General features: G+C 37.4%; 4 protein-coding genes across 7 annotated transcripts in view; 2 read left to right on the forward strand and 2 right to left on the reverse strand.

Moving 5' to 3' along the window:
- Positions 1-3,690: 3,690 nt before the first annotated feature.
- On the reverse strand, positions 3,691-12,525 carry RAD1 (RAD1 checkpoint DNA exonuclease). 4 transcript variants are annotated; one of them, XM_001373158.4, is made up of 6 exons: positions 12,418-12,525; positions 10,625-10,897; positions 8,986-9,094; positions 6,764-7,022; positions 5,010-5,108; positions 3,691-4,609 (listed from the first exon to the last, which is right to left on the reverse strand). In XM_001373158.4, the coding sequence occupies exons 2-6, from the start codon at positions 10,817-10,819 to the stop codon at positions 4,426-4,428; spliced, it is 846 nt and encodes a 281-aa protein (XP_001373195.1). In that variant the 5' UTR covers positions 10,820-10,897; positions 12,418-12,525; the 3' UTR covers positions 3,691-4,425. The 4 variants fall into 4 exon arrangements, with proteins under 4 accessions (XP_001373195.1, XP_007487535.1, XP_007487533.1 ...); XM_007487473.3 differs by having other exon boundaries at positions 12,354-12,521; XM_007487471.3 differs by having other exon boundaries at positions 12,163-12,516.
- A 58-nt stretch (positions 12,526-12,583) lies between these two features.
- On the forward strand, positions 12,584-28,974 carry BRIX1 (biogenesis of ribosomes BRX1). Its single transcript, XM_007487470.3, has 10 exons — positions 12,584-12,825; positions 16,465-16,576; positions 19,972-20,015; positions 23,904-23,974; positions 24,285-24,334; positions 24,436-24,509; positions 24,628-24,678; positions 25,050-25,151; positions 26,593-26,721; positions 27,893-28,974. The coding sequence occupies exons 1-10, from the start codon at positions 12,664-12,666 to the stop codon at positions 28,163-28,165; spliced, it is 1,068 nt and encodes a 355-aa protein (XP_007487532.1). The 5' UTR covers positions 12,584-12,663; the 3' UTR covers positions 28,166-28,974.
- Positions 28,975-38,425: 9,451 nt separating this feature from the next.
- DNAJC21 (DnaJ heat shock protein family (Hsp40) member C21) lies at positions 38,426-63,429 on the forward strand. Its single transcript, XM_007487469.3, has 12 exons — positions 38,426-38,788; positions 46,427-46,520; positions 48,242-48,365; positions 48,779-48,901; positions 49,215-49,519; positions 50,455-50,606; positions 53,311-53,398; positions 55,471-55,629; positions 56,107-56,149; positions 58,614-58,789; positions 61,754-61,829; positions 62,938-63,429. The coding sequence occupies exons 1-12, from the start codon at positions 38,692-38,694 to the stop codon at positions 63,100-63,102; spliced, it is 1,602 nt and encodes a 533-aa protein (XP_007487531.1). The 5' UTR covers positions 38,426-38,691; the 3' UTR covers positions 63,103-63,429.
- Positions 63,430-123,016: 59,587 nt separating this feature from the next.
- AGXT2 (alanine--glyoxylate aminotransferase 2) overlaps positions 123,017-134,595 on the reverse strand; it is a 52,836-nt gene continuing 41,257 nt past the window's right edge. The window contains 5 exon segments of the mRNA XM_056824543.1: positions 123,017-123,331; positions 124,431-124,529; positions 127,547-127,696; positions 132,597-132,688; positions 133,668-134,000. Coding sequence (XP_056680521.1) covers positions 123,215-123,331; positions 124,431-124,529; positions 127,547-127,696; positions 132,597-132,688; positions 133,668-134,000 — 791 coding nt within the window. The 3' untranslated portion in view covers positions 123,017-123,214.

Below are 134,595 nucleotides of genomic sequence, written 5' to 3' on the forward strand. Positions count from 1 at the left end.
CTCTCATTTTGGTCATAATGTTCAGATAGTCCAATAATTCTTAAATTTTTTGACTCCTGATTTACCAGGTCAGTTATTTTTGCTATGAGGCTTATGTTTATACAAGAAATCCAATTAGGTAGAGCCTGGGAATGGTTCTTGTTAGGTCTTGATGATCTTAAAAATGGCAAGGGAAGGAAAGAGGAATATGTGGGTTGGGGTGGAGTAAAAGGAGGGATAAGGGAAATTCTCACATAATCACAATATATAAGTAGACATCTATACAAATAGGAGGATGGGGGGGGCAATAGCTGACACTTGAATTCCATTTTCATCTGAGTTGATCAAAAGAATACATACACACATACACGTTTGAGTACAGAAATACATTTCCATTCACTAGAAAAATAGGAGGGAAAGGAGAGGGGAATTAGAGGAAGGACAAAGAGAAGTATTACTCTTTAAGTAAAACAAGCTCTTAGGTTGTACAAAAAATATTTATGGTTTTTTTTTTTTGAGGTGAGAAAGAATGGGAATCTGAGGGGGTACCTACAAACAGGGAATTGTATAAAAAAATGTAGTATATGTGACATAACTTAGCATTTGACCAGTCAGGATTCCAGAGGACCTCGGAACCTCCAGAGGGTCTCAAAATGAGGTGTGAAACAAATACTGTTTGGGACGTGGCCAATGTGGGAAGTTGATTTGATTATCCATAAATGTTTGTAATTTTCTTAAATTGTTTTCAACTGGGGATAGAATAAGGGATGGTTGGAGAATGAGGGAGAGAAATTGGATCTTGACTGATTAAAAAAACACTTAAAAAATGAACAAAAATAGGCAGAAATTGGCTTGATATAAATCTTGTTTTTAATTCTTACCTTATCTTAGAATCAATACTAAGCATTGATTCCAAGGCAGAAGAGTGGCTAGGTATTTGGGGGTAAGTGACTTGCCCAGGGTCACACATCTAGGAAGTGTCTGAGGTCACTTTTGAACCCAGGACATAGTCTCTAGAAGACCTGGCTCTCTATGCACAAAGTCCCTTAGCTGCCCCAACCAACCTTTTTTAAAGGTTAAATCTAAAAAACAAAACAAAAACACACAAATCTTGGGCTCCAAATTCTCACTCTTTATCCCACCAAGAAGATTAACTAACTACACATGTGAAATCATGCAAAATATTTCCATATTAGCCATATTTCAAAAAAGTGAGAAAACTATGCTTCAATTTGTGCCCAGGGCTCACCAGTTCTCTCTGGAGGTAGACAGCAACACTGCATCCTAAATAACCTTGGAACTGCCCTGGGTCAACCTGCACAACAATCTCCTGGTTCTTTCCACCTCACTCTACATCAGCTGGTATAGGTCCCACCAAGGCCCTCTGAATCCACCCTGCCCCCTCCCCATCACTTTCTACGACACAACACTCTACCCCAACTACACAGCTTGTCTAGCCATTTCCTCAATTTCTAACTTCCTGTCCTGCAAAGAGCTGCTACAAATACATGTACACATGGGCCTGTCTCTTTGGGATATAAACCCAGTAATGGCATTGCTAGGCCAAAGAGCATGCACAACTTCATAGTCCCTTGGGCATAGTTCCAACTTGTTCTCCAGAATAGTTAGCCCTGCCTGTTTACTATTCCACAAATAGTTCATTAGTGTACCTATCTTCTTCATCTTTTCCAACATCTAGTGGTATCTTGGAACTGTTTTAATTTGAATATCTAATCAATAGTGATTTTGCACATTCTCTTCTTATTTTTATCAATTTGACTAAGTTCTCTAATCAGTATCTATTTGAGAAATTTAGCCTTTAACAATCTTGCTGTAAACATTTTTAGTATTATATTTCTTCATTGTCCATGATGCCTTTTATTAAAAATCTTCTTTAAATTTGTTCTGTTTACCATATTTTGCTCATCAAAAATATAGCTTAAATATATTAAATCCACTTAAACCCCAAACATATGTTGTACTTTATACAGCTATCACAAAAAGCAATTCTATGGTTTTATTAATTTCCTTTAATATAAACTAGTCAAATAAATGTACTCTCATATCATTTTATTTAAAAATATAAAATAGCTGTGAAAAAATATGTTAATAAATAAAGATCTTTGTGACAGAGGCTGGCACTAAAGAAAATTGACAGGCTGAAGAGTACATGATATTGATCACCTCGATGGGGGAGGGGCCCCAGGAGTTTGGAATCCTGAGAAGACTCTGCTTGGAGGAGAGAGCAGTGAGGCCCTTAGTCGGGAGAGGCGGATAAAGACTTTCTCTTGAGGGTTACCCACTTTTCCTGCTGGTGACTGGAAATCTTTCCCCCCAACATTTCCCAATTGAAGGGACTTCTGAAGAGAAACCTGAGCAGGCTTTTCCTCAGCTCCTGTTGCCCAGGGGTGAGTCAACCTGACTTTCTCTCAGGGGGCTCAGGCTGCCAAGGCCCCAAACTTGAGGAGGGAGGAAAAGGGTTTAGATAGAGACAGGGACCCCTTCTCCCCACTTTCCTTTTCCCATTCTTCCCTGCCCATTCTTCCTTTTGTATTACCTGATTGAGTTGACATTAAAAGTTATCTGTTCCCCAAGCTGAGTGTGAGTGAACAGATCAAGGGGAGACCCTTTGGTCTCAAGTAGTGGAGGGGGGACAAGAGGGACAAGAGTGAATCAGGGAGAGCAGCTTTAGCTAAGGAGGGAAGGCAGAAGGGGGGAAATTTTCAAACCCCCTCTCCTCTCTCTGAGCCAACCCTAAACATCAGCTGTCTCCCCTGTACTCTGCTTTTGGAAGGGGGGTTCTCCTCTCTTTCCCCTTCACAATACTGATTTAACCACCCCTCAAATCCAATTTAACCTCCTTTTTTTAATATATCTTGGGATATTATTAAAGTTGTAATGAGTTTTTCTCACAACTATCTTGAAAGAAAAAGTACAAACACTTTCTATCCCATTTTACAGAGAAGGAAATAAGTTCTGAGAAGAGAAAGAACCTGACTAAGGTCAGGTTATAGTCAGTAGATGAGGCTGTATTCGAACCCAAGTCTTCTAACTCCAAATAGAGTTCTTTCTGCTAAACCATGCTGCCTTTCATAGAAAAGAAATTTTTTTAAAGCCTTACCTTCTGCTTAGTAGCAATTCTCACACAGAAGAACAGCAAAGGCTAGGCAAACTGGGTTAAGTGACTTGTTCAAGTTACACAGCTAAAAAGTGCTTAAGGCCAAATCTGAACCCAGGTCTTTCTGACTAGCATGCTGTCCATTGTGATACCTCACTCTCTCACAAAAAAATTATTGCAGCTGACATGCATTTGGTTTTCTTTCCCTCTGGTCAGGGACATGATTTCTCAGCATCTACGAGGCTCCCAAAGAATATTTTTAAGTTGAAGCAGACAGTATATCATAAAGTTAGGAGCCCCACAGAACAACTGAAACTGATTGTAACAACTGAGGTTGAATATGAATCTGAAGCTACCTCTCCCTGCTTCTTTGTAGAGGTGGGATACTATGGGTATTGAGTGCCACACAGGTCTCATTTCTAGCATACTGGTTTGCTGAATTTTTTTTCTTGTTTAGTATAAGAGGGTGAGGGGTGGTTACAGTAGGAAATGTAGGTGAAACAAGGGAGATCATGTATTTAAATGATTATATGAAATACATTAAAATGTGTTACTGTTAAATTAAATACATCAAACATGTCTAAAAAATGATCTAGCTTGTTTATAGAATTTTATTATTTTAAAGATTTTTTGCTAATTCTCAGTCTCAAGGTCCATAGATAGCCCAGTTCCACCTATGAAGAACTCATATAAATGAGTGCCTCACTGATATTAAAGTTTTAAAATTTACAGAAAGGTAGTTAGGTGTTATTGTGTTCAGAACACTAGGCCTGAAGTCTGGAGGACCTAGGTTCAAATCTGACCATATACATTTTCTACTTGCACATAAATCACTACTAAAAGAGTAAGTATTTTTTAAAAATATACATATACACACATATATTTATTATCTCTTAATGATATTTTGTACTGTTCAAATTCTAATCTTAGATGAATGAACTTGTCATAAACATGCATTTTCTAATTTTAATAGTAAACCAAACATTTCAGAAACATTTCAAATAGTAAACCAAACATTTCAGAAAGTAATTTTCCACTTCAGATTATAGAATTTCTCAAAGATTCCTGTTTTGAAAAGGTAATGTACATAATTCACTCTTCAGTCTTTATCACTGCTTATACTTAAACCAGAGATAACATTCAGAAGAGTACCAGAATACTGATAGCTATTTGAAAACTATCTTTATGGGAAAAGAATGTATTTATAAAATATACTGTTTTGTCCCTTATTACTAGTTTCTCAATGCAAAATTCTCATCCCATCTAACTGGAAAGCCCTGAAATACATTAAGAGAACAAAAGAGAACAAGATAGCCAGACATTATCAGTCAGGGCTCTGAATCACTAACATCTTCATCAGGGCAACAGTAATATTCCACAAAACATATCTGTCCATCTTCATTCTTAATCATATATTGTAAAGATAGGAACCCCCGGTTATCAGTACGAATAGACACTTTACAAGATAAGGCTAAAGCCTTTGTAGATGGTTTCAGCAATGAAATCTTGTATCTGCAGAAAAATAAGTAAAATACTATTTATTTTTTTGAACATATGAAACAAAATTGCTTTTAAATTCCAAATAAAGAACTAAACAAAAGCTAACAAAACTATTAATATAGTTAAGAAATGAGCTACTTAAATGGATAACTATTTTCTCTTGACTTTCTTTACCTTCACTTCACCCATATATTGTAAGAAATACCAAAAAAAAATTTTCGTAGAATAGCATTGTTAATTCTTTATCCTAAAAATGTGCTTTAAAAAAGTCATCTACATTTTTTATTACAAATCAAAATAAATTTCTACTAAATTACTTCCCTCCCAAACTCTCTCCCTCATTACCACCTGAGTTTCTTTTTTTTAACCATCACTGCCTTAGAACATAGCAGCTTGCATATAAAAAACTGACCTGTTAGTTTGGGTCTGATTACAATGAAATGCTTCCATCAGATCAGAATCTTTGGGATAGTCAAGGTGTGAACTTCCTGAATTTCCAAACGTAGATAACCTAAAACATAAGATTACCAAATGCAATGGGCCTTTACAAAAGGAATTAAAATTAAAGTCTGGAGATTTCTTTACTGTTGTACCCTTGACACAGGATGATAACTTCTTTGTCCTTGCACTAAAGGGACACTCCATTTTTTCACCAGCAGTCAATGTACATTGTTCCCTAAGGCTATTATTGTGCCATATGTGTACCTCAACCAACCTAAGCCTAAGGTACTTTATTTTAAGCTTGAAGTATGCAGCTTAGTTGACCACATACAACAATAAACAAGTACTCATGAGTTTTTCTTATATTTTATATATTATATATATTAAGGATTTAATGGAATATGAAATAAGTATAAAAGTGCTATGCATTCAAACAGTATATAATCTAAAAGACACTAGCACACATTAGACAATTGAAGAACACACCATAAGAGGATAATTGAATGCTTAGTTGTTTCACAGAAAGAGAGTACTGTAGAAATTCAAAGAAGTTGATGTAGGTTGTAGAAATTAGGAAAGATTTTGTTGAGGAAGTGGGTTTAAGGAAAAGGTACGGTTTGGAGAAAGGGGAAGTATTTTGGGGAAGGGAATTTGAAGACTGGGCCCATCAAGGGCTTGCTACTCCACTAAAAGAAGAGATTGCCCCCAACTCTCATGCATGAATAGGGTAATCTAAAGAATTTTGTTGGAAGGTCTTAGAATTTCAGTTTCTGACATTAGTTCATTGAGAGATCTGCTCAATTAAGTTCAAATTAATTTGAAGTATTACTATATTCTTCTTTAGACTGGAACATCCTTACATAAGGCTGTGAGAAGCTTTATTTCCCCTAAAGCATATCTCAAAACTTGTTTTAAATAGGTGAGTTTCTAATGCTTAAAGACTTTAAAGCACACTGTAATATTTGGTTCTTCTATAAACCAATACTTTGAGAGTATTCTAAATATGGAACTGCTATTCAATAAAGCAAGAGTACCTACTATCATTTTTTACTTTAGATCCATTTGTATATATTTTTTAATATAAGAAACTATATTGTTTGATAAATATTACCTCATGATAACCAAACCCTTGTTCTCTATGCCCTAGGCATTTATGAAGTTGGTACTAAATCACTATATATATTTTTACCCTTTCACATCATTTCCCTCAACAAAATTGTAAGCTTACTGACTCAAGATAACAGATATGTTATGAATTCAGTCTTTGAAGTATATGGTAGAGTACTATGCACATATTAAGAGGTCAATAAATAGTTGTTGAGTATCACATATACAGTATCATACACAAAAAATTTGCACATTGCACTAAAATGAAACAAAAGAAGAATATATACTATAAAAACACTTCTCTAGCACAAGGATGCCCAAATTTTAAATAATCATCATAAATCTTGCTATTCTGAGGCTGTATGAATTGAACTACAGAATTAATTACATTTAGCTTCAAGTAAATTACTAATTGTTTTGTATCTGCTAGCATGATACCTGACAGCAATAATTAATAAAAAAGAAACAGTGGAATGGTGGTTAGGTCCTTTGGACCTACTTGTTCATATGTGCTAGCTAATTAGTTGGAGAAGTAGTATGGTAAAAATTCCTAATGCAAAACAAAGGGGAAAAAGTCACATAAAGAGCTTATGAGAAACAAAATCTGATTTGGGGTACCTGAAATAAGGTTTTTCAGGTGACATTGTAATCTGTAGGACCTCACTGGTCATGTCCAATTCAGCAAATGCTTCACGTAAGCCTTCTGACTGAAGAATAATCTTATTAATAACATTTGTGCTGCAGAAATCAAAATCCAGTGTATCTTCAGGCTCTTGGGTATTAATTTTGCACACTGTTACTACTCCACCTTCTTCCAGGAAGAGTGTCAAAGGATGCCCATAACCTTGGTAACACATTCTAAGTGCAGTTGAAGTTCCTGAAGTGAAATAAATCAATATAAGCACTCTCAGAGCTTACCACTGTGATTCTAGGTTCAACTTCTTTTCAGATCAGAAATAAAATTCATTAAGTAGTAGCCTTATTTATGTAACTAGCCTGTACATAACAATGTACACATTGTTGTATATATTTTTTTCTTTTTTTCAGAGACACTGTGGTGTGAATAAAGCACTGGCCTTGGAGTAAGGAAGACCAAAATTCACATCTCACCTTTGCCATATATTCGACATGTGATCCTGGGCAGGTCACAACCTTTCAGTGCCTCTAAGGATGTAAGTTGCAGAGAAGGTATCAATCTGCATTGGTAGGGAAAGTTCCTCACTGGGAATTCTCTAAACTGATGAAATTAGTTTATATTACTAACATTACATTTTAGCCCACAAAAACAAAACAAGAAAAAAAACAGCCCAGAAATAACAAGACGACAAGAAAAATTGTATTAAAAATCTCCAATTTTTTTCCTCCAAAAGTACTAAATTATTCCTTGACTTCAAATACAGGTATCCCTTCCATACTGTAGGAGGTTTTTTGTTGGGGGGGGGGGGGTGGAGGTAGGGTGGGGTGGTGCCTGGGCAGTCTGGAAAAATCTATGTAAAATTTTCTGGCTTCTGAGTTTATTCTCCAAACTAACTTTTTATTTTAATTTATTTTAACTTCAAAAAATAAATTGTGTATACTTATGGTATTAAAAGAGAAAATATGTGGATATTATGCAATGCTATACATATATTTTATGCTTTTGAGTTTTTAAATCTTTTCTATTATCTGCTAGCCTTTACACGTCACCTGTAACTTCTCCAAAATTTTTCATTTAATTTCATTCTAACTTTGTGATGTGGAAGAGATACCTGTATAAACAATTCCAGAATAAAGTAGTTTACAGTGCCTTAAATGTATAGGGGCCGATACTGTAGTATGCAGAACCAAGTTGAAAACTTGGTTCCATTTTGACTGCCTGGTATAATATATATATATATATATATATATTTATGCTCTGATACGCATGAACACCCAGAACTCTCTTTAAAGAGAGCCTCAAACCTTATATAGAGGAGAAACTACTTTTCATCTTCCAGAATCTTAACAATCAATTCTATCCAAAAGATGCTGGCTCAAAGTACTAGAGGTGCTACAATCAATCATTATAGGGGTAGTGATGCTGAGAGTCTAGGCCACTGATGACATGCTTCATAATGGCTAACTACAAAATGAGCCCTTTCAGCCTGAAAATTCCCAGGAACTAATGAAAGTGTACATAATGATAGGCCTTAACATCAACTAATCAACCATGACCAACTTGTTGGAAAGTCTTTATGATAAATGTATATTCATAATACAACAAATTTTCTTTTAATTCTAATTTCTCATGCCTAAACCATTCCTATACGGTTGTTGCAATAATAACCTTAACCTGTCATGGAGCTAAAAAATTCACCTGCCAAGAGTGAATAATTCTGAAAGGTTTTTGTGATTTCACATCAAAACTGGATTAACTACATACAACATTTTATATTTTTACCATTTCTTAAAAATTCTAAAACTTAAGTGGAGGTTAACACTTTATAAAGTACAGAGTACAGGAAAATGTTGTTGTTTTTTTAAACAAAATGAAATGTTTAAAAAACAACAATGAAGCTAGAATTAAGCTAAACAGTTAAAAATCTTGGTCATCTTTTGGTTATTTTCATTTCAATTCTTGGGCGGTCTAATATAATATTTTAAAAGATTGTAATTACCTCTGCAATTATGAAATAGGCCATAAAAACACCTGATATTTTTTAAGAACTTTCTTAAATTACAGAACCCACCATTCTGACCTCTGAGTAATGAATGAGATATGAACTCTCCAAAAAAGAAAATTGTAACTCTAAATATCAATCCTAAGTCAATGAATTCTTGATGCCTTCATAATTTTATATCTTGACCATACATTGATATACCTGGCAAAGGAGTTGAACCAAAAATAGTCAAGCAGTCTAGAAGGACTGTCAAATTTATTCGAAATGTCACAGACTCTTCCTGAACAGTGAACTCTTGAAATATTCCAGCCTGTGAAAAAAAAGGTGAAAATCATTATTTGCACTAATGAATTAAACTATTTTACATATCATTCCAAAGATTTCTCTTTATACATATTTAAAAGAGCATGGTTTTGCCACTTACTATCTATGAAACCTTAAGCAAGTCACCTAATCTCTCTAGGCATCAGGTTCTATCTACATCTGTAAAATTAAAGAGTTGGACCAGTTGTTCTCTGAACTTACAAATGACTCTTATTTTCCTTAGTTTACATTTCCTAGATTTTTGAATTCTACTACCCCCAAACCAGTAGTATAAATTTTAATTTCTGGGTTTCCAGGCAAAAAAAGAACTCCTCTCTTCTAACTCACAGAAACAAAAATGGCCCAACCAGGCCCCTGGAGATATTTACTCTCTCTTTCTGCAGAGCCCCTAAACACAAAGGAGGTTGCTTAGGCCACTTAAGATGCTCATCTATAAATTATAGTTCTTTTTTATTGTCAATACACCACAAATCCTATCAAAGCAAGATTTCTATAAAACAAAGATACTTAAGCTTGACCTAGTAATTAGGTATTTCAAAAAGTGTTATAATCTACAACACAGAATGGACAAAGAACCTGGACAAACCTTTCAGTTCATTTTCAATTCTGACCTGTGACTATTTATAGGATTCCTATAATACTGGAGCTGGAGGGAATCTAAGAGATCACCTAGTCCAATACCCTCATTTTGCAGATTGAAGAGCTGGAAGGGACTTGGAAATTTATCAATTTTAAGATGAATAAACTAAAGTCAGGAGAGATAATGACTTGCCTGAGGCGACAAAACTAGTGAGAGGATTTACTTTTAATACATCGAATTATTTCTATTTCTGGGTTTTGAATTGGAGGTTTTAGATCAGTTTCTCAGACCTTCCTACTTACTCTTTTTTCCTAGGAATTTCAAGGAATGTCCTATCCAAAGAATTTCTTCTATTGTAGGATAAATAGGAAAGTGAGATTATGAGTTCTGTCTTCCTATAAAACAGACTAAGCCAGGTATGTCTGCTACCAGAAGAACCAAGTCCTTGAATCTACCATTAAGAAACATTGGATAAAGTCACTCCTAATTGGGCAGAACTCTTTTCCTTCTAGATATTGGGATCATGGAACCCAGACATGTGATAGTCTATATCACTCATCATTCCAGGAATTAGGGAGGGATGAAAAGTTTGGTGGATTAATTGCTCTAGGCTATTCACCAATCATTAATGACTTGGGATATTTAGGGGGAGGGCTGAATAATGACTGTATTTGTGGATCTTCAGCAACAGGATTTCTGGGTAGGTATCTATTGTTACAGAATCAATTTACCAAATTAACTTGCATTGTCTAGTCACTTAATAAAAAAATGTATACTTAGAACATAGCCGCTCCACATTTTTTATTGTTACACTAGTAAGGAGCAGAGCTAAGATTCAAACTTTTGATTCTCGTTTTAGTGCTTTCTCTAGACCATTTTAACAGTTTACCATTCCAACACATGGAGAAATTGAAAATAGCATGCTTGCCTACATACCTGAATGAAGGCATTTGCTTGCAGACATTTTGCATTTTCCACTGTAACCTTGATTCCATTTGTTGTTGCAAAACAAGTTGCATGATCTTTGAAATGAATAGCTTTCAATATGTTTGAGAGATTCCTTACATTGTCAAGGCTAGCAACTAAAATATATTGATCATTCTCATCTTCAGCCTGTGTGGAAAAGGGCATTTTCTGTTTCACATAAGATTCCTCCCAATGGGTGTTCCTAATTTAAACTGGGATTAACCAATTGTCTGTCTTGACAACCTATAATGAAGATAAATGTTAATTTGAGTTGTGACTTCAGAAAAAAAAGTACCTTAGTTTTAATCTCTCAAAATGATTTTTAAAATGACAACCAATTTTGTGTTTTCTTAGTATTTTTCCTATTCACATCTGCTTAGCTCTCTACCTCACCCCCTCCCCAACTGTAGGAAAGAAAATTTGTATAACAGAAATATCACCAGACTAGAAACCACTTAAATGTGAATTTGGCCACTAAAGAAGTTGGGAATCACTTTTTTGAAGTTATTTCCCATTAAGTGCCCTATCTAACCTATTTCTATAGGGCTAGTCAAGGAATAAAATAATGTATTACTCAGATTGTAAAACATTTTCACATGATTCACAAACATAGCCTAGAATTTTTTTTTGTGGGGGGAGGGTGTCAGAACTATAAATTCATTAGTTTAACTCACTCTAGATAGCAGACAATCAATCTATAATTTATTATTGAAGAAAGCTGCTTAGTGCATGGAAAAGTTAAGTGCCTTGCTCATGGTTACTTAGCCATTGTGTTTCTAAAGCAGGACTTGAACCCAGGTCTTCCTGATTTCTAAACTTGTTCCTCTTTCCACTATTCCGTAGTGCCAGAAAATATTATAAGGATTATGCAAGGCTTAAAAGGGTTGGGAGGCTTTGCTTTGTCCCAAATCACACCTCAGCTAAGTCAGGATTCTAGGCTAGTTCTCTGGACTTCCAGTAAAAGGATCATGAGATATGGAGTGGAAATGATTCCTAAAGATAATGAACACCTTACTTTACAGACCAAGTAGAGGCAGTCAGGTTGTACATTGTGGGTGGAACACTGGACCTGGAAGCAGGAAGACCTTCCTAGCTAGGTGATCCTGGGCAAGTCACTTAATCTTTGTTTCAGTGTCCTCATTTTTAGAGATAACAACACCTACTTGCCAGAGTTAGGGTGAGGATCAAATGTAATGTTTGTAAAGCATTTTGATATGTGATGCTAGTTACTTCTACTGTTATTTTGTAACAGGCCAAAGAGGTTTGTTTACATTACAAAGCTCGAACACCTAGACCTTGAACTCTCATCTTCCCATGTTGTTTCAACTCTGTAACAGCTAGTATTTATAAGGAACTTAGAAATTTTCAAACAATTTGGGCTCTTAAAAAGGTAAATAAAGCGTCAGACATTACTTTGGCTACATCCGCTCCTGTCTCTCTACCCTATCCCCAAACCAAGACAGAAGAGATAACAGTAATGAGGAAATGTTCCCACCCCAGGTTCTTACAACTCCTTAGCTTGCTTCCAGGATCCGCTCAGCTTGTATTTACTCATCTAAGTGTAGTTCTACTCCCGGCTCCTTGGGGGCAAGAGCTGGTTTGTCTTTGTAGCACTAGCCCCAAGCTTAGCGCCTAACTAGCCCGAAAATTAAATTCCCCGTCCCCCGCAGCTTCCCAGGGAGTCTCGAATCCCGTGTACCCGGGAGGTCCCAGGCCAGGCTCAAGAGCGACCGTCTTTTTCCCGCCCCAAGCCTGGGAAAAACCTTCACTCCAGATCCCAAGAGGAGACTGGAAACGTCAGAGTTTTGGCTTGGTTCGACAGCACAGGCCCAGTTTTCACGACTACACAGTGCGACAGACGTAAAGTAAAGCTGGGGTTGGGCGGAGCTAGAGAGGAAGTTTTGTATCATAGAGACAGGAAAAAGGAGAGAGGGGCAAGGAAGTGAGGAGCGGAAGCGGAACTTTCAACGAGCAACGTGCCACAGTTGGCGGAGGGGAATCTGAGCAATATGGTGGCCATCAAGAGGAAGCGGCATGGAGGAGGAGGTCCCGAGGCGAAGAAACCGAAAGGAAAGGGGAAAGAGACCAGAGCACCGGCCAAACCTCTCCCTGTGGCCCCAGGGAAGGCAGAGGGGGAAGAGGAGTACCGCATCCCGGGCCCCGTCACCAAGGTAAGAGCTGCAGCCCAGCGTCCCATGCCGAAGCGTATGCCCCTGCTTGACCCCGACGCCTGGCCTTTCCCTCACGAAGGTGCGGCGGCCACGCGACTCTCAGGGCAGTTCCACCCTCGGCTCCCTCTTGTCTCCGCGGCCAGGTCAGGGATGCGGCCGCAGCGCACGTGATTGTCGCGAGAAAGCGGAGGGGGAGGATTTTCCCGGTCCAGACTAACCTGGCCTGTCAAGGCAACCAGCACTTGAATGCCTGCTGTGTGCCAGGCTTTGTGCTAATCGCTGGGACGAAAAAACATGAATAAGAAAAAGACATTAAAAAGTATCCCTTGCCCTCAAGGAGCTCATAGTTTAGTGGGGGAGATAAATACAAAGAAGTATATGCAGATTAGCTGTTTGTTGTCCTATTGTTTAGTCGCGTCCGACTCTTAGTGACCCCATTTGGGGTTTCCTTAAACATACTGGAAGTGGTTAATTTTACTGATGAGGAAACTGACTTTCCCTGGGTCACAAATCTATGGAGTATCTGAGATTAAATTAGTAACCGTTTCTCTGTGATGAAGGTAATGAGAGTAGTGAAGGGAGGACCCAGTTAGACTTTTTGCAGAAGATGGAACTTTGGGTGTGACTTGAAGGGAACAAGAAGATGTATTCAGAACCAACTCCACACAAATGGGTTTGTCCATCTTTACTCAGGAAATTTAACATTCTTTTGCTCTAATACCAGTTCTTTTCTTCAGTGTGATTAATAGCATGTTAGTTCTAGCTTTAGTCTTCTTAGCGATGTGGGGAGGTAGTTGCTATTATTAGCTCCATTTTGCAGTTGTAGAAACTGGGACAAAGAAAGATGAAGTGATTTATCCAGGGTTACACTACTAAGTATCTTCTGCAGGATTCTAACTCAAGTTTTCCTGACTCCAGATCCAGTGCATTGTTCTCTGTCCTACCTGGCTAACTATTCCCAGAACCAATTGGGAATCCCTGGGGGTCCTCGGTTGTGATGGGTTGTAGGCAAAGAAAAAAAAAATGTAAGGGAAGATTGTTGTGGGTTTTTTTGCTGGATCATACTTTATTTGAGCCATCTTTAAGATGTTGTTTTGAGAAATCCCGGAATGAGGCAAGAATTCTAATGTGATTTTTCAGTAAGCATTTATTAGGTGCCTTCAGTGTGCTAAATGTTACAAGTAAAGAAGCTAAGAAGAGGAATTCATTTGTGGAAAGAGAGATGAAGTATCATTGGTTCAAGGTGTAACATTTAGAAATATTAGAAGAAATTTGAGAGGCTAGAGACTGAGTAATCAGTCCACAAACATATAAGCTCCTACTATATTTGATGAACTATTATAAGCACTGGATACAAAGACAAAATTAAAATACTATTTGTCTTCAAGAAACTTATGACCTATTAGAGGAGACAATGTGTGTATACAAAATAAATAGATATTGAGGAAGACCTAGCATCTGTGAGATTTAAAAAAATATTGTAGCTGGGGGACTTCATTTCCTAGCATTCTTTACTTTTCCCAGGGTCCCTTTGTCTTGCATCCCTGTGTTGTGCCCTTGTGTGGGTGGGTTTGTTTATAAATTTGCTGAAACCCATGATGCAGGGGGCTTTGGGGCTTTTGCTCCAGTGCAGCAGATATTGGTCTATGGCTTTTGACTCTGCTCACTCAGCTGAAGGAACCCCTTTCTCACTTTATTATTAAATCCTATAAATTTAAATTCTTGGAGTATTTGTTCATTTTTAGTCTTGCACAGCTAATGGGATAAGGAAAGACAGGGTAGAAAGTGACACGAGCTGAGTTTTATAGACAACTAGCTATACCAAGAGGGTATTGGACTAAGGTCTTTTCTAGCTCTAAATCAATGATCTCAAGAGGACATAGGGAGCACATTCCTAGAGGTGTGGAGAAAAGTTATTTAAAGATACTGTGTTAAGTGGAGTGTAAGCCTCCATCAAGCTTGCATGACTGGTGCTGTATATTACTGTACAGCAGTTTATGAGTAGAAGTGGAAGGAAATGGCAGATCGTGGAAATAATCCAGGATTACCATTTGGCAAGCCAGGAGTGGGAAAGGGACTGAATAAAACTAACAACTAGAGTTGAGGGGACAAGGGAAGGAAGAAAAGTGAAACCAAAACAGAAAGGCAGAGTCAACATGAAAAAGTATTGAGGATTTCGATTAGAGGGCACAGTGAGAATAATGAGTAGGTTTAAGACAGTGATAGTGACCTTCCTGCCAAAAAGAGCACGTAGAGCCTTCTCTGTGGGCATGCCTGCAGTCATCCACCTGAGTTCCTTACTAGAAAGCCAGAGGGACTCCTGGTGGAGCAGCTTCCCTCCCCCTCTTGTAATATTTATTAGGAAAGGAAATGGAGGATTAGAAAAAAATGGGGATAATGGGAGGTTTGTATGGGGTAACTCCTCATTACCCCATACAAACCTCCCATTATCCCCCATTTTTCAAATTCCCCATTCCCTTTTACAATAAATATTACACTCTCCATGCACCTGAGGACATTCCTCACTTCCCCCACCCCTCTGCCCAGCAGCCCAATGGAAGCACTTCTCTCCTCTGTCTGGGGTAAGGTGCTAGTGGGGGTGGGAGCCTCACATGCTGCATAAAGGTGTGGTACAGACAGCAGGCTGTTGAGTCTAGTGAAGGTAATTCCCATGGTGGTGTTGGAGAGGAGCTAGGTTTGAGGGGACCATAGCTCACAGCATGGCACATAACTAGAGGGGAACAAAGTGCTCTGGCCACTCTCCTCCCCCTCTCCATACATGCTTCTCATCACCCACCCCTCTGCCCAGCAGCCCAATGGGGTAGCATTTCCTCATCACTGGTTTAGGAAATGTAGGAGAAAGACTCAATTAGAGAAAGTCAATCTGGTAAAGATATTTTGGAGTTTTTGATTCTGAATGATGGTAATTGAAACTATGTGCATGAAAGAACATCATTCAAGTCGTGTCCTCAACTGCCTATTGTACCTCTCTTCTCCAGGTACCTATCAGATATAAAATTGAACTCATCTTTCTTTGCACATCTTCTAACTAACTTTGTTTCTTTTATAGGTGCCATTATCTTTCTGGTCTTTTAGATCCAGGTCCACATCCTTGATATCACTTCTTTTCTCTTTCTGCTAATGCAGATCATGTATTATTAAGTCTTGCCAATTCTGGCTACATTATTGTAGTCAACCTTTTCTGTTCTGGGGTGGAGTAGGGGTGATAATTGAGCATCAATTCTAAATAAAGTATCACTTCATATTTATATTAAAATCTTACATATACAGTATAAGAATAGATAGTCCAATTAAACCTCTTCATATTTTATATAGTATTGAGGGTCTTAAGGTCAGAGGACTTGGCTTTGAATCCCAGTTCAGACCCTTGGTGGCTATGTATGTCTTAACATGTGAATATAACTGAGTTATATTTTTATTTGAATAGCCAACTATAAAATTAATTCTTTGAACATTTTCCATTTAAATGCACAGTAAGAAGTAGAATTATAGTATAAATGTGTAAGTTGCTACTATTTATCAAGCTAGTTAAATTTGAGGTTTAGACTTTTGAGGTATATACTTTTTAACACCTTTCTACAAGTTTGTATATTTTGAAATTATTCTTTTTTTTTGTAGGGTAAATGGAAGAATAAGGAGCGAGTTCTTATCTTCTCATCAAGGGGAATAAATTTTAGAACAAGACACTTAATGCAAGATTTAAGAACATTGATGCCTCATTCTAAAGCAGGTTGGTTTTCCTATAAGACATCTCTTTATTGCATACTTCTAAAATTTTATGTTGGAAATAGTTATAAGCAGTTCTATTTGTATAATTGTTTCTGGTAACAGTGTTTTGTGCACGGTAAGCAGTAGTTATTTTAAGTTTTATTAGCCACCTAATTAGGGAATAAAGTACTTCAAAAATATATTTTAAGTTCTAGAATTATGTCCATAATTATTCATTTCTATGGATACAAATCATTCTAAAGTGGATTTATATGCTTTCCTATATTCAAAATTACTGAACACAATTAAAATTTTTCTTGATGGTTCAGGATCATCATCATAATAATTAGTATTTATGCGTAAATATATAAGTACTAGCACCTACTATATGCCTGACACTGTGCTAAACAATTTGTAATTTTTATCTATTTGATCCTTACAACTCTGGTGTGTGTGTGGGGGTGCTTTTATTATCTCCATTTGACAAATGAGGAAGCTGCAGTAGATAGGATTAAATGAGAGGATTTGAACTCAGGTCTTCTTGGCTCCAGGCCCAGTACTCTGTCCACTATACCACTCAGCTACCACCATATTGGAATTATAAGATGAACATGAAATATTGTATTGCATTGTAATGCTATAATGCACTTGACCTATAGAACCATTTCTTTCCCCACATAATCCCAGCTTTCCTTCTTTAGTTCTTGGCCCTGGATGTTTTCCATGGCTACTAGATTTTGGTTCTGCTGGGGTACCCAAAATCCAGCTGTAGGTCTGGGTGAGGACTCTGCGCTCCCAAACCAGGTCTCTGGGTAGCTAAGTCAGAGGGACCCAGAAGCTAAAGCTGGCAAAGCCTAGGAATATTGCCCTTTTTTACTCGGGAGTTGTAGTGGGGTCTGAGATCATGTAGTTTGGTGAAAAGAGAGTAGTTTTATATTCAGGAAACCCTTAAGTTTTCTCATCTGCAAACTGAATATTCATACTAGACACTTCACAGGAGGTAGGTGACCTGATAATGGGCGGAAGGATACTGGTTTTGGAGCCAATGACCTTAGGTTTAAATCCTTCCTGAACTTGGTCACTTTGTCTCTTTGAGCTGACCCAGTTCCTTAAATTATAAATTAAAGGGGTTGGACTTAGTTGGTCTTTAAGGTATCTTCTATCTAAATCAATATCCCATTGACTTTTTCAACTTTAAAATATTATCATAGATATAGAGCCAGACCTTATTTGTGGTGGGTAAAGAAAGCATTTAGGGCTAAAAATGGAAGGGGAACAAGACAAAAGCAAGAAAATGCAAAAATTTTTAATTCATCATGATAAATAGTCTCCATCAGAGACTATTCATCGTGATAAATAGTCTCTATCAGAGACATCACCCTTGTAGCCTGCTATCACAATCCTGGATGTGCTTAAAGAGGTTATAAAAATGGTACTAAAAGACCAAACAATAAAAATAGCCAGATCTAGCCAAGGTCATAAAGAGATCAGTGTTGAAGGAAATGTTCTTATGAAGTTGTTAAGAGACCAACCAGTTTACAAGGTCTTCAAAGGAAGTTAAGAAACCAGGGGCACAGAAAACATATTTTGGACTGTATTCATGCCAAAGAAAGACTGGGAGAAGATATCAGTAACAGATGATTTATATGCCTTTGTTATTCAGTTGTTTCAGTCTAGTCCAACTCTTCAGGACCCTATTTGGGGTTTTCTTGGCAGAGATACTAGAGTGGTATACCATTTCCTTCACCTCATTTTACAGATAAGAAAACTGAGGCAAACAGGATTAAGTGACTTGCCCAGGGTCACAGCTAGTAAGTGTGAGGAGGCTGGATTTAAATTTGGTCCTCTTAAATCTTGGCCCAGGTCAGTCCACTGCACCATCTAACTGCTCCATATGTCTACTTTCTCATCAATATAAAATCTCGATATAGGTCATAAAGGGGCAAATTGATGGCATAGTGGATAGAGCATTAGACTTGGAAGTCCAGAAGATCTCAGATTTTGCCTCAGGCATTTAAGAACTGTCTGACCCTGGGCAAGACATTTAACCTTTCTTTGCCTTAATTTCCTTATCTATAAAAATGAGGATAATAACATGTATCTCCCAGGGTGGTTATAAAGGTCAGATGAAATAACTTATAAAGTGCTTTGAAAATGTTAGCTTTGTTATTGTTGATATTATATATGTGAATTGAAAGTGTCCTTAATGAAGATAATAGTAAGGAAAAAAGCAGACTTTCAAATGTGATTTTTAAATGATGAACTGCATCTTTACCTTTTCACAATGAAATACACTGTGCTTACTATTAGTTGGTTACAAAAAAAGCATTGGATTCCATAGAACAATATGCAGGCTTTTATGCTCTTCTGTTAACAAAATGTTTCCTATTCATACATCAGGATCATTCTGGGTACAACAATGTATCATCCTAGGCAGTGACCCTCTTGCTCTTTAATGTCAGATAGACAATTAAACAGATAGAAATGTGATCACTTAAAGGAAGGAGAGGCCACACAAAGTCCAGTTTGAAGGAACATTCCCTATAGATGATGAGGACCTCCAGGTGCTCCTGTCAACAGTTGGCATTGTGCTGATTGCATCAAATTCTAGAATATTGCAGAGCCACCTGGAAAAGAGCTGTACTCTTGTCAAAGGAGTTTGGCCTGACTATCCACACAGGAAAGTTCAAGTTAGATGAAGACTGCCTTTTTTTGAGATTATGGCATGTATGTATTTAGATATAAAACCTATAGAGTTTTGTCATCAGTATATAAATCTGGAAAGAGTACAAATGAACATCAAGTTGGATCCAGAGTTTAAAAGAGAAGAAGAGACCAAACTGGCTAGCTTTTGAGAAAATGCAGTGTGCTTTTAATGACCATGAAAACAGGTCTATTTTTTTAAAACCAGCATTCCACCACTGTTACATGGCAATATAACATGGAATACAACATTCTCTGAAGGATTAAAATGAATATACAAAGAGGCATTAGAGAGATACAGGATGGGTATAGCTCAAAAGAGTAAGGGTAAAAGATAATAGTAAGAGAAGATGAGTTGGGAATGTGAAGGAGTAACAGGTGGACAGCCAGAGTACTCCATTGGAAAGGAGTTGAGACGATTATTAAGGAAAGACCTTCAGTACCTGGGTTAGCACCCCTCTGACATGGACAAGAGTCACACAGGGTGAGCTGGTATAGTTAGTTGTAATTTACATTATTAAAGGATACATGAAATTGCTGTTGTAGTTGAATATATGGACAAGATATTTATAAAAAGATCAGTGTAAAAATTAAATGTTTCATTAAAATAGATCCTTGTAAACATAATCTTTAAGATTATTTTATAGAATGATTTTTGTTTGGAACTTTCAAGATCCTCTCTTGTAAGTTACTTTTCTTTTTTCTTTTTAACAGATAACAAAATGGACCGGAAGGACAAATTGTTTGTAATTAATGAGGTAATTTAGAAAAGAACTACATATAGACTATTGAAAATCCTTTAGAAATTTGATTTTAAAATATTACGACGACATTTGATTTGAGACCAAATCACTTGAAAAAAATAAATCCAGTATTAATAAGTGCTCAGTTTGGTTAGAATATGCCTGTAGTAGGCAGAAATAGCATGATATAGTGATTTTAGAACTGACTTTGAAGTTGGAAAAATAAGAATTCAAGTACCACCTCTGACACATACTGGCTGTGAGACCCAAGTCATTTAATCTCTCTGTTCTGGAATGTCAGATTCTCAGAAACTCCCTGTAACTAAGTTAAAATGCAATTGAGAAATATTTAACAAAATGAATAAAAAATATAATATAGATGTTAATTTGTGTAGCCTTCAGAGATCTGTTTCTATTTGGCTTTGACCCCACTGGTCTGGACTGCTTTATGAGACCATAAGGGTGCCCAACATGTATTGATAGAAGATGTTTCCTCCCCTGATAATTTATATTTGACAAAGTACTTGAGCTTTCAAGGCCTGTCTTGCCTATCCAGCTATTCCCTTTACTTCCAAAAATAAGCCTCTACTTTTTCAAACATTTCTCACTGTCTTGTAAACATAACTTATGATTTTGCCTTATACACTGCTTTTGTTCACATTGACCTCTTATTTGCAACATTTCTCCCATCTTCAAAATTGCCTTCTTCAAGTTTCAGAGCAAAATCCCACATATTTAAAGTCATCCTGGACTATTACTCTCATTTTCCCTTCAAAATTCCTACAACATTTAGTCTCTGACACTTAATTTAGTACTTGTATATCATTTCGTATAATTTTTCTTATCACTTTTAAACTCATTTTCCAGCTAGACTATTAAATACTATTCCCTCCCTCAGTAGTGCTATTTATACTGTGAATAGATATTTGAATATTTACTGGATAGTTTTTAGAAATGAAACAAACAGGCATTTTTCAAGTGCTTACTTACTATATGTCAGCGTTATGCTAAGCACTTTTTAATTATTTCATTCTTACAATACCCCTGGTAGATAGGTGCTTTTATCATTCTCATATTATAATTGAGAAAACTGAGGCGGGAGTTATGTCTTGCCCAGGGCCATGTAGCAAGTAAATATGTGAGGATTGAATAAAACTCAGATCTTCCTGATTCCAGGCATAGTGTTCTATGCGTCATACTGCCTACCAGCTTATATTACATTACTTGAAACCAAGCAATTATTAGAAGTTTTAAACTTGAACTGACAAGTAAAATACTTTGATTTATTTCCCAATGATCTTTTAAGATTTATTTATCTTTAAGTTGTTAGTATCTGTAGGCCTTGGGAAGGATTAATTTATTTGTAGCATGTGTTTTGAGGCCACATTATGTAACTGAAAGTATAATCAAAGAAATCCATGGTCTGATTATTTTAAAGACAAGATATTTGAAGATTGTGCTTTAAGTAAGAGTTTGTGAATGAATAACTATGTACCATATTCAGAATCTAATTTACATTGCTTCATTGAGTCTCTAACGAATTTTACTAACCTACTTTGCTAGAAATATAGTATAATTTAGCTCAATGTTTAATGCAATTCAGCAAGCATTTATCACATGCACAGCAATGGGGATACAAAGGCAAAATGAAAAATAGATTTTACTCAAGGAACTTAAATTTAAAAAATAGAGCAATTAAACAATAAAATACACTTCGAGTGGAGTAGGGAGAGAACATTAACAGCTTACTCTCAGCATCAGAAAAGATTTCTCCCAGAAGGTGGTCTCCTCAAAAAAGAGAGGAAAGTATGCAATCCAGGTGTACACTGGAAATAAGGGAAACTGAATGACATTTTTAAGACTTGAAGTCAAGAAATACAACTTGAGTGGGAACAGAGAGCTTCATATCTGGAGTCCCTCCTGCCTTATTAATCACTAAAAGTAATGAAAAAGATGACTTATCTTCATGACATTTGTCTCCACTTTGTATAAGGGATTAATGGTGCTATTTAGGTTCCCTGCATAGCAGGAAACACCTCCATTGTAATTCCTTTGCTACTTAACTGATTCTGGGCTCTTCTATACTGACAAAACTTTGATCAAAGAAGTATGTGGATACACTTCATTATAGCCCTAAGGAATTTTTTCTGGCTTCCTTGTCTTTGTTTTATGATTTGTAAACAGAATTAAAAATTGCTGGGCGTTCAGTTTTAAGTTCATCATTTCAGAAAGTTAAAGAACCAAAGCATAAGAAGGCTATCTCCTTGGGAGACGAAGGAATTATTAGCCTTCAAGAGAAGAAAGGAAGGAGGAGATAGACAGACCATCTGGTTAATTTTCAAGATTAATCCTGAGAAAAGAAACAGGTTTGACCCATGTTCTAGCTTTCCCTTCCCTCTAGTTTCCCCCTTCCCTCTCAATCATTTTTAAGGTTCCCTTGTTCTTATAATTAAATTTTTTTTTATCTTTTGTCATCTCTTAACCAGAATGATTGCATGAAGTTGTAAAACGTTGGGTAGATACAACTTTGATTTAGATATTCATTCTATCACACTGATATTAGCATCTTTCTGATATATATTATTCTAGTCTTCTTGCTGTTCTTCTCACGAGATATTTTCTTCTGGCTTTGAACTTTATATTAGGCTACCCATTCTTCCACCCCCCAGGGTCCCCCACCCCCCCAATAATGAGCTCTTAGAAATTCCTTGCTTCCTTCCCAACTCAGCTACTTCCCAGGCCCTTCCTGATATATGCATGCCAACTCACCATCCCTTTTGGATTTATTTATAGGTTTGTTGTTGTTCAGTCCTTTGAATCCAAGTGACCCATTTGGGATTTTCTTGGCAAAGATATTGGAGTGATTTGCTCTTTCCTTTTCCAGGTCATTTTGCAGTTGAGGAAACTGAGGCAAATAGTGTTAAGTGATGTAAAGATTAAAATTGATATCCAATACTTCAAGTATTATATTTAATAACATTTATTAAATATTTAACTTGAAGCAAAAGAAAGTAAAGCTAGCAAAAACCAAGAGAGCTTCCCCTTGCCTCCACATGGATCATGAGAGAGCATGTAGGCGACCAGGACCAAACCAAAACTAAAAAAACTCAATCTACATAATGACTTACTTAAAGGAAAGGGAAAAGGGAATTGTGGGAAATGTAATCTGAGGCACACATTCTAATATAACTTGAACTAGAGGTATATACAAATATTACAGCTTTTTAAAGGGAAATTACAATAATTTGGGGATAAGAGGAAAACAAAAGAGAAAAGGAACAAAATCAATAATAGGTACATTTACAAAAAACCAATTAGGGGGCAGTCCCCTTTGGCATAACAATGTAAATTCAAAACAAATGCTTTCAGATACCCGCCCCCGCCACCCCCCCCCCCACCCCCCCCCCAAAAAAGTTCAAATTTGCCATATCTCAAAAGTTCATTCTGGATCTTTTGGTGCAGCATGTGGTCTCTGCAGCCATCTTCATGGCACCTTCTCCAAAAAGTTCACTTTCTGGATTCTGGGAGGTAGTCTCTAGCTCTAAATTAGGCTTAAGTTCAAGGCAAAGTTCACAACAATAACATAGTCCCCCGTCCCCGTCCCCCCCCCCCCCCCCCAGAAAATAATAATACAATGACTTGCCCACGATCACATAGCTAGTTAAGTGTCTGAACTGCCATTATTTGTAGGTATTAGGGTGTAGGTAGTATTTCCCTCCATTAGAATAAGTTGATTTTTGTCTTTGTATCCCTACCATCTGGAACATACTATATGCTTGTTGATTGATATCAAATTACTTTCATTTTTAGCCTTTACTAAACATTTATGAAAGGAATTACTCTAAATTTGCTAGACTATTTGGGTCAGTTTTTAGAACTTTATTTTCCATTTATTTCATTTAGGTCTGTGAAATAAAAAACTGCAATAAATGCATCTATTTTGAAGCTAAGAAAAAACAGGATCTCTATATGTGGTAAGAGAATATATTATTTAAACATTGAAATTGTTCAACTTAAAATACTCTTGGTGTACCTATCAGAAATGTTTGCTTTGTATATTGAAGTCTAGATTTAAGCCATTTATTGGTCGAAACTATTTTCATCTGCCATTTTTTGTCTTTATAAATTTCTTTGAAGTTTTTCCATAAAAAATGAAACATTTAAAAAAAATAACTATTAAAGATAATATTAACCGATTAAAAATGCATTTCAGTTCTCTTAGCATTAAATATTTAGTGAACACCTAATTTTTTTCCTAATTTGTTTATTTCTTTATGTTTTCAGGCTTTCAAATTCACCTCAAGGACCTTCAGCCAAGTTCTTAGTTCAGAATAGTAAGTTGATACAATAATGGATCCTTTTCTGATATGTTGCTTAAAATATTTTTGGATTAACTGTGACAAACATAAATCTTTATTTTCAAAATCTGTTGCAGTTCATACTTTGGCAGAATTAAAGATGACTGGAAACTGTTTAAGAGGTTCACGTCCTCTTCTGTCTTTTGATCCTGTAAGTTCTATATTTTTTGTAATAGCATGTTGTTTTTTATTCTAGGAGGCTTATTTTAGTGTGACTATTGTTAAATTATTATCTGTTGGCCAATCATAATGTTAACTTGCTTTTGTAGACTTTTGATGAATCGCCACATTATTCTTTGATAAAAGAACTCTTTATTCAGGTAAATCTTTAGATATTCACATATATGTATATTTGTATGCTATAAGTTGAATCCTTAAAAAACAAGTGATTTTCATGTTTTGGGATTTTATATTACATCTATGTAGAAACCTTTCTCCATCCATCTCTGCCATACTCTTGCAAATCCAAAGAGTTTTATTATGATGAAGATTAAAGTAATAAACAATTCTGGAAAGCCAACCACAAATGACAGTATATATAATATTTCACACCTATGTCCTTCCATTTTTGCAATTAAAGAGAATGAATTTATTTTTAATGCACATTAGATATAGCTTTTGACATATCAAATATGAACAATGTAAATTTGAATTAGATGCATATATATATATGTTTATGTTTCTTCAATAGATTTTTTGTACTCCTCAATACCATCCCAAGAGCCAACCATTTGTTGACCATGTGTTTACCTTCACCATTATGGACAATAGGATCTGGTTTCGTAACTATCAGGTAAGCTAAATAAAAGCATGTTTTTTCTGAGTTGCTCAAAGTATTTCATAAACATGGTCTTGATCTTACCAGGAATTGTTAGCATGGTTTCCTAGGAGCACTAGATTTAGAGTTGGAAGTCTCAGATCCCATATCCCAGTTTATCCACTTCATAGGATGGTAGATTTATTTGAAATAACTGTAGAGGTCATCTAGTTGAAAACCTCAAGCCACTCCCATCCCCCAACCTGTTTTACAAATAAGGAGGCCTACATCTAGTGTTGAAGTGAGTTGTAAGATTCAAGCTCCCAGGTTCATTGTTAGCATTTTTGTACTGTTGGGCAAGTCACTTAACCCCTTTGAACCTCATTTTCCCCATTTGTAAAATAAATATAGTACTTAAACTACCCATCTTGAAAGTTTTTTGTAAGGATTAATTAAAAGTGTATATATGATGAATTTTATAATTGTAATATAAATGTAAGCTGTTGTACAAATTATCAGTTATTATGGTATATGTGACTTCTCGTTTAGGAGTGTGCATCTAGTCTTTCAAACTCAACATATAGTTTGTGAACTTTTTGTAAGACATGGAGTTTAGAAAGAAACATTTGCTAGTTTATATAAAAGGATACTATATTTTAAAGTTGTTGAGAACCAAAGGAAGTGATAATGACAGTTAATTTTATAAACTTTGGGGGATCCTTAGAATAAACCTGGGCAGTTAATGGTTTTAATGTATGGTTTTTCTAAGTCAATATGTTCCTATAAGAATCATGTGACCCCACTTCTATTTTATTTTGTCACCACTGGTCTTCAGCTTTGAAAGGATAAGTGATTTGTCCAGAATCACACAATATTTGCAAGAATCAAAACTTGAATTCAGATCCTTTTGGCTCCAAGCAGAGCACTCTTTATGTACTAAATCATATATCTGCTAAGAAATATACTCTGTCTGGGTTTTCATGCAATTGGTTATATATACCTCTGTTTATGAATCTGTATATAAATCTTTGTGGGGTTAAGTAGGGACCTTGAGGAGGTTCAGTAACTTGTTCAGTCATCCAAGCCAGTAATAGGTCTTAAACCCACATCTTCCTAGCTCCAAGGTCAGTTCTTACCTCCTACATCATACTACCTCTCATTTGTTAGATTCCATAAATAAATATAATAAATTGAAATTTTAAAGAATTTTAAGTTTATTTATTGTTTGTTATATTAAAATTTCCAGGTAACTCTCTCTTCCCTTCCCTCCCTGCTCTAAAGAAGGTATCATCCGACAAAAAGATATGTGTGTATGTTACATTATTCTTTGCTTGTTTCTACTTATCTGTGTTTTTTTAGGAGGTGGTCACATAAGAGATCATACTATTTCTTGAATACAATTGTGATGTGACCTTAACCACGGCTTATTTATAAAGGGGACATCAGAAACAAATTGAGAAATATCTCTTTGTTGTAGATCATAGAGGAAGATGCAGCTCTTGTAGAAATTGGACCTCGTTTTGTCTTGAATCTGATAAAGATTTTCCAAGGCAGCTTTGGAGGACCAACTTTATATGAAAATCCACATTATCAGTCACCAAACATGGTAAGCTGGGTTTGGGGTTTATTTTGAACAATTCTTGTCTTACTGAAGCTATATTTCAGTGATTTCCTTGAGATAACTAGCATTTTATTTGTGATCCTGTGGTCTGTTCTGGGAAGTAAAAAACTATTTTTACAGTAATAGTTGTGAAATTAATTTAACTTGAGTTAAGTTTATTTAAGTTTGGTCATTTTGTACAATACAGTATCTCTTCCACATAGTGGGGATAATACGATGAAGTACCCCCATGATCGAGGAAAAACTGCATAAAAATTTTTGGCCCTCCCTTCATACCAGAGAAGTCTGAATTTTTTTGTTTAGGAGGTATTATGTGCATTTATGAGATACTAAATGTTTAAAGATATTCTATGTATTTCTAACCACTTTGTGTTCATCTGTAGGCTTTCATGTTCTTTGTGCAAACTTTTAATATTTTAATTTTATAAAAGAAATTTTGTATATTTTTGGTATCAAAAGATATATTTTCATTTTATATAATAATATCAGAGGGCAGCTGGGTAGCTCAGTGGATTGAGAGCTAGGCCTAGAGATGGGAGGCCCTAAGTTCAAATCTGGCCTCAGACACTTCCCAGTTGTGTGACCCTGGACAATTCACTTGACCCTCAATTTCCTAGTCCTTACCACTCTTCTGCCTTGGAACCAATACACAGTATTGACTCCAAGACAGAAGGTAAAGCTTTTTTAAAAATAATAATACTATGCCTAGTTTCTACCATACTGTTTTCCCGTTTTCCCAGCAGTTTTTAAGTCTACTCTATTCCATTGATCCACCAATCTTATTAGCCAGTACCATATTATTTTGATTTATTACTGCTTTGTAGTACAGTTTGAGATATGGTACTGCTGAGCCACTATCCTTCACGTGTTTTTGTGTTGTTTTTTTCCATTAATTCCCTTGATATTTTTTATTTTTGGTTCTTCTAGATAAATTTTGTTACTATTTTTCCTAGTTCTATAAGATAATTTTTGGCAGTTTGGCACTAAATAAGTGAGTTAATTTAGGGAGCACCATCCTTATTAGCTTGGCCTATGCATAAGCAATTAATGTTTTTCCATTTGTTTAGATCTGACTTTGTGAAAATGTGGCATATAAGTTTCTTACTTGAATTCCAAAACATTCTCTTTAGTCTTGTAATTTTTATTTTGTTTCCAGCATCGACGTATAGTGCGAATGACCACAGCTGCAAAATACAGGGAGAGACAACAAGTCAAAGATGTACAGAGACTCAAGAAGAAAGAAGATAAAACTATTATTCCAGAAGATCCTACTGATGATGTTTTTAAGACACCAGCTGAAGAAAAGCCAGTGGAAATACTCTTTGTGAAACCAGAGCCCAAAGTCAGTTTGAAAACAAAAAAGAAAAAAATACACAAAAGACAAAGAAAAATGAAGCAGAAGGCTTTGAAGACTAAGAAAGCAGAGTGAATCTGTGGAAACAAATAATGTTCCATTATTTTGTATTTATTTTGCACTCAGTATGTAAATACTCTTGTGTTATCTGGGGACTTTGGTGCTATTCATGTTTAGAGTAAAAGAAAGAGATGCAAATCTAGTGCTCAAAGTGTTTGATAGAAGATCTTTTTGGTCATCTTATTATTTTTTCAATAAAATAAAATGCCATAGGAGTCTAAGGATACATTTTTTTAGGATATTTTTTGATAATTCATAATTAATTTACGGACAATGAAAGATATTTAAAACATGCTTACAAAGGATTTCATTGTGTAACTGTTAATAACTATTACAATACTTTTTTGTAAAGCTGGCTTAAGATTCAAATACATTTTATTGAGCACTAGTGTGTATCATACTGCTAAGGGCTGAATGTATCAATTAGTCAGCAGGCATTTAAGTACTTATTATGTGCCAGGAACGTATTAAAGCACAAGAGGGATAAAAAGCAAAAACAGTTCCTGTTCTCCAGATGCTTACATATTATAATGGGGGGGGTAGATATATAAATCAGAAGATACAAGGCAAATAGAGAAGAGATGGAAAGTAACTTAGAAGGCAGAGTGGTAGGAATAGCCTGATGGGGAAATTGCCCATAAATTGAGTCTACAAGGAAGCCAGGGATTCAAGAGTCAGAGTTCAGGAGGGCAAGAGCATTTCAAGCAACAGTTATGGGAAAATGGAGTGTTATGTGCAGGGAATAGCAAGACCAGAATGCCTAGATCTTTGTGTGGGAGAGGAGGGAAATGTAAGAAGATTAAAATTATTTTTTTTATTTTAAAGTTGTTTTGTCTACTTTGTGAAAACTCTTGCTTCAGAAATTTAATTGAATTTATTCCCAAGTGGTCTTTTCCTTTGAGGTTTTGGTTCTAAACATTAGAGAGTCATTTTATTTTGGGTTTGGGCCTTGAGCATCCTTGTCATCATAAAGGCTTTTTTTTTTTTCACAGAATTCCTTTTTTTGGTTTGCTCAGTCTTCTAGCTTATTTCCTTATGTAAGACTTGATATTAGGCCAGACTGTGTACTTCTGTAGGGAAGATCTGGGCTTTATCCTATTGCTGCTTTTTTGGCATACTGAGTGTTATCTTATTCCATGATCCCAGGGTTAATCTGGGTACGAGCATATTTTTCACTTTTCTCAAAGTGTTGTGATCAATATGTTTGAGCTTTGTGAGTGCTTGATCTTGAAACAGTAGACACTGGACTCAGCCACAGTCAGCCAGCTAGAAAGTTCTGATTCTGTACCACAGAAATGTAGGCTTCTCTTTGTTCTAGGATTTCTGCCCTGGTTATTCTGTAGTCTTCAGATTGGGCTAGAAATTGGAACTGGGAACCTGTTCTCCTTGGGCTCAGTCATACTGCTAAGTGCTAGGGATACAAACATAAGCAAAAGACAGTTCATGTTCATAATCTAAAAAGGGAGATAAGCAGTCGTGTAAAAACAAGTTTACACAGGAAAAATAGGAAACGAGAGGGGGAAGGACCTAGAATTAAGTAGGATTTGGGAAAGGCTTTTTATAGAAAATAACATTTTAATTGGGACTTGAAGAAAGCTAGGAGACATGAGCAGCAGAGCATTCAAGTGATGGAGGGGTGGGGGTGAGGGTGGGGTGTTGGCACAAGAGCCAAGAGACGGAGTTGTGTTTGTGAAAATGCCAGGAGGAACATGTCACTAAGAGAAAAAGATTGGGAATGTCAGGAGAGGGCTAGGTAATGAAGGGCTATATGTGCCAAATGGAGGATTCTGTGTTTGATTCTACAGAACCACTGGAGTTTGAGTAGTGGGGTGATATGGTTAGACCTGTGCTTTTAGGAAAATCACTGATGGCTGAATGGGGAGGATAGATGGGAGTGAGAAGAGACAAGGTAGGTAGACCACCCCCTTAAGGCTATTGCGATAGTCCACACATGAATTGAGGGCTTGTACAAGGGTGGTGGTAGTATAGATGGGAAACTTGACCTTTCCTCTCAGCCTAGGATCTGTGGCCATTCCCTGCCCCAGAATGCCACTCCTGTGCCCTGGATCTGTGACTTGGAATTGGGTAGTGAACAGCAAAATTGCCTGTTAACACCTGTTCATGCACCCTGCAGTGACCACTGTATGGGTCTGGGACTTCCTTTTGCCCTATAGCCTGTGTTGTGCAGTATATTGCATTATCTTTCTTGGCCAGATCCCACCCCAATGTCCATAGACTTCTGTCTCCATATTCTAATAGAATCTCTGGACTAGAAAAAGTGACTCACTTTTTCTTGGATTTCCTCATCAGAATTCAGTGTTATCTTTTTAGTATTATCTAAATCTTTTGGAGGAATATGGGGGTGGCAGAGTGCATTGCTTTCTCTTATTCTGCCTCCTATAAGATTTGAAAGGTAGAAAAGTGGCCAAGTTGTGAAGAGCTTTAAATGCCAAATAAAAGCCTTTATATATTTTGTCTTAGAGGTAGTCAGGGGCCATTGGAGTTTTAAGGTGGGGAGGGGTACCCTGCATGGTCTGACCTACATTTTAGAGAAATTAAATTAGCAGCTTTGTTGGGGATGGTTTAGAGAATTGAGGCGGGACAACCAGCTGAAAAGCTAATCTGGTAGCCTAGTGGTTGACTATTAGTGGAAAAAAAGGGATATATAGGAGAGATTTAGAGAAAAAGAATAAGATTTTAGCACCTGATTGGCTATCTGGGGTGAACAGGTTACATTGGAGGATAACATAAATTGTAACCCCACTAACCATATTGTCCATGGAATTTTCTTGGCAAGGAGAGTGAAGTGGTTTCCTCCAGTTTTTTATGCAGGCAAGTGTTGAGTGACTTATTCAGGGTCACACAGCTAATTAAGTGTCCGAGGTAAAATTTAAACTGTCTTTGATTCTAGGCCCAGGGCTCTATTTTGTGTGTTACCTAGTTGCCTCCCCCAATAATTGGTAAACAGAAGGAAGGATTTGGAGAAAACAAATTCTGCTATGGACATGAGTTTGACATGTCTCAGAACATCCAGTCCATGGTGATAATGGAGTTCTATGCTAGATAAACAGATCTGGACATCAACTGTATAGAGAGTATAGAGCAAAAAGATAAGATGGCCCTGACCAAAGGTTTGGGGGAACCACCCACTGTTAGTGGGAATGATGTGGATTAGCACTCAGGAAAGATAGAAAAAAAGGTTGACTTACAAATGGAAGAACCAAAAGAGTAACAACCCAGAGAGAACAAGGTATCCAGAAATAAAAAGTGATCAAAAGTGATATGTAGCAAAGTTGAGAAAGAAATGCAAAAGAAATATAAGAAAAAAATATACAAGAAATAGAAATAGTATACTTTTTGAATGGGAAATTCCTTCAAAAAGATTTTCACAAGTCGTAATTTAGCAATCTCATACTTTTGGGATCAAATTATACACACATCTGAACAACTATACAATGTTACAGTTACCTCGACTACTCTTTGATGTGAAATAGGGTTTCCAGGAAAGAGTTTTGAAGTTGGTGATATGTTTAAATTATTAAATGTAAAGGAAGTTGATCTAGAGAATTCCATATTCAATTTCCTGAGTATTCCTTCCTCCAATTGAACTTACCTGTTTGCACATTGTTAAAAAAGAAAAAAGACAACTTGGATTACTTTCCAATTACTGACTGATTAGTTATGTGAGACTCAGAAGAATGGACTTTGGTCAGAGGAACCATCCCTTTGTGCCAGCCTTTGAAGGAAAGTCAGGCCATTCTCTTGCCTTTTTTCCCCCCCAATTTTTTCTTGTGTCTTTCTTTTGGGATGTAGAGTATGGTGATTTTTTTTTTTAAATAAACCCTTACCTTCCGTCTTGGAGTCAATACTGTGTATTGGCTCCAAGGCAGAAGAGTGGTAAGGGCTAGGCAGTGGAGGTTAAGTGACTTGCCCAGGGTCACACAGCTGGGAAGTATCTGAGGCTAGATTTCAACCTAGGACCTCCCGTCTCTAGGCCTAGCTTTCAATCCACTGAGCTACTCAGCTGCCCCCGAGTATGGTGATTTTGAGTGGGTATATTCCTCCTTTTCCTAAGTCTAAGGACTTCCGGGTAAATATGGCTGCAATCTAGACGAGACTCGCTTCTCCTCCCCGGCACAGAACAAAATAGACTACCTCAAAAGAGCATAAAAATCACCTTTGGAAGAACGGAGGGACTCTCCAGTACCCCACAGAAACGAAGATATGTGGGGTTTGAACATTTCCACACTATAAGGAGGAGGAAAAGCTCACACAAAAATGTAAACTGAGACGTCCCTCCCCCCCACCCCCTACCAAACCAGAGTAAGCTATCAGAGCGCTCACTGGGACAGCAAGCAAGTGAGGAGCATCTCTGTCTGGGGGGGGGGGGGGTTGGGGGGTGGCACACCAGGGTCCTTGGGATCTAAAGACTGCAAGGAAACAACCTCTCAGGGTGGTTTCATGGGAGAATACTGCGCTGAGCAGAGGGGGCTGAGGAGCTGAACTCAGGGCAGTTGCGCTGAGCACCTGGGCAGTTGGGCTGAACACAGGGGCCCTCGCTCTAAGAAACCTCGGAGGCTGGGAAGAACTAGTCTGAGGCAACCTAAATTCACAGAAAACCCACCCATATCACCCAGACCCCAGACCAAAAAAGAAAGTGGAATAAAACCACCAAAGGGATGGCTCACACGGCCCAAAATCAAGCCTCCAAGAAAAAAGGGGGGGGAAAAGTGACTATTGAAAACTTTTATGGAGGGAGTACCCACGGAAAAGAAGAGAATGAGGATGAAATCCAAACAAAATCAGAACATGCCTCCCAAAATGGAAACTATCCACAAGCTCTGGAAGATCTCAAACTGGAGCTTACCCAAAAGATGGAAACCTTTTGGGAAAAAAAATGGGAGAAAGAGATCAGCAGTCTGATAGACAAGACTTCACAATTGGAGAAAGAGCTGGAAGCATCTAATAGAAGGGCAGACAAAGCTGAAAAGCAAAACAGTCCCTAACGACCAGAATTAAGCAAATGGAAGACAGCGAGACTATGAAACAGCAAGAAGCAATAAAGCAAAGCCAAAAAATTAATGAATTAGAAGAAAACATAAAATATCTCACTGAAAAGGTCACAGACTTGAAAAACAGAGGAAGAAGAGACAACCTCAGAATTATTGGTCTCCCCAGAGATAAACAAAAACCTCGATGCTATACTACAGGAGATTATAGAAGAAAATTGCCCACATGTTCTGGAGCAAAAGGGGAAATAGAAATAGAAAGGGTTCATAGAACACTATCTATACTAAATCCCCAAAAGACAACCCCCAGGAATGTAATCGCCAAATTCAAGAGCTTCCAAGAAAAGGAGAAAATCCTACAAGAAGCCAAGAAGAGGAGCTTCAGATATAGGGGGGCTCCCATAAGGATCACACAGGACTTAGCGGCTAACATACTAAGAGACTACAAAGCATGGAACATGATATTTAGAAAGGCAAGAGAGCTGGGTCTCCAACCAAGAATCAACTGCCCAGCAAAACTGACTATATACTTCCAGGGGAAAGTATGGGCATTCAACAAAATAGAAGATTTCCAAGCATTTGCTAAGAAAAGACCAGAACTTAGTGGAAAATTTGATATCCAATCACAGAAAGCAAGAGAAACATGAAAAGGTAAATATGAAAGAAAGGGAAAAGGAGATAAATCTTATCTTTTTCTTTAAGTCAAACTCTCTTCTATAAGGACTACATTTATATCAAATTATATATATTAATATGTGGGGAAAATGTATTGTGTAACTCTCAAAAATTGTATGCATCATAAGAGTAGTTAGAAGAATCATGCATAGGGAAAGATTGGAGCATCAAGAAGATTTGGTGAAAGGGGGGACAAAGAAAGAAAAAGGGAGGGGGGGAACCGTCGATAATACAACATTTAATTCAAGAAATGGGGGGGGGGACTAAATAAAATAATCTTTCCCATACAAAGATACACATGGGAAGGGGAAGGGAAGAACTCTCATATGAGGAGAGGAAGAGAGCGTGAAGTGGAATTACTTAAACCTTACTCTCAGTGAAATCAAATCTGAGAGGGAAGAACATCTAGATCCAGTGGGATCCTGAATTCTATCTTATCCAACAGGGTAAGAAAGAAAGGAAAATCAAGGAGGGGGAAAGGGAAGGGAGTATAAAAAGGGAGGGAAGGAGAGGGGGGAAGGGAAGGGAGCATAAAAATGGAGGGGCTAGAAAGGGAAGCATATCAGAGGAGGGGACTAGGGGGACTGACCTAAAGTAAATCACTGGTTCAAAAGGATATAGCTAAAGAAGAAAGGTCAGAACTAGGGGAAGATATCAAAATGTCAGCGAATCCACAAGTGACAATCATAACTTTGAACGTGAATGGGATGAACTCACCCATAAAATGTAAACAAATAGCAGATTGGATTAGAACCCCAAACCCAAAAAATAAATAAGAAAGAGGTAAAAGAGGTGAATGAAATCCTAAGTCTAAGAGTAGTTAATGCTAGCTTCAGGGGTGGTGGCAGCTTCTTGCAGAAGCACACAGGAGAGAGATCAGTACTTGCCCATGTAGATAAATCTGCTGAGTATATGTGTATGTATGTGTGTGGTGGGAGGACAGATCTTGATCTCCTAGGTACTGTGGTCACAGAATCTGGGGTTCTAAGATAAAGGTGATTTCTTAGGCAGATAGGCTTGGGGTTTCTTTTGGGAGTTGTAATAGTCCTCATTAGGGATCTTGGGAACCTGGCTTCTAGAGGAAGAATTGCCGATCTGTGGACCTCCGAGAGCAGTGGCATGAAGAGATCCAGGACCTTGCCACTTCTTGAGATTATTTGGATAGTGATGATTCTAGTGGGAAAGAGTTTCCTGTTCACTACCTTCAAAGTGTGTTTACTTTTTGGGAGGAGTCTAAATCTGAGTGGTACCATGAATTTGAGAGGGACTGTATGTGACTGGAGAGAGATTTCTCTGGAATGTCATCGAGGTGTTCAAATGATATCATAATATCAGTTAAACCATAAGCAGTTGAAATCAGACAGTCCATGTGAACCCAGAACTTGGGGACTGACCCAAACGGTCACATTTTAGTTCTGTTTCCTTCCAGAGTTTTCTTTGGGAAATCTCCAAATCTCACAAACATGGAAAATGTAATCTCTAGCTTCCATACAAGCACTCAAGGTACAAATGCATAATGATAGAGAACAGTATTTCACCTCACAGAAAATGCTGGAGGGAAATGATTCCCAGAAGATCCAAAAAGTGTTCACATTGATTCGCATACTGTTCCAGTGGCTGCCTTAATCTAGAAAATCCACACTTGAACTCTACTCTCAGCCTGCCTGGGAAAACATGTATCTGCTTTTGCCCTAAGACATTAACTGCTGTTGGTGTGGGGGAAAGGGAAAAAATCCTGTCTACCTTCTCTCACCCCATCCCCCCTTGAAGTTCCCCTTCTGTTCCCAATAAAAGTTGAAAAAAGAAAAAGGACAAAGGATGTGAGTGGTTTGTTGCCTTTCTTCTATATTCTAGGATAGAGGAGTGGCTTCTCTGACCAAAGTCTGCCCTCTCGAGTCCCAGATGACCAATTCAGTCAATTTTGGAGGCAGCCCCAGTTACAGGACACTAATGGGAAATTTTCTTTATTCTTTTAAAAAGGTGTGGGAGTAGGTAGGTGGCTCAGTGGATTGAGAGCCAGGCCAAGAGACAGGAGATCCTGGGTTCAGATGTGATCTCAGATACTTCCTAGTTGTGTGACTTAAACCCCATTACCTAAGCTTTACCATTCTTCTGCTTTGGAGCCAATACATGATATTGATTCTAGGACATAAGTTAAAGATTTTTAAAAAAGGTTTCAGTGGGCACATAAATACTACATGGGGAGAAATATGCTCATCATATTAACTGAGGAACTTCCCTGTTTAATCTTCACGTTAAATATGAAATGATGTGAGCAGCAAAAGTATATTTGGTTCTTTTTTATTATGAAAATAGGCTTAAATTTCCTTTATATTGCTTCAATATTCTCTGGTCCTTTGTCTTCCTGGTGTACTGAAAATTCTGGACCAGCATCTGTGGATTTTACTAATATATTTCCTCATTACCACTAGGCTAACAATTTGGTGATGAATTTTTTTGGCTATGGCAATGCAGTAAACAAAGAAAAACAAAATGGCCTCAGCTCCATGATGTTCCCTTCTGTTTTTTTTTTTCAAGAGTAGTGCCAGAATGGTTGAGATATAAGCAGAACATGCTAGTTTTAGACTGTCTATAGACCTTAATTTGACTGTTAGTATTCTTAAACATGAGATTCTTGTCCAACTATAGGCATGGTCAGGCATTTTTGAATAGCACTTGCCAGGGCTACTTCTATAATACTGAATTTTCATTGTTTCTAGACACCTTGCATAGAAGCTTGGGCTATAGCAGCCAGAATCTCTGCAATGGATTTTGGACACTATACCTCTCTGTCTGCTGGAACTCTTTTGTGTGGGTACATAACTGCTCCAGAACTCAGTGAAAGAGCATCAATAACGATCTTCCCTCAAAGTATCATCACCCTTGTCCTTGAGGTGAATATTAATTCTGAACAGATAATGGAATGTTTTAGGAACAATTTTTACCTGGAATATATTCCCTTTTTATCTCTACTTCATAGAATCCTTAAATTGCTTTCAGGTTCAGGTCAACTGTCATCTTCTAAAAGAGGGGCTTATTCTAATCCTCCTATTTGCTGCTGTCCTTCCACCACCACTCAGTAATTTCGGTGGCAACATATGCCAGGTAAATTAAACCTAGCACTTTCACCTTCCTAAACACTTTGATAGAGATAGTGTATGACTCTGAACCCAAGAATCTTAGGAATAACAGTGTCCCTCCCCCATCACTAGCCTTGCCTCCTGCCCAGGTTCCCATTGGGAGTAAAAGGGTGAAGGGAATCCACACTTATTAAATTCCTACTATTTGCTAGCTGCTTTAAAAATATCTCATTTGAGATTCATAACAATTCCTAAGTAGGTGCTATTATCCCCACTTTACAGATTAGGAAACATAAGTAGAGGTTAAGTGATTTGCCCAGAGTAACTGCTATAAAGTATCTGAGACAGCATTTGAACTCATGTCTTCCTGTCTATTCCCCCTAACTACCTCACAGCCATTACCAGAAGGAGCAATCACACTGGCTACCAGGCTTACCTGTTCATTGCTACCACCATCACCAATGCCCCCAACTGGCAGATAAGCCTAAGAGCCTGGGGAGCAGCAGCATCTCCCCACTGCCAGATCAGCAGTCCCACTTTCAATCCTGCCTTTGAAGCCATCAGCTCTGGAAGTAGCTCTAGTAAGATGTAGCCTTGCAACTGCTTCTTTGGGTGCCCTAGCCACAGCTACTGAAGATTTGGAAAAGAAAGTTCTCACCACCAAAATCCTTGGCATTATCAAATGATTCAACCTCAAAAATTGATACGATTTTTATCATGGAAATGACATTAAAGAGAACGCACTACCATCTGCTTTGCGGCTGAATCCTCCTCATCCCTGCCTCCTGGCTTCCTTCACATTTCAGCTAAAGTCTCAATGTCTATATGAAGCCTTTCTCAGTCCTTTATCTCTGCCTTCCCTCAGATCACCTCCAATTTATGCATTACCTATCTTGTTTGTATATCTTCGTTTTCATGTTGTGTCCCCCTTTAGATTGTGAGATCTTGAGGGCCGGGCTTGTTGCTACTGTTTAAAATATATATTTTTTAATTTTATCTTTCTTTGTATCCTCAATTCTTAATCTAGTCCCTGTCATACAGTAAGTACTTAATAAATGCTTGAACTTCCAAACCATGACACCTTTCCATATGACATAGATGAAATTTAAATTTTGTCTCCTTCATTAGAATGTGAGCTCCTTAAGGGCAGGGATTGCTTTTTTCTTTTTTGTATACTTGAGGTCAGAGGGCAAACGTGTCAGTTTCTCCTAGGCGGACAGGCTACATTTAGGCCCCACCCTCCGATTCCTGGATTTGCTCCGCTCACTCTCCTCTAAATTCCATCCCACCCGAGTGGATCCTGTCCGCAACTCTGAACCCGCTCCTCCAGGCTTTGCTCCGCCCTCTTCTAGCTAGGTACCGCCTCTTCCCGGCTTCCAGACCGCCCCTTTCCTACCACAGCGACTCCCAATCTTCTGTCTAGTTTTGTCTACCACTCTACGCCAGTTTGGCTCCGCCCTCTTCCGGAGGAGCTCCCACCTGCACAACCCCTCCCCCCGTATAGGCCCCTCCTCTCTGTCTAGGTCCCGCCTCCTTCCTGCCCCCTGTCCCCTCCTCCTGGGCCGCTCTAAGGCCCTGCTCGGGACAGGCCGGACGGCTGAGCTCCTTCCGGGACAGACCCCGCCCCCTCCCCATGCGGTACCTCTGCTGCCGGCTCTGGCTTTTGCTTTGGCTTCGACTTCGGCTTCACTCCCTTTTCGGGTAGCTGCCGCCGCCGCCGCTCTCCCGGAGGCCCGAGGAGGAGGACTCAGCCTCCCGCCGGGCCGCCGGCCCCGGCATGAAGTGTCACTACGAGGCTCTGGGGGTGCGGCGCGACGCCAGCGAGGAGGAGCTGAAGAAGGCCTATCGGAGGCTGGCCTTGAAATGGCACCCGGGTAACTACCTACTGGCCGGAGTCCTGGCCCTGGCCCCGACCGACCAACCGCCTTGTCCGACACCCATGCCCCCATCCCCCATCCATCCATCCATCCATCCCTGGCGAGCGGAACCTGACCACTGTCTAGACTGGTTCTCTCCTCCCACCCAATATGCTATTCCCTCCACCCCCTGCGACAGGTTTCCTCTCCTTCCTGAGAGTTCTCCATTCCCTTGTTATTCCCAGTGTAGCTTGACCCCCTCCACTTCCAGGTGGGAACTGCCCCTTCTTTCCTTTCCCCTAACTCCCCCCACCCCCCAGCTGCCTCGTGCCCCCTTTCTAGCCTCCTCTCCAGACCATCAATATGCTGTCCGCCTCCCCCTCCTCTGAGGCTTTCCGATCCAAGTCTTGGCATGCCTTTAGGGAGAATGCACCCCTGTCCCTCCCCTCCCCAAACGAACAAACTTTAAAGCCTTATACATATCATAAGCCTTAAACATATCATTTATATATTGGGAGTAGTAATTCTTGATGTTATATAGTCAGGGAAGGAAAGAAGGGTGTGGGGGGACGGAAGTGGTTGGGCAGGCTTGGATCATCAGTCTAAACCCATTTATTTGTGCAAGTGCAGACATGCCACTCCACTATCTTGGGTACCCTGCAGTGGATGGCACCGTCTTGCTTGGCTTCTGGCCTTGGGAAGGGAATTCCATATCCGACCCTCTCTGGGTGACTGACCCTGGGCAGAGTGCACTGAATAGGCTCAGTGCCCCAGTATTTTCATCTGTAAAATGATGGTGTTGGCTTCTAAATTTGTGATCCTATGATCTTTACTGAGAACCATGTACTGGAACTTCCTTTTCAGAGTACAATAAGTTTCAAAAATGTGATATTTTGTCTCTTGGGGCCCCTTATTTTCAAGATATAAGATGCTCCAATTTTAGCCACATGGAGGAATATTTCCAGCTCCAGCATCCCATTTCCTCACCTGTAGTGAAACAAAATTTTCACCCGATTTTCTCACATTTTTCAATTGAGATATGGCATCTTTCAAGCTAATAGGGTTTGGGGGTTATATTCAAGGGTAAAATTTTCATTCATCTTTAAAAAACATGACTTAATATGGGGCTTTAGATCCCCTCCCCCTTTGTGTGACCTTTAGGTCATTTAAACTTTCTACTTGTGAAATCATGATAATGGCTGAACAGCAAGCAACTCCTTTGATATATTTAAGATATTTTATTATTGTTGTTGGTTAGTCAGGTGTTTATTGAGTTCCTACTATGTTCCAGGTATGATATGAAGAGTTAGAAAGAAAGATGAATTAGACATGGCTAGATCAGATTTCCATAGTTTGTGTGATTAATATGACTTCGTAATAGTCTTTCAGGATGGCAAATTTATGAATTAGGGATACTTTTTAAATTGATTAATTTCCAACTTTAAAGCATGATTTTGTATTTATCACAGAGAACTTTTTTTTTTGTTATATACTTGAAGTGTACAGATTCACCCTTCCAGTGATTTTTGTTTCATAACTAGTTGTATATATTTATACTTAATAGGATTATTATGTATGAAATTATATTTTAACAAAATGTAATGCAAAACCAGTGTTACAAATGAAGTGTTAGTTTCAAAAAGAAGCATTAGTAAGAGATTGAACTTGTTTTTTTAAGATTTTACATTTGAGAGGTTCTCTAACTTTGTCCTTTGTCCATTCTCTCTCCCCAACAAAAATAACACACAACACCTCATAACCAACCAAATAAACCATATACAAATCAACAAGAAGTTCAATGTTTTTTTCTAAGATTCTATTGCTAGCTTTACCCAACATTCAAATTTGTCATTTAACCTTTAATTTATTCATATTAAGAGTTGGTTATAATTGTTCTTTATTTCACATGAAATGTTGGAAATTTCAGTCTTTAATGATATCTTTATATCCTTTGATATAAAAAATGGAGGTTTTTAAGTTTGCAAAGGATCCTTAACTTTTCCTGTTTGATGTTTTAATGGTTTGGATGAAAACAGATGTATTTATCAAATTTGTGAATGATAAAGCTGTTAATGATAACTAATTTATTGAATGATAGAATCAGAATCCAAAAATGATATCAGTGAATATAAGAGAGGTTGAAACCAACAAGCTGCAATTTAATAGCAATAAATGAAGCCCCGAATTTGGGTTTAAAAAATATCAATTCCGTATGTTCAGAGTGCATAATGGCTTCATATGAACTAGTTGCCTTATTTGAATGCTAAAAACAGAAATAAAGAACATCATGGAAAGCGTGCTGGACTTGGAGTAGTAAGGGTCAAGGTTAGTGCCCAGCTCTTCCTTTTACTGCCATTGTAACCTTGAACAAGTCAATTAATCTCTGTGAGCATTATTTTCCTTATTTGTAAAATTGGGGCTAGAGGGGATGACTATTCACTTCTAGCTCAAAATCCATGTTTTGGTGATCTCCAGTTGCTAACAGTTGCCCCACCATGAAAGCTGCTTTTGTGAGAAGTGTGAATCCTCATTACTGGGTATGTTCAGGTAAAGGTTGGATCAGCATGATTAAAAAATTTGTTTTATTGTAAACTTAATCCTCAATAAACAACATTTCAACATACATAAGAGACTTGTATAAGAAACTCTGAAACATTTTTATATATGTTTGTCTTATCAGTTCACATCAACCTATTGCCCTCACCCTACCTCCCAGAGTAGAAGCCCACCTTTGTAAAAATATGTAAAAAAAAAAAATCAGTATATCAGCCATATATGGCAGTGCATATCTGTCAAGAGGTGGCAGGTATGGTTCATTGACTGTCTTTTGAAGTAATTTTTATTTGCTGCTTTGATTAGAGTTCTTTTGATTAGAGTCTTTAAAAGTTTTTTTTTCCTTCATATTGTTATTGTCATTGGTTGTACTGGTTCTATTTTTATTTTGTTTTCTTAACCCTTACCTTCTGTCTTAGAATCAATACATTCTAAGGCAGAAGTAGTAAGGACTAGGCAATTAGGGCTAAATGATTTGCTTATGGTCACACTGTTCCTGTTTATTTCACTGTGCTTCAGTTTATACAAGTCTTCCAACATCTATCTGAATCAGTCACATTTCATTCGTATGCCACAGTCTGTTGATCCATTTCCCAAATGATGGCCACCTCTGTTTTCAGTTTTTTGCTACCACAAAAAGTGCTTATGTGAATAATCTCATGCATATAGACCCTTTCTCCCAATCTTTGATCTTTGATGGTATTTGTGTCTTATAGTAGTATTGCTGGGTCAGAAGGTATGTATAGCTTAGTGTTTTGGGGGATATAATTCCAAGTTTTTTTCCAGAGTGGTTCAGTTCATATCTACAGTTAATGTGTCTGATGATCATATATTAAGGATGTTATAGATTCAGTTCCTTGACTGACTGTAAGATTGAAGTAGTTGAATTCTAAAGTCCCTTGAGTTGTAATAGGATTTAAAATAGGTTTTATTGGTTTAGATCAGTGATGGCGAACCGATGGCATAGGTGCCAAAGATGGTACACAGAGTACTCTCTATGTGAACTCGGCCACTTTTCCTTCCACCCCAGAGTTTGTTACATTACTAGAAAGACAGAGAGATTCAGGCAAAGCTGTTCCCCTCCCCATCTCCACTGTGCTTGATGACATATTTTTACATCTCCACCCCTTTGCCCAGCATCCCAATGGGAGCGCACAGGTGGGCGGATCTCAGGCAGCAGAGCTGGAGGGGAGCAGAGTACTCAGGCCAGTCCCTTTCCCCTCTCTACTCACTGAGGACACTCCTCACTTCACCCGCCCCTCCACCCAGTAGCTCAGTGGAAGTGTTTCCTCCCTCCCCAGAGTGGGGCAGGACATACTCAGCATGTGGTGTGGCCATAGTCTGGGGGGTGGGAGCGGGCTCAGCACTTGGTCTGGGGGGTGGGGTGGCAGTGGGGCCTGGCACTCCATCTCTAAAAAGTTGGCCATCACTGGTCTAGAGAGTTTATAGATAAGGAAACTCCTTCTACCAATCCAGATCTTCAACTTCTCTGAAATTTATAAAGAATAACCTGGGATATCGAGAGGCTGTAACTTACCATGGTCATGTGTATTTCAGAGGTGGGACTGAAACCAAGTCTTCCTGGTTCTGAGGCTGGCTCTCCATTCAAAATTCCATACTGTCTTCAAGGTTACAGAATTTAAGCTTGACTAAAATGTAAAGTTTTTGAGTTTGGAAATAGGTTTCATAAAGCGTTGCCTCTCTAGTATGTATGCTATAAGTAGATAATTATCATCATGCCATGCATTTATATAGTCTTTTATGATTTAAAAAATGCCTTATGTTCATTGTCTATTTGAATCCACCAAATATAACTTATAGAGAAACAGTGCCAAAGGGGTCAAATGAGTTATGTAAGGTAGACCTGACTTCTAAAGTAAGTAATAAAATAAAGTCACAGCCAATGCAAATGGAAAAAAATCCACCTTTGTGGAAAATGTTCCTAATCAAATTCCCTAGGAATATATACATCCCAATTTGTTATACAGATTGCTGGTTTCCAGAGTGAGAAGGAATTCCACCCTATAGGAAGACCAAAGTAGTTTTGGTGGCTGTTGTGGATGCTTTGAGTCTACTTTGTGGCTGGAAGATTCCCAACCTCTCAGAAGTTTTTTAGACTTAAGGGATGGCCAGAACTACTTTGTACTGTAGCAGGTTATCCCCACTTCAGATTCCTTCAGACATCAACATGGGCCAGAGTTATCTGAGCCTTCGGATACAGGAAATTTGAGGTGACGTCTACAGATATCCCTTGCTTACAATGTTTTCCAAGCTGAGGTTCATCTTTTTCCCCTTTAAAAAAGTTTCTCCTTATATTAGAGATTATAAAATCACACACTGTAAATGGTTTAACCAAACATCCAGTTTTTCATGTAATACGAGTTTGACTTTGAAGAGTTAGTTGTATTTGTTTAATTTTGATGCTTTTTGTCATTACATTGCAGTCATTTCAACCTCCATCTTCCAGATTGCATCTCTCCCTTGTGAAAAAGGAAAACAATTAAGCAAAAACATCTAGTGCAATGATCACATCTGACAGGGTATGCACTATTCGGTCCTAGTAATTCTGTCTTCTGAGAGAGGAGCCTGTTTTGTTAGTTGGTGTCCATTTCTTTTCCCTGATATTGTGGTAGCCATTGTAGCCATTGTTCTTTTGGTTTTGCTTATTTCTCTGTGGTTTAGTTCATAAAAACCTTCTCATGTTTCTTTGAACTCCTATTTGTTATTTCTTAGTCCACAGTAATATTCCTTTACATTCATGTGCCATGGCATTTTTTAGTCATTGCCTCTTTCCAACTTTGGCTCACTGGATGGTGTGCTGAACCTGAAGTCAGAAAAACCTCAGCTTAAGTCTGGCCGCTTCAGACCCTTACTAGTTTTGTGACTCTGGGCACTTAGCACAGTTTTGCTTTAGTTTCCTCAACTATAAAATAAGAATGTTACTAGCACCTGCCTCATAGGGTTGTTGTAAGGCTCATATGTGATATTTGTAAAAACAATAGGAACAGAAGTGCTTAGCTCAGTGCCTGGCACATAGTATCATAAATGCATATTATCTTCTTTCTACCCTTCACTAAATACCCACTTTGGTTCTGGTTGTTTACTATCACAAAATGGTGCTTTGACTATTTGGGTATACGTTGGACCATTGTTTCTGTCTTTGACTTCCTTGGGCTGCATACCCAATCGTAAGGTTGCCAGATCAGAGGATATTAAATTAATTTTCTTTCATAATTCAAAATTGATATTTAAACAGTGAAATTAGGACAAATGAAGCTGGGACTCTGTTTTTTCAGAGATCAGGGATTTGGCAGAAGTCTGCAAGGGTTTAGTACTAAGATGTTTGCAGGCCTCTTTGGATCTAGAAAATGTTTTATTATGGGAGTCACTGTAAATTACTGTACTTGAAGAATCATAATCATAATCTTTCTTTCTTTTAACCCTTAACTTCCATCTTGGAGTCAATACTGTGTATTGGCTCCAAGGCAGAAGAGTGGTAAGGGCTAAGCAATGGGGATTAAGTGACTTGCCCAGGGTCACACAGCTGGGAAGTGTCTGAGGCTAAATTTGAACCCAGGACCTTCCATCTCTGGGCCTGGATCTCAATCCACTAAGCCATCCAGCTGCCTCCCATGATTTGGTTTTGAACAGACTTCTGTTTGCACTTTGAACCTCTGTGACAGGATCTAAGAAGGCAGAGAGGGTTTTACATGGGGGGGGGGGGGACTATCACCAGCATGGTAAGACTTGTAATAGTTTCTTCTGACATTGTAGAACAAAATCTCATGTTTCAATGTAACTAGTACCTTGGAATTAGAATATTTCCCTTTAGGGAAGGCAAACAGGTTTTATTTTTTTCTGTCATAAGGGAAGTACAGTGAAGAGGAGCTGGTTACTTCTGTGCATTAAGGTTTATTTTTGTAAATTCCTTTGTAGAGGAAAATTACAGATAATGTGGGCAATGTACAGTGTGATTTAACATAAAATAAAGCATCCTTTTAAAGTGTACTTGGAATAGTCACATTTTTGGACCTTTGTCAAAATTAAGCTCAAAGTTTAATGTAATATTAAATTGTGGCAGGGAGATGAACCTAGTGAGGAATAGTCAAAATAATTCTGAACTTGGAGTCATGAATTCCAGCTTCAGTTCATGGCTCTGAAACTTAACTGAACCAAGTGGCTTTATTTCTCTGAGCCTCTCTGTTGTCTCAGCCATAAGGTGAGGGTACTAGTACTTGGGCTAGCTGCCACATAGATTGTTGTGAGGAATGTACTTTGTTTAAGGGTGATGTCAAGGGCCCTAAACTTTTATTGTGTCATGGACCCCTTTGTAGTCTGGTTAAGCCTATAAATCCCTACTCAGAATAATGCATTGAAAAGCATAAAATTAAACACATAGGATTACAAAGGAAACCAATTATATTAACATATAGTTGTTAAAACATTAAAAAAAGTTTACAGCCCCCCTTCTCCCTTTCCCCCCTCCCCCCAGCTCCAGTTAACCTTTGGACTTGACAAATGTGAGCTATCTTTGAAGACCTTGCCAAGGAGGGACACATTTTAACAGGCTTTTCTAATCAGCAAAGGATTTGAATATGGACCTAGTGACTAATAGTGAGTTTGTCATCCAGGGAAGGACCTAGTTAAATGTGTAGAGAGAAGTTTACCCCCAATGGTTCATGAAGCCCATCTACTTCAGTGCAGAGAGCTTGTGGCCAGCATGAATGGAGGGAGCACCTACACTGACAAAATCACAGGTGTTTTGAAACAAGTAAAAATGTGTATTAATTGCTCTTCATTTTGCAAATGGTCCAGTATTTTTTTGAATGCTGGATGGACAGGCTGTACTTTATTGAATCTTAATGATCCTCTTGAGTGTTCTTATAAGGACACAGATTCCTAAAGCAAATGTATAATATAATTGTTCTTTAGCTATTCATATAGGTTTTATTGATTTATCTGAAGGAGAAAAAGCTCTTTAGAAACCCAAGCCAGAACTTAGCACTGTGCCTTATACCCAGTAGATGCTTAATTAATGTTTCTTTAATTGATCAGAGCCTCTATTCCTCAAATGTCTAAATTTTGATGATTTTTCTTTCACAGATAAAAATTTGGATAATGCAGCAGAAGCAGCTGAACAATTCAAATTAATCCAGGCAGCGTATGATGTGCTAAGTGATCCTCAGGAAAGAGCATGGTAAATAATAGGATGTTTTCATCTGTGTGTATATAATTATATATGTAGAACATGTATATACATATATATAATCATATCTAGAATATGTGTGTATACATATAGTCATACACATATATATATGTGTATAAATTACACATACATATAGAATTGTCAGGAAAGGATTCTCTTTTTAAACATCTTTATATTATACTTTGGCTAGCATATTAAAACATGCAGCCTTCATTTAGGTTTTCTTCCATTGATTAGTTTTTAATGGCTATCTTGTATTTATTCTTTTTCAACCATTGTGATTTCTCATTTGGTGAGGCTACTCTGCTCTTGTCTTGTGTGTGTGTGTGTGTGTGTGTGTGAGAGAGAGAGAGAGAGAGAGAGAGAGAGAGAGAGAGAGAGAGAGAGAGAGAGAGAGAGAGAGAGAGACAGAAAGAGCCTGGAAGCTTTTGTAAAAGTGAATAATTTAAAAATAAGAATTTTTACTAAATGTTAATAATTTTCTATTTTAAACTATATGAAAAAATTGGACTTTAAGCATCCTTCTTAACATGGGCTTCATCTGTTCATTTACAAACAAAGGAATAACTTGATACATTACGTTTTAGCTAAATTGAAATCTCTGGTGGAGTTCTTGGTCCTTGTTTCCTGCAATGAAGGAAGTTTTATAAAATAGATCATTACATGACATGTCCCAAGGATATGTAAAATATTTCATTTATAAAGAGTTGGCAGTACACAGATCTTTGTCACATAATAGAATTGAGTCAGCAAAGTTGTCAATTAAGAAAATTCTGTTGACTTCACTAAAAAAAATTTGACTTGGGTTCTCCTAGAAAAATTTTAGATAATGTTGGATAGTAGAAAGAATTCCACCTGTTTATTGGAAGATATGAATTTAAATATTGGATTTGCTATTATTTTTCTATGTAACCTTGGACAAGTCAGGGAACTTGACTGGGTATTAACTCTCTCATCTCTAAAGCGAGGGAATTGGATTGGATGACCTCTGATGGAATTCTTGCACCAAAGGCTTCAAAATCCCAGAGTATAGACCCTTCCTGGAAAGACCCCCCAACCCCCATCCCCACCTTCCCTTGACCTAGCCTTTTGATCCCCTTAAGGAGAGGACCCAGAAAACTCCCATGATTGGTGTTTAGTGACCAGGTCCACTCCTGGATGATAGGGTGCCTGAGACACTAGAAAGTGAACTTCTTGAGAGCAAGGACTATGGGTTTTTTGCCTTTCTTTGTATACCTAGTGCTTAGCACAGTTCCTTGCACATAGTGAGCCTTGGAAAAAAAGCTTATTGTTTGAGTCTGAGAAGGAAAGCTACCCCTTCTCCTTCCATAAGAAGTAGTGAAAGGGCCGATCCTCTATCACCCCCTTTGTCTTTTCCAGCACCCTCTCTGTTTTTACCTCTGGGACTGATTGCAGCAAGGGGCAGGAGGTGTTTATTTTTTAACACTTGGTAACTTTATTACATTCCCCTGCTTAACTTGAACTGATAGAATTTAATGAAAGTTAATAGGAAGTTAAGGTTTTTTTCTTGTCATCATTAATAATGGTTTGAGGAAAGATTACAAAATCCTTAGAAATTTCTGTTTTCCCTTAAATTTTTTTTGTTGTGTTTTAGACACATAGCAAACTAATAATATTTTGGCTTTTTTAAAAGAGTGGAGCCTTTTGAAATCCTGTTTACCCTGCTTACAATGATATTGTATTTCTCTTAGGTATGATAATCATAGGGAGGCTTTGCTTAAAGGAGGAGCTAATGGAGATTATCAAGATGACAGCTTAGATCTGCTTCACTATTTTACTGTCACCTGCTACTCTGGGTATGGAGATGATGAAAAGGTAAATCATATGTTTCAGCTTCATGTCTTCATTTCACATTAAGTATTACTATAGAAAGAGTCTATTCAGGAATGTTCCAGGCATACTACTACCAAAGGATAATAAAATGAGTTCAGTTTGTCAAATGGAAAAAAGAGTTGCCTGAATATTTTAAATTTTGAGCCAATGATAAACATTTAATCAAAATCACTACATGTAATGTAGTGCTAATTACACACTAGATCCAGAGTATAGTTAGACTTGAGTCGGATGCACTTTTATGGACTTTGGAAGCTGGAACTGGTTTTGGTTTTTTTATTTTGGAACATTAGTGATGTTTTTCTCAAGAACATAATAATGATCTTGTTCTGTAGCCAGAACAGGAAAACAAATACAGATTTTGTACCCTTAGTTGCAACTGTTTCATGTTTCAGGGTTTCTATGCAGTATACCGCAATGTTTTTGAAATGATTGTGAAGGAAGAGTTAGAATCTAGGGGTGATGAGGACGAAGAAGAATTCCCAACATTTGGAGATTCCCAGAGTGACTATGATACGGTAAAAAGGCCTCTTAAAAACTATTCACTATTTTATAGTCTTGCTTTTATAACTTTTTTTTAGCTAATTTCTGCCTTTCTGTTGCCTCCATTTTCACATCTTTTTGTTGTTTACTCTCAATATGTTGTTTCAGTGTTTCCTCCTTTTTGCCTTGTAACTTTTTTCCTTCTTTTGAAGAGTTGCTTCTTCTGTAGACTTTCATGATGATTTTACTTTCTACTTAAGAATGATAATTTTACAGAGCAAAAACATAGCCTGGAAGCATTTTCTGTCACTTATCTAGGTGATAATTCTTTTTTCTTTCTCCCCATAGGTAGTCCATCCTTTTTATGCTTATTGGCAGAGTTTCTGTACTCAAAAGACTTTTGCTTGGAAAGAAGAGTATGACACCCGACAAGCTTCCAATCGCTGGGAAAAGCGAGCAATGGAAAAAGAGAACAAAAAGACTAGAGACAAAGCCAGAAAAGAGAAGAATGAGTTAGTTCGTCAGCTAGTGGCCTTTATTCGGAAAAGGGATAGAAGGGTTCAGGCTCATCGAAAACTTGTAGAAGAGCAGAATGCAGAAAAGGCCCGCAAAGCAGAAGAGATGAGGAGGAAACAGAAGCTAAAGCAGGCCAAGTATGGCTTCATTACCAGCTTTCACCCCCATTTGTTCTCTTTGGGTAGAATTCCTTAGCATTAACAGCAGATTTTTTTAAATATGATGTCAAAAGAAAAAAAAAACTTTGATTTTTATGTTGGTGTAATTTTACCTCAGTCTTCATATATGACCTCTGATTTATTTTAAGATTCTTTGGTATAAAATGTAGAAATATATTAATATTTGAAAAGTAGGTAACATAGGGAGTAGCTGGCTTTAAATAATGATAACATAGGTTCAGATTTTTCCTCTGGCTTTTACTGGCTGAGTTATCCTGGACAAGACCTCTCAGGGTCTCAGAACCTTTTAAGTTGTAAGGCAGATGCCCAATCACATAGGTGGAAGGAGTTTCCTCACCAAGAAGCTCTATTCCAGTAACATCGCATTAGGGTGAGACTAAAAAGACAATTTCTAATTATAAAGTGGACCTACAGTATAGGATGAAAGTACAACTGATTTCAAATTCTATAGCTTTGTTTTTAGAAAGTTGATACAAAATTAGTGGATTCATAGTTGACATAGTTTTTTTACAGTGGATTTCTCAGACCTGGGAGCTAAGCACAGATAAAGCCATCTGAAAACCTAGTTTCTGTCAATACTGAAGAATTCATTAATTTCATCATTATGGCAACTTATTCTACCTCCTCAGATAATTTCTCCATGCTTCAGTAGAAAGTCTTCAGGAGTCATTTGGGGAAAATAGCTCATGATTTGGTGGCCAGTCTTTGGGTCATATTTCTCTTTGATAACATAATAGCTAGTAATTAAGAAACTCATCTCTAATGGAGCAGACTTTTGAGCTGTCTTATCTCAGAAATAACTCTGGGACAATAGAAGCCAGAAGCATATGGTTTGATGGGTTGCTTTTTTTCCTCTAAGTGTGATGTGACTAAGATATTGCTATGTGATTAAGGTTGGCAGAGCAGTACAAAGAACAGAGCTGGATGACTATGGCTGACATTGAGAAGGAGCTCAGGGAGATGGAAGCACAGTATGAAAAGGAGTTTGGAGATGGATCTGATGAAGAAGAAATGGATGAACAAGAGACAAAGGAGGGACAGGATGGTAAACCTATTTTTTGGTATCCCTGTGTGATAAGCAGTTGTAAAGACAGAACACCTTTATGAGAAGGTTTATATCTGACACGAATCATTATAAATTAGAGATGAAGAATATGTAGAGATGATAAACACTATTGTAACCCAGAATGTAAGGGGGAAAAGAGGTTAAATTTAAAAGGGTTGGACTGGATTATTTAAGAGTGTAGTTGTCAGGAATTTATATTAATTCCAAAGAGATTTATTTACAAAATGTAGAAAGAGAGAGGATAGGGTAAGTTATCTAGCTTAAGCTTGATATTGGATATGGAAATAGAACTTAAATTATACTGGAGGAAATGAACATGAAGATAGGTGACATTTTCATAGCAATTAATGGTTTGCAACACTCTCTACATTTATTATTTCACATTTTCTCATTTGACCTGAGTTTATGTTGATTAAAACAACATGTTTATAAGTAAATACATTTAGGATATAAAAGAAAAATGATAGTGTGATGATGGAAGGATTAGCAATTAGAAAATCTCGAAGGCTCCTTGAAGGAGGTAGTACTTGAGATGAGTATTGTAGGGAGTATAGGGGGTCCAACTGGATGAGATGAGTGAGTGCCCTAGAAAAGATACAAAAACAGAAGAGGGAGTGCCATGTTAGGCAATAGCAAACAGGTCAGTTTATCAAGAACCTAAATTTGGAGAGAAGAAACAACATGTAAACAAAAAAAAATTGGGAGAGAAGAAACAACATGTAGAGAAAAAAAAATTGTAAACACAGTTTGGAAACAGTTTGTGAGGGATGCCAAAATACCACTTAATAAAGTTTATTGCTTAACTTAAAGGCTATGGGGAGCCACTGAGGCTTCTTGAACAGATGAGTGAAATAATTAAACATATACTTTAGGAATACCAGTTTGGCAGCTGTATGAATGAGGGATTAGAGATGCCAGGGGCCTCATGCAAGGAGATGAATTATGAGACTTTTGTAATAGTTTTTCCCAGAGGTTCTCAAGCATTTTGATCTAATAATTCCTTTATATTCTTAAAATTTATTGAGGACCCCAGTGAATTTTTATGTGGATTATAGCTATTGATTTTTACTATGTTAGAAATAAAAAAATGATAGGTGTTATTTATTTATTTATTCACTGAAATAATGATAATAAACCCATAACATGTTAATATTTTAGTGAAAATTAATTAAAATTGTTGAAAAAATTAGGGAGAAGAGTGACATTGTTTTACATTTTTGCCAGTCTCTTTAATGTCTAGTTTGATACAAGACAGCTAGATTTTCATATCTGCTTTGTTCAGTCTATGTTTTTTTGATAGTAAATGAAAAAATCTATCCTACAGACAAATAGTTGGAAAAGAAGGAGTATTTTAATAGTTTGTTTTTGGTAGTGGTATACATAATTTTATCAAAGTCATTTAATGTCTTTCCTCATTTCAGGTATCTTGAGATTTGATCCTTTAGTTCTCTCAAAATTATATTGCTTATGACACAGGCATCAACTGTGTATAATAATTAGTCTTTTGGGCTGCTTTTCCTGTCTTTTAAAAAAAATATATATATATATAAAATATAAAATTGAAAAAGTGGTAAATAGCACTAGGTCAGGGATTAACTCTCTGAAGCATTCCTCTGTGCTCTTGACCCAAGTTGACAGCAGCTCATTAATAACTATTCTTTGGGTCCAGGCATTCTACTACTTCCAAATCTACTTAACTGTTATGTAATGTAGTATAAAGCCTTCTCTCTTGTCCACAGGGATAATGTGAGAAATTATCAAATGTTTTGTTGAAATTTAAGTAAACTATATTATTAATATGTTACACTAGAAATTCCATTATAAAGGAAACTGATGTTAAGTCTGGCTGTATTCACTATTCTTTTTTTTTTTTTAATCCTTACTTTCCAGTGTAGACTCAATACTGTGTATTGGTTCCAAGGCAGAAGTGCAGTAAGGCCTAGGCAATGGGAGTTAAGTGCTTGCCCAGGGTCACACAGCTAGGAAGTGTCTGAGGACAGGTTTGAACCTAGGACTTCCCATCTCTAGGCCTGGCTTGGAACCAATTCTAAGACAGGACTTAAGAGTTAAAAAAAAAAAGTAAATGACAAAGCTCAGACTTATTTAATAGTGTATATTTATTACCTACCTAACAATGATGAAACATTAGATATTATGTCTTTTCAAAAACTGGAAGTCCTTTAAAAGTACATAAATTTAATTAAAAGTCTAAATAAAGCTATAAATAGTGGTGAAAACTTTGATTCTTAAGTGGGGCCATTTAAGTTGTTTTAGATTTTCAAAACTTCGATTTCATCTAAAAAGCTGATTAGAATTCCTTTTGATTTTTTAATTTGTTTTTAGATATCTTTGTTGAAGAACCTGAAAGACAAGAATACTATATATAGTTTGTTTTATAGGATAACATAAAAAAACCATTCACAGTTAATGTAGAGTTGCTTTTAAAGCGGTCCCTTCAAGAACTAATGTTTTTTTTTTTTTCCAGTAATAGAAAATCTAGGTGTATTAAATTTCTTTGGTGCAGGAAGAGAAAACATTTCTCTGGGAGATTAAAGTAACACTTTGTCATCTCAGTCCTATGTTAGAACATTATTAAAGGATTGTAGCTTTGAAGATAGTCTGTATTTTTTTTTTGTACTTAGACCATTTCAGAATTGCTACTCATATATTCTCTCTCTCTTAGGTAAACTAAGTGACGAGGGTGAAGATATTGAGATTTTTGATGATTTGTACTGCCCAGCATGTGACAAATCCTTTAAGACAGAAAAGGCGTAAGTTGTTTTTGTGAAATTCCTTCTTTAAGCAGATAACTTTATTTTCTGTTTTTTTATTACTTTTTAAAAGAATAGGCAGTAATACTAACTTTTAATAGAGAAAAGTATTTTCTACTTTAAGAGTCTTTAAAATTCTCACTTGCAGCAATGACTTTCAAGGGCTCTAGCATAAGAATGTATTTTGGACCAATTGGATATACTGTCAGTAGTGCTTGCCTCTACTGATCCAGGTTCGGGTCTTCTTCTATATAACAATAACTATAGTGATCATAATAGTTGACTTCTATGTAGGACTTTATGTATTATGCAGATTATATCATTTAATCTTCACAATTGAAGCTGAAAATGTAGATTGAACAAGTATTATCTCTGCAGATGGGAAAACAGATTTAGAGGTTAAATGACTTCTCAAGGTCACATAGGTAGAATTGAGACTCAACTTTTGTCACCAGGGCCTTGTTCTTTTTGCTATTCTAGGCTGTGATCTTTGACTTTTCTTTTGAATGGTCCTGTACATTCTGCCCTCATAGCTAATTAGCTAATTAACTCACATATAGCATTAAGGTTTACAGAACACTTTTTTCACAATTGACAGAGAGAGAGAGTGCAAGATATTATCATCCTCTTTTCAAATGGGGGAGGTGAAGGTTTGAGAAATGGAATGATTGCCTATGGTCATAAAACTAATCAGTGTCTGAGGCAAAAATCAAACCCTTATCTTCAGAGTTGAGGTTCAGTGCTCTTCCTTATAGATTGAGTGACCTGGGAAATGCCAGTGAGATAGTTTTTAAAGAGAAACACATCAAACTAAATGATTTTTGTATTTCCTCTGCTGAGCTTGAGCTCTCTACCTCCCCATACCTATTTCTGTTGCTAGGCCACAAGAATTGCACACATCAAATATGGGGAACTTTAAGGAGATCAAAGATAAAGACTGGGGATGGTAGGAAAAGAGAAGACCAAAAAGGACATTTTTGAGGAAAGAACAAAGAGAAAAACATAGCAAATGGGCAAAGAAAAAGGAAGAGGAAAATTAACAATGGGGAAAAAAGGAAGAGAAAGTATATGAGGGATCTATAAAACACTAATATTGTGTATACCTAATAAGAGAAAAAATACTTTGTTAATCATACCTTACTGGATTTGTGATCTCATTGCTTGCCAGAAGCGAAAAGTATCCATATTAATAATAGCTGATCATTTATATAGTACTTTAAGGATTGCTCAGTGCTTTATGCACAGTATCAACTAGGAAGGTGAACTAGGAGAATAGTATAATGGCTACAAACTAGGAAATAAATATTGTATGATAACCAAGGAGAACTCTAACGAAAGTAAACATGATCGGTCAGTTTTTTGAAATAACTTCTTTTACTTGAAGATCTTTTGTAATATAGATATAAAATTATATGTAAAAGCCCAGAAGCCTCAAGGCCATAGTTAGCAGCTCTCTCATGCTTCCCTTTAGAACATAGAGATGAACCCCAGGAAGAGAAGACAGGAAGTGGGGTGGAGAGGAGGGAAGGAACCTGAGGAATTGAAGGAATTGCTGAGAGGAAGTTAAGATGTTGAATTACCACCATATTGGCTATTTGATACTTTTCCATTCTCTTCTTTATCTGTTCTCTAGTTATTTCAAGGGACTTTTTACTTGACCTCTTAAGAATGTTATCTCCTTGACAACAGATTCCTCTTGTATCTGTCATGTATTCTCTGATACAGAGTTGTGTTGTTCACAGAGTAGGCTTTCAATAAATGTTTGTTAATGGAATTAGAGGAAGGATAGAGCAGTGATAACATTATAATATTAAATAAAATATACAACAGAGAAGAGAACTAAGAAGAAAATAGCAAGAAAAGAAAGGTTTGATGAGGTTGGAGAAATTAAGAAATGGCTGGATCCCTAGAGCAATCCTAACTTGGGGCTTTATTTCTCTTTCTAATATTTTCTCTCCCTCTTTAAAAGAATTCTATAGCATTCACTATGTATAAGAATACTTTGCTAGTAGTAGTAATCATAATTCACAAATTACCCTGTGATTAAAAACACCATCTTGATGCTTTTTCAGCATGAAGAACCATGAAAAATCAAAGAAGCATCGGGAGATGGTTGCCTTGTTAAAACAACAGTTGGAAGAGGAGGAGGAAGGTTTTTCAGTACATCAGGCTAATGAAAATGGGGTGGATGCTAATGTAGAGGAAGAAACAGAAGATACACCAAAGCAAAAGTACTTTTAAGTATTAAAAAATTGCTGTAAATGTTGCTAATATTTAGGGATAATTGTTATTTTTCTTGTTAATTTCAAAGTTGTCATTTTATGGTACCAATTTAGAGAATTTATTTTCCTTTTCTCTCATGAAGAAAGGATATATATCCTCCAAATAAATGCAGATTTCTACTTGAATAAACGTTTTTTCCTTTTTTGAGTGACATTTTAAAAAAGTATAGTAAACTATTACTATGACTAAATAAATACCAGAATTGTTGATGTTTAGTTAATTGTATTCCATTTGGAGACTGGCACCTTAATTTGAAACACTAAGTATTTTAAATTCCCATGTTTTTTTAAGGCAAAAATTCATACTATTAAAGTCGAATAATATTGCGACATTTTGCTTCTAGGGCATAAGTATTTTCCTTTAGCTTTGAATGATTAAATCTTTATATTATTTATCATTTAACATGATTTTTGTTTACTTTTTAGACTTTCCAAAAAGCAGAAGAAAAAGAAACAGAAATCTGTGCCGGTATGTTGAAAGAGAAGTCTCAATAATTTAAACATTAAGTATCATTAGAGTCAAACTTAGGATATTTGGTTGATACAAAATAACATATTAATTTGAAGAGATTAAAAAAAAAATCCTTCCCTCCTGGATTTTCATTAATGACCAAAATGAGTCTCAAAGATATTATTGGCTTTTCAAATTTTGAAAAATTCCTTCCTCCTGCATGTATGAACATGTGTGTCTTGCATTGTCTCATAAGCAGAGATCTTTTTTATATCTAATTTTATTTTGCATATTACCTGGAAAGATTCATAACATAGACATTTGATTAGAAGCTTGTGGTGATCCCTGGCCTGGGAAATTTTGGTCAGTTTAAGATTTGTTTTAGCTCTAAATCAATATATGACTTAGATAAACGGTCACATAGTAAACAGATTAGAGGAACAAAGAAGACCTTATCTTTTTTGATCTAAGGATAGGGGAGGACTTTTTTGCCCAGACAAGTGATATAGAGGATCATAGAAGATAAAATAAACAATTTTGAAGATATAAAATTAAAAAGAAAATTTGCAAATGAAGCTAAAAGTTTCTCTGCTAAAAGTCTCATTTTTACTATAAAGAACCAATTCAAATTTCTAAGAACAAAAGCTATACTCCAATCATTAAATGGTCAAAGGATATGAATAAAAAGAAGGAAATCCAAGCTTTCAACAACCATATGAAAAAAATGTTCCAAATCACTAATAATTAACTCTGAAATTCTGCCTCACACCTGCATTATATTGACAAAGAAGACAAGAAGGGGCAATGACAGATGCTGGAGGAAAGAGGCACATTAATATGCTGCTGATGGTGCCAGGAATTGGCCCAGACATTCTGAAAAGCAGTTTGGAACTGTGCCCCCAAACTATGTTTTCTATGACCCAGCAATACCAACTCTAGTCTTTTACCCCAAAGAAACCAAGAAAGAGGAAAAGCTCCCGTATGCACAGAAATATTCACAGCAGCCTTTTTTTGTAGTTACAAAGAACTGGAAACAAAGCAGGTTCCCATCAGTTGGAGAATGGTTGAACAAATCAGGGTATACAAATATCCTGGAATATTATTGTGTTGTAAGGAATGATGAAAAGGACAGTTTTAGGGAAACCTAGGAAGCCTTGTAGAAAAGGATACAAAGTGAGGTGAGTGAATCGAGAGAACAGTTTTTACAAGAACCACAGCAATGTAAAGAAAAACAACTTTGAAATCCTTAAGAACTTTGAGCAATATAATGATCCATCTGTGGATTCAGAGAACTGATGATAAACCATGCTACCCCATAACTGACTATCATGAACCTTTTTTTATGACAAACATGCGATTTTGTTTTGCATTAACTTAACTGTGCATACTGGTTATAAAGATTTTTCTTTCCTTTTCATTTGGCTAAGTGGGAGGTGGGAAATAGTGGGGGCTAGGATAGTGGTAGGGATTAAGGATATGGTTAAAAAAATGAGAACAGAAGGGAGGCCAGAAGGAATTACAGACAAGTAGAAAGGTTTTGAAAGTTGCTTGAATTTATTGAATACTTAAAAAGGGAAGGCAATCTCTGAAATTGACAATTACTATTTTGGATATAATTATCTTCTGTTCCCCAGAGTATATGAAAACGCTTGTTTTATTTGATATTTGTTGAGTTCAGAATAAAAAAGAACCATGGGACCCTATTCTATTATTAAGGTATTATTTATAAATAGGATCCTCTTAGATTTTATCCAGTAATCATTAGAGTAAACCTAAAATAATTTTTGCTACCAGTTTATATTATTTTTTGACATAATTAACCTGCTTGATTCTTGGGTGGGGTGGTTGGATGTATGCCTTTGAGCCTAGATGAATAGGATAAATTAACACTTGTATCTTTTTTAATAATGGTGCTGCAAAGGTTCAACATATTCCAGAAAACAATGGATTTTGATTTGTACCACTGAATAAGTCCTATTTAAAAAGAAAGAGAATGTTTTTAGAAGAACCTAGGTTGTGCTAACTTTTTGGTGTAAGAATCTTGGGTTTAGCTTATTCATTTAAGAGATTGTTAGTTGCTTTCTTTTGTCACATTTATTTTTCAGGAAAAATAAGAGTTTTCACTTGAAATGTTTTTCGTAGTAGAGTCACCATGGGTAGGTAGGTATTGCAGTGGATAGAGCGCTGAGCCTGGAATCAAGAAGACTGAGTTCAAATTTTACCTTAGACACTAGTAATGTCAGCCAGGGCAAGTAATTTAAACTACCTCTCTCCAAAATACCTTTTTCACTGGTTATTTTTTTAATATCAATCTCATTTTAAACTAGCATCTGGCTAAAAATGTTAGGTAAAAATCACAGGGAGAAGCCAAGATTGACAGTCTTGAATGAAGAGGGTTTTAAGTACAGCTAAAAAGCTACTTTTATGTAGTTGAGATCTTTACATTATCCTAATTCCATTAAAATGTTCATTCTTTATATAGATGTATAATGATGACTTCAGTAAAGATGAGACTGTAGATGAAGTGATTGTTGAACCAAAAGAAGCTGCCAATATTAGTGAGAACAACACCAAAGGATTGGAAGACAGTTCCCAGGAAAAGCTTATTGCTTCAGAGGCTGATGAACAGCCTGAAGATCCCAAAAAGGCAGAAAAAAAGTAAGGTTTTTGCATTTTTCTTAAATTTGTTACGTGTTCTGTTCTTCCTCAAATGCTTGAGGTGCTTTTTCACCGTGAAATAAGAATGACTTTCTTAATATCTCAAGAGCTTTGATAGGCAGAGACGTTTGCACAGGTAGAAGATGGAAGCAATAGGAATTGCAGCAGAAAAATATGCAGATTCAAATGCTGTCTCTGTTCCCCACACTGACATAAGTAGTAGTAACTCGAATTTTTCAGTGACTTTTTTTTTTAATTGGTGCCATGTTCATATTAAGCCTACAGTTTGGTAACCATAGTCTGATATTGTCATACCCTCTTCCTTAGTTACCAGTGAAGACTACTGCCACCCAACTGTGCTATCTGTGTGCCAGATGCTTAATAAATGGTTGAACTAATAAGCCTATATCAGGATTGGTTTTGAATGTCTTATTTTTGCATCCTCAAAGTCATAGGTCTCTCAAAAGTTTTGTTCTTAACTTAGATTTACTATCCCATGAGTATAGTAGTTGTCTTAACTTTCTCTTAATTTTTAGAGAAAGATATTTGATCACATATTTTGTATTTAAACCAAAAAGCCTTTATGAAGCACCTTCCTCCATTGTGGGTATATGGGAATCGGTTGCTAGACATTCTACAAATTGAATTGGACAGGTATAATTTCAAACACAAAATGCAAGTCTTCTCAGTTTGATGATCTGGATGGACACATTCACAATAGAATCCATGTTGAACAACTACATTAATATTTTTTATATTTATATATATATATAATATAATAATAATAATATATAAATAATAAATATAATAATAATAAAAATAAATATATAATAAATATAATATATATATTTGTAATCAAAGGTATAAGAGATAGGAAATTAATCTGTATTTTCTTTAGTACAGGGAAGTTCCAGGTGAGCAAACTCCTTCAATTAATGCATTTCAACATTTTCTGTGAAACTTGCAGGCTTAGAAAGAGGTCAAAAAAGGGGGAAAGGATCTATTTAAACAAAAATATTTATTGCAGCTCTTTTTGTGGTAACAAAGAATTGGAAACTGGCCATCGTTTGGGGAATGGTTGAACAAGTTGTGGTATGTGATAGTTATGGAATACTATTGTGCTATAAGAAATGACAAGCAAGATGATTTCAGAAAAATCTGGAAAGACTTAGATAAACTGATGCAAAGTGAAGGGAGTAGAACCAGATGAAAATTGTACACAGTGACAGCAATATTCCTTGATGAACATCTGTGAATGACCTAGTTATTCTCACCTGTCAGTGATCCAAGAGAATCTAAGAGACTCATGAGGAAAAATGCCATCTGCCCTTTGAGAAAAAACTGATGGCATCTGAATGAGATTTAAACAAAATATATTTAATTTTCTTTTTCTTTTTTTAATTTGAAATCTCTTCCATAAAATGACTAATAAGGAAAATATTTTATATGATTACACATGTAAAATTTATATCAGATTGCTTATGGTCCCAGGGATGGGGGAGGGCAAGAAGAGAATGATAGAGGGATGGTCATAAGACGGGAGAGAATTTGAAACTCAAAACTTTTAAAGAAATGAATGTTAAATTGTTTTTACATGTTACAGGGGGAAAAATAAAATATTAATAAAAGAAAAAGAAACTTGCAGGCTTAGAAAGTTGCCTAGGGCACTGCAAGACTGGGGTTTTTCTGGGGGCACACTTCCAGTATGTGTCAGACATGGAATTTGAATGTAGGTTTTTCTGACTTCTAAACTGGTTTTCTCTAAGACCCCATGCTGTCTCTTGTATAAAGTGAGTATATGCACCATGGACCACTAGTGGTGTGGAGTTTAAATTAGAAAAGATCCTTAATTTTCTGAAAGGAAAGAGGCTGTGGATTAGGAAAAAAGGGGAAAAAATGAAGAGAGTATTTGGGGAAAGTAAAGGGTAGGGGGGATTTGGTGCATGTACGTCCTAAATTGTCAGAGAGCTCTCCAGCCTTTTAGCTCCCAGATGACCTCAGAGAGTCCTTCCAGCTCTGAATCTTTTATCTCCTTGTCCAGTTTGCTTTTCAGACATTAAGTGCTTACTCAGGTCATGTGACTGCATAATTGGAATTATAACCTAGATCCCCTGGTTCCAACTTTTGGCTCATTCTTCCTCTTTTCAACATCACCTCAGCTTTAGAAATGAGAGGGGAATCCAATTCATTGTAGAGCAGTTCTTTGGGACTGAAAAAAATATTCTTTATTATCCCCTTTTGCTAGTCAAGTCACAGTGATCAGCCTGCAATTGAAGCTTTGCGCCAGGTGGTTCATTAGTATTTTCCCAAGATGCAGCAGGAGCCCAACTGGAGACAGGGACTCTTGTCCTATATTAGGGACTAAAGCAGTTTCCAGTGTGGGGAGGCTTTCCCATTTTATTTTATTTTTTACTGTGGTATTCTACCTTCAAGGGCAATTGCCTTTTATGGAGATAGAAAGAAAATAAATCTGCCCACAAGAAGCTTACATTCTACTGGGTGATAGGAAACAAGGAAACGACTCAAGAAAGGGAATGCATAATTAAACTAGAAGTGTTTAATGGGTTTGAAGTAGAATAGAAGGAGCCCAGAGAGAATTGGCAGGTCATTTTTGGTTCAAGAGTTAAATGTAGATGAAACAAAAAGAGTGGGGAGTGGCTTTTTCAGGGGTGAGAGTTTCAAAGACAAGCAGTAATTTAAAAAAGTGCTAGAAAATAGTGGTGATTTGCTTTTTAAATAATTTTAGCTTTCTATATTTGTTTATTTAATGTAGTTTGGAGTAAATCTAAAAAGCTTAATTTCATGTTAAAATGACATATATACTATCTACTGACATTTGTGATTGATGAGGGGTTTAAACAAACTCATTAAAAGCCTTTTTTTATTCCTTGATAATTATAAGATAGGAATAAAAATGTACCCAATTTGACTCAAATGCACTAAATATTTCAATTTTCTTTTCAGTATTCCAAAACCCAAAGGAAAGAAAGCCAAGGATTTGAAAAAATCTTTCAAAACGTCTGATGAACAACAAGTAGTGGTAGGTAGAAACCACTTGTAAACATTCTTAGTGCAGAGATTGAAGTGCTGGCAGTGTTTATTTGAAGAATTTCCCCAGTGGGTATACATCTTTTTTTTTTTAACCTTTAACTTCCATCTTAGAATCAATACTGTGTATTGGTTCTAAGGCAGAAGAGTGGTAAGGGATAAGCAATGGGGGTTAAGTGACTTGCCCAGGGTCACACAGCTAGGAAGTGTATGAGGCCATATTTGAACCTAGGACCTCCCATCTCTAGGCCAGGCTCTCAATCCACTGGGCCACCCAACTGCTCTGGGGTATCACACATCTTATCTGAGTAGCTCTGAAGTTGTAGAAGAAAGAAGAGCACCTTCTTCCCTAAGACAACTTTTGTCTTGCCTGGTACATAGTAGGTCCTTTGTAAATGCTAGATAAGTGTAAGGATAGTCTTGGTGCTCTGGGGCCCAGCCTTTAAACATGTGCCAAACTTACTCATTCTGTCTGTCTCTGGTCTACCTGTCTGTCTGTCTCTCTTCCCTCTCCCTCCCTCTCCTTCTCTCCTCTCCTCCCCCACACCCATCTTTTGTCTTAGACTCAGTAGACTCAATACTGAACATCGGTTCCAAGGCAGAAGAGCATTTGTAAGGGCTAGGCAGTGGGGTTAGGGGCCTTGTACAGCGTCTAGGAACGTACACAGCCAGAAAGTGACTGAGGCCAGATTTTCTATCCACTGATCCACCTAGCTAGCTGCTCCAGGTATACTTCTTTTTATCAAGCTGAATACAAAGCACTTGTGGCATGTGTGTAATTATGGAAGTTGGGTTGTACATCATTGACGGCTTGTGGTTTTAAAAACAAAGATGCTGATTAAAACAAATCATCCAAATAGCACTATTCTCGATTTTCTTGGGCCTCTGTGCTTCTTCCCTGTGTGGGTGTAAGCTTTTAAATGTCTGAGGAACTTGGAAATGTGGTGGCATCCTCCATCCTCCAGGAATATCATCTTAGTTTGGGGAGACACTGTGTCAGAAGCTCATCTGCTTTGGTGAAGTTGTCTTAACATAAAATGCATGAAGCGTCATTGGGAGGGAATGTTTACTTTTATTTCCCTTTCTTTCCCTCCTTTTAGAGTGACGTTCCCATACGCTGTACGACTTGCCATGGTGAATTTTCATCTCGGAATAAACTCTTTGAACATCTGAAGGCCACAGGCCACGCGAGAGCCCCATCCACATCCTCTCTGAGCAGTGCAGCCAGTGGCCGAAGCAAGAAAGAAAAACGTAAAAACCGATAGGCCTCCAGCAGACAGTTTAATTCTTTGATTGTCTCTAGAATTCAAAACCAAAACCTGGACTGAAAATGATCTAAGAAATTATTAAAATGTAACATATCTATGGAAGCTGCAGTTTCCTGCAGCATGGACAAGTATTTTTATCTTGTACAAACATTTTTTGTTTAATATATTTTTTTTAAACATTTCACTAGTGACTGATTTACACTTTTGCTGTCTCAATTGAACGAAAATTCTCAAATGAGTGAAATACTCTAAAGCTTGTCTTGATTTCTTTCTGACTCATGTGGGTCAAAAATGTACAGGGGGGAAATAAATTATTTTAACACATGGCCTTTTCCTGTTTTCTAGTTCTCCCCTTAAGCAGCCCAGTCATCTTTATCCTGGTTTGTTTTAAGTTCTGTTTCATGGTTGGAGTGAGGAGAGCTCTGGGCCAATTAGGGAGTTGGCTGGGGAGGAGGGGCTCTTATCCTTATTCTTTCTAATAGCATGATGCCTGTTCTGATTTTTAAATTCTTGAAATATTGGTTAAGAAGATGGGTAAATAGGAAAGAGAAATGACAGTGCCCAAGGTTAATAGAAATACTCTTTGAGATAAAGAACTCTTCCAACTTGGTGTTTTAGTAGCAATATGAAAACTGGGCATACACCTTAATTTTTTCGATCTGAAATTTGAAATAAGGTGGTTGAACAGGAAGTGTATTTATATTGCACTTTATTCCTGGGTACAGTGACAGCCACAAAATAGGATGAAGCAAGTAGCAGATGGTTCAGAATTTATTATATAAAGTGACTTTTTTAGCAAGTATGTTTTCTACATGACATTTTTTTAGACTGTCAGAAGGATAAATTCTGTAGAGATGCTAAGTCTTATACTATTTTTTATTAAGACATGATTTTCTGGATTCATTATTGGAGTAATTTTATTGGATTAGGGCTGTGATGTTTTTATTAACCTCTAAAAGATAGGGTTGAAGATAAAGAATAAAGGCAAAGAGAAGCAAAAGGATGCTAGAGATAAGGCTTAAATATATCTTGAAATGAATGCTTCAGAAATTCAGATTTTCCAGGGAAGGGAAGAGCAGACAGGAGGTATCTCTATTCAAGAAAGTCACCTCTTGTTTTCATTCTTGGACATAATTAGTACAATGGAACTATCCTCAGAGAATTAATTATTAAAACTGCATATGACATTTAAAGTATATTTAGTAGCTTCAGAATGGGCAGTATTTTAATTTTCTACTTAGGGTTGTTTACTCCTTATTTTACTTTGCTTTCTCACTTTTTCTTTGAAATTTTTTATTTTTACCTCAAGGCCACTAAGTGGAAGAGCAAGAAATTAGGAAGACCTGAATTAGAATTTTGCCTCAGACACTTAACTAGCTGTTGATTCTGGACAAATTATTTAAATTCTCTAGGCCTTAGTTTCTTCATCTAAAAAATGGGGAAAATAGTCTTTAGGCTTTTTGTGAGAATCAAATTAGATTCTCTCTCTCTCTCTATATATATAATCACTTTAGTTTCTAAAGACACCTCTGCTCTTTCCTCTACTCAGCAAGCCATTCCTTAAATTTAAAAGGAAGTTGGGGGTGAAGGTGGGAGTGGGTGTGGGTGGGAAGTAGTTCTCCAAAACTAATCAAAACATCAGCTGTACCTGATAGTATAAAAAATGTCATATACCCATCATTCCTCACCCCTGGGAAGAGGAGAAAGAAGTGCAGCTGGGCCTACCTTGGCCATTATGACAATAGTTTTTGTAGTTGGTGTTCTGTCTATGTTTGTTGTCATGTGCAATGTTTTACTGATTCTGTTTACTTCTGAATCAGTTCATGTAAGTCTTCTTGTACTTCTTTGAATTCTTCATATTCGTTGCTTGTCAATGTATAGTAATCCATAAAATTCACATGCCACAGTTTGTTTAGCCAAGCAGTGGGCATTTAGGTGTTTCTAGTATTTTGCTGCAACAAAAAATTCTGCTATGAATATTTGGGTGTATTTGGGAATTTTCTGTCTTCACAACTTGAGGTATGAGCTCAGTGGAATAATATTTCAGCCAAAGATATAGAACTTGCTGCTTTTTCATCTTTCACTGACTTTTCTATGTCTTCTGATCCTAAAGATCCATCCTAATGAACTCTTTGTCCTTGCTTTTTTCTTTTTCCCTCTTGCATTTTTCTTAATACAGTTGAAAACTGATAAATTTGAACCATTTCTCAGTTCCTTTCTATCCAACTATTCCTGATTCAAGAAACTTCCATCTCCCTGCTTTGAAATGATTAAATCAATTAATTGAATGTGGTAGTAGTGGTCTAGAGAGAACTTAATGTTGTTAATGCTAATATCGCCAGTGCTAATCAGCGTGGAACCCAGTTTCCTTTAAGGCAGGGTTCTCAGCCTTTCTAATGCCGTGACCCCGCAATACAGTTCCTCATGTTGCAGTGACCCCAAACCAAAAAATTATTTTGGTGGCTACTTCAAAACTGTAATTTTGCTACAGTTATGATTCGGAATGATATGCATTATGTATTCTCATTGCTACAAATTGAGAGGTTGAGAACTGCTGCTTTAAGGGCAGATGACTACTTATTTTGAGAGCCATACAAAAGTGCTTTGTACTCTGTTTTCATTGGGACTGGGTTATTAGCAACAAAATTCAAGCATAATTTTCAAGGCTCATCATAAATATTTTATACTTAAAGAATATTACTTTAATTTAAAATCTTTGCAGACTGATAAGCTTTGAATTAGAATTGCTTGTAAGTTACGGGCACTTTTAGTGCATTGAATCAAGTATAAAAGTGCTGAACAGAACAGGAACGTACACTTTTCTTATGATTCCATGTTTGGTGAAATCAAATATGAAGTCTTCATCTTATTTACGGAATTAAATTGTTTTCTAATGTCTACTCCAAGAAATGAAAAAGTAAAGGAATATTTAAATTTTCATTAGCAAGCACTTGCCATATAATTTGGGGTCAGTAGTGTTTGATGGTGGGGATATGAGACCCGAGGACTTGGCTTTAGTGGGGAGGAAAATTCCATTACCTGTCCACACTTCATGAAATGAGGCCAAAGCTTCACTTTAATCATTTGAAACACCCACGAATTTTGCTTTCTTTCACAATGAAGAAAGTGTCCTTACTCCTAGCCCACTGTGTTTGCTCATACCTATTTATTATGATTATGAGGAGATAATGTGAGGTTAGAGAAGTGCAAAATCCTTTGATACTGAAAAAAGCACCTCCGCCCTTTTGCTGGATGCCACTGTCATATTGGTAGGAAAGTATATTTTTGTTGAGCTTACTAAAATCCTTGAAGATAAAATATTTTCGTGAGACATTTAGGATCATTAGCTCATAGCCTTAGAGCTGGAAGGGACCTCTTAGAGATCATCTTTTCTAATTCCTCATTTTATAGGAAAATACATAGCCTCAGAGAGATGGGATGACTGGTTGCACATCACTGGCTTGTAAGTGTGATCTGAACCCAATTTCCTTTTTAATTCATTTATGTCTAAATCGACTACTTCCTCTAATATACTTTTAAGCATTTTTTTTCCACTAAGACTGAAAAATTTAGCAGATTTTATATATTTTTTTAACATAAGTAATGTTAAAAAAATTTTTTTAACCCATATTTTCTGCTTTGGAATCAATACCGTGTGTTGGTCCCAAGACAGAAAAGTGATGAGGGCTAGGCAATGGGGGTCAAGTGACTTGCCCAGGGTCAACCAGCTAGGAAGTATCTGAGGTCAGTCTCTAGGCTTGGCTCAGTCCACTGAGCAATCTATGCTTCCCTCACTCCCCAATTGCATGGAAAGACAATTTTTAGCATTTATTTTCTAACATTTTGAGTTTCCCATTCTCTTCTTCCCTTCTCTACCCCTTCCATGAGCTGGTAAGCAGTTTAATGTAGGTTATATCTGCGCTGTCATATAAAATATATTTCCATATTCATCCTATTATAGAAGAAGAAACATTTAAAAAACCCTGAAGACAATCAAGTGGGAAATGATAGGCTCAGGCCTGCCTGCAGACATCTTCAGTTTTCCCTGGGGAGGCAGATGGGTTGCACCCTTCATTCTTCATCAGGAGGCCTTTGAAGTGGTCTTCGGTCACCACTTGCCTGGGAACAGTAACTCCTTCCGCGGCTCATCGGGCAGTGTCGCTGTTACAGTGTGCAACGTTCCACTTCTAGCAGACTTTAGTATGATCCTCCAGCCGCCAGTATGGCATGTGACATACAAAGGAAGCTTTAAAATAAGGGCGACTTGAAAATACACAGAACTCTGAAGCATTCCTAATGCACCAGCTCACCCTGGCCTTTGCAGGTCAACCTTCCAACAGAAAACGAACATCTTCCTAGTTTTTATTTAAATCATTATATAGTCCTGAGCATATGCAGTTTCAGCAGGCCAGATTCAGTATTATTAAGTTTTTCTTAAACCCTTACCTTCTTGTCTTAGAATCAAAACTGTATTGGTACCAAGGCAGAAGAGTGGTAAGAGCTAGCCAATGGGGGTTAAGTGACTGACCCAGGGTCACACAGCTGGGAAGTGTCTCAGGCCAGATATGAACCCAGGACCTCCCATCTCTAGACCTGGTTTTCCATCCACTGAGCCACCCAGCTGCCCCACAGTCAGCATTATTAAATTTAATGACCATTTTTATTTTTAAAGGTTAGCAGTTTCTTGTATGAGACGATAAAATGGCAACAAGGTTAAAATTATTTTTGACCTTTTAAATAGACTTAAAATGTAAGACCTTGTTAAATTTATGATGGTTGGACTGAATATATTTAATTGGTGGTCGCCAGGGATTTAATTTCTAAATCCCAAAATGAATTACTAAAGTAAAATGTAACTTATGGTAGTTTATTTGCAATAGAGGGAAGATAGTAAGGAATGAGATAAAGGAGAGAGAGAGAGAGAGAGAGAGAGAGAGAGAGAGAGAGAGAGAGAGAGAGAGAGAGAGAGAGAGAGAGAGATTGAGAGAGAGAAAGTGCTCTGCTTCCTCAGAGCCAGGTAGAAATTTTAAGACCCTAATCAGGTAAAAGAGTCTCAAGATGATGGACCTTTCTCAGAGGTTTACGCCTCCAGAAAGGCAGGGAAACTAAGTCAGCCTTTACACTCACCTTGGTGACCATCTAAAATAAAAACAGTCTGAGGTCTCCTGCATGAGTTCCTCCAGGGTCGAGTTCCACAGCCAAGTCTGAGTGACCGTCTTCTAGTTTCTCCTCAAGTGTCTGTCTTCCAGTCTCTCCTCCAAGTGACTCTTCTTCACTCCAATCCAAGTCAGAGGATTTCTAGATCTCTTCCGTGCCTCTGTTTCCTCTATTTAAGTATCTTTTTCTCTTTGTCACTTCCCCTAAATTTTACATCTTCCAATCACAGCAGATGCCCTCTCCAGGACTGCGCACTCTTTAGTTCACACCTTTTTTGGTTAGATTATACCTTTTTTGATTAGATCACACCTTTAGTAGTTAGTTTGCACCTTTTTGTAGTTAAAATGGGTAGATCTACTTTAAATACTGAGTTAACACTTTGGGGATTAAAATCTAAAAATAGACTGGGGTTTACAATTCAATCTTCCCAATAAAGGAAGAGCTAAATACTTTCATTATTACAATCAGGGGGGAGTTAAATCCAATCTTCATACCCTAGAAGGGAACTGAGATCAGCTAGACTAAATTAATTGTGTCAAAATGGACACAAGAAGGGGGCAGCTGGGTGTCTCAGTAGAGTGGGCAAATAACTTCATCTCCTTTCCACCAAATACCACTCAGGTGGGTAAGGATTATAAAAAGTGAAAACAATGATGTGGAAGGGGCTGTGAAGAAGGAGGCAGATTGATGTGCTTCTGGTGGACCCACGACATGGTACAACAATTCTGAAAGCAACTTGGAGCTAGACAGAAAAACTGATTCAACTATACTACTGGTAGGTTAATACGGGAAAAGAGATTAAAGAAAGAGAAAGAGGTCCTTTAGGGTGGACAAAAAGAATCGCAGTGTCTCTTTAGGGTGGCAAAAAACAAACAAGCAAAGCTGGAAACTAAGGGGATGCCCATCATCAGAGGAGAGGCTGAGTAAATTGCTGGGGAGGAATGGGACGGGATATTTTTGTGCTGTAAGAAATGAGGAAATAGATGATTTCAGAGCATAAAAAGACAGGAGCCGATGCAAAGGAAGGTGAGCAGAACTAGAAGAACAATTTAGAGGATAACATTAGTGTAGAAAAGTGAAGACCTCCAAATGGACAAAAGAAAAGAGTAGAACAATGTATAAACTAGCAACAACACTGTAAAAACAACCCTGAAAGCTGTAAGGACTATGGTCAATGCAGTGACTGATGGAGGGGATGGATTTAGGGTGCAGAATGAGACCTGTTTTTTGAACATGGCCAATGAAGGAATTAAATTTTCTTGACAATTTGTGACAAAGAATTTGTTCTTATTTTTTCTTCTCCTCCCCACCCCCCAGTAAAGTGAGGGCCAGGAGGGAGAGGAAATAGATTTTCATTCAGTAAAAAAAATGAAGAAAAAGAAATGAAGGGGTGTCAATAGATGAAGTCTAAGACTCCTTCCTCCTCTCAGTCTAATCCTGCGATGCTGTAATTCTCAGATCACAGGTGAGGAAACTTGCCCAGGATCACACAGTTGGTTAATGGTGACTAGAATCTGGCCTCATGATTCTTCCTGGCATTTGTTCTTTCTACCATGCCAGAGATTTTACTACACAAAGACATTACTATCTTTTATCCCCAAGGGGGAAAAAAAGCATCCCTTCTCAAAGAGGATAGTAGTGGGAAAATAGTATTCTCATCAATGATCTAAAGTCTAATTTTCCTTCCATCCACCATAATATCTTCTCAGTGACAGACATACTTAACAAACATTGTTTTCCTGCTTTTAAATATCTCATTTTACTTTGCCGTTTAGTGGAGAAATTTTTATTTTTTGAGATGGTTATTATTTGATATGTATTATTTGAGATGTTGTTTAGTTGTTTTAGTAATTTCTGACTTTTTCATGACTTCATTTGGGGTTTTCTGGGCAAAGACACTGGAGTGATTTGCCAGTTCCTTCTCCAGCTCATTTGACAGATGAAGAAACTGAGGTAAGCAGGGTTAAGTGACTGCTCAGGATTCATCATAGCCACTAAATATTTGATGCCACATATGAATTCAGGAAGATTAGTCTTCACTAGGTGCCACCTAGTTCCCTGTTATTAGGGTTATAGCAATGGAAAAAAGTGATAAACTCATTAATTTGGCCACACCAGGTGATCATGTGATTTTCCTTCTCTAACTTTTACTAATAATTATAAATTATATAACTAATAAATAATTATAAATAAAAATAAATCTAAAATATACAGTCTCCAGAGAATTTGAATCATAACAAAACTAACACTTGGGCAACTTCAAAATGAACTTTTCAAACAGCAATGTAATATAGCTTGAAGGTCAGGGATCTTAATGCTGCTAGAAAGTTTAATAGATTTGCCCACATAATTACTGTACCAACTCCAACTATAGTTAAAATTTGTCAGCTGTCTCAGGATCTGACAAACTCTAGCATTGAAATGCCTTTCTCCCTCACCCCAATGGAAAAGGCTGGAGATTGCTTTTTGAATTAAAAATAATTTGAATGTCACCAAAAGGCTATGGACGATGTTTCTAATAATTTCCAGAAATAAAAAAGGTCAGGATAACTCTGGGACTGAGGTAGTAAGGACCCTAGGTAACCGAGCCCTTCAAGTGCCCCTTTCCTGACTTTAAGATTTAGGAAGAAATGAAGTGTTTTCATCTGAAACTCATCCCCTCTCCCCCTTCTCCCCGCCATTTTGGATGACCCAGTGGCATCACTGCATAATCTATTTGCCTGCCACCTGAGGCCTGTATAAGACTGAGATGCATGGAAAATAAGAGTTGCCTTTCACTCTGCTGTTCTGAACACTTCTGAGTTTAAGAGGAAACACTAAACCTCAGAAGTCCTTTGGGCTTCATGACAGAAGAGCATCTGGGCTTCTGTGAAGTGATTGAAAGAGGCTGTCTCACTTTCCGCCTACTCCCAAGGTACTTTGGGGCACATCAGTCCAAATGCTTTTTAGCTGATTGGCCTTATTTTAGGACACTTTGGCTTATTTAGCTTGAATGAATCAATCTGGGCCTCCATTCCCTCATCTCTAAAATGAAAGTCTCAGACTAAGTGATCTCTAAGGATCCTTCCTCATCTCTGGGCTTGTGACTCTACTAAACCCTAATATAAGAGAGATCATTATTTTCACTCTGAATCAGATGATACTTTTTGGGTCCCAAGAAGTCATATTCTTAAGTTGTTGGCCTGAAAACTACTGATTCAGGTCATTTAAGATTTGTTTTGGAACCAGGCTCCCCATTTCTCAGAAGGAAATGATGTCTTTTTCCACTGTACAATTCCACTAAATAATGTTTTGGGGTTTTAATTTGATTTGACAAACATTTGTGTTTACTCTGGAATGAGGCAAAAAAAAAAAGCTTCAAGAAGACAAACATAAAAACACTAATCTTTGATGTCAGGTAGCATTTTGGGGGAAATGACATGTATTCAACTAAGTAGATTCAGAGAAAATACCAAATAAAATAAGATAATTTCAGAAGGTAGAAGACTAATAACTGGGGGAATTGGAAAAGGTTTTGTTGCATTTGAGTTATGTTTTCATGTGAGCTAGATGCTTTGTAATGGGGAAGTAAGAAGTGGGTGCCCATCAGATGACTTCAAAGACAATGAGGTAGAAAATGGAAAGCCATGTAGAGGAAAGAACCAGGAATCCAATTTGAGAGGGAGAGAAAAAGCTTGAACGAGAGTAATATGAAATGCCTGGAAAGGTAGGTAGGAGCCAGACTGGAGGACTTTAAATGCCACAGTGAAGAGCATGCACTTATCCGACATGGAATCGAAAGCTTGAGAGTCCAAGTTTGAAGTTTGTTTGAAAGTGGTTTTGAATAATTCTCCTTTTTCTTCTGAACAGTTCAAGGCTTATCTTCATGTACCACTGACATTTATCAGCTCTCCTAGTCATTTTTGTTTTTCAACCATTTCAGTCATGTCCAATTCTTTGTGACCCCATTTGGGGTTTCCTTGGTAGAGATGCTGAAGTGTTTTGCCATTTCCTTCTCCAGCTCATTTTCCAGATAAGGAAACTGAGGCAAACAAGATTAAGTGACTTGCCCAGGGTCATATAGTTAGTAATAAGTGTCTGAGGTCATATTGAACTCAGGAAGAGGAGTCTTCCTGACTCTAGGCCTGCCCCACCTAACTGCCCAGAACTTTCCTAAACTTAGCTATAATCAGATATCCTACTCAGCCTTAGTAGGTGAACAGTCTTCATAAGCAGTGGTTTAACAGTCTCTACAGTATCTGATTGGTGGGACAATATTTCACTGTCAGTGAAGGCCAGACAAAGAATAAAGAGCAAAATAAATGTAGGATATCTTTTAAGTAAAGAACAAAGACTTGTTTGATGTTTCTTAAATTGCTCTATTTTATAAATTTTTTTTGTTTCATTGAACAAACATTTATTTCTCTCCCTCTCCCCCCCTCCAATTAAAAAAACAAAATAAAACACAGCAACTTTTAAATAAATACACAGAAAAAAGCAAAACAAGGCAATCAGGTGTCATAAAGTCTGGCTTCAGATACTTACTAGCTCTACACCCCATGGCAAGTCACTGAGCCCTATTTTCCTCAATTTCCTCATCTGTAAAATGAAGGAAATGGCAAGCTACTCCAGTATCTTTGCCAAGAAAACCCTCAACGGTGACATGAAGAGTCCAATAGGACTCAAAAAAATGACTGAATAACCACAATACCAATAAAACTGAAATTAGATCCCCCACATTGTCTATATCTCAAAATATGCCTTTATTTTTCTATCCTGAATTCATCACTTCTCAGTCAGGATGTGGGCAGTATTCCTTCATTATTTGTTCTTTGGAATCATAGTTGGCCATTGTGTTGATTGGACTTCTTTGAAAGTCCTTGAAAGACTTAAGTCTTTCAGAATGACTTTTCTTTACAATGTTATTATTGTATAAGTTGTTCTGGTTCTGCTCATTTCATTTTTCATCAGTTCATACAAGTCTTCCCAGGATTTCTTTGAAACCATCACCATCACCATTTCTTGCTGCACAATAATTTTCCATTATATTCATATGACATAAGTTGGTCAGCCTTTCTCTGATTAATGAACATCTCTTTAGTTTACAATTCTTTGCTTCCATAAACTATTGCAATAAATATTTTGTTATTTGTGAATTAGTGCTATTTTCTCTGTCTTTCCTGGTAATTTTCTTTGGTCCAGAAGCAGCAATCCAACATTAGCTAACATGTGTTTAACACGGACACTCTGTGTTTCTAAGAGTTTGCAGTCATACTGAAAAGTCTTGCTTCAGTGCCGAGTTTTTTAGCTGAGGAAGTCGAAGATCTCCAGAGTGAGAAACAGGATTCCATTATACAGTTTGGGTAGAGTTTTGTCTCACACTTCATTTGGAAAGGAGGTGGAATATTTCAGGAATATTGCATCCTGAGACTGTATTTTAAAAATGCTTTCCCAGGTCAATGCAGCAAGAAGTTCTGAATCAAGAGGGTTCTTACGTAAATGGGCTGCTCAAAAGGAATACCAGCATAGGACCTGGCACAAAGCAAGACCTTAATAAATGCATATTGATTGATTGGCCTAAGGTGACATTATGAAGTATGTTTGTGATGTCCTTCACTTTTCAGAAGCTCTTTTCAGTCCTTTTCTTTCTATTTCCTTCTGATTTAGTTAGCTCACTGCCTCGGTAGGGACCTTCTTTATGCAGCAGACAGGCAAGTAGGAAAAACCTCATCTCCATTAAATTTCCCACTGTTTTGTTCTTCTAGGGTTCAATGCCCTGATAGGTCCTTGGAAGCGGAGGAGCTGAGTTCAAATTTGGTTTTTGCTTCTTACTCCCTATATGATCCTAGGCAAGTCACAACCACTTTGGACCTCAGTTTTCTTATCTGTAAAATTATAGTTGGATTAGATGGTCTACAAAGTCCCTTCTAACTCTTTTAAAAAAATTTTTTTAATTAAAAAAAAAACAACACCTTACCTTCTGTCTTGGAGTCAATACTGTGTATTGGCTCCAAGGCAGAGGAGTGGTAAGGGCTAGGCAATGGGGGTCAAGTGACTTGCCCAAGGTCACACAGCCAGGAAGTGGCTGAGGCCAGATTTGAACCTAGGACCTCCCATCTCTAGGTCTGGCTCTCAATCCACTGAGCAACCCAGCCGTGCCTCCCATTCTAACTCTTTTATCTATGCTCCTAGTAAGTTAATTATGTATTTCAAGCACCAAAGTTACCAACCATCCAGAGAAATCATTTTTTGGGGGACAGTGCTCTTGTAGTGTATCTCTGGTTATACCATATGCTGTTGGGAGCCATCAAAGCCACATTGTTTGACATGGTCATTTGTGGAAACCGAGGGTTGCAAAGTGGCCACCAGGAAGGATGGAAACATACACTCAGACCCCCTCTGTGTGACTTCTCTCACTAACATCCCTTATTATTGGAATTTTCCCACAAGAGAAAATAGACAAGACCAAAATGATTACAGGATTAATACAGATGTTTCACTTTATTACCCCAGAATATCACCGAAAGATCATGCAAAATCAAACCTAAAGATTCCTATGGGTTAAACTTCTAACAAAATTGCACTCAGATTCTCTACCCCCACTACAAGCCAGGGATTACAGGTGGATTAATTACCTCTCAGGCACAGACTGGTATGCTACACTCCATTGATTGATGTGTTTACTGAAGTCTAGTTAATCTGACTTGGAAACCTTAGTGAAACATTAGAAAAAATGAAAGTCTGATATTAAAAAATATCTAAAACTGGGTTGTGTTTCTGTTACCCTTTGACCCTGCACTTAGCAGCAGTGTTTTTGTTGATCATCTCCTAAGAAATCCTGAATGATTATCTATTTGATTAAAAGTAACAAATGATTTTTCTTAGCTTGTCCACAAGTCTGGGCACCTCACAGGTTAATGAAGAATTGACCTCTAACTACCCTGCCTGTGATGAGAAAACATTTATCTTTTGCAAAAGCTTTGTATTTGTTGTCAGAATCTATAGCAACATAATATGTAGGAAAATCATAGAATGTTAATTAAATGATTTGTTAAAAATTAATGTATGACTTATCCAATTATCTGTAAGGAACATGTATGTTGAAAAATGAAGCTGTATGCCAAGGAAATATATAACCACTGGGGGGGGTGTATAAAAATAAAGCCACCCTGAGCCAAGCAGAGCAGTTCCTTGTGACACCTGTGCTACAGGTTGAAACTTTTAGCTGTCTGCCCATCATTCATGCCTACGCCATCACACCCAGCCAAAAAACCCTCGAAGCTGCAGTAAGGGCAGGTCCTATACCCATGGCACATATGTGGTTGTCTGTAGGTGTAGGCTGATTGTAGCTGCCCTTTTTGCTATGAAATATGGAGCCTGAGGAGAGTTATCTTATTTTTCTGAGCGTCAGCTTCCATATAAGAAAAATGAAGCAATTGGACTTTTCCACAAGCTTTTTCCCAGCTTGTATTCATTGAGTTCCCATTAGTTTTATATACAACCAGGGCTTAAGCCCTAAACAATGAAAGTTCATCAAAGAAAAGTGTTAGAAATGTAGCTTTAGTAGCTTAGAGAAAGTGATGGAAGTTTACAATGTCAGCCTTACTGCTATTCTAATGGACTTTTGTCCTTCTCAGTAGGGCACAATGAAAGATTGTGGTCACAGCCATCATATTATATTCTCCTTATTCAGCTTATACATACTTGGGCATCAGAATTAGTTTTGGAATTCAATTTACATATTTATTGAATACTACACTGGGCACTCTGAGGGAAAGAAAATAAGTACAAGACCCTGCTTCAGCCCTCCAGAAACAAACAATCTTAGTGAGGGAGATAAGACAGACACTCATGAAATATTAGAATTTGTTGTTGTTAAGTCATTTTCAATCATATCAGTCATTCAGTCTCTTTGTGACTTCATTTCATTTTTTTTTTTTGGCAAAGATACTAGAGTGGTTTACTATTTCTTTCTTCAGATCATTTTACAGATGAGAAAACTGAGGCAAGAAGGATTAACTGACTTGCCCAGGGTCATATGGCTAGTAACTATTTGAGGTCAGATTTGAACCCAGGAGATGAGTCTGCCTGACTCCTAGCCTAGTGCTCACTGAGTCACATAGCTACCTCCTTGAAATAATTATATAACATATTTTTAAGGTATTTAAAATTTTTTTCAAAGATATTTTACCAGTTTCAGTTAATAATTTTACATATAAGTTTTCTGAAGTTATATGATCCAAAATGGCGCCCTCCCTCCCGTCCCTCCCCATTCTTGGAGATGGTAAGCAATTTGATCTGAGTTATGCATTTTTAATCATGCAGAACATTACCATATTGTTCATATTTGTATGAGAATAATCATATAAAACCAAAACAAAACCCCAAATAAACTAAAGTGAAAAATAGTATGCTTTGAGTTTTATTCAGAGTCCAACAGTTCTTACTCTGAAGGTGGAGAGCATTCTTTTGTCTTCAGTGCTTCAGAATTATCCTGGATCATTGGGTTGCTGAGAGTAGCTAAGTCTTTCACAGTTGATCATTCCACAGTATCTCTGTTATTGTGTACAATGTTCTTCTAGTTCTTCTTATTTCACTCTGCATTAATCCATGTAGGTCTTTCTGGTTCTTTTTGAAATCAACTTAGTCAACATTTCTTACAGCACAATAGTATTCCATCCCCAACATGTACCACAATTTGCTCCACCATTCCCCAATTGATAGACATTCCCTAAATTTCCATTGCTTTGCCACCACAAAAAGAGCAGCTATAAATATTTTTATACAAATAGGTGTTTCTCCCTTTTTTATTTTTTATCTCTTTGGGATATAGACCTAGTAATGGTATAACTGGATCAAAGGTATTATTATGCAAACTTGAGTAAATACATCTCACTTGTACTGCCTTCTGCTTATGGGGAAATAACTAAAGTTTATTATTACTTAGGTTTATTGAAAATGGTGCTTTGATTCTCTCTGATTTATTTTTGAATGAACTTATGTTTTATCCTCATGAGAGGGACTCTGTTCTCCCAATATTGTTTGTCCTGCAGTTAAGTATCAGAAAATTCTCTTGGAACACTAAGATGTTAAGTGACTTTCATAGGGTCACTGACTGAAGGCATATAAGAGATGCTCCAGTCCATCTACTACCTGATATTCCTCTCTACAATATTCCCAGCACTTGATTATCCATCCTTCACTTATAGATCTTCAAGGACGGGGATTCGTTATCTCTTAAGGGAACATATCCTTTTTGGACTGTTTTAACTTTTAGGAAGTCATTCATTAAATTAAAACAATATCTATCTCCTTTTAAATAGCTCTCATTGAGACTAGTTCTGTACTTTGAAATAACATGCCCAAAATAAGTCTGATCTTTAACATTTAAAAGAAAGTTTTAAAAAACTTTAAATGTTAAAAAACACTGTTTTTTAAAAAATTAGAAAATACAAACTCAGAAAGCAGTTGCCAAAGCAAATTTGGAAACTCATCCCATGTTAATGCTCTTGCTACAGGAACTAGCTAAGTTGATTTTTATGTGCAAGCCTTGCTATTATGGTTTTATTTCTGTCTGCCCAAGCTCTAGCTTCAGAAAGTAAAAAAACAAAAACAAAAAACCAACAAAACATCTTAGTACATTATTGACTTTTGAATTTTTAAAAGGGAAAATGCAAAAAAATCCAATTCATATAAATTGATATGAATGAGATGCATTCTCCGATAAGTAAGTGGTCAAAGAACCATAGCCCCAAAACATGAAAGAATAGCCAGTTCTCAAAAGAAGGAACAAAGATGATCAATAGCTACCTGGAAATCTGATTAAACTTTCTACTAATTAAATCCAAATGGAAATAATTCTGAGATAACACTTTATACAAAGATAGATTAAAAGCAATAAAATTCAGTGCCGATGGGGCTACGGAAAAATGGACACCATATTACACAGTTGGTGAACACGTGGATTGGAGTAAACTTTTTATTAAATAGCTCAGACCTGGAATGGCTGCTCCCCAGGAACCCAACCTGGGAGTGTAAGGTATGGGGAGTGTATCTCAGAGAAGGGCTGTTATACATTCCTAAAACTAAAACTCATAAACTCCCACTGATGTAAATGCAAATCTCTAATGCAATTAGTTAAAAGCAAAAGCTCTCCCTATAGTGGTATAGTAAAGGCAAAAGCTACAAAACATTCACCTCATAAACCTGGGACACATTGTCCCATAAACACATACAATGACAATGGGAAGAACGATACCCACATATAGTACAATTAGAGGTATGCTGCTAAATTTTTAATTTAGAAAATGAAAATAAATAAAAGAAAAGGAAAAATAAATTAATCTGAAAAATAATGTATGTAGAACACATTTTAAAGTTTAATCTACATTTTAACATTTTCTTCATCACTTTCTTAAGTCTAGACAACCAACAAAAGAATAAATCAAGTCATTATTAGTAATGTTTGCCAGTTTCTGAGGTATACTTATACTTACACTGAAAATAGGATAATGCGGGTTGGGGGACAGCTTGGTAGCAGGGCTGGGGCAGGAGAACCTGGTTTCAAATCTGCCCTCAGACACCTAGACAAGTCACTAAATCCCCTTAGCACTCTTCTGCCTTGGAACCAATACACAATATTGATTCTAAGATGGAAGGTAAGGGTTTATTATTATTATTATTATTAAAATATGTTATTGCCAGTGAGGTAGGGAGAAAAGTGAAATTCTTCCCACAATCTCCCCTACTTTGGAAGAAGTCCAAGTGAAAGGGTGAGCCCTTCTCAAGAGCTGGGTTCTTCCTTCAGTACTGGTTCTCTTCTGAAAGTGGGTGCAAAGCTAACTTAGTTTGCTTTTTTTTTTTAATGTTTACCTTCCATCTTGGAGTCAATACTGTGTATTGGCTCCAAGGAAGAAGAGTGGTAAGGGCCAGGCAATAGGGGTCAAGTGACTTGCCCAGGGTCACACAGCTAGGAAGTGGCTGAGGCCAGATTTGAACCTAGGACCTCCCGTCTCTAGTCCTGGTTCTCAATCCACTGAGATACCCAGCTGCCCCCTTAGTTTGCTTTTTAAAGGCCATCAGGACTGACTGAAACTTCAGCCAGCCAAAGGCTAGCTGCCCTGCAATTCCTTCAAGCTGATAGAATTTCTTTAATCCTCCAAATGGAACAATGAAAAATAAATGCTTCTTTCCTTTCCCTTTTCCAGATGAGAATAGGTCATACCCAGTTTTGTATCCTTTATAATCTGCCAATAGGTGATTCAGGGTAGGAGCCACTTAGGGTTTTTATTCACAGGCTTGATGAGGCACAAAGATGACTCCTTCAATTCTGAAAGGAGAAAATCCTTAACACCTTTTGTCTCTGCCACTTGTTCTTTTGTTCTTTTCATTTCCTAATCTCAGTAAGAAGATTTGAGGAGACAAGCATGAGATCACTGATTAAACTATACTGTGCTATCATGCCTCAATATCTGGCACAAATTCCACCTCTTCTGTGAATCCTTCCCTGATCACCCCAATGAAAGAAATACCTCCCTTCTGAATTCTTTTGTCATTTTTTGTATGTGCTACTCATAGGACACATCATCATAGTTATCTTTTCTTGGGAAAGCTAGGTGGTGCAATGCATATGAAGACTTATCTACCTGAGTTCAAATCTGACTTCAGATACTTACTAGCCATGTGACCCTGGACAAGTCACTTAAACTCATTAAACTCAGTTTTCTCATCTATAAAATGACTAGGAAGGAAATGACAAACCACTCCAATATCTTTGCCAAGAAAACTCGAAATGGGGGTCACAAAGAGTATAACACAATTGGACAATAACAAAATGTTGAAGGAAGGGACCATATCTTATATTTCTTCCCTCCCCCCCCAGCAGCTAGTAGAGTTCTTTGTATGTACATAAAATCAATATTGTGTGTACAATATTGTATGTATGCAAATTTCAATATTGTGTGTACATAAATATCAATATTGTGTTATAAGAATGATATTAGAAATTAAGTCTTATTGCATTAATTTAGAGATAAGAAGTAGAGAAGCTGGCTTCAGAAAGACTTGGAGTTTGAAACAGATCTGAGAGAGTGTCAGTTTCAAATGCTGACAGTGTGTGTGGGGAGGGGTAACAGTTTTTCTGTGGCAGTTACTCTCTCTGTGGCTGTTGCTCTGAGGGAGTTGGCAGTTACTCTCTGGGAGTTGGAAGTGGCTTCTCTCTCTGAGAGCTGGGAGCACGTGACATGTTCTTTTCTCTTTCTCCTCACTGTCTGAGGTTGAAGGAAAGGAGGGAAAAGCCTGAAGGATCTAAGTGATTTCCTTTTCCAACTTGGGAAACACTAGTGACTGTCTATTGCTGTTTCATAGATTGTTTTATTTCTGAGAAGACCAAAGAAAGACCTGGTCTTTGGTTTGGACTCTGATTCTGTAAGGCTCAGAGTCCTAACTTGGTTCTTGCTGAGGCTCAGCCAGATGGCCTTTGTTATTCTTATAACTTGGAAACAAAGCTAAGAATTATATACTTCTTATAAGGATATTAGTGTTAGTTATTGTAGAATATAGAAAATTTGGGTTAGTCAGAACAGGAAGAATCAGTGTAGCTTGTGGAAACAGGAGAAGCAGTTCCTTGTGGAACCAGTGAGTTTTATTTGGGTTGAGTTAGAATCCCTTAGAGTTAGAAATCCTTTTATATCCTTATAGTCTCAATAAAGAGTTTATTATAGCGTCCTTCCATCTGGCCCTGAAGAGAAGTTCACTTATGAGCTTCACTTCACTTCTATAAACTGAAGATACTTTTTAAGCACAGCAAGCAAAGTATCTAATCAGTTTATATCCATAATTAAATCATTCACCCATTATTTTTACAGTTTACATTATTGTATATACATAAATATCAATATTTTGTATACAATAGTGTGTACATAAATATGAAGAGTGTGTACAATATTATATGTACCCAAATATCAATATTGTGTGTACATGCATATCAATATTGTATATTATGTATTATTATGTATACATAATGTTATGTATACATAAATATCAAAAAATGTTTTTGATTGTGTGTGAATAAGTTGATTTTGGACACAAGCTTTATAAAACCAATACACGGTCAAGGCTTGTCCCTGGGGTAATAGCTTTTTCATGAAGCATCTAGTAATCATAAGATTGTGGGATCAAAGATTCATAGTTGTTAGGGACTTCATGGCACTTTCCTTCCTCCCCAGAGGTCAGACTTTGAAAAACCTCATACTCTTCTTTCTTTCTACTCTCAGTTTTTATCATGCCTGAGAAAATTAAATGGGGAGGATGAATTTGAAGAAAAATTGGAGGAGAAAGAAATGCCTGTGAATTTGTTCTTCCCAGAGGACAGTATCTACTACATTTCTTTTCATCTGGGGGAACAAAAGTAAGAGAAAGGTTGAGAGAGGATAGGTTCCTGGAAACTTAAGGGAGAGAAGAGTTGGGAGGGGAGAACAACATAGCATATCCATGGTAACAAATATATCAAGGAATAAAAGGACAGACAAGAGGTGGATATGCTCAGATGCCAAAATTTAGAGTGTTTCTGCTCTTGTGCTCAGCCCATATTTCATCCTATCATCACACATGTGGTGAGACTTCCCTGTACAACATCCTTACAGATTAAAAACTCAATTTACTAGGCCATGAAAATAAATTATTTTATTAATTAAACTCCTTTATGTCTTAGCTTGTGCTTCCCCAAATAGTTGAATATATTAAACCCATATTCTTTATTACTGAATCATCTTCAGTTGGCACTGATATGAGGCAAGTCAGCATGTTTATGTACAATATTTCTTGGGTAATGTATGCTGTGACTGGTTAATTTGGTTAGTGCAGAGCTAGTAAGAGATTAAATTTGAAGTTTTAATCCCAGGGTGGAGGTAATCAGATTTACTATGTTCTTTCAACATGTACCTATACCTAGAGGTCTGCCAGTCACCTGAGCAGCCAAATTCACAACACGAAGTCATAGGGCAAATGGTATAAGAGAATAAAGTAATACTGAAATACTAGCACTACTCTTTATAATGGAAATATTATATACTTTGAAAATGCTAAATATTATATAAATATTGTTATTGTAGGAAGAACAGTGATTTTATTGCTGGCAGGCATAAGAGTAAGTGGCACAGTAGATAAGAGTATCGACATAAATCCAAGAAGATCTGAGTTCATTCAAATCCTGTCTTAAACATTTAGCAATTTTGTGACCCTGGCTCGTCACTGGACCACTCTGTGTAATTAGAATCTGTAACTCTAAAAACTACAATTCCCAGCACCCCACTCTCCTCATGTCACGTGTGGATGTAGGGAAGACATAAATTTGGTGTAGCCCCTGCTTTTAGCTTTCTTCTCTTCCTGTCCTGGTTTTGGTGGAGCAGGCTTTTTAAATAGTCAAGGAGAACTTAGTCACGTGGTCTTAATTTTGATAAATAATTAAGTTTATTTTTACTTCTATTTCCTTTTTATTCCTTCTACTTCAAGTGATTACTAATAAACCCTATGAAATATAATACTTGGAGTTGCTGGATATTAATTTAATTCCTTATAACTCTCTGCCTCAATTTCCTTTTCTGTAAAATGGGGCTAATAACATTACCTCATAGAATTGTCATGAGGATGAAATGATATAATATTTGTCAAGCATTTTGGAAACCTTACAGAGTTATATAAATCCTACCTGTGATGATACTGATGAAGTCACTAGTTCCAGGTTCTTGCTAAATGGAACTTCCAGAGGGATGTTAATGCATGGCTGCATTAAAAGAGGGAAAAGGAGTTGAAAGGTATTTTTACACTTCAAGCGAAATGAGAAGTTAACAAACATTTAATAAGAGATCAAACTTATAGAGTGGGAGCCTAGATAGAATCAAAGGAAAATTTGAAGTAGGCATTCATCCTTAGCAAGCTGAGGCCATGTGGTAATAGAGCAACCCCTCACAGGAACAGAAAAAAAAGTCACAGATGGAATTGTAATTCCTGAAGATGCCAGTAGGTGCTTTTTAGTTGTTTCAGCCATGTCTGATTCTTCCTGTACTCTTTTGGGGTTTTCTTGGCAAAGATGGTGTTTTAAAAACTGGGGTGTTTTATCATTTCTTTCTCCAGCACATTTAATAGTTGAGGAAACTGAGGCAAATGGGGCTAAGCAACTTGTCTAGTGTCACACAACTTGAAAGTGTCTGAGGCTAGATTTGAATCCAGAAAGATAAGACACTGAAGTTATTCTAGTAACAGTATATGAGCCACCTGATTTCAGCGTTCAGAACCAAGGCCAGGGCTTCACAGGATAGCATTTCAATAAACCTCTCTTGGTGGGTTGCTTTTGATACCGATCTTTCCATGGGAGTGGGTCACTTTCTGGAAGCATCTTGTTGTAAGATGTCTAATATTTGGTTAATTCTATTAGGTTAACAGGGCCTCATTTTATAGTTTGCTGCTCTGGCATATTAAAAAGCATCTCTCTCCCTGAAAGATGCTGAGGGTATAAGACTCCAGAGGTCAAGAAATGCAGGCATGAATTTTTTTTTTAATTTTTTTTTAAAATATATTTTATTTGATCATTTCCAAGCATTATTCGTTAAAGACATAGATCATTTTCTTTTCCTCCCCCCACCCCCCATAGCCGACGCGTAAGTCCACTGGGCATTAGATGTTTTCTTGATTTGAACCCATTGCTTTGTTGTTAGTATTTGCATTAGAGTGTTCATTTAAAGTCTATCCTCTGTCATGTCCCCTCAACCTCTGTATTCAGGCAGTTGCTTTTTCTCGGTGTTTCCACTCCCATAGTTTATCCTTTGCTTATGAATGGTGTTTTTTTTCCTCCTGGATCCCTGAAAGTTGTTCAGGGACATTACACCGCCCCTAATGGAGAAGTCCATTACGTTCGATTATACCACAGTGTATTAGTCTCTGTGTACAATGTTCTCCTGGTTCTGCTCCTCTCGCTCTGCATCACTTCCTGGAGGTTGTTCCAGTCTCCATGGAACTTCTCCACTTTATTATTCCTTTGAGCACAATAGTATTCCATCACCAACATATACCACAGTTTGTTCAGCCATTCCCCAATTGATGGGCATCCCCTCGTTTTCCAGTTTTGGGCCACCACAAAGAGCGCAGCTATGAATATTTTTGTACAAGTCTTTGTGTCCATTATCTCTTTGGGGTACAGACCCAGCAGTGCTATGGCTGGGTCAAAGGGTAGATATTCTTTTGTCGCCCTTTGGGCATAGTTCCAAATTGCCCTCCAGAATGGTTGGATCAGTTCACAACTCCACCAGCAATGAATTAATGTCCCTACTTTGCCACATCCCCTCCAGCATTCATTACTTTCCTTTGCTGTTATGTTAGCCAATCTGCTAGGTGTGAGGTGATACCTCAGAGTTGTTTTGATTTGCATCTCTCTGATTATAAGAGATGTAGAACACTTCTTCATGTGCTTGTTAATAGTTTTGATTTCTTTATCTGAGAACTGCCTATCCATTTCCCTTGCCCATTTATCAATTGGAGAATGGCTTGATTTTTTGTACAATTGATTTAGCTCATTATAAATATGAGTAATTAAACCTTTGTCAGAGGTTTCTATGAAGATTTTTTCCCAATTTGTTGTTTTCCTTCTGATTTTAGTTATATTGGTTTTGTTTGTACAAAAGCTTTTTAGTTTGATGTAGTCAAAATTATTTATTTTACATTTTGTGATTCTTTCTATATCTTGCTTGGTTTTAAAGCCTTTCCCCTCCCAAAGGTCTGACATGTATACTATTCTGTGTTTACCCAATTTACTTATGGTTTCCTTCTTTATGTTTAAGTCACTCACCCATTTTGAATTTATCTTGGTGTAGGGTGTGAGGTGTTGATCTATTCCTAGTCTCTCCCACACTGTCTTCCAATTTTCCCAGCAGTTTTTATCGAATAGTGGATTTTTGTCCCAAAAGCTGGGATCTTTGGGTTTATCGTATACTGTCTTGCTGAGGTCGTTTTCCCCCAGTCTATTCCACTGATCTTCCTTTCTGTTTCTTAGCCAGTACCAAATTGTTTTGATGACTGCTGCTTTGTAATATAGTTTGAGGTCTGGGACTGCAAGGCCCCCATCATATGTGTTTTTTTTCATTATTTCCCTGGATATCCTTGATCTTTTGTTCTTCCAAATGAACTTTGTTATGGTTTTTTCTAAATCAGTGAAGAAGCATTTTGGTAGTTCAATGGGTATGGCACTAAATAGATAAATAAGTTTGGGTAGGATGGTCATTTTTATTATATTGGCTCGTCCTATCCATGAGCAGTTAATGTTTTTCCAATTGTTCAAGTCTAGTTTTAGTTGTGTGGCGAGTGTTTTGTAGTTGTGTTCATATAGTTCCTGTGTTTGTCTTGGGAGATAGATTCCTAGGTATTTTATTTTGTCTAAGGTGATTTTGAATGGGATTTCTCTTTCTAGTTCTTGCTGCTGAGCTGTGTTGGAGATATATAGAAAAGCTGAAGATTTATGTGGGTTTATTTTGTATCCTGCAACTTTGCTAAAGTTGTTGATTATTTCAATTAGCTTTTTGGTTGAATCTCTAGGATTCTTTAAGTAGACCATCATGTCATCCGCAAAGAGTGATAACTTGGTCTCCTCCTTGCCTATTCTGATGCCTTCAATTTCTTTATCTTCTCTAATTGCTACTGCTAGTGTTTCTAGTACAATGTCAAATAGTAGAGGTGATAATGGGCATCCTTGTTTCACTCCTGATCTTATTGGGAATGCATCTAGTTTATCCCCATTGCAGATGATATTAGCTGTTGGTTTTAGATATATACTGTTTATTATTTTTAGGAATGACCCTTCTATTCCTATGCTTTCTAGTGTTTTTAATAGGAATGGGTGTTGTATTTTATCAAAGGCTTTTTCTGCATCTATTGAGATAATCATGTGGTTCTTGCTAGTTTGCTTGTTGATGTGGTCAATTATGTGGATGGTTTTCCTAATGTTGAACCAGCCCTGCATCCCTGGTATGAATCCTACTTGATCATGGTGAATGATCCTTCTGATCACTTGCTGGAGTCTTTTTGCTAGTATCCTATTTAAAATTTTTGCATCTATATTCATTAGGGAGATTGGTCTATAGTTTTCTTTCTCTGTTTTTGACCTGCCTGGTTTTGGAATCAGTACCATGTTTGTGTCGTAAAAGGAGTTTGGTAGAACTCCCTCTTTGCTTATTATGTCAAATAGTTTGTATAGTATTGGGGTTAACTGTTCTCTGAATGTTTGATAGAATTCACAGGTGAATCCATCAGGCCCTGGGGATTTTTTCTTAGGAAGTTCTTTGATGGCTTGATGGATTTCAATTTCTGATATGGGATTATTTAAGAATTCTATTTCCTCTTCTGTCAGTCTAGGCAGTTTGTATTTTTGTATATATTCATCCATTTCTCCTAAATTGGTGTATTTATTGCCATATAATTGGGCAAAGTAATTTCTAATGATTGCCTTAATTTCCTCCTCATTGGAGGTGCTGTCCCCCTTTTCATCTTTAATGCTGTGAATTTGCTTTTCTTCCTTCCTTTTTTTAATTAGATTGACCAGTACTTTGTCTATTTTGTTTGTTTTTTCAAAGTACCAGCTTCTTGTCTTATTTATTAAATCAATAGTTCTATCACTTTCGATTTTATTAATTTCTCCCTTAATTTTTAGGATTTCTAATTTGGTTTTCTGCTGGGGGTTTTTAATTTGATCGCTTTCGAGTTTTTTCAATTGCATTTCCAATTGATTGATCTCTGCTCTCCCTTGTTTGTTAATATGAGCTTTCAGGGATATGAATTTGCCTCTGATTACCGCTTTGGCTGCATCCCAAAAGGTTTGAAAGGATGTTTCGCCATTGTCATTTTCCTTGATGAAATTATTAATTGTTTCTATGATTTCTTCTTTAGCTAAACGGTTTTGGAGTATCATATTGTTTAATTTCCAATTGGTTTTAGATTTGGTTTTCCATGTACCATTACTAATCATTATTTTTATTGCCTTGTGATCTGAGAAGGCTGCATTCATTATTTCTGCTTTTTTGCATTTGTGTGCTATGTTTCTGTGACCTAATGTATGGTCAATTTTTGTGAATGTGCCATGTGGTGCTGAGAAGAAGGTGTATTCCTTTTTATCCCTATTTATTTTTCTCCATATGTCTATTAATTCTAATTTTTCTAAGATTTCATTCACTTCTTTTACCTCTTTCTTATTTATTTTTTGATTTGATTTATCTAAATTTGATAATGGTTGGTTTAAGTCTCCCACTAGTATGGTTTTATTGTCTATTTCTTCCTTCAATTCTCCTAGTTTCTCCATTAGAAATTTGGGTGCTATATTATTTGGTGCATACATGTTGATTAATGATATTTCCTCATTGTCTAGAGTCCCTTTTAACAAAATATAATTACCTTCCCTATCCCTTTTGATCAGGTCTATTTTTGCATTGGCTTTATCAGATATCATGATTGCCACTCCTGCCTTCTTTCTATCAGTTGAGGCCCAGAAGGTCTTACTCCATCCTTTAATTCTGACCTTGTGGGTGTCAACCCGCCTCATGTGTGTTTCTTGAAGACAACATATGGTAGGGTTTTGGATTCTAATCCATTCAGCTATTCGTCTACGTTTTATGGGTGAGTTCATCCCATTCACGTTCAAAGTTATGATTGTCATTTGTGGACTCCCTGGCATTTTGATTGCCTTCCCTAATTCTAACCTTTTCTTCTTCGGCTCTACCTTTTAGTCCAGTGATTTACTTTGAATCAGTCCCCCTTGTCCCCTCCCTTGATGTTTCCCTTTTTAGTCCCTCCCTTTTTGTTCCCTCCCCCTCCCCCCTCTCTTTCCCTCCCTTTTTGTTCTCCCTCTCCCCCTCCCCCCCTTGGTTTTCCCTTCTCCTTACCCTTGTTGGGTAAGATAGAATTCAAGATCCCAATGGATCTGGATGTTTTTCCCTCTCAGAGTTGATTTCCCTGAGATTGAGGTTTAAGTAAACCCCCCCCCCTCTCTTCCTCTCCTTCTTATAGGAGTTTTCTTCCCCTCCCCTTCCCCTGTGAATCTTTGTGTGAGAACCATTATTCTATTTGGTCTTTCTTTACCCCCTATTTATACATTACATTTTCCCCACATATTAGTATACATAGGTTGATATAAATGTAGTCCTTATAGAAGAGAGTTTGAGTAAAAGAAGATAACATTTTTCCCCTTTCCTTAATATTTACCTTTTCAGGTATTCCTTGCTCTTTGATTTTCGGTATCAAACTTTCCACAGAGCTCTGGTCTTTTCTTTGCAAAAAGTTGGAAGTCTTCTATTTTGTTGAATGCCCATACTTTCCCTTGGAAGTATATAGTCAGTTTTGCTGGGTAGCTGATTCTTGGTTGGAGACCCAGCTCTCTTGCCTTTCTGAAGATCATGTTCCATGCCTTACGATCATTCAGCGTAGAACTTGCAAGGTCTTGTGTGACCCTGATTGGCATTCCTTTATATCTAAATTGTCTTTTTCTGGCTTCCTGTAGGATTTTTTCTTTTGTTTGATAGCTTTGGAATTTGGCAATTACATTCCTGGGAGTTGTCTTTTGGGGGTTTAGTGTAGAAGGTGTTCTGTGAGCTCTGTCAGTGGATGTATTGCCCCCTTGTTCTAGAATCTCTGGGCAATTTTCTTTGATTATATCTTGTATCACCATGTCCAGTTTGGTGTTTATTTCTGGCTTTTCTGGGAGTCCAATTATTCTTAAATTTTCTCTTCTCCCCCTGTTTTCCAGATCTATCACCTTGTCGGTGAGATATTTTATGTTCTCTTCTAATTTCTTGGTGTTTTGGCTTTGCTTTATTAGTTCTTGCTTTAAAGCCTGGTTTTCTTTTACAGTTTGGTCAAACTGGTTTTGTAGATGCGTGAATTTCTTTTGCATCATTTCCCACTTTTCCTCCCAGAGGGCTTCCATCTTTTTGGTCCTTTCTGATTCAAATTCTTCATGGGTTTGTGGAGAGTTTCTATTTCCTTTGGAAGATTTTGGAGAATTTTCTTGTATATCTTCTTCTATCTGCTCTGTATTTTGTATTTTGGCTCCATAGAATGTGTCCAGAGTCGCCCCTTTCTTCTTATTTTTCTTGGTATTTTGGGGCTTCTGTGCTTCTGTGGAGTTTGTCATCTCTGAACGTGGAGGATTGGCTTTTCTTGTCTTTGTCTGGTGATCAGAGGCTTTAGTCCTGGGCAGATGGTTCTATGACTTTCCCTGGGTTAAACTGAATATGCCTCACTGGAACTGGAATGGAAGGGTCGGACCACGAGGCCACACTCTCCCCCTGGCTCGATTTCCGGAAGTTGCCTTCAGAATCCCTGGCCGTGAGGCTGTTTCGTCGGCCTGCGGGGGGATGGGCTGCCGCTTCCCCAAGCTCCGAGAGCACAGACTTTCACTGAGACTTGGATAGCAGGATCCAGCCCGTGAGGTTGTCTTGCCCGCCCTGAGGGTTGCTGTTGTTTTGACCAGCTCTCTGCAGCGGAGGCCCCAGGCAGTAACTTTCACCCGGACCGAGCGGCTCTTTGCAGCGGAGGCCCCAGGCAGTAACTTTCACCCGGACTGGGACTTGGGTAGAAGACCCTGAGGGTTGTTGTTCCTCAGACCCTGCTCTCTGAGCCCGGCGCGGCTGCCGCTTCCGGGAGCCTTGGACTCTGCGCTCCTACCCCTGAGGTCCGAGGGATCTCGGGTTCTGGCTTTTAAGGGGAGCCGTACCTTTTGAACCGGGTCCAGGTCCAGGAGAAGGGTTCCCAGGGTCTGTGCTGTTGATCGTTTTGAATTTCGGCGCCTTAGGAGCTTCTAGTTTGAGATCGGTCGGGAAGGGTTTTCCGGAGATCTGAACTTCAGCTTTCTCTAAGCAGCCATCTTAACCGGAAGTCCTCCCAGGCATGAATTTTTAAGGCATGGACTGGCAGAGGACTATGAAAGGAGCTATTGGGACAATTATTGCTGAAGGAAGGAAACAAGTGTCCCATCAGGTATTGGCACCTTGCGACAAAGATCAGGTCATCCTTTCCCAGTTATGACTTTCTCTTGCATTTTCTTTTTCCCTTTCTTCCTTGTCTTTCCCGCCCCTTGGCTTTCCCAAAGGAACTTTTGGAGATCAAGAGAAAAGGTTCACTTGCAGACCAGAAACAATTGCTGTCTCAGAGAATGGACACTCAAGGCTTCTGCTGACTAGAAGCAATCATTGCAGGATCAGACTTCACATAGTCTTTAAAATCACTTCCAGGGGGGCAGCTGGGTAGCTCAGTGGATTGAGAGCCAGGCCTAGAGATGGGAGGTCCTAGGTTCAAATCTGACCTCAGACACTTCCCAGCTGTGTGACCCTGGGCAAGTCACTTGACCCCCATTGCCTAGCCCTTACCACTCTTCTGCCTTGGAGCCAATACACGGTATTGACTCCAAGATGGAAGGTAAGGGTTTTTTTAAAAAAAAATCACTTCCAAGCATCTCTTTTCACTGAAATCACTTTGCCCCAGTGGGCAGTAGAGCTGTTAGTTAGTGAGAGTAATTTTCTGATCATGAATAAATCTTCAGATTTGAACTTTGGCTTCTTAGGCTCTAGTTTAATTAACTTAAAAATGGAATTAACCTCAAGTTTAATTTTTTATATTTTAATTTTTTATTTTTTTCCTCAAACCACACCATCCTGACATTTTACAGCACAGTGATATTTAAGAAAAATCCGAGTTGATTAAAAAATAACAGCACATTTAGGTATATCTAATATATCTAGTAGTTTAGGATTCTGGAACAGCCTAATTAATTTTCTTTGTGGAGGAATTGAATTTTAAAACCTCAGATCAGTTCTCTTCCAAATGTACAATAATTAGACTTAAAATATCTTTTTTCTCTCTTAACCTTAATCATTCTTCTTTCACATACTTTTTTATGTACCATGAGTATTTCATCAAGAGACATTGTGCAAAGCCAATTCATTGTAATGAGTACCTTGGCTAAATGAATGCTATTGAGAACCAATCAACAAGAATTTATTGGGTTCCTCCAAAGTGAAGCATGAGATTAGGAACAGCATGCTATGATGGAAAGAGCATTGAGACTGGAGTCAGAGGACCTGGGTTCAAATCTCCCTTCTGTCACTTAAAGTCTATGTGATGTTGGGCAAATTGTTTAACCTCTTCAATGGTTTCTTCTAGTTTAAAACCTTATGTTTCAGGGCAAGTAGATGGCCTGGAATCCATGGGACCTGGGCTCAAATTTGACTTCAGATACTTCCTACCTGAGTGACCCTGGGTGAGTCACTTAACCCTAACTCCTTAGCTGTTGCTGTGCTTCTGTCTTAGAATTGATACTAAGACAGAAGTTAAAGATTAAAAAAAGCCAAAACCAAAAACATACAATTCTATTTGTTGTATTGGCCAAAAAGAGACTCTTTACTTGGGGGTCCTTGAATTTCCAAAGCATCTGTATAGATTTCAAGGTGTCTATGAATTTGAATGAGAAAAAACAGATAACTTTATTTTCATCAAACTTTATTTCCTTTGTAAATTTAGATATTTTATTTTATTCATTTAAAAACATGAAGAATCTGTGTCCAAAAAAGTTAAGAACCCCATGGCTAGATTGAATGGGGCAGAAAAGGTTCTTTGTAGCAAATGGAGAAGAAAAAGCCTGGGAGGGTCTGATACACGCCAAAGGCACATGTCTTTCTTGCCTTTGTTCTAGATGGACTTTCCAGCCTCCCAGTAACAGACTCAGTACTAGGCTTCTCTTTTTGGCTTCTTTCAGAATTCAGTGATCAATTCAATCCAAAAAACATTCATAAAGTGTCTGTTATATGTAGAACACTGTAGCTAACTCCCTCTCCAACTGCTAGAAGCTTCCTCCACTTCAAGTCCTTAAACTTTCCATTGGGGTCCCTCCTTTGAATTTTCATCTCACCATCACTTGGCCCTTGATACTACAAGTTCCCAGAAGCATGGGCTAAGTCTTTGCTTCTGGGTTTCCTTCTGTGGGCTAGAATACAGTATAGATATGGAAATATCTATTTCCAGATAGAAACAAGTATATACACCAAATTACCCTGAGGGGCAGAAAGCCAGAACATTTTGGTCTTAAATACTCTTTCCTCTAGTCTGTCCTTGTAGCTCTTTTTTTTTTTATCTCTTCTCTCCTAGAACTATGGATGGAGCTCCTCTCCCCACCTTTACTCCATTTGCAGACCCTCTTTTATGATGGGAGACTTGAGAAAGGAAGGTAGCAGATTCCGGGTCCTTTTGACCCAAGAACAAAAGTAGTTCTGCACCCAGCCTCAAACTCAGATAGAAAAGGAATTCAATTTTATTTCTTCCCAACTAGATGTAACCACTACCTGTCAGTCATCTGCAAATTATCTCCCTCTTTCAACAAACACAAGAAGCTCTAAGACTTCTAAAATTCCTGAAAAAAAGAATGCTGTTACGTTCCAATTAACTTTACCAGATTGCTCTGTAATTCTGGGTGATTCACTCTTCTTAAAAATAAATAAGAGTAAGGCATATTTGAACTGATTGAGAGTAATTGAAGTAAGCAGAACCAGGAAAACAATATATACAATGACTATAACAACGTAAATGGAAAGACTAGGAAAAAAGAAAAGAAAGAAACTGAATGCCCTATAATTATCGTGACCAATTTTGTCCCTGAAATAGAGATGGGGAATGAACCTCCCCCTTTTCTTTGCAGAAGTAGGAGGCCCTGGAACTCAGCTGATATCGTCATTGCTCCCCCCAGCCCCCCATTTTTCTTTCTTTTTCCCTCTTTGTTAGGAAGGATGGCCCTCTTACTACAAGCAGGGGAAGGGGATATATTTGAAAAATGAAGATGATGTGAAAGCCAAAAGTATTAATAAATTAAAAAATAGAGTTAGACAGGTGTAAGTCAGTTAAACAATGAATGCTTATGTCAATATGCAAATTATAAGACCTAACTTTTAAAGTATTAAATAGTGAAGATTGTTAAATATTATATGCAAGCGGAATAAGATTTCACTAATAGCTCTGTAAAATTACCAGCCATGATGATTAAAATCCTAACCTAAGAATTCAGTGAATATCAACATTTGTCCTTTTCCAGATCACATTCTAATTTTTCTCATGACACTTATATCCTGTTAGAACTGAGATAAATGAATTCATCCTGGAGTCTTTATGGAATGATCCATATTTTAACACAATGGGTCCCTGAAACTAGGGCTGTCTAGCTAGAATCAAATGAATTAGGGATCTGTAATTCTTCTTGTTAATTCAACTGATATAAATTTCATCCTGAATGTAAATTTCAATCCTGAAAATTCAGGACTCAAAATGAATGTTTAGGGCCTAATTTTCTAAGTAAGATCACTCAGAGCTATTGAAATTCAGGCTATGATGCCAACTACAGTACAGGCTATAGTTTCACTCTCCCAGCTTCTCTAGGATAGCAGATCAAGTTCCTAGAGTTCTGCTACTCTTCCTCCCCTCAGATTTCTAGATATAACCTGGGAGAATGGAGGCTTTTCCCAGTATTATGTCTCACAAATCCCTAAATAGAGAGTTCCCTCAAATATACATCAACTTGTTAACATCATCCTAATATCAATTACCCAGTTAACAGAAATTTGCTTTTATAAGGGAATATATTTTTGAAAATTTTATTTAATTAGTCAATTTAGAACATTTTTCCTTGGTTACAAGAATCAGATTCTTTTTCTCCCCTCCCCTCACCCCTTCCTGTAGCCGATGTTCAATTCCATTGGGTTTTACTTGTGTAAAGGAATATTTTCTGAGAAATATCCTGAGAAATATACAGCTAACTGGCACTCTATTGCATACAGTGCTGGGCCTGAAGTCAGGAGAACTTATCTTCCTGAATTCAAATCTGGCCTCAGACTAGCTGGGTTACCATGGGCAATTTGTAAGACTAGCTGGGCAAGTCATTTAACCCCATTGGTCTCAGTTTTCTCATCTGTAAAATGAGCTAGAAAAAAATGACAAATCATTCCAGTATTTTTGACAAGAAAATCCCAAATTGTGATATAAAGAGTTGGACACTACTGAAAAATAATTGAACAACATTTTCCCAAGATATTACATCAAGGAGCTATATATACTAAACCAGAAGCACAAATTTCTTTCTTCCTCTTTTAATGGCTCTATCCCTTGGGGGACTTTGCTACAAAGTATTTCACTCACTAAATTCACTACTGGAATAAGTCATAGTCAATGAATATGTTCCTTTCCTGTATATAGGGCATTATATCTTGGTTGCTGGATCAATTTACTGCTGGACTTGATCAAGCAAGTTACTCTCCAGGGACGGCTCTGCAATAGACGTGATTTGCTGCTCCTTGTTCTGTGGGGACCTTTGATGGCTCATTGTTCCCATCCAGATGGAATCTGGGACCTTTCGTTCAGGCATTTCCAGAAAGTTGGCTCCCAGCTTGTCTTACAAATCTATCAGGCAGGAAAAATATAGGATTTAGAGCTGGCCCAGAGAGAGTAAAGAGAAATCCACTTTTTTTTCCAGTGTAACTAGAGATTCATCATGCATTAAAATACTACCCAGAAATGGAGGAAGCTACCATAGAAAATGAAGAATTATCAATTTTAAATCTATGTACACCAAATGTTAAAACAGTTTAAAGGAAAAATTAAATGTAGAGACAGAAATAGATAACAATCATGTCTAAGTCAGATTGAATTACTTGCCAGTTCTAGGAACAGGGAGGAAAGAAGGGAGAGAGACAATTTGGAACATATAGCTTTGGAAAACTGTGTAATTAGAATCTGTTATCCTAAAAGCTATGATTTCCAGCACCCCACTCTCCTTTTCACTGTTATGTGCTGAGGTAGGGAGGTTATAAATTTTGTGTAGCCCCACCTCTCGCTCTCTTGATCTGATTGGTTTGATGGAGGTTGTGTGAGGTGAGTAGCAGGAGAATGTATTCATGTGGCCTTATATTTTGTTAGATAATTACTTTTTTATTCTTTTACTTCAAGTGATTGTTAATAAACTTTATAAAATATAATGCTTGGAGTATTGGACGTTAATTTAAATCCTATAAAACTCATGTGGAAATTTGTTATTAAGATTTAAAAAAGAAGTTATAAGGACCACTAACTGCATAATAAATCACCATTTTTGTAAAAAAGAAATAGATAACAAAACAATAATAGCAGGGAACTTTAATCTCCTCCTCTCAGAACTAGATAAATCTAACCAAAAAATAAATAATAAGTCAAGGTGCTGAATAGAATCTTAGATAAGGTAAATATGATAAATATTTGGAATGAATGGAATGGGAACAGAAAAAAGTGTACATTCTTCTTAGTGGTACATGGTACCTTCACAAAAATTGACTGTTTATTGTGGCACAAAAATTTTATAGTTAAATGTAGAAACAGAAATATTGAATATCTTCTCAGACAATGACACAATAAAAATTGTATATAATAAGGGACCATGGAAATGAAAAGTCAAAACTAACTGGAGACTAAATAACTTAGTCTTAAAAATGAGGAGGCTAAAGAACAAATTATTAATGAGACACCATACCAAAACCTATGGGATTCAGCAAAAACAGTAATGATAGGAACATTTTTTTTTATCTCTAAATGCTTAATTAATATAACAGAGGAAGAAAATATCAATGAATTCGGAATGTAATTAAAAAACCAAAAAAGAATATATTTAAAATACCCAACTAAATTATAAATTAAATATCCTAAAATTTAAAATTAAGATCATTAAGATACTCTGTAAGAAAAATATTGAATTAATAAATAAATCTAGGAGTTGATTCTATGGAAAAAATGAATAAATTTGATAACCCATCGATTAATCTAATTAAAATAGAATGTATCAAAAATTAAATAGTTAGCATTAATCACTAGCATTAAAGATAAAAAGGGTGAATATACCACTAATGAAGATGAAATTAAAGCAATTATTAGGAGTTATTTTGCTTGATTATATGAAGACAAATATAATGATGAAAGAGAAATAAAAGAATACTTACAAAAAATTAAACTGCCTACACTATCAGAGCAAGCAAAATAAAACCTAAATAAATATATTTAAAAAAATAAATTGAAACAGTCATAAATGAACTTCCTAATAAAAAAGCATGGGTTTATAAGCAAATTCTACCTAGCATTTAAGGATTAAATAATTCCAATATTAAACAAATTATTTGAAATAACATATTAAGAAGGATTTTTGCTAACTTCCTTTTGTGAAACAATTATGGTGTTGATACCAAAACCAGGAAGAGCAAAAAACAATGAAAGAAAGTTACAGTCCAGTCTCATTAATGGATATGGATGCAAAAATCCTAAACAAAATGCTAGCTAGGAGATCATGATAATATATCACAAAGATAATATATTGTGACCAAACAGGATTTATAGCAGGAATGCAGGGATGGCTTAATATAAGGAAAACTAGCAAGAACAAAAGCAATAAGACCATATGATTATATCAATAGGTGCAGAAAAAGCCTTTGATATAATGCAACATTCATTCCTATTAAAAACACTGGAAAGTATAGGTATAAATGGATTTTTTTCTTACAAAGATATGAAACATATACCCCAAATCATCAACAAGTATTATCTGTAATGGGGAGAAGCTAGAAGCCTTCCCAATAAGATCAAGAATGAAACAAGGATGCCCATTATCACCAATATTAATTAATATAGTATTAGAAATGCTAGCAATAGCTATAAAAGAAGAAAAAGAAATCAAAGGAATCAGAATGGGTAAAGAGATAATAAAACTCTTTCTGTTTAATGATGATGATAGTATATGTGGAAAATCCTAGAAATTCAACTATAAAGTTAGTTGAAGCTATCAATAATTTTAGTGAAGTATCAAGTTAGAAAGTAAATCCACATAAAATTAATTATTTAAGATTGAAACTTGGAATACATTTTCCTTTTTCTCAGAGAATCACTGTTATGAATATTGAATGGGTCCATAGGTCAACTTATAGCAAACCTACTTAATCCATAATGTAATTAAGCTATAGTACTAAGAGGTCATAGAACTTAAATGTCATTTACTATATTTTTCCTATGAGAAAATCTATGGGAATGTAGAGTCATCAATTTTATTACTTAAACATATCCATACTAAATTCAGCTCTAGAGTCACTGAGGGTTCTCTACTGTTTTCCCTAAAGGTGGATAATGGGAATAGGTGCCCCACTCAGGTCTACACCTACGAGTGATACGTGTGTTTGAGGCCAAATGTCTAATGGTATATTGGGTTGTTTGCAGGTGAGTTATAAGACTATAAAAGGACTGGAATCAAGGTAAATTTCAGTCTTTCTGTAGAAACTAATAGGAAAGAAAGAAAAGTGGCAGAAATATGCAATAGCAGCCACTATATCCAGTGATCTAATTGATGTGCAGAAAGGGAAGAAAGGAGAATAGACATATTTAGCCAGTAAGTTGACTCCATTAATGGGATGGGTATTTTCATATTAAGAATGTTCATACATTGGACTTTCATATATGTCAGGGTATTCTATACCTTAACTTATTATGTGTGCTAAATAATTATTCTTTTCTATTCTATGGTTAAATTTAAAACTCTTTGGAGGCATGTTTGTGGAAATAGAATTGAATTAGAACTTAGTAGACTTAGAAGAACTTAGAAATTTGAGGTTCAATTCTATGACTTTATTAGCTGAGACAGTGGCTTTATCTTTCTGAGATGTTGTTTCTGATATACAAAAGAAAGGTAATAGTAACACATTTGCTTCATAAAGTGGTGAGGCATAAATGAGATGATGCATGTGTAATAGATAGATGCTTTCCAATGAGAGCTAAGACTTTAGAATGCAGGCTGAAATGCTCTTCCTAGTGAATTAAAAGGCCAGTTTTCTCTTCCTGCTTGAATCCAATGCATGGAACTCAACATAGATGTAATCAATGATGAATCCTGGTGAGTACTAAATGATAATTAAGACTTCTGGTTTGATGGAGAGAAGAAGTATTATGGATGCTACAGGACAGAATAAACTGGAATTGAATATCCATACAAAATATTTAAGCAGATGACTGAATACTTTTTCTTCTCCAAGACATTTGAAAGAAGATGATTACTATCACATAGAGGGAGATCTAAACCACCACATTATCTTCTCATCTGGTATATATATATCTATGTATGCAAAATGCCTGTATATATATTTTTTAGACATATATTTTATTTTATTATTTTTTAAACAAATATTTTTTAATTTTTTAATTCTTATTTGGTCATTTCCAAACATTATTCATTGGAAACAAAGATCATTTTCTTTTCTTCCCTCCCCCCTCCCACCACCTCTCCCATAGCCCACGCGCAATTCCACTGGGAATCACATGTGTTCTTGATTCAAACCCATTTCCATGTTGTTGGTATTTGCATTAGAGTGTTCATTTAGAGTCTCTCCTCAGTCATATCCACTCCACCCCTGTAGTCAAGCAGTTGCTTTTCATCGGTGTTTTTACTCCCACAGTTTATCTTCTGCTTGTGGATAGTGTTTTTTAGATCCCTGCAGATTGTTCAGGGACACTGCATTGCCACTAATGGAGAAGTCCATTACCTTCGATTGTACCACAATGTATCAGTCTCTGTGTACAATGTTTTCCTGGTTCTGCTCCTTTCACTCTGCATCACTTCCTGGAGGTTGTTCCAGTCTCCATGGAATTCCTCCACTTTATTATTCCTTTGAGCACAATAGTATTCCATCACCAACATATACCACAATTTGTTCAGCCATTCCCCAACTGAAGGGCATCCCCTCATTTTCCAATTTTTGGCCACCACAAAGAGTGCAGCTATGAATATTCTTGTACAAGTCTTTTTGTCCATTATCTCTTTGGGGTACAAGCCCAGCAGTGCTATGGCTGGATCAAAGGGCAGACAATCTTTTATCGTCCTTTGGGCATAGTTCCAAATTGCCCTCCAGAATGGTTGGATCAGTTCACAACTCCACCAGCAATGAATTAGTGTCCCAACTTTGCCACATCCCCTCCAGCATTCATTACTTTCCATAGCTGTTATGTTAGCCAATCTGCTGGGTGTGAGGTGATACCTCAGAGTTGTTTTGATTTGCATCTCTCTGATTATAAGAGATGTAGAACACTTTTTCATGTGCTTATTAATAGTTTTGATTTCTTTGGCTGAGAACTGCCTGTTCATGTCCCTTGCCCATTTATCAATTGGAGAATGGCTTGATTTTTTGTACAATTGATTTAGCTCTTTGTAAATTTGAGTAATTGAACCTTTGTCAGAGGTTTTTATGAAGATAAAATGCCTATATTTCTAATGACATTTGTGTCTCTCTTATATTCAGGTCATAGATGAATTAGAAAGAATTGATTATATTAATACCTTCTGCATTTAAAAAAGTAAACAACAACAACATAAAAAGTTCCTTCTGATCAGAGCCAGTAGTAGCAGAAGCTAAATCCAGTGAGGAGCCAACATAGCAGCCAAGTGGTGTCTTCTCCCAGTAGAGAATTGCCTCATTGGTAATGGCACCATACCCTAGAAGGACTCCACAAGGATGAGGAAGAGACTAAGAAAATCCCCTGAAGGAAACTTGATGAGAACTCTGTAAAGGGAGAAAGTATTCCAAGAGTCAAATGTTGCTAGGTTCCCTTCAACACACACATTCCTAAACCATATGTTTACTACTCTATGCTTTAAAGCTTACTTCTGGTATCCCTAGGACTATAGGAATACAGAGAAATTAGTATAGTCCACTCATTATTTTATTGAGATTGCTTTAATGATTATTCTTGCTTTAATTTCTCAGTAAATATTCTGACAAAAGCTAATGCATGTTAGCTTGTTGATCAATATTGGGGTGAGAACACTGGTTGGTAGTTCATGAATAATAATAAAAGATCTAAAAGGTCAGTGTAACCTCAAAGATAGAACTCTGAGGGAACAAATAGACAATTGCACTCCAGGAACACATTAGCCAGTGGGAGTGGGGATTGAGAGAATGAACTCAGAGAGAATGCTATATACATATAATGCTTTGTAAATAATAGTTACATGAATCTTTATTGTTATTGTCATAATTTCCACTGTTGCTATCTGTGATGAGAATTTGATCTAATGATATTTCATATTATATTCAACTGTCTAACATTTGGATTGATATATGAAATCAAATTAGTAAATTCAATCCAGGGTGTTTACAGGGAAAATATCTGTGTATGTAAACACCATAATAGCTAATTTACAAGAGACTCCAAATTTATATCTTGGGACAGAAGTGGGAGAACAAAAGTACAAACCTCTCAGTGATACAGGGCAAGGTGGATCTGTATTAAAGTCATTCCCAGAAGATACCACCATAGAGGGAATGGTTTCTATGTCAACAGATTCACAAGAGGGAGTAGATAAACAAGAACCTGATCCACAAGGTATGGTAGAACCTGGGCACTCCAGTAATGTAATAGCAGATCCACAGGAAGCAGTAAACCCACAAGAATCAAAGTTGTCACCACATAAGCATATTACTGGGCAACAGCTAGAAAAAAAATTGGGAAATGCAGAAATCACTGACATAGGGACAGACCAAGACACAAAATTGGGTTAACAACACCTGACACAGAATTACAACAGGTCTCTGAACAAAAGCTAATGAAAGACCTGGAGAGTACAGAAATCAGTGACCAAGAGTCAGACTCAGACCCAGATGATACAGTGCCAAATGGTACAATAATAGTTGAACAAAAATTGATGACGAACAGGAACCCTATGAATACATTAAGCTTTATGATAAAGTTCACAAAGATTTAGATAAGTGGGACACAAATTGGCATAGAGAACACCTGAATTCAGAACAAACAAGCTTTCTGATTCTGATTCTGATTCAGCAATTGAAAACATAGGAAACTATCAGTAGAGGAAATACTGTATATTGCAGGAGTCAATAGTAATAAAGAATTTTGTAAGAAATATAACTTAAGGGACAGTGATACTGAATGGGAAGTAATATGATAGAGAACTTGGTACCAGGACTAGTTTAAGTTCTCTAGGGTAGCAAACAACACGAAACCTTATAAGAACCCAGACTGGTACTAGGCATAAGATCTGCCACATGATCCACGAAGAAACTTTAATCAAATCAGAAAAACCCCTAAGCCCATAATGACAATCCCTGGCTAAAAAAAACAAAAAACTGAGATAAGTCCATGAACCCTAGTATATGTAGATGAGAAATATCCAAGATGCTATTGGAGCATCTTACCCAAACAAAAATTATTGCATGAAATCTAAATAGAAAAATTCCCAAGACAGGTAGTATAAATTTATGTTAGTTAGACCAGGGAGGATTAGTGTAGCCTGTGAAACACAGGAGAAGCGGTTCCTTGCAGAACCTGGGAGTTTATTTGGGTGGATTTAGAATCCCTTAGAATTATTAAACCTATATACAAATTTCAATCTCAAGCCTAGACTAAAATATCATTAACCTCTACAATCAACTACATAGGAATAGAATAATTGCCTTACAATCATGCATTAAGAAAGTTACCTACATTCATTACATAAAAAAAATCTCACTTGCACACATGAGAATGGCACAAACATCCTGTATAAAGTTTCACTCACATGCATCAAAATATTCACACTTACATGCACATACACGATAATTTTACACACACGCATGATCCTGTAGTTCCGGATACCTGAGATCATCTTTCAAGGTGAGACAACAGATAAGTATGTATCCTGTAAAGGAGAAGGCACCCCGGACCTGTGACAAACTTCAAGCAACACCAAAGGATGGAAGATACATGGACAACTGGAAAGAACTTTGAATCAAAGACACACATAGACAGACACACAAAAACAGATACACACACACACACAGACAGACTCACAGACAGACGGACCCAAAGACAGACCCAGATAGACAGACACAGACACAGACAGACAGAGACACAAAGAGAGACACAGACACAGACCCACAGACAGGCCCACATGCAGACAGACCCACAGACAGACCTCACAGATAGACAGACCCACAGATAAGTAGACTGATTAAAAAACTTGGAAAGAGCTATACAAGATAATGAACAGTGAAAAGAGTAGGACTAGGAGAATATTATACACAACCACAAAATTAATCCTGGACGAACAAACTGAGAATGTTACTTACAGAAAGTGAACAGAAAGGTAAAATACGAAGGGCTTCATTCATATGTACATATTGACTGCCTTGATGATATCTTTTGTGATCTGGATAGGATGGGGGGAGGGGGTGTTGGGATACTAGTGGGCAGGATTTATTATGTAGATGTAAAGAAAAGTAAACTAAATATATAGGAGATTTGTGATTTCATTTGTTTACTATCTTTTTTTTCTTCATATATGGAAATGCTTGCTTTGTTTAGTTTTGTAAAATTTTGAATTAAAAAAACATAAATGGAGGAAGCTGGGATTTGATCTTTCATGCCAGAGCTTGGCACCAAATTTCTTTTTTGGAAAATCTTTTTTGATACTGTATCCCATAATTAAGTTCCATCAGCAGACATTTAAGTGCAGGAATCAAGTAGGTGTTGGGGATACAAAGAGAAAAACTAAGCACTCATTGTCCTTATGTATTATTGGGGGGAAATGAGATATATGCAGATAAGTGATACAGATATATACAAAATAAATAAAAATAATTTCTTTTTGTGGAAGTCTCTTATTAGTGAATAAATTTTAAAAAGTCATTTATGAGAGGTGATACTTGAATTGACCCTTGAGAGGAGCTTGTTATTCAGTTGTGTCTTACTAACTCTTCATGGCCCAATTTGGGATTTTCTTTTTTTTTCTTTTAAAACCCTTACCTTCCATCTTGTAGTCAATACTGTGTATTGGCTCCAAGGCAGAAGAGAGGTAAGGGCTAGGCAATGGGGGTCAAGTGACTTGCCCAGGGTCACACAGCTGGGAAGTATCTGAGTCCAGATTTGAACCCAGGACCTCCCGTCTAGGCCTGGCTCTCAATCCACCAAGTTACCCAGCTGCAACCCCCCCCCCCCCAATTTGGGATTTTCTTGACAAAGATACTGGAGTGGTTTTCTATTTCCTTCTTCAACCATTTTACAGATGAGGAAACTGAGGCAAACAGGGTTTAAATGATTGGCCTAGTGCCTGAGGCCAGATTTGAAAATCAGGAAAATTAATCTTCCACCTTTAGATTTAGTGCTGTATCCTCTGCACTGCTTCATTGCTTATTTGGTACTAGGATTGTTTCCTTCCTTCCTTCCTTCCTTCCTTCCTTCCTTCCTTCCTTCCTTCCTTCCTTCCTTCCTTCCTTCCTTCCTTCCTTCCTTCCTTCCTTCCTTCCTTCCTTCCTTCCTTCCTTCCTTCCTTCCTTCCTTCCTTCCTTCCTTCCTTCCTCCTTCTCTCTCTTTCTTTTATTAGGAAAGGAAGAGGAAAGTCAGAAATCATATTTTCAAAAGAAAGAAGAAAAGAAAGAAAAGGTCATTGAAGTACCTTTAAAACACACACACATGAGAGAACAGAAAGACTTTCAGGAGGAAAAAGGCAAGCAAGAGAGCTTTGAAAGTAACAAGTTGAATTTATTATATACTGTACTTAAAAAACTCTGACAACCCAATGCTATATGTAATAGATCCGTGGCCCCATATTTAATCCTCTTACTCTATTATACTTCATGTGTGGACATGTTTCTTTTTTTTTGTTGTTGTTCATTGAATAAGTAACAAAAATTTTCAAAAGTTCTCTTTCTTGCCCCCTTTTTGGGGAGGAGGGTGGTGTTGCCTGAATGCCTTATGCTATTTTGTATTGAGTTCCTTACTGCAGGATACATTTTTCCCCCACAACTGAGCATGCTAAAAGTACATCAGATCAAGGTGATCCTCTGAAGTCAATGTTTTGGGGAGCTCTTTGTACTGCTAGCAGATGTTTAGCTGTAATGATTTGAAAGACAAAGTAAAAAGGATAAAGTGAGGGAAAGGAAGTGGTTTTATTAGCTAAAGATCTGAGGCTCCAGTAGCCCTGTTACTTAGTAGACATGAGGCTATACCCCTCAAAGCCTTAATTTCCTTGTCCATAAAATGGGGATAATAACACTCGTACCTGTTTTCCAGATTTGTTGTGAGGATCAAAGGAGATGTGTTAGTAAGAGTGCTGTGAAAACCATTAAATACAAATATTAGGCCCTTTTATTATTAGGATATAAACATTCTTCAGATCACTGAGCTAAAATGGATGGTACTAATTCTTGACCTTCCACCCCCACCGAACAGTGACATATACTTCATTATTCCCAACATTTTTCAAGCTGTTTTTTTTGTGATTTCCTTTAGTCTGCTTTGGATATTTAGTTTGCTCTGACTACAAAAGTGTCAGGGCTATCAGAAGGCTATCCTGTTTTAATTTGTGTAGCCTTCATTTGTCTAAGGAGACCTCACAACCAACTGTCCTCTGCTGGGTTCCCTGATGTCCTTTCATCTCTTCAGATTCAGTGATCTCTAAAGTCCCTTCTGGTTCTAAATTACATAATCTTTGTATAAGTAGTACAAGATCTGTCCATTCCTCAGAAACCTAGGTGAAGGCCAGTGCTTACTGGGTAACTGCTTCCTATGCTGCCATTTTAATCCTATGAGACAGGAAAGTGAAATTTTGGAGACATCAATTAAAAAAAGTTTCATATTCCCTCCTAGATTTTCCCCTGGGGACAGGCAAATGTGATTTATTTCTAGGTCTTTTGTAGTTACCTTCATTCCTTTTTCAGTAATTGAGCTAACAAGAGATAGAAAATATAATAAATTCATTATATACAACAAAGTGTAGTCAGGATTTGGTTGCTAAGAAGCCCACAGATAGTCAAGAATACTCTCTCCTTCCGTGAGCTCCACCTTCCTCAAGGACCTATACAGTCACTCTAGCATCACTCTGAGGATGATATTTTCCCAAAGTTCAAAGAAGTTGGGATTTCTAAAGAGCCATTCTTCTTTCCTTGGACCTACATAGTTTACATGACTTGAAGTACTAGTGAAGTAACTGATTCATTTATTGTACCCAGACCTGGATTGAGAAGACAAAGAATAAATTAAAGTGGCATGGAATTAAAAGACAATGAAAGAAAACTCTGGGAACAAGTAGAAAAATTGATTATGGCACCCTAGACAGATGTTTTCACTCATTCTACCTAGGAACAACAAGATTTCCCATAAAAAAGAAAATTTCTTATAGTTCTTCTGGGTAGTAATGCCTCTTCTACCCATAATTCTTTGTAGCAGTATCAAGTGATTGAAAAGCATAAGAAAACAAGATAGACCTGGAATCCTGACTCCATGAAACATAATGTAAAAAGAAAAGAAAATCTGATTTCTTTCTTTTTACTTGAGTTTTCCTGTCTTAAGTATACACCATCTCAATTCAGTTCCATCTCTTCCAGTCTTCTCATTTTTCCATTGAAGGTTACCTAAGGAAATATAAAGGCAATTAAGTTATTTGCTTGGGTTGTCCAAAGGCATATAGAAACATTCACATTAGCTCTACTTGTGGACTTAATCTGCAAGGAATTTTCATCTACTGGAAGGGAGGGTGGGGTGGAACCAAACTGAAGAGTGATGGTTGCCAAAATTTAGACTACAAATTAACTTTCTACTCATACATGTCTTCCATTAATACTGTAGAGTTAAAGAAGAAGACCCTACCAGCAGCTTCAAGGCTTGTAAGAGTGTTAAACTTCACAAAGAAGTAAATTAGGTAGGAACCTAGGAAGTCTGTTCTAATTCTTCAGATATAAGAAGGATACGAGAAGGTTGTTGGCAACTCTGCTCCTCAACCTTCAGGGCTCCTGCTTTCTTAAGACTACTTTGAGTCAGGCGTAATTTACATAGCCTGGTACTTGTCGCAAGGAAAGGGAGAATTGATAAGAGCTGGAAAGATGAATGGAAATGGGTATAAGTACTTATTCCTGCCCCCTCCAAAAGAATTAATAGGAGATTTTGATCATGTGTGGGACAAAATCCCATCCCTGGAGTGAGAAAGAAGTGAATGGAATTTAATTACCCTAACTTAATTAGTAATGAGGTCTGGGGAATCAGAACTTTGAAAAAATAAAATCAGAGATCTGAAGATGTCTAAGGAGACATTTTTATTCTGTCTGTTAATGACTGTGGCCCTAAAAAAGAAAATAAAAAGATTGGAAATGTACTGACTAGCTCTGGAAGCAATAATAACATTACCAGGAAGCAGATAGCAGTAGCAATGGTGACTTCAGACAGACGCAGTGGGTGTTAGGTGTAGAAGCAAAGAAGTTTTGGACTAAAGCAAGGAATTCTTGGACCAAGTTAGGGACCTAGTTAAAACAAGGACCTATAAGAATTAGAATCAAAGAGCAGTCATTGAACCAAAATGGATAGGAACAAAACTTAATGTTTATAATCTGATATGGCATACTCTCTATTTCCCCCAACTTTTGCTTGCATTGATAGGTTGAGTCATTCAAAGGGCATCTGTTACTTAGAGTTCTAGAGTTAACTCTGGAGGCTACAACATCATAGTGCATAAGCCCTCAACGGGGTGTTTTCCATGACCAATCAGCCTGTAGATACAATTAGCTCTTAGTAAAGGCATTTACAAAGATGACAGAGTAAAAAAAGCATCAATAAAACACCTCCCCTCCCCTATTCAGAAACCTGAGGTACTCTATATCACAAATATATACAATGTCCAAAAGAGGAATGGGCACAAATTTATAGAATGATGGTAGTGAAGAACTCATGTGACTAAAGCAACTCACAACCCTAAAGGTCTTAATGTCCTTTCACTAGGATGTTCTTTTTCTTTTTGTAGCATTCTCCCAAAGTTCCCTGGTAATTGTGGCTTTTGTGTTGGGTGGGTTACTCTGCTACTAGACTGGGCTTTGTTTCTGTTGGAAATAGTTCTTAACTGGGCTTATTCTTTTTTAGAGTGCTACTGGATACCCTGGGACTGCTCTTAGATGTGTAGCTATAGCTTTTAATGCTACTAGCTTCAGCTCGACTATAATCATTGATATAGGAACTGCTAAATTCTTTCAGAAAGAGTAAAGAACCTTAACCCAAACTGATAGATAGCTTTCTAGTTCTGTTCCCTTGGGTTTCTCAACCTTTCCTTATTCTACATTACAGTGATTACCCAATACATTATTGAAATCTTCATCTTTACAGGTTAATTTATAACTAGGCCAGTGATAGCAAACCCTTTAGAGACCGAGTGTCCAAATTGGAACCCATACATTGCATATGAGCCCCCCTACTTCACCTTACCCCAGACAGGGGAGGAAGGAAAAGCTTCCTTTGGGCTACTGGGCAGAGGGGTGAGTATTGAGAGAAATGTCCCTTGGTGCATGTGGAGAGGGGAAAGTGTATAAATGGAGATTTTGAACCCTAGACTTCAATCCCCAGAAGTCTTTGATATTTCCCAGAATTCCCTATAATCTCCCCTGAGTCTCCACATTGGAGACATCACAATTAGTATTTAACTGGCAGTAACTCCTCCCACGCTTTCTTCTCTTCCTTTCTGCAATAATGTAGCATGTATAGTGGTAAGCTAAGTGTGGGGATTTTAAATGGGCTAATCAGCCATGGGAACCTGGTTTTTATTTTGTATCTTCTTTATTCCTTGATTTCCAATGATCCTTAATAAACTTCATAAAATATAATGTTTTTTATTATTAGATATATAATTAAATTTCTATAGTTTTTGGCAACCACAAAGGGATGAGAATTTCTCAATTTTTTTTAAAGATAGCCTAGATTTTTTTTTTTAGCCACGTTTCTCCTGCCAAGGCTTTTCACCTATCCTTTTCCTTTTCGCCTATCAAAGCTGCTTCTGATTCAACTGGCTCCTGCTGCTGCTCCTGCCTCCAGTCATCCACTTGACCTTCTTGACCCAGATTGCTCTTCAAGCTCAGGCCCCAGCCCCAGCAATTCTACTCCTGATCTCTGGCCTCCGAGCCAGATCCCCCCAGACCAGCCCCAGGACCCAGGCTGCTAGTAGCTGCCCCTGTGTCTTTGGAATCACAAACCAACTGGTAAAAACTGGGGTGTTCTTTCCTTAGGAAACAATTAGCCTCCACATGGCAGGGGACCTTGGGGGGTTGGGGGGACGAGGAGAAGGAATAGACTTTTCCAAATAGGAAGTTTATTACAAGCATGGCTATTCTATGAGAGAGCAGTGCATTGCCTATTTCAAAGGACGTTTTTTGAGTGCACTGTTCCTTTCACTTATTTTACCTGAGATTCAGGGGAGAAATTCATTTCCCTGCAATTCTTTGCCATTTGGGCCTGCCCAATTTGAGATTCCTAAAACCCATGTTCTCCGCTATGGGAGATCCCACAGTACTGACAAAAAGAATCTCAATGGATAAAAACAAAAAACAACAACAAAAAAAAAAACAAGGAACTTTAAAGAGACCAGAGGTTATATTTTTAAGGCTTTTCAGACTCCAATGTTTTATAAAAATCTCTGTATTTTATTGCATTTTGCTGATTGTTTTGTTTAAGATTTAATTTTGTTGGTTTTAAGTTCATATATTAATGTATTCAATACTATTTTGTTCACACTGAATCATTTTAATGTACTGGGTTTTAACTACTGTTATATTGGGTTGCTTTCCCCCTATAACTATACTGAATAAATATTATTGAATAAGCCCATAAAAAACAGCCTTTTTTTCTATTTTGACTTTGTAAATTGTCACATAGAGGATGGATGGACTTCATCAAAACTGATTACAATTGTATAACAACCTTTTGAAAATTTAATGAGCTAAATGTCTCAAATTGATTTTAAGGGGTCTTTAGACATGATTTTTAGTTTTTTTCAACAACTGATCATTTTGTCTGCCTCTAATAGGAGGTAAGGTCCATTTTAGTAGCTGAAGTGAAATACAATTATAATCCCCAACTCCCACATTTATAAAAATGTCAATGGATGGGACATCACAGTCTCATACCAAAGGAGCTGGGAAGTTAATCCCAGGGCACGGAACTCCTGGATGGCTCCCCAAAAGGGAGCATCTCTCATTTATAACTCTTCAGCTCACTTTACCCTTTCACTAGAATGATATCTAGATTTCTTGATCATGTTCTAGACCCAAATACATTTTACTTTACTTAAAAATATGTTTGCCAAGGTTGAAACATTGCTACACCTGAAAAACTTGTGACAAGTATCCATTTTCTTTAAATGTCATATTGTAACAGTTAAAAAAGTGGTTGTCTTAAACTGTAACCATGGAAATATGGTTTCAAGACATTGTCTTAAGTTAAATCAAATATAAAGTGGTCGCCAGGGAAAAATTCCCAAATATGAAATATACCCAAGTCAGCTGGGTTTTTATGGAGATTTTAATTAATACAAATAAGGAATTAATGAAAGAGAGAGAGAGTAAGAGGAAACAATGAGAAAAGGGCTAGGCCAGCGTAGGCCAGTCTAGGCCAGCCTAGGCTTTAAGCCTTAAGAGAGAGATCAGTCAGTCTTTAATTCACTCACCATAAGATTTGTCCTAAGCAAGATTCTAGTGTTCAGAGAGACCCTCCAGTTTATCTCCTCAGCTCCACTTCAGCTTCCAAGGCTGAATTTTATTCTCAGAGGCCTTCTGATTCTCCTTTTAAGGAGAATTTTCTCCTATGTCACCTCCCCTAAGTTCTTACATCTACCAATCACAGTAGATGTTTTCCAAAGGACAAACCATTCTTAATTCACACCTGAGTAGACTAAACTTTTGATTAATTCACACCTGAGTAGACTAAAACCTCACACCTCTTTTGTGAAGGCTTGTCCCTTACAAGTTTGCAAGTTGCCTGACCTTCATAGGTAGTTAGCACCTTCCTAAAAATAGACTTAGCTTAAAAGGCTTTTGCTTCACTATAAGTATGAGTTAAGTACTTTTTTATTGTTCAGTAAAGAGTTTACAACTTTATCTTCCCCTAAAATATGCTTAAGTATGGGTGGAGTAGAGTTCTCACATTCCCGACTAAGTCCCTTCATTGTTTAAAATGGGGAATGGTCTTAACCAAGTGTTCTGAAGTAGGGTCTGAGAATTTTTAAGATTCATAATATAGCAACTTATGTGAAATAGGATAATGGGTTTGTTTGCTATTGTAATTAATTGGGCTATTGCGAATTTTGGGGATATTGAATATGCATTACATCTTGTACTACTGTTCTTTATAAAAAAGTGTTACTTTGTGAAATTCATTTGCTTGCACTCACAGTGGATCATGGCCAGGTATGAAGAGGAAATGGATCTCATTTTTGGTGAAAAACCTTTGTATTCTATATTTTCTTAGCTGACACAGTGTGTCAATGATTATAAGCTATATTTTTTATTTTTAAAAACTCTCTTATTATATTTTTCTTGCTTCAGTTTTTTATTTTTTTCTCTCCTTTTTATATTTGAAGCACATCACCAGTATTGAGAAAATTTTAACTTTTTTGATTTTGCAGTAATATACGTTTAAAATACATTTGCTATAATGTCAATGCATACCCAAAAAGCTTTAGACTATAAAAAATGATGCCATTAATTGTTTAAAAAATTATGGGACTTTGCTTAATGATTCTGTCTGATTCCAGGACAAGAGAATACAAAAAGAACCATTGCACAGTGCCAAGGAAGCACAAAGCTAAACTGCAAAGTGCCAGTCAAGCACAAGGTCAAAGAGACCAATGTAAAGATTAAAATTTAGGGGAGACTGGGGAGACTGAGGCAGGTAGAAATTAGTTTCTCTCTGCAAGGAGTATTATATTTTTTAGAGGTTTATTGAAGATTAAGGATTAAGAAAATACAGGATAAGAAACACGTGTCCAGGCCATAGAGTGGCCTAGACACAACCTCACCTACATTATGTAAAAAACAACCATTCCTGCCCCAAAACGGAAGTCCAAGAGCCCCGACAAGACCTTTGCCACCAGCTTAAATCCTTCCTTGATCTCAGCCTACCTCAGAATTCCCGTGAGATTACAAAGCATTTTGGGGAAGTGGAGCAAAGGCTTGTGGGGATTGTAGCCCAGGATTCGAGTCTATTTTTTACACCAACCAATCCCATGGAGTTGATGAAAATTTTGAGTCATGACAAGAGGACTTGAACATGTTTGGGGTTTGAGTTTGTGGCTGTTTAACATGTGTTGAGGCAGGTCTTCCTTGTTCCACATTCTACCAAGTATCTCAAATTTATCTCCTTTCTGACTCCTAAAATCTAGTCCCTATTCTGTCTTTCATAGTGTGGCAACTTTCTATAGTCCTGGCTACTGATTGGTTAAATGCTTGAATGCTTATATCATTTTAATTGGGCCCTGATTCAAGGACCTATTATAGATTTATTTTTCCTATACTTAGAATTTTTACACATAAGACTTTGATAGTCTATATTTCATTCAGATATTATCTTTTTTTATTTGGATTTTTTCGATGTTTTTTTATTTCTCTTGCCAATGGATTCATAGACCTCATAACTCAGCAATGCATCCCTAAGTGATCTCTGTGTTTTTCAATCATCCTTTTTAGGGGGGAATGTATAATTATTATCATTTTTAAATTGCAAAGTTTAAATTCCTATTGAGAGTAATTTTAGGTTAAGAAACGTGCTACCTCTCTGAATGCAGAAAGTGAACTGTTTGGAGAAGACACCATGGACATGCCTCCACAGACAACACCCTGGACCAGAAGATCCAGATGAACTCTGGGATGTGGTGATTTGAAATGTGTGGGGTTTGCATTTGTTTTGTATGTATACTCTTATGCCAAAGGGGACTTCCCCCTAACTGGCTTTTTGTCAATGGGCCTAGTAATCTTTCGTTTTGTTCTCTTTTTCTTTTATCCACAAATTATTGCAATCTTTAAGTTGATTATGTTTCCATGATCCTTTTGGGGAAACTGGTTTCCCAATAGGATCACAGGGAGGTATGTATAAATGGAGATTTTGAACCTTAGACTTCAATCCCAAGAAATCCTTGGTATTTCCCAGAATTCCCTATAATCTTACCTGAGTCTCCAGGTTGGAGTGATCACAATTGGTATTTAATTGGCAGTAATGCTCTCTTCTCTTCTTTTCTGCAATGATGTAACAAGTATAGTGGTAAACTAAGCATGGGGATTTTAAATGGGCTAATCAGCCATGGGCACCTGGTTTTTATTTTGTATCTTCTTTATTCCTTGATTTCTAATGATCCTTAATAAACTTCATAAAATATAATATTTTTATTATTAGAGATATAATTTAATTTTTACAGAGGGGAGCAGCCCTCTCTGGCTTGCATGCCATAAGTTCACCAACACAAAACTAGGCAATGACTATTTGCCCAACAATCACCATACAACTTTGGAGTTCAGGGTTTATTCCTGAGTTTTCTTTTTAAATACAAAAGATCTTTTTTGGGTCTATGGAAATTAATGTTTTGGGGAAAGGTGCAGATTTAATATCTATGTCCTTGGGGTGACTTCATTGCTCTATCACCCATTCAATTACTCTCTTATTTTCTATATGCAATGAGTTACTAAGGGCAGCCAGGTGATGCAGTGGATAGAGTGCTGGATCTGGAGTCAGGAAGATACTCTGGTCTCAGATATTTACTGACTGCATGACCCTGAGCAAATCCCTTAACCTTGTTGTCTCAGTTTTCTCATCTGCAAAATGTGCTGGAGAAGGAATTAACAAACCACATCTTTGCCAAGAAAACTTCAAATAGTGTCACAAAGAGTCAGGGAGACAAAACAACAAATGAGTTAACTAGATGTTTTATGGCATTTTACAAGGTCCTAGATCATTTTACAATGATCTACTTAAGGTTCCATTGCAATCTGACTGGGCATAGATCTGACATTTTTGATTCTATGAAAGAAGTTCAAAAGATAGGAAAAACCTAAGGACTTCTCTAGATTGTTTTATGGATTGTCTATAGATCAGAGCTGAGATAGCCCCTGGGTCTATGAGCTAAAAGAGCTGATAGATTCCTCTTGCTGTGGAGAAAAAGGTGGTACATTAGCTCAAGGCCAGAAGATGGCAGCAAAGAGCAGATGATATCCCCATGGTGCAGACTAGCCACTCACTAATAACATCAGATCAATCAGTAGCTGTTGGTGAGAGAATAGTAATTAGCAGCACTGGAGACAGAGAAAAAAGCAGGAGAGTTGGGGGAATGAAGGGGTTATGAAGGAGGAGCTACCCTACCTATATATATTCCATATACCTGTTCCTTCTAGCTCATTGTCCATTTGTTTCTTGGGCATGCATTCTCTTTTATACTTGTGCCTTGACCATGAGTGTTACTTGTGAAGCATGGGCTGACACTGGTTCTCCTTTCTAGAAGCTAGGTGTTCTACTTTCCTCCTTCCATCTTTACTAGGAATCTCTGGAGACTTGAGGAGGCTGGTGTAGGCTTCTGTTCTTTTCCCTTGGCTACACCTCCACTGATTATATTCTCTCCAATTTTAGGGGGTGATAACAAGTTTCCCAGTTCCATTTGACCACTTACATCAGATTAGCTTTTACAGGAATATTCCTTCAAATGTATAGCAAGAGCAAATATATAAATATTTCCCTTAAAATTTAGAGAGTAGGGGTAAATTCTCTCTATAACATCCCAGTCTTTGGGGAGGGAAGGGCATTAGATTCACAGTTAAGTCCATTTACTATAGAGTGGCAATCCCACCAAATTCAAGTCCAAAGTCTCAGTGGGTTAGTGATCTAGGATTCTGATTTTTCAGAGATTCCCAATTGGATGAAATGGATCTGAAACTCCAAGAAACCTGTGGTTTGAGATCTATGGCCGGGACTCTACTCTCTGTTCCAAGAACTTAAAAGAGAAAGGAAACAAGGCCAAAATGCCAGGATCATTTCTTGAAGCCATATGCCTAAGGGGTGGTGGATAGTGGTGGCCTACAGACTCTCCTTCCCTTACTGCATGATGTCACCTGCTGGGAGTGAATGAGTATTTTACCCCTAGACCTGAATGCTGGAAAAAAAACAACAGGAAGACTAAAATATGGAGAGATCTGTCTATGCAGCTATGGACAAAGACTGCTCCTAATCATATGGTAGCTCAATACAGAACATACATGCACGTTCACCAGTTATCTTGTCTCTTAAGAGTGCCTTTCACAACAATGCTTCCATCTGAGGTGATGTGGGCATTCACCAAATCCCTATTCTACCTATGTTTCTGCCCCTCTCCCACATGCATTTTCCTGGCCACATATATATGTATATGGGGAGAACCTACTCTAAAAAAGAATCCCTAGTTTGCCTTAAAAGGACAGAATAATGAGTGGCATATTATGAGAATTATTTGAGGAAAGAAAATGTTTAAGTGAGAGAGGTCTGGGTAGAGAAAAACACCCTTCAAAAAACATCATGTCGGGGGCAGCTGGGTAGCTCAGTGGATTGAGAGCCAGGACTAGAGACGGGAGGTCCTAAGTTCAAATCTGGCCTCAGCCACTTCCCAGCTGTGTGACCCTGGGCAAGTCACTTGACCCTCATTGCCTAGCCACTCTTTTGCCTTGGAGCCAATACACAGCATTGACTTCAAGACGGAAGGTAAGGGTATAAAAAACCAAACCAAACCAAAACAAAACGTGGTGTCATAAATCCAAAAAGTAATTGAAAAAAAAATACCTTTGTAGCCAGTGCAGGGGCAAGGCTTTTGTGGGATTGGTGAGGCTTGTCCATCATTATGAGCTTGAGGTCATGAGTCCTGTCAGCAGGGAAATGTGTCCTGTGGTCCTAGAATGACCAGACTAACAAAAGTTGGTGGAGTAACAGCCTTGCCTGTTAGGTTGATTAAGACCAAATTCTATCAGTTCAATGTATTGAGAGATTCCATAGGTGAAGGAAGAGCTGGACCTTAGCATCTGACAGTCCACAGCCCTATGTGGAAACCTTGAGGAAGCTTCAGAAAGCCACAGGTGACCAAAGGGTATGCTAACATTTTTGCCTCCAAAAAAAAAAAAAAGATCTAGAGAAGTTCAATTTTAGTGTCTTACCAGGGTCTGAGGGAAGAAAAGATTATTTTTATTACTTTTTCTAAAGCTTTTTTATTCAAAGATATTTTATTTTTCCAATGACATGTAATAACAATTTTCAATATACATTTTCCAAAATTATAAGGTCAAAATTGTCTCCTTCCTTCCCCTTTCTCCTCTCAGAGATGATAAGCAGCTTGATCTGGGTTAAAAATGTATTATGGGGCAAAAAATATTTTCAGTCTGGTCATTGTTGTAAGAGAACTCATATAACGCCCAACCCAAATAAAACCATGAAGAAGCTAATGAGGAAGATGCTATGCTTTGATCTGCATTTGATTCCAACAATTCAGAAAGATTATTTTCTGAAGAAACTTAGCACCAGGACCAGTGTCTTCCAGCACAGAATGTCTGCAACTGCCTGCTGGTGATATTTTGCCAGCAAAACATTGACCAGCCTAGAGTAGGTCTCAATCAATACTGAAATGAAAGAAATGTTTTGTGCTCTGGGCATTTTGGGGCCAAAGTGTTCATCCTCTCCTTGTCCTGCACAGCTCTTTTCTAGTAAACTACAGCCCATGGAATAATCCAACTATGAGTCATCTTTTTCAATGAAGCCACAGGGCTAAGGCCCTGAAAAAGTTGTGGAGGTCTTGTTCTTTCTCAGTGTCAATCATAAAATGACTGGAACACAATTTGTCTCCTGAGATTCCCTGCCTCGTGTGGGAGTACACTATAATAGGGATGCCAAACTCAAATACAATGAGGCTAGCAGAGGGTACAGAAATAAGGAACCCCTCAGGTATTTTGACTTGCTGTACAGTAGTTTTTCACTTGTGTCTCACTCCTTGTGATCCCTTTCTTGATAAAGATGATGGAGTTCTTTGCCATCTCCTTCTCTGACTCATTTTATAGATGAGGAAAGGGAGGCAAACAGGGTGAAGTGACTTGCCCAGGATCACAAAATTAGTGACTGAGGCTGGATTTGAACTCAGGAAGATGGCCCTCCCAACTCCAAGGCCAGTACTCTATCCACTATGCCATCTCACTATCCTTTATGTTGGTCTGGAAAACCACATATCAACACCATCAATGTTCTTTTGCATTTCAACTTACTTTGTTAAATATTTCTCAGTTATATTTAATCTAATTTTTATGTCACTCAGGGAGTTTCAAAGGGCTGTGTATTTGACATCTCTGCAGTACATCATTAGGTCATCGATGCATGGTAACTTAGGAAGTCAGGTAGGAAGGACTCCATACAATACAATACAAAGTTCTCTAACACCAAGATTAATTCTCTAATGCTTGTTCTGCCTCTTCATGCTCGTACATGTATAGTTAAGTGGTGTCATCTCAACAAAGTAGAGTGACAGTTCAAAACAATTATAGACTCGTTCCTAAAATCAACTTGCCTCTTAAAGCTAGCACAGAAAAAATTGCCGCCAAATTGCAGTCTAGAACATGTGGAGGGAAAATTCTCCAAAGGTTCTTGAAATGCAGGTAGTATGTTGCATTGCAAATTGATCTGAAACATTCATAAACCATTTATAACAATCACAAGCACCTCAGACCAAAACCCCATCAATGTAGCATGAATCACAATCATCCCTGGAACTCCTTGCTACAATTGGTCCAGTATGAAGTATTTTATTATGCAAACAATGATTTAAAGTTCCATTCCAGCATGTCTTCTATTTATAGAATAGAAAGGGACCCCAAGCTCAATAGCAAAGCTTGTCTAATTTAATTCATGCTTCTGATAGGAGCTGGGTGGAAAGAGAGAGAGCACAGCCTCCTCACATGGAATTAGGAGTCTAAACATCCTAGAGCCACACAGGAGAATCAGACCAAAGAAGACCCTAGGTGGAACTTGTCTCTTCCTTCAACTGACCCAATACTCTAGCCCAGTGATGGTGAACCTTTTAGAGACCAAGTGCCCAAACTGCAACTCTTATGTCATGTGTGAGGCTCCTGCCTTACCCCAGGGAGAGGAGGGAGGAAGTGCTCTCATTGGGCTCCTGGACAGAGGGATGGGTGATGTGAAAAATGCCCTTAGGCATGTGCGGAGAGGGGGAAGGGAGCAGTCCCCTCTGGCTTGCTCTGTCACAAGTGCCATAGGTTTGCAAACAAGGCTCTTGCCCCTTAGCACTATCAGGGAGCAAGATGACAGGGGTGTGTGTGTGGAAGGACCAGGGTTTGCCACATCAGACAAAAACCTATATCCTTTTGGTGTTAACTTGCCACATGGCTGAAAACATCCAGGGACTTTGTAATCTCCCAGGTCCAACCCATGATTCACATTTGTGATCTACAGGAAGGAAAAAAGGAACATGTACAAATAACCAACATTATACTTTGTTATAGAATTCCTCTGCCTTCAGGCATACAGAATTCTGATAAATGAAGTCCTGATACCCATATGCAAAGAAGTAGGTAGGACCATAATATATGAGTCCTTGACATACTTAGCATTGTAATAGCAATGCTTCCTTGTCCTCAGGTATCAGGGGGATATAGTTGGATGGTAGATTCAGTTCCACTGCAAATAACAAAATGCTCCCAGCCTCTTCTAGTGTGTGGTTTGGCCGTTACTCCCTAAACAGACTTCCTTGACTTTAGCTCTTGAAAATTTTTGTTTGGTAGAAAAAGAGATGTTGAAGAATAGTTCAAAAGACAGTCGGATTGCCTCAAACTTCCTCAGCAAGATTTTTCTAGTCTAGATAAGACTCCGTTTGGTCTTGATGGCCTTCATCAGAGTAGATTGCTTAGGAGTCCATGAGGCTAATGTTGTAGCTTGCACTTCTTTGAGTTCATGTGACTTGCTTCTTGCTCCTTGACCAATTAGCTCTTTTCTGAGTGCATGGAAGCCTGTGCCCATGAGTCTTTCTTTTCCCATTTGTGTTTCTACCTCTTTTTGCCACCAATAAGGACAGGGAATGAGCTCTCTTTGGGCATGTACTTGAGAATCTCTGGGATGTGAGCTAACTTGTTTTATTTATATTGCAGGGAGGAGGTCCCTGTTTCAAAGAGATGGGGGGAATCTCAAAGCCAACTGATTGTTGAGTAATGATGGCAAAGGGAGGCTTGGGAGAGGCAGAGGGAAAAGTCTAGTGCTGAATTCTCCAAGCTTAGCAAATTCTGGGTTAAGAGGTGATCAGCAGTGAAGAGGGTGGCAAGAGATGAGCTGCCTTCTGGAGAAAGCAAATGTTAGAAGACCATAAGAGGAGAGATGAGAGGAACAGATGTCTGTTAATGATTGGGGATTAGAGAAGGAGATTTGAGAGGCTTTAAGGAAGGGGGAGAGTAGAGAAGGTTTAGGATTGGGGAAAAGGAGGGCTGAACTAGATAGGATTGATCTATGGGGAAAAGTAGCTGGGGATGGAGGCTTGGGTAGATAATGACTATGAACCATGATTTGAAAAGGAAATAGATAGAAATTTAATAGTCAGTGAATAGAGAGTCAGAACTGGATATAGGAGGTCTTGGGTTCAAATGTGACCCCAGAAACTTCTTAGCTGTGGGACCTGGGCCAAGTCACTTAACCCCAGTAGTCTAGCCCTTACCTCTCTTCTGCCTTGGAACCAGTACTTTGTATCAATTTTAACAATAAAACATAAGTTTTATTTTTTTTAAAGAAATTTTATAGTCAGGACATGGAAAGTGTCAATTGATTAGAGAATGACAAGAATCAATGACAAAGCAGGTCTGGATGGTCATATAGTGAAGGGAGGAACATCCTTGGGGAAGTGGACCTCTAATTCCAAGCAATAGGTGTAGATGCTTGCCCTTTCTCAACACAGCCCTGTCATTCCTGGCTGTGTGGTGAAGAAGAGAGAGAGAATCTGCACAGTGACTAATAGCAGCCTTCCTTGGCTAGAGCAGTGATGATTTTTTTTTGGTCTCAGCCTATCCTGTATTGGCACAATTGTTCAGTTTGGCTGAAAAACACAACTTGCTGCAGTCATTAACTAGGTCTAGTTTTCAATAAACCAGTGGGCTGGGGGTGGTGGGGTGCAGTCAAGTCAAATTCTCCTGAGTTCTAAAGCAAGTCTCAGAATTCTAGTAGATTTATATAGAGATTCTTCAGGGCATTGTATTCTCTCCTGAATTTTAGAGAACTAAGACTGCTGTCCTTTTGATGGACCAGCCTACAACCAGAATGTCAGTGAAAAAAATACTCCAGTTTCCTGGTATTAGAATTTGCTCCATTTCCAAACTCGTAGGAGCCTTTTAATTGCATCTTTTGAGTATGGCATACAAGGCTTCATCATTAACTCTCTAGTGTTATAACAAAATCACATTAACAATGCCATTATGATTATTATGTCTCTTGTTCTTACTATTATTCTTGATTGGCAAAGTGAGTGAGGGGGGAAGGAAAGAAAAATGAACAATGAATCCCCCTGGCATGTAAAGATTCTTTTTTTCCTTATTTTTTCCATCTTGGCTGATGTCATCAGGGGGCTGAAAATTACAAGCTGGGCTAGAAGAAGGTGGACTTTTCTATTACAAAAAGGAACACATCCTCTCTTTGTATGAGCTGTTCAGATCTGACCAAGTAAAGATGATAGCTATTCTAATTATATTGTCCAATGTCAGTCAGTATTACTACATCAGTATAGGTTATGCACCTCTAAATTATACTAATGGTACAGGGAAGGGAGGCATTATTATATTGTAATATACTGTAAGATCATGTGATAATTGGATCTCTACAGGAAAGATTCTGTTAAAAAATTAGTCTCTTCTTAGTGGTCTTTAATGCTTCTTCCTTTCTCGCCTCCTTCACTCCATTTTTTTTTTCTTTTGTAAGGAACAAACAATGAGTCATAATGATCACACTTATTGTTGCCATTGTTGCACTGATTATCACATCACAGGCTTAGTGTCAAAACATGATTACAAACCCACTAGTTTGCTGTCCACAGGCTTGGTAAATCCCATCGAAACTGTCCTTACACTTCTTAAATGAAAATAGTTACTCAATTTCAGGTTTGATTTTCACTCTAATAGCTCAGCATTCATTAGTTTGATTTTGAGAAAGGAAATAAAAAATGACTTCTTGGTTATTTATTTATTTAAAATCCTTACCTTCTATCTGAAAATAAGTGTAGGTTCCAAAGCAGAAAAGCTGAAGGACTAGGGAATTGGAGTTAAGTGACTTGCCCAGGGTCACACAGTTAGGAAGGATCTGAAACCACATTTGAACCCAGGGCCTATCAACTGCAGGCATGACTTTCTATCCATTTCTATTCATTTTCTCTTCATTTCTATCCTTTGAGCTACCTAGCTGCTGCTTGATTGTTGTTTTTTTTTAAACTCTTACCTTCCAGCTTAGAATCAATACTGCGATTCCAAGACAGAAGAGAGGTAAGGGCTAGGAAATTGGGGTTAAGTGACTTGCCCAGGATCACACAGCTAGGAAGTGTCCAGATTTAAACCCAGGACCTCCCATCTCTGGGCCTGACTCTCAATCCACTGAGCCACCCAGCTACCCACTGCTTGACTTTTTAAATTTCACTCTCGAGATTATGGGAAGAAAGAGAGTATGTAGTTCAAAGCAGAATATATTTAATTAAACATAGAAAGATGAGTAACAAGAAAGAGCTTCTCCATATAAACAATGTTATCTTCCTATAAGTTACACAATACTGGCTATGGAGAAGACACCTTCATGGAACATGTGTGACAAGGGAATATAGACACACTGGGAAACATGCATTTCCAGAGCAACTCATATCTATTATGCTGCAGAACAGGGGCTCTTAATTTTTCCTTTTTTGGGGTGGGCATCATGGAACTTTTGGTGGTCTAGTGAAATCTACAGATCATTTCTCAGAATAATGCTTTAAATGCATTTATTTAAATGCATGAATAGAATTGCAAAGGAAATCAATGATATGGAAACCAAAAATATCAAAATATATGAAAAAATGCCATTTAGTGCATGGATCCCCAAGACACTTGATGTAGAGGCTTTGGTTATGCCTCTGGTTGAGGTACTCTTTCTGATGTTCTGTGATGTGGTTCTTTCTCTTCTATTGTTCTCTCTGCTTTTATTAATCAATCAAAATTAATTTCTTTCCTATTGCTCTCTCTGCTTTTATTGCTGCTACCATTTGCAGGTCTTCAGCTAGCATAGCCACCCTTAACTTTTTTGTGACAAAAACTTAAACAGTTGCTAGCTAGGTAGAGAAATCCTTAGAAATTTTATGCATCTGTTTTCAAATTCCCCCCCCCCCCCCCCCCCGGGGCTTGGTGTATCTCAGCTCAAACTTTTTTTTTTTACTTTTTACTTATTTCAACTTTATTTTATCTTTTAAAATTTTATTTAATTAACTTAGAGTATTTTTCCAGGATTACAAAAATCATGTTCTTTCCCTCCTCTCCCCTTGACCCCCTCCCATAGTCGACACACAATTCCACTGGGTTTTACATGAGTCATTAGTCAAGACCTATTTTCATATTACTGATATTTGCACTAGGGTGATCATTTAGAGTTTATAACCCCAATCATATCCCCATTGACTCATGTGATCAAGCAGCTGTTTTTCTTCTGTGTTTCTACTCCCACAGTTCTTTCTCTGGATGTGGATAATGTTCTTTCTCACAAGTCCCTCAGAATTGTCCTGGATTATTGCATTGTTGCTAGTAGAGAAGTCCATTACATTTGATCGTACCACAGTGTATCAGTCTCTATGTACAATGTTCTCCTGGTTCTGCTCCTCTCACTCTGCATCAATTCCTGGAGGTCATTCCAGTACACATGGAATTCCTCCAGTTCATTGTTTCTTTGAGCACAGTTGCATTCCATCACCATCATTTAGCCATTTCCCAATCAAAGGGCACAGAATGTATCTTGATTGAAGGGTAGAATTTGAATAAGGAGGATGGCAGGCATAGTATTCTAGCCTGAACAGCTGGAACAAAAAGATAGTGTTGAAAATGGTAGGGTATGTTCCTTCATCATCAGGATTACACTTCTGGACACACATGACTTATTATTCTTTCTCTTAAATTGCATTGTTCAGAACTAGACGTGCAAGGTCTTGTCCACATGGGGAAAAGTAGAATCCTTACAATATTACATAATGGATCCAGTACTCTATGCTTCTGTTAAAGCAGCCTAAGATTTCATTAGCTTTTTTTAGCTACCAGATTATGCTACTGACATCTATGGAATTTTTTGCTAATCCAAAATTCCTTAATCTTTTTCACTGGAATTACTATTAAGACAAGTTTTTGGAACCTTATGCTGGTCAGCTAGTCAATAAACAATCATTGAATGCTTATTATGTGCCAGGCACTATGCTAAATTCCAGTGAATTTTTGAAATTAGGATTAGGATATTGAATGAAAGAATGCATTTATTGTGATAGGGCACGGAGGTGGCACCATGGATAGAGTGCTGGGCTTTCAGGAAGAATCTCCTTCTTGACTCTAAATCTGGACCAGGTACTTACTAGATGGATGACCCTGGGCAGTTCACTTAACCCTATTTGCCTCAGTTTCCTCATTTATAAAATGAACTAGAGAAGGAAATGTCATACCATTTCAGTATCTCTGCCAAGAAAATCCTAAAATGGGTCACAAAGACTTGGATATGACTAAAAAATGACTGAACAACCCAATGAACTCTCTATGGATGATTTTTAGGAAACTGTGGACAAGAATCAGAGAATGAAAACATGTGGATAATTTGCTATCTGAATCATTGGAGAAAGTTTTTATGCCCATGAAATCATGAACCCTTCCAAGTATCAACGTTCAAAGCAAAGAATTCACATTTATTCTTATTAAATATTGTCTTGTCAGCTTAACCTATTAATCCAGCCTTTTGAGAGCCCTTTGGGCTCTGAGCCTTTCCAGATCTGTATATGACCTGTGAATTGAAGCACCCTAATGAAACTCCAGTTAGTTCTTGAACATGGTGGAAAGGTCTTGAGGATTTTTGAAGTCTTTTTTTAAAACTTCTCTTTAGCCCTTTTTTCCATATGTCTTCTCAATACAGAATGAAATACTTCCACTGCAAAATCAGCCTCCTCTTTTGTGATGCACATTGGGGGTGCAATTCGGAATGTCTGGAGAAGGAAGAGAAGAGAATACACCCTAGGTTGTTGTAGCAATCAACGTGGTTCAATGGAAAAGCATTAAAAGGGAACTGAGAGTATTATTTGCATTATGCTGCTCCTGTTACTGGCAATCATTAGTTATCTTCAATAGTTCATTTTTACACATTTGCATGTTGTCTTTGTCTTGTTAGGGTTTTAAAACACTGATTTGCTAGTTAAAATGTCATGACTAGGACAAGAATAAAATATCTTTCTAGGAAAATGCCATTATTTTGATAAGAATTCACAGTGGTATGTTCCCTTGTCATCTTTAAGTCTCTGCCCCATATGGGAGACTCCTTTAAAGTTCTTGGATATGATGAAATTGGGGAATAGAGAACATTTTACTATCCTTTATCGCATTGGACTAGCAAAGAGAAAAAAATCTTGAACAAATCTGAGGCTACTTTTACTTTTGTTCCTTTCTAGAAGTCATTTACCATAGGAGAATATACGTTCTAGAAGCCACTTACTATGTAATAAATGCTAGCCAGCTACCTCTGATCATATTACATGAGTGGATAAAGATAATAGAAGTAAGACTTGGAGTAAAAATAGCAACAACCATTCTGACTATAATTTACATTAATTATTCAGTTTACTAAATATGTATTGTTTGTTCACTATTATAATGATATATACATATGTGTATATGTACGTATATGCACACACACACACCTTATAACTTGAGTTGTTTCTTTGGAAAGTTTCTTTGGAAAGAGTGGGGAAGGAGACTTTTCTTTTCTTAAAAAGGTATATTCCTGTAGAAGAGGCAATTCCCTTTTACTCATAATTCCACAGCTGGAGAAAAGGTTCACTGCCATTTTGTGTGTCATCTAAACATCATTACTCAGAGGTAAATGGCTACTGACTTGACAATATGGTATGATAATCAGTATTGCTGAGCCATGTTTTTGAATATGAAAAAATATATATATATAATGTAGGGGCAGACCACTTAGCACTCACTGCCACTACCAAGAAGGGACCAGCATCAGGAAATTAAGTCAGATTTCAACTAGTTGGACATTTGGGCATTTCAACAAGAGCAGTTCAGACTTTTTTATACCTGACTAAAAAGTCCACCTCTGCCAAGGAGAAGACCCATGTCTTTGCATTCTTCATGGATTAGATTCATTTCTTTGAGAGGAAGAGGTTGACGGCTCTCCTGCAAATAGATTTATTTAAAGAAAACTTGAAGTATTTAATGTCATAATTCTAAAGAAAATGCAACTGACACAGTTGGAGGGCTCCAGAGGCCACTTACTTAAACCCATACCTGACCTGGAGGTCCCTCTACAATAGAAATGCTTATTTCGGACAGTCTAATTCTCTGGAAATTTTTCTTTATACTGAGACTAAATACTTCTTTCTGCAATTTTCAGTGGGTCTAGGGCCAAATAAAATAAGTTGAATAATATACATTCTTCTATATAATGGCCTTTTATTTATTTTTTATTTTTTTGAATTGAAAAATTTTATTTAATCAATTAATTTAGAATATTTTTGCATGGTTACAAGATTCATGTTCTTTCCCTCCCCTCCTCCGCACCCCAGCCCCCTCTAGCCAATGAGCAATTCCACTGGGTTTTACTTATGTCATTAATCAAGACCTATTTCCATATAATTGATATTTGCACCAGGGGGGTCATTTAGAGTCTACATCCCCAATCATATCCCCCTCAACCCATGTGATCAAGCAGTTGTTTTTCTTCTGTGTTTCTACTCCCACAGTTCTTTCTCTGGATGTGGATGGTGTTCTTTCTCATAAGTCCCTCAGAATTGTCCTGGATCATTGCATTGCTGCTAGTAGAGAAGTTATAATGGCCTTTTAAATGCTTCAAGGGAGCTATTATGTTTCCTCTGAATCTTCCTTTCTCCAGACTAAATTCTTCCAAATTCTTAATCCTTATAAGATCATGAAGTTCATCCAGTCCACTCACTATCCTGCTTATCCCCTTTGAATGCTTTCTAGTTTATCAATGTCCTTTCCAAATTGCAGGGGAGGAATTGAACACAATATTTCCAGTGTGTTCTGGGCAAGGTACAGGGTACCAGTATCAGGGTTTCCCTCCTTCTGAAAAAGATTTGGGAGTTTTTAGTGAACTTTAATCTCATTATAAATCAAGAAAAGTAGTGTGTTCTTGGGTGGCATAAAGAAGATCCCAGAGTCTAGCTAGGGTGAACTTTGTTCCTTTGTAGAAAAGTGACAATATTATACAACACACATCTCAGTATTATGTTAAAGAAAACAACTTAAAAGACCAAAACTTTTATACAAAATGTGTTTTAAAGAATATGGGGTGCATGTGGCAGCTAGGTGGCTCAGTGGATAGAGAGTCAGGTCTAGTGATTGAAAATCCTGGGTTTAAATCTGTTCTTAGACATTTCCTATCTGTGTGACCCTGGGCATGTCACTTAACCCCAATTGCCTAGCCCTTACAGCTCTTTTGCCTTAGTAATTAATAATATTGATTCTGAGATGAAGGAAAAAGGCTTTTTAAAAAAATCTATGGTGTAAATATTTGGGAAAGGGTGAAACAAATTATGATGCATGAATATAATATAATATTACTCAAATGATGAAGAGAAATGATTCAGAAAAAGCATAGGAAGGTTTATATGAATTAATACAGTGAAGTAAGTAGAAACCAGAAAGCAATATACACAATGACAACACCAATAAAATGGAAAGAACAGAAAAAGAAACTAAATACTGTGTAACACAATACAATGTACAATACATGGCTTCTGTTTGGAGTAAATGGAAGCTTACATTTTGGTGGGTGAGAATTAGAGCTGGAAGAGACTTTGGAGATCATCTAGATCAATGCCCTCATTTTATAGGTGAGGAAACTGAGGGCTAGGGGCATTTAATGACTTTTCCAAGATAATAGGGCATGTAATCAAGCCCAAGTCTACTGCTTCTAACTCTCATGCTCTTGTTACCACTTGTCTTGGCAGGAATGTGGCCAGAATATAGACTGTCTTGAATGCCAGGCTTAGGAGTTTAGATGCAATATTTTAGTCAATTAAAGGCTGTGTGGTGTGGTGGATGGAGGCCCAGTCTTAGGGTCAGGAAGACCTGGTTCTAGTTCTGCCTCTGGTATATACTAGCTGAGTGACTATAGGGAAAGCATTTACTCTCATAGTCCCAAGCAACTGTCTACGAATTTAAGTTAAAGTAACTATGTAATGAAATGGAATTTAGATGTAGAGAAGGAATTTTCTGTCTTGATGAAATAACAGTTTGCCTGACCAAAAAGAAAAAAGGAAAATCACTGAAAGGTTTGGGACAGGCAAATGACAATCTAAGTAATGTTTTAGGAAAATGGTTCTGATTCCATAATTCAGCATGGCTTGGCATGGAGAAAGACAGGAGGTAGAAAGAGTAGATAGGAGACTTTGATGGTAGTGATGACTGATGAGTTGGAGGGGACTTCAGAGATGACCTAGTCCCACCCTCTCATTTTACAAGTGAGAAAACTCAGATACAGGAAGTTTAAGTGAATTGCCTATGGTCAGGTTAATATTAGAAATGGAAAGGAAGGGATTAATGTAGGGGATATTGAAATAGAAAAAGGAAGTATCGCTAGGGATTGGTGATTGATTTGATATAGGTGAGAGAGTGAGTTATAAGATGACTCCAAGGTTTAAGCTCTGAGCGATGGGGAGAAAATGGATCCTTTTAGTAGAAATAGGGAAAGTAGAAAGGGAAGCTGACTTGGCGAGGAGGTTAGATGATGGCTCCAGTTCTAATATGTTCAATTCAAAGAGATGATAAGAGTCTGAAATTGTGAACTGCTTGGGTTTGGTATGAAGGAAATTAGAAGAAAAATCAGAACAAAAACCCAGCATTTTGGGTAGCCTTCCCTCTCCCTGTAGAGTTCTTGTTCTCTATCCTTCCACTTATATATCCTTAGACGCCACTGTTCACCTCTCATAATGAAATTGACCTGAGATTCTCTCTCAGCGCTCTCTCCCTCAGCTCAGTGGGATTCTGGTGCCATCTGCTAGAGTTGTTTGTTTCCTACATTCAGCCTGATAATCTCTAATGGGCTCCACTGAATTTTGTTGTCCTTGGATACTCTCTCATAGAGAAAACTGGATCTGAGTTTTCAGACAGCACTTCCTTCTTAGACTGACAGTTGCTGCATCTTTGCAGGGAAGAAACCTAGGACTCACCTGATCTTGCACCATTTCTACTCCTATCATGAGGCCCTTTCCACGGACATCTCCAATTATTTCAAATTCATTCTGTAGCTTGGCCAACTTCAGAAGCAGATAGGAACCAGTTTCTTGGCTGTTTTCCTGTAGACCATCTTCTTTAATTGCCTAGTGATGGAAAAAGCAACACAGAAGACATAATGAAACAAATACAGATGTTGATTGTTGGATCATAAAAGTAAACATTTTGCTCCTAGTTCTTCCTTTTTTGGTCCATACATTCAGACATGTTGTGTTCTCCATTAGAATGTGAGATCCTTGAGAGCAGAGGCTATCCCATTTTTCTATTTATATCCCCCGCTCTTAGCACAATGCTCATCACAGTAAATTCTTAACCAATGCTAACCAGAGTCACTCTGGCTTTCTAGTAACGAATTGTGGTCGGCAATTGCAGGCATGCCTGTAGAGAGAATGCTGTGTGCCCTTTTTTCCATGTGTGCCATAGGTTTGCCATTACTTCCATAGATACTGATGATACAATTGGTCAATCAATAAACATTTATTAAGCACCAACTATTTGCCAGGCATTGGGCTAAATGTTGGGGATACAAAAAGAGGCAAAAGAAGGTTTCTGTTCTCAAGGAGGTCACAATCTAACTAGGGAAACAAGGTACAAACAAATATATACAAGCAAGCCATATAAAGGATAAATGGGAAATGATTAAAAGAAGGAAGGTGCTAAATACAAGAGTAGTTGGGAAAAGATTCCTGTAGAAGATGAGATTTTAGCTAAGACATAAAGGAAACCAGAGTGGTCAGCAGTCAAAGTGGAGGAGAGAGTGTTCCCGGCATGGGGGACAGTCAGAGAAAACGTCCCCATCCAAGAGCTGGAGTATCATAGTATTCTGAAAACCTAAAGGGAAGAATGTCCCAAGTAAGATAGATTGATAAACAGTGTAAAAAGGCTGCAGAGAGGTCAAGAAAAATTATTTTGAGAGAAGACCTTTGGATCCGGCAAAAGATCATCTGTAGTTTTTGAAAGAGCCATTTTAGTGGGATGAAATGAGAAGCTGGATTATAAGGGGTTAAGAAGAGAGTGAAAGTAGAGGAAGTGGAAGCACCTATTGTAGACAGTCTTTTTGAGGAGGTACAAAGTGCAATAGGTTTTTTTCAGGATGATGCAAAAAGCCTTTCCTCAAATCTAGGTTCTGGCACCCATTTTCACTTGAATATTCTCTGTCTCTGTCTCTCTCTCTCTCTGTCTCTCTGTCTCTGTCTCTGTCTCTGTCTCTCTCTCTATAGATATACACACACACCTATATATACATATATTATCTCCCTAATTCATTAATGTACATATCTTTAAAATAAATTTTATCAAAAACAGATCAAGATTCAAAAGAAGAAATACTCTTGGGTCAGACAGAGGGAAACATAGAGAAGATGGTGAAATGACCAACATTAATTCTTAATTATCAAGTAGATTCAGAACATATGGAAAAAATCCCTTATGGAGATGATATGGATTCAAATACTGGGTCTGCCACAAAATGCCTGAGTGAACTAAAGCTGGTCAAAAAGCTCCCTCTGGGCTTTTGTTTTCTCATTTCTACAATAAGGTAGTTGGACTAATTAGGGAGCACAGTGGATAGAGAACCAGATCTGGAGTTGGGAGACCTTGGGTTCAAATCTGATCTCAGACATTTCCTAGTTGTGTGGCTGTGGGCAAGTCACTTAACCCCAATTTCCTAGCCATTACTGATCTTCTGCCTTGGAACCAGTGCTTCATATCTACTATAAGACAGAAGGTATTTTTTTTAAAGTATGTTTAAAAACAAAGTATATTTTAGCTGTCACTCTTAGCCTAGGAATATTCACATCAGGAGAAATAACCAGTCAGTCACTCCCACAAGGCTTGGATATTCTTATGGACTGCTGTATATGGTAGCCTACAGTAGTTCAACATGACCTAATATTAACAATTATAGGATGGTATAAGAATTATCAAACACTTTACATGTTAGTTCATTGGAGCTCCCCAACAACCCTACCAGATAGATGTAACAAATAGCATTTTAAATATTTTATAATATGGAAAACAGAGATTCTGAGAGGTTGACTCATTTTGTCCATTATTATACAAATAGTTACTAAAGTCATCTCTTTGTCACTCACACAGCTATCACCTTGGTTCAAGCCTTCATCTTCTCTCTCTTAGACTACTGTAGTAATTTTCTGTTCATTTTCCCTTATCTCAAGTCTCTCCTCACTCCAATCCAACCTTCACACTGATGCCAAAATAATTTTCCTGGATTTTATGTCTCATCATGCCACATCCCTCCATAGGTTTGGTCATGTCCTGTCCCATCAACTCTACAAAGCATCAGAGGTAGAATTCGAACTTTCTTGACCCCAAATCCATGGCTCCTTCCAACACATCAAACTACATATCAGTCAGCTGCCTTCATGTAAGGCAGCAAAGTAAAAGTAAGAATGAGAGGCAGAATGAACAGTACTAAAAAAGTGAAAAATAGAGAATATGGTTAGTAAACCACTAATCAAGCTTCACTGACTAACAACAATAGTTTGTAATGCCATCTACTGTTTTTTGTTGTCATTTCAGTCCATGTCCAAGTCTTTGTGACCCCAGTTGAGGTTTTCTTGGCAAAGTAACTTTGCCATTTCCATCTCCAGCTCATTTACAGATGAGAAACCAGAGTCTAACAAGGTTAATTGACTTACCCAGGGTCACACAGCTAGTAAGTGTCTGAGGCTGGATTTGAACTCAGATCTTTTTGACTCCAGATTCAACACTCTATTCACTGAGCCACTTAATTGCCCCAAGTGTCATCTATTAGCTATGTGTCTATGTGTGTGTGTGTGTCTCTAGTTTGAGGGTATCCTTACTTTGGTAAGGATATTGTTTCTCCAGCACTTCTGGCCCCCAAAGTGAGTTTTCTAAGGGTTGATAGAATGATGTATTATAGTCATCTATGCAGTTTCTATTCATCATTGTATACCAAATTTCCATTTTACCTTTATGTTTTTAAAGGCAGGACCTGAATCATTTGGTAGCAAAAATAGTAATTATTGATGATGGTGATTCCATTTCTATAGAGTTTCATGGTTTATAAATCACTGTTCTCACTGGGTGACTCAGTGTATAGAGTACTGGATCTGGAGTCAGAAAGATCTGAGTTAAAATCTGATCTTAATTATTTACTAGCTGTTTGACCCTGCATGAGTCACTTCACCTCGATTTGTCTTTATCCTCTGGAAGAGGAAAAGGCAAACCACTCTAATACCTTTGCCAAGAAAACCTCAGAATGGGATCATGAAGAATTAGATATGACTGACCGAAGAACAACTTCACTATAACTCAGTGACTAGAAGGTGGACATACTGTGAAAATATATTGTATTTTTTACTAAAGCTGAGATAAGACAGTTGTATGCCTTAGAAATATTTGAAAATTTTGTCCCTGTGTTTTAGTATCCATTGGAATCATCCAATCTTTACTGCTGCCACAAAGTGTGGAATTTTCTGGCCCTAAAAACATGTTTATGGTGTAGGGGATAAAGATCCAGCTTTGGAGTCAGAGAGACCTGGGCTCAAGTCCAGTGCTTATTGCATTCTGGCTGTGTGTCCTGGAGAAGTTGGCTGAATCTCTCAGCAACCCAGACAACCTTAGAAGAATGAAAATTACAAACAATTTATTTGCATTGGTGGGGAGTTTCAGCTATAATATTTCCCTTTATTGGTGAAATCATAGGGTCTAGACCCACCAATCCAACAAAATTCTTAACAATATGTCCTTCAAATCCAGAGGAACTTGTGAGAAAGAAGACTATCCACCTCCAGAGACAGAACTGTGGGAGTAGAAGCACAGAAGAAAAACATGTGATCGTCCAGTTCATGATGAACCAGTAGTTCAATAGGGATATGAATAGGTTTTTGGTGTTAAAAGATCACTCTACTGTAAAAATGAATAACATGGAAATAGGTTTTGAACAATGATACATGTATAACCCAGTGGAACTGCTTGTCAGCTCTGGGAGGAGGGAGGGATGAAGAAGGGGTGGGGAAATCAGGAATCATGTAACCATGGAAAAAATATTCTAAATTTAAAAAATAGGAAAAATATGTCCTTCATTGTATCTATTATAATTTCACTTGCATTCATTGTCTCCTCTCCACTAACACAGCTACCTCCTTAGATCTAGTCTTCATCATTTCTTACCTGAACTATCACAATAGCTTCCTGTTTTGGTCTTCCTGTCTCAAGCATCTCCTCATTTGAACCCATTCTCCACATGGCCACTAAAGTAGTTTTCCTAAATTACAATTTTGATCTGCTCTACAAACTCCAGTGGCTCCCCATTGCCTCAAAAAAAAAATAGAAATTCCTATTTAGTATTTAGAGTTCTTTTTTTAACCTTTTCAGTCTTCTTTTACTTTAATTCCTTCACTCACTCTGTGATCCAGTCATATTGGTATGACGTTTACTTATAGGAAACCTCTTTTCTCTTCTTTGTGCCTTTTTCATGGCTGTCTTCTATGCCTAGAAGGCACTTCCAACTCACCTCCACCTCTTAGGATCTCTTAGGATCTTAGTGATGCTCTGATAAACCTAAGAAAAGTTGTAAAGTGCCTTGGTATGTTCATATAAGAAATACTTATTAAATAATGGGGTTAGCTATTATATGTGATTTTCAGCTTACACAAAGGGTCTTGGAATGTATTAGATACATAAAGCAAGGTCCTTATATATATATATATATATATATATATATATATATATATATATATATATATATATATATGCTATGTCTGGGGGGGTGTCCTCCAATGGAATAAAATCTCTGGAGTGGTGGCTATTCTACCTTTGTATCCTCATCACTTAGCATACTGCTTGGCAATAGTCAGTGCTTAAAAATGCTTGTTGCCTGCCTGATTTCCCAAGTATATTACACCCTAGGTAGGCGTCCACCTTGCCAACCTCTACTGCTGATTTTGTCTTTGATGTCTGCCATATTTGTACCTGAAGAAATGAGTCATCGGTACTTACATCAAGTACAGCAGATGCAATCACACCAGCTATTGGGTTTCCAGAAAATGTGTTGAAGAAATTCATGGATTTAGTTAAGGATTTAGCAATCTCTACAGGAAGAAAAATAAAAGTCTTAAAAAAAATTCTTACCTTCTGTCTTGGAACCAATACTGAGTATTGGTTCCAAGGCAGAAGAGTGGTAAGGGTAGGTAATTAGTGTTAAATTACTTGTTTGGGGTCACAAAACCAGGAAATATCTGAGCCCAGATTTGAATGAGGGTCTCCTGTCTCTCCATCCATTGAGTTGCCTAGCTGCCCCCAAATAAAAATCTAATGCACAGAATAAGAGTCTCACCCTTTTTCTCCCAGTTTATCACCACACCATCTGAATCATCTTTTGCTTTGTGTTGACAATGATATTATGCATTCTTTACTCATATAATAACTTTCAAAGATACGGTACTTACCTGACATTGTAAGAATGAACCCCACACCTCAAAAATTAATGAGGCATGGAGAAAGACCCTGGCATTCTTTTCCTCCTCTGTCTCCCTTATGCTCAGAGAAATAGAGAGTGCCTATTATCTCACTATCTTCTGAAGGTACTCCTCCCCACTCCCATTCCTTCCATTCAACAGAGAAGAGAAAAGGAATAAATATATCAGAGAATTAATAAAAAATAATTTCCAGGATATTTCTTGGAGTCAGTCAAATTCAGGCTAACATACTATACTTTTTAGAAATATACTACCTGTTGTACAAGGATCTTTGGGAAGGAATGGTCGCCAACACCAGTGGTATATGTGCACTGTGGATGTCTGTGTGATTGTGGTCATGCTTCTGTACCGCTTCTGCTCCTTCAGATCATGCCCGTGACTGACTTAAGGATGATGAGCTGAGCCCCTGATTCATCATGTCTGACTATACCAGCCTTTGCTCACTCCCCCTTTCCCTTGGAAAATATGTCCGCTACGGACACCCTGGAACATGACCCTTATGTTTCATTGGCCTGAAAACAAAATATGCTCATGTTTTAGGATGGTGAACTAGTGGACCTGGCAACAGAAGCAAACTGAGTATTGGTCTTACCTGGTGTGGTTACAACTGCTGACATGGGGAAGCCATTTGCTATCCCCTTGGCCATGGTGACAATATCAGGGAGGACTCCGTGACTTTGGAATCCCCAGAAATGAGTGCCCAGTCTGCCAAATCCTGTCTGTACCTGGTGAGAGCAAGTTCAGAAATCAGGCTTTTTTTTTTTTTGAGAAATACTGTTCTTTTAACATTCGTTAAAAAAAGCAACAACACCCTTATCTTCTGTCTTAAAATCAATGTTGTATATTGGCTCCAAAGCAGAAGAGTGGTAAGGGCTGGGCAATGGGGGATTTGTCCAGTGTCTGAAGCCAGGTTTGAACTGAGAACCTCCTGTTTAATAGACCTGATTCTCAAGCCACTGAGCCACCTAGATGCTTCTACAACATTCACTTATTTTTTTAAATCCTTAGCTTCTGTCTTGGAATCAATACTGTGTATTGCTTCCAAGGCAGAAGAGCAGTAAGGGCTAGGTAATGAGGGTTAAGTGACTTGCTCAGGGTCACACAGTTGTTTTGAGGAAGGAGGTAAGAGTGGTAGGAAAAGGGGTGGGGAGATGATATGTGGTCTTTAGAGATGTTATTCCAGAAACTCGTAGTAGGTGGCATGGTGTCATCATAGGACAGTAGTATGTTTCAGAATGCTTAGATAGGGCAAACTAGCCAAATATAAAACCCTTTCTTGGATTTTGATTTTGCTATCTCCTTTTTTTTTGTGGGAAGCCTTTTCCATCTTTTTCTTCTCTCCTTGACTACTCTTCCTTCCTTCCTTCCTTCCTTCCTTCCTTCCTTCCTTCCTTCCTTCCTTCCTTCCTTCCTTCCTTCCTTCCTTCCTTCCTTCCTTCCTTCCTTCCTTCCCTCCCTCCCTCCCTCCCTCCCTCCCTCCCTCCCTCCCTCCCTCCCTCCCTCCCTCCCTCCCTCCCTCC

This window comes from Monodelphis domestica, chromosome 3 (assembly GCF_027887165.1).
Source record: "Monodelphis domestica isolate mMonDom1 chromosome 3, mMonDom1.pri, whole genome shotgun sequence".
Classification (NCBI taxonomy): Eukaryota; Metazoa; Chordata; class Mammalia; order Didelphimorphia; family Didelphidae; genus Monodelphis; species Monodelphis domestica.

Bases quoted from the DNA above. Each gene is read 5' to 3' on its own strand.
- RAD1 (XM_001373158.4), bottom strand. From the start codon at position 10,819: ATGCCCTTTTCCACACAGGCTGAAGATGAGAATGATCAATATATTTTA. The intron at 9,095-10,624 runs GTATGTAGGCAA...TTTTTTTCACAG, and splicing joins AAGCAAATGCCTTCATTCAG to GCTGGAATATTTCAAGAGTT. The intron at 5,109-6,763 runs GTACCCCAAATC...CTTATGTTTTAG, and splicing joins CCTGAAAAACCTTATTTCAG to GTTATCTACGTTTGGAAATT.
- BRIX1 (XM_007487470.3), top strand. From the start codon at position 12,664: ATGGTGGCCATCAAGAGGAAGCGGCATGGAGGAGGAGGTCCCGAGGCG. The intron at 24,510-24,627 runs GTAAGTTCTATA...TTGCTTTTGTAG, and splicing joins CTCTTCTGTCTTTTGATCCT to ACTTTTGATGAATCGCCACA. The intron at 25,152-26,592 runs GTAAGCTAAATA...TCTTTGTTGTAG, and splicing joins TCTGGTTTCGTAACTATCAG to ATCATAGAGGAAGATGCAGC.
- DNAJC21 (XM_007487469.3), top strand. From the start codon at position 38,692: ATGAAGTGTCACTACGAGGCTCTGGGGGTGCGGCGCGACGCCAGCGAG. The intron at 48,902-49,214 runs GTAAAAAGGCCT...TTCTCCCCATAG, and splicing joins CCCAGAGTGACTATGATACG to GTAGTCCATCCTTTTTATGC. The intron at 56,150-58,613 runs GTATGTTGAAAG...TTCTTTATATAG, and splicing joins AGAAACAGAAATCTGTGCCG to ATGTATAATGATGACTTCAG.